Source organism: Somniosus microcephalus, chromosome 2 (genome assembly GCF_052327205.1).
Source record: "Somniosus microcephalus isolate GS21.2 chromosome 2, FLI_Smic_1.0, whole genome shotgun sequence".
Lineage (NCBI taxonomy): Eukaryota > Metazoa > Chordata > Chondrichthyes > Squaliformes > Somniosidae > Somniosus > Somniosus microcephalus.
In genome coordinates, this window is record NC_140988.1 from 92,384,335 (window position 1) to 92,501,220 (window position 116,886).

The window sequence follows — 116,886 nt, forward strand, 5'->3', positions numbered from 1 at the left end:
ATACGGAATGCTTGCCTTTATTAGCCGTGGCATAGAATACAAAAGCAGGGGGGTTATGTTTCAACTGTATAAACCATTAGTTAGGCCTCAGCTAGTATACTGCGTGCAGTTCTGGTCACCACATTACAGGAAAGATGTGATTGCACTAGAGAGGGTACAGAGGAGATTTACAAGGATGCTGCTGGGAGTAGAGAATTTTAGCTATGAGGAAAGACTGGATAAGCTGTGTCAGTTTTCACTGGAACAGAGGAGGCTGAGGGGAGACTTTATTGAGGTGTATAAAATTATGAGGGGCATAGATAAAGTGGATAGAAAGGACCTATTTCTCTTAGCAGAGGGGTCAAAAACCAGGGGGCACAGATTTAAAGTGATTGGGGGAAGGTTTAGAGGGGATTTGAGGGGAGATTTCTTCACCCAGAGGGTTGTGGAGGTCTGGAACTCACTGCCTGAAAGGGTGGTAGAGGCAGAAACCCTAACCACATTAAAAAAGTGCTTGGATGTGCACTTGGGATGCTCTAACCCGCAGGGCTACGGACCAAGAGCTGGGAAGTGGGATTAGGCTGAATAGCTCTTTGTTGGCTGGCGCAGACATGATGGACCGAAACGGCCTCCTTCCGTGCTGTAACTTTCTATGATTCTATGACTAGTCAAGCAACAGCCTGACATAGTCATACTCACAGAATCATGCCTTTTAGCCAATGTCCCGGACTCCTCCATCACCATCCCTGGGTATGTCCTGTCCCACCGGCAGGACAGACCCACCAGCGGTGGCGGCACTGTGGTATACAGTCGGGAAGGAGTGGCCCTGGGAGTCCTCAACATCGACTCCAGACCCCATGAAGTCTCATGGCCTCAGGTCAAGCATGGGTAAGGGAACCTCCTGCTGATTATCACCTAGGGCCCTCCCTCAGCTGATGAATCAGTACTCCTCCATGTTGAAAATGACCTGGAAGGAGCACTGAGAGTAGCAAGGGCACAGAATGTACTCTGGGTGGGGACTTCAATGTTCATCACCAAGAGTGGCTCGGTAGCACCACTACTGACTGAGCTGGCCAAGTCCTGAAGGACATAGCTGCCAGACTGGGCCTGCGGCAGATGATGACAGAACCAACAAGAGGGGAAAACCTACTTGACCTCATCCTCACCAATCTACCTGTCGCAGATGCATCTGTCCATGACAGCATTGGTATTAGTGACCACCACACAGTCCTTATCAAGACACTGAGGACACCCTCCATTGTGTTGTGTGGCACTATTACCATGTTAAATGGGATAGATGCAGAATAGATCCAGCAACTAAAAACTGGGCATCTATGAGGCACTGTGGGCCATCAGCAGTAGCAGAATTGTATTCCACCACAATCTGTAACCTCATGGACCGGCATATCCCTCAGTACCATTACCGTCAAGCTATTGGACCAACCCTGGTTCAATGAGGAGTGTAGATGAGCATGCCAGGAGCAGCACCAGGCATATCTAAAAATGCGGTGCCAACCTGGGGGTGCAGCAACGCAGGACTACATGCATGCTAAACAGCAGAACTAGAATGCTATAGTCAGAGCTAAGCGAATCCATAACCAATGGATCAGATCAAAACTCTGCAGTCCTGCCACATCCAGTCGTGAGTGATGGTGGACAACTAAACAACTAACAGGAGGAGGTGGCTCCATGAACATCCCCATCCTCAATGATGGAGGTGCTCAGCACGCAAATGCAAAAGACAAGGTTGAAGCGTTTGCAGCCATCTTCAGCCAGAAATGCCGAGTGGATGATCCATCTCGGCCTCCTCCTGAGGTCCCCACCATCACAGAAGCCAGTCTTCAGCCAATTCGATTCACACCACGTGATATCAAGAAATGGTTCAGCACACTGGATACAGCAAAGGTTATGGGCTCAGACAACATCCCGGCTGTCGTGCTGAAGACTTGTGCTCCAGAGCTAGCCCTGCCTCCAGCCAAGCTGTTCCAGTACAGCTATAACACTGGCATCTACCCGACAATGTGGAAAACTGTCCAGGTATGTCCTGTCCACAAAAAGCAGGATAAATTCAATCCAGCCAATTACCGGCCCATCAATCTACTCTCAATTATCAGCAAAGAGATAGAAGGTGTCATTGACAGTGCTATCAAGCACCACTTACTCACCAATAACTTGCTCACCAATGCTCAGTTTGGGATCTGCCAGGACCACTCGGCTCCAGACCTCTAGGCAGTCTTGGTTCAAACATGGACAAAAAAGCTGAATTCCAAAAGTGAAGTGAGAGTGACTGCCCTTGACATCAAGGCAGCATTTGACAGAGTGTGGCATTAAGGAGCCCTAATAAAATTGAAGTAAATGGAAATAGGGGGGCGGGGGAATAACTCTCCACTGGCTGGAGTCATACCTAGCACAAAGGAAGATGGTTGTGGTTGTTGGAAGCCAATCATCACAGCCCCAGGATATCGCTGCAGGCGTTCCTCAGGGCAGTGTCTGAGGCCCAACCATCTTCAGCTGCTTCATCAATGTCCTTCCCTCCATCATAAAGTGAAACGTGGGGATGTCCGCTGATGATTGCACAGTGTTCAGTTCCATTCGCAACTCCTCAGATAAGGAAGCAGTGCATGCCCGAATGCAGCAAGACCTGGGTGACATTCAGGCTTGGGCTGATAAGTGGCAAGTAACATTCACGCCACAGAACTGCTAGACAATGACTATCTCCAACAAGAGAGTCTAACCACTGTCCCTTGACATTCAACGGTATTATCATCACCGAATCCCCCACCATCAACATCCTGGGGGTCACCATTGACCAGAAACTTAACTGGACCAGCTAAATAAACACTGTTTATAAGAGCAAAGGTCAGAGGCTGGGTATTCTACAGCGAGTGTCTTACCTCCTGACTCCTCAAAGTCTTTCAAGATACAAAGAGTGTGGTGGATGAGTGCAGCCCCGACAACACTCAAGAAGCTCGGCATCATCCAGGACAAAGCAGCCCGCTTGACTGGCACCCCATCACCACCTTAAACATTCACTCCCTCCACCACCAATGCACCGTGGCTGCAGTATGTACCATCTACAAGATGCACTGCAGCAACTCGCCAAGGCTTCTTCGACAGCACCTTCCAAACCCGTGACTTCTACCACCTAGAAGGACAAGGGCAGCAAGCGCATGGGAACACCATCATCTCCAAGTCACACACCATCCTGATTTGGAAATATATCGCCATTCCTTCATCCTTGCTGGGTCAAAATCCTAGAACTCCTTCCCTAACAGCACTGCGAGAGTACCTTCAGCACACGGATTGCAGCGGTTCAAGGCGGCCGCTCACCACCACCTTCAAAGTGTCACTTTGGCTTATGGTGGACCCCTCCCCCCACTCACAGTCTACAACCAGCAAATTTTAAACCGCCCACCGCGTACCACCTGCGGCCTCTCCACCCTCAAAGTCCCGCCCCCCTCCTTGTTCGCTAACCTCACCCGTGACTGTAAACCCATCGCTACCAAGAGCAGGCAGTACAGCGCCGGGGACAGAGCTTTTATTAGCTCTGAGGTGCAGCGACTCCTGAAGGAGGGCATCATCGAGGGGAGCACCAGCCCCTGGCGTGCCCAGGTCGTAGTCGTTAAGACCGGCGATAAACACCGCCTGGTCATCGACTACAGCCAAACCATAAACCGGTACACCCAGCTGGACGCATACCCCCTTCCCCGCATATCTGATATGGTCAACCAGATTGCACAGTACCGGGTATTCTCCACCATCGACCTCAAGTCAGCCTATCACCAACTCCCTATCCACCCTGAGGACCGCCAGTATACTGCCTTCGAGGCGAACGGCCGCCTCTACCACTTCCTTAGGGTTCCCTTCGGCGTTACCAACGGAGTCTCAGTCTTCCAAAGGGAGATGGACCGGATGGCCGACCAGAACGCACTTCAGGCCACGTTCCCTTATCTAGATAACGTCACCATCTGCGGCCGCGACCAGCAGGACCATGATGTTAATCTGGAGAAATTCCTCCGTACGGCCTGATGTGCCTCAATAAATCCGAGACTCAATGTTAGCGGAACAAAACAAGGCTTTTATTAACTTAGAAGGTAACACACAGTGGAGAGGTATCTTCCATCCAGAGGTCTGCTGTACTGGATGTGAGGCAGGCTGGGCCTGCTTACATAGGGGCCAGGTATGGGCGGAGCCCTACACACAATACAATACAATGGTGAGGAAACGGAACTGAGGTAAGGGAAATGAAACTGAAACCAAACCACAGTCACAGGCAGAGAATACCGATGAGTGATGAATGGCATATTTCATCACATGGCCCAACGGCTGAATCTCACTTACAATAAGGATAAATGTGTGTTTAATACCTCGCGCCTGGCCATCCTCGGCTGCGTAGTAGAGAACGGAGTCATCAGCCCCGACCCCGAAAGAATGCGCCCCCTCATGGAGCTTCCCCTCCCCCACTGTCCAAAGGCGCTGAAGAGAACCCTGGGGCTCTTCGCTTACTATGCCCAATGGGTGCCGAATTATGCAGACAAAGCCAGACCCCTCATGAAGTCCACCTCCTTCCCCCTGACAGCAGAAGCAGGCGCAGCCTTCTCCCTCATAAAAGGAGACATTGCGAAGGCCACAATGCACGCTGTGGATGAGTCCATCCCTTTCCAAGTGGAGAGCGATGCCTCCGACTTCGCCCTAGCGGCAACCCTTAACCAGGCGGGGAGACCTGTGGCCTTTTTCTCAAGGACCCTCCAGGGCCGAGATCCGACACTCGTCTGTCGAGAAGGAGGCCCAGGCGATTGTGGAGGCGGTACGATGCTGGAGGCATTACCTGGCAGGCAAACGATTTACCCTCCTCACCGACCAGCGTTCGGTTGCTTTTATGTTTAATAACAAGCTGAAGGGCAAAATCAAGAACGACAAGATCTTGAGGTGGAGAATTGAGCTCTCCACCTACGATTACGATATCTTGTACCGGCCTGGTAAACTCAACGACCCCCCGGATGCTCTATCACGAAGTACTTGCGCAAACGCGCAAGTTGATAGACTACGGACCCTCCACAACGACCTCTGCCACCCCGGGGTCACCAGACTTTACCACTTCATTAAGGCCCGCAACCTGCCCTACTCCATCGAGGTCAGGACCATGACCAGGAACTGCCAAACCTGTGCCGAATGCAAACCGCATTTCTATAGGCCGGACAGAGCAAGCCTGATCAAGGCCACCCGCCCCTTCGAGCGCTTGAGCATCGATTTTAAGGGGCCCCTCCCGTCCTCTGACCGTAATGTGTACTTCCTCAACATTATTGACGAGTACTCCCGTTTCCCCTTTGCCATCCCCTGCCCAGACATGACTAGTACCACGGTCATCAAATGCCTGAACGACCTCTTCGCCTTGTTCGGGTTCCCAAACTATATACATAGCGACCGGGGCGCATCCTTCATGAGCGAGGAACTTCGCCAGTTCCTGCTCGCGAGAGGTATTGCTGCGAGCAGGACCACCAGCTACAACCCCCGGGGGAATGGCCAGGTGGAAAGAGAAAACGCGACAGTTTGGAAGGCCGTCCTCTTAGCCCTAAAGTCTAAGGGCCTCCCAATCTCTCGCTGGCAAGAAGTCCTCCCGGCAGCACTCCATTCCATCCGGTCACTGCTTTGCACTGCCATTAACGCCACCCCCCATGAACGAATGTTTGTTTTCCCCAGGAAGTCGACTACGGGAACCTCGCTACCAACATGGCTGACTTCTCCGGGGCCCGTCTTGCTGCGGAAGCATGTGAGGGCCCATAAAACGGACCCCCTGGTCGAGAGGGTGGACCTCCTGCACGCCAACCCCCAGTACGCCTATGTGGCATACCCAGACGGGCGGGAGGACACTGTCTCCTTGCGAGACCACGCACCCTCGGGCACCCCTGAGATACCACCGTTACCCCCCACCACTCCCTCAAATCCAGCTCCTGTAGACGGCATGCCGGAACCCCAGGAGCCTTCGTCGACCACGCAGACACCAGCATTAACATCGGATACTGCACCACCGCCGCCGCGCCGATCAGAAAGGCTTACGAGGCCTCCTGAGAGACTGACATACACGAACTGGTAGTACACTTCACCCCGCCGGACTCAATTTTAAACAAGGGGTGAATGTGGTAAACCACTGTTACCGTTCACTATTATTACACTGTTGTTATCACTGTTTACACTGTTGTTATCACTACACAAGGTTACCTCTTGCCACGCACGCTGTTATACCTAGGCATAGCTCAGCTGACTCCGCCCATGGCTCCGCCTGCTTGCCCAGGTATAAAGGTGACCGCTTGGCTAGTATTCTTCCTTGTTGGAACCGATCACCCACGAGGGTGGGCTCTGTTATTTAGCCAATAAAAACCTATAGTTACTATCTTAACTCGTCGCTTTTCATGGAATGAATTGATAGGTATATCACTATGCCCCCTGGTTATTGACCCCTCTACTAAGGGGAAAAGTTCCTTTCTATCTACCCTATCTATGCCCCTCATAATTTTGTACACCTCAATCAGGTCCCCCCTCAGCCTTCTCTGCTCTAAGGAAAACCCCAACCTGTCCAGTCTCTCTTCATAGCTGGAACACTCCAGCCCAGGTAACATCCTGGTGAATCTCCTCTGCACCCTCTCCAATGCAATCACATCCTTCCTATAGTGTGGCGACCAGAACTGCACACAGTATTCCATCTGTGGCCTAACTAGCGTTTTGTACAGCTCCACCATAACCTCCCTGCTCTTATATTCTATGCCTCGGCTAATGAAGGCAAGTATCCCATATGCCTTCTTAACCACCTTATCTACCTGTCCTGCTGCCTTCAGGAATCTATGTACATGCACACCAAGGTCCCTCTGATCCTCTGTCCTTCCAAGGGTCCTACCATTCATTGTGTATTCCCTTGCCTTGTTAGTCCTCCCAAAATGCATCACCTCACACGTTTCAGGCTCTGAATGAATTGATCATAATTGAATTGGGTTAAAGTTATTCTGGTTAAGTACAGCAACTTTCCAGTGAGAATTTCAGCAGCAACTTAAATATGTATGAACATATAAAATTGTGGCTTGAAATTTCTCCATGTGTTATACTAATGCATACTTAAGTTAGGTGTATGACTGTCGATGAATAAATGCAATGCATTCAGAAATATCTAAATTTTTTGGTGTCATAATTTTGCACCGAATATAGCTTGTTCTGTGGGATTTTTCCAAAGCCAGCTTGGACTGCAGCATTTTAATTCAATTAGCTTTCTGCTAATGTTTTTAGGAGGGGCTGTGGGAAAAGTTCACTTTGTACAGCTGGATGAGTTTGCCTTCGCAATGGTCTACTATTGAGTTGGAAAACAAATGAGGGGGCTTTGTTTATTGTAATGCTAAGCTCCTTGGCAGGGTCCACGAGTTAAGAGTTAACCCCCTCAGACCTGCCACTCAGATTTCTTACCACCACGTATCCTCAATCTGGTGGAAAGGCAGAACAAGTCAGGGCCACAGGTTTCTTTGCAACAACTGTCATGACCACTCAAAGTGCATGGTTTGAGGCATCCTTTTTATTTTGCCTCCATTCAATGTAGAACACTTTGATTCCATATAGTATTAAAATTCATGATTTTTATACCAATTAAAGAAAAAACAAAACCAGCAGCCGTTGAAATATCCTTCCGAGTGTGTCAAAACAACATTCGCCTTAATATTCAGTCATCTAATGCAGCGATACATCATGAAGTCTATCGTGGTACATCTCGGAAATTTGCCGATTGAACTTTCTTCCACTGGGGTGTAGACTTTAATTTGCCTCATATGAGTATCTCTTCCATTCTGATGATTGGCTAGTACAGCAATCTGTATCATAAATGTACGGATTGGCTTCTTGTTGACATCAGTGAGTGGAACATGAATCCAGCCGCTGGGCTCCACCAGTTCCAGTTGCTGTAGTTAAATTAAGACAGGGTATTAAATATTGTTTCCATTTTATTGCAAGCATAAAGGATAAAAATCCAGTACAATAACTGCAAGTTTTTTTTAATTAAAAAGGACACATTAAGCCCAAGGAAGCTTTAGAACTGCTCATCAATTTTTAACGGTTCCAACACAAATACTCTTGTAAAGTTTTAGCTGAAGGTCATCAGTCATGGGTTTGAAAATATGCTGGGCAACTACACAAAATTGATCATTTAAAAAACAAAAATCTAGCATCAAGTTGCATATAAAATAACAAGGCACACATACTACATACTGAATCTCAGCAAAATACAACATGTCCTTCAAGCCATTAGTCTTAAACCAGATCTTCTCCACTCCGTCAGTGAAACTATACAAGACTTTGTGCTATTATGTATGGGCATCACATGTAAATATAATTGTATTGTATAGATCAAGAGCACCAGAACCATACATCTGTCTTTAAATAAATTTAGCACTACTATAAAATAGGGGACATTTTTCAATTGCGTTCTCCTGGCATGAAACCTCATTGGCTGGGACCGCATATCAGGAAATCATGTGCACGCAGCCAATGAATTCCATCCATTATGGCCTGTGCCCTTATGATTTCTCAACATGTGCTCCTATTGGGTCTTCTACATCCATCTAAACAGGCAGACCCTCAGTTAACATCTCATCCACAACACCTTCGACAATACAGCACTCCCTCAGTACTGCACGGACGTTTCAGCCTAGATTATGTGCTTGTCCTGGAATGAAGCTTGAACACATAACCTTCTGATGTAACAGTGCTACCACTAAGCCATGTAGGCACTTAGGAGCTGGGGCTAAGTACGGATGAATTAAGATGAAGCTGGCCAGCACAAGACAGCTCCATGCTCAAATGCTGAACTGTGATGTTTTTTGAGGAACTTAAGATCTTGGGACAAAATGAAGTAGAGAAAATTGTATGAATGTTGTGGGGTGAGGAGGGAAGGAAAGAGAAAAAGCCAGTATGGAAAATAAAGTGCGCACCTGCATAAACTATAGGATGGAGTATTAAATGGAGTTAAAAATGTTAAGATTGCTTTCTCAATATTCTAGTCTTTTCCAACAATAACACTGAATGAATCTGTATTTTTCCATTAGGAAAGAGGAACAAAAAAGTACTTTGTGTAAATTTTACTCCAGTGCCGAAGTATTGCTAGAGGGTAGCTAGGCTAACGACCGTAACTGCCTCTAACATTAAAAAATGCATTGTATTGAATTAAAAGGTAATTGTTTAACTTGGCTGTATAAGGCCCAAATAGACTTTCAACTATAATAAATCACCCATGCACTGTTTGACTGTAGAAAGATTTTCCTGGCAAACTTCTGCTACAGTTGATTACATTTACATATCATTCATTTTGAATCTTTAAACCAGTTTACTGAGTATTAATATCAAGGCAAAGGAGCCAGGTTTCTGTAAATTAAACTGAATGTAAAACTTGCTTGTTTATTGGAGTATCAATGCAATGTATTTCCACCGACATTAAAGTGAGCTTCCAAGTAAAATATGCATTTTATTTTTAGTTAAAGATGAATACATTTTACATGCTGGAAAGCACATTAGAGACAACTAACATGTGCGTTTAGATGTATATAATTACATAGTTTTCTAAGGTCATCTGGGAATGCTAAATTGGATTGAGCTCATACAATGGAGACAATAGTAAAATTTTCCAAGTGGTTGAACACTTACTCTGAAACTGTAGAGAGCCAACAGCAACCCATTATGCATTAGCATAACCTGCCACCCACATCGCTGAAGAAACAGCTTTCAAACACATGCATTAAGCTAAAAAACTACTAAATCCTTTAACACCCATTCACATTTTTACAACACTTCATTTAGTTGAAAACACAAAAAATTTAGCTTTCAGTGTTCCTGCAATGAATCTACTGTGTTGATGGATCAATTGTGAACTCAGCTGCTGTCTGAGATTCATAACTAAAAGCAGTTTAAAAACAAAAATGCTGAGTGCTCTATATTCTTTATATCACCACTCTTGTGAAACACATTACAGTACATGATAAAAACTCTTCCAGAAGTTCCCAGTGTGTGGATACTGTAGTCACTACTCTCAAATGCATCACAACATCATGGCCATAGAATTAGAGGTAGCTTTTACCGGCATTCCCCTTTCATTTTTCTGAAGGACCAGCTGAGCCGAGTCCAAAACATGAAGTGGAGTCGACTGCAAAGTCCATTAAAAAAGAGCATGCACTTTAATAATTGCACAGAGAATTGGGGAATAATATACTTCCAGGAATGCACCATATAAAAATATATTACTGAACATTTTACTGAGAATCCCTCACTTAGGAAGCCAGCAGAAAGCCTTTCAAAAGCTCACACAATTGTACTGAAAAACTGCAGCATCAACCATTGCGGAGAACCTGATTCTGCCACCGCAATCATCTTAATTGCCACACTAATGGGTCACTCCACAGGACAAAAAAAAGTTTTTAATCAGTACATGTGTTGCAGCAACCTCAAGAGGGTGGGCGGGAGAAGCAAACCACAAAGACAATAGGAGCAGTAATCGCCAAAAAATTCTCACACATACAGAAAACCATAAATCTTCAAGATTTGGAAGTTTTTGAAACTTAATAGCATCATAAATACCATGCCTCCTGCAGTCAAATAGCCTGCTGACTCTTCCCTTCAAGGCTCACACATGCAGTTTGGCCACTTGGATGGCAACTGGAGCCTGCGGAAATGTATCTCAGGATGGAATTAACATCAGAGAAGGGAGAAAACTGGTGACAACTTTTTTTTTTAATGGATATGTTTGAAGAGCATTTTGCATAATGATGTTAGATAATTTGTATAGTTTCAAAAGGCATAGCTTTTTAAAAAGGTTTTAAATATAAAGTAACATTACAGGAACGTTCGATCCATAAAAAGGACAAAGATCTGAAAACCCCTATTTGTACCTAACTCCACCCAATAATTAAACTAAATCATCAGAAAATCTTTGGGTTTGGTATTTTTTTTATTATTACCATAATAAAAGGGTGTAATTATATACAACAGAATCAAAAAAGTAATAATTAATGTAATACATCATAGCATTTGTTGTGTAAAGAGTTCTTTTCATTCAGAAACAGAGGTATTGTTAAGAGACTGTTAGGACCCATGAGCTTAGCTACCCTGTGTGCTATACTCAGCATTAAAATAAAACACACACAAAATGCATTCAAATTTTACCAATACACTGACATTTTGTATATTTATGTTAAATAAATGAAGAAAAGTAAAATACAGTAAAACTAGCAGCTAAGACTTTACACCTTAATTGAGATGTACTTTGAAGTTTACAACCTTTTAGCAGGTGTCCAGAAAAAACATTATTTAGTTTAAGAAAAACACATATGTGCTATTATAGTTCATTGCAAACAATCTCATTCATAAAATAAAGATCTTCATTGGAGGTATTGTTTCACTAACATTTCTAGCCAAAATGCATGGAAGTCCTACTGAGTTATTCTACCTGTGCTATAAGATTTACTCCAGTCTTACAATTCCAAATTGCAGAATGCATACTTAGAGCAAGTGAAATTAATGTCAAGATTTTAAAAACTTTAAACGGTGGAGCTCAGTGACCCTGCACAATGCTAGAATTTCACCAAAACTCGTTTATTATTCGTTCCTGGGATGTGGGCGTCGCTGGCATTTATTGCCCATCCCTAATTGTCCTCGAGAAGGTGGTGGTGACCCGCCTTCTTGAACCGCTGCAGTCCGTGTGGTGATGGTACTCCCACAGTGCTGTTAAGGAGGGAGTTCCAGCATTTTGACCTAACGACGAAGAAGGATTACAATACATTTCCAAGTCAGGATGGTGTGTGACTTGGAAGGGAACCTGCAGGTGATGGTGTTCCCATGAGCCTGCTGCCCTTGTCCATCTAGGTGGTAGAGTTCGCGGGTTTGGGAGGTGGTGCCGAAGCAGCTTTGGCAAGTTGCTGCAGTGCATCTTGTAGATGGTACACACTGCAGCCATGGTGCAGGGGGCGCCAATCAAGCGGCTGCTTTGTCCTGGATGGTGTTGAGCTCCTTGAGTGTTGTTGGAGCTGCACTCATCCAGGCAAGTGGAGAGTATTCTATCACACTCCTGACTTGTGCCTTGTAGATGGTGGAAAAGCTTTGGGCAGTCAGGAGGTGAGACACTCACCACAGAATACCCAGCCTCTGACCTGCTCTTGTAGCCACAGTATTTATGTGGCTGGTCCAGTTAACATAGAAACATAGAAGATAGGAGCAGGAGTAGGCCATTCGGCCCCTCGAGCCTGCTCCGCCATTCAATGAGATCATGGCTGATCATCCAAATTCAGTATCTTGTCCTTGCCTTCTCCCCATATCCCTTGATCCCTTTAGCCTCAAGAAATATATCTAACTCCGTCTTGAATATATTTAATGAATTAGCCTCCACTGCCTTCTGTGGTAGAGAATTCCACAGGTTCACCACTCTCTGGGTGAAGAAATTCCTCCTCATCTTGGTCCTAAATGGCTTACCCCTTATCCTTAGACTGTGACCCCTGGTTCTGGACTCCCTGGCCATTGGGAACATCCTTCCTGCATCTAGTCTGTCTAGTCCTGTTAGAATTTTATAAGTTTCAATGAGATCCCCTCTCATTCTTCTAAACTCCAGCGAGTATAAGCCCAATCGACCCAATCTCTCCTCATACGTCATTCCTGCCATCCCAGGTATCAGTCTGGTGAATCTTCGCTGCACTCCCTCCATGGCAAGAACATCCTTCCTCAGATAAGGCAACCAAAACTGCACACAATACTCAAGGTGTGGCCTCACCAAGGCCCTGTACAACTGCAGCAAGACATCCTTGCTCCTGTACTCGAATCCTCTTGCTACGAAGGCCAACATACCATTTGCCTTCTTAACCGCCTGCTGCACCTGCATGCTTACCTTCAGCGACTGGTGCACAAGGACACCCAGGTCTCGTTGCACTTCCCCTTCTCCCAATCTATTGCCGTTCAGATAATAATCTGCCTTCCTGTTTTTGCCACCAAAGTGGATAACCTTGCATTTATCCACATTATAGTGCATTTGCCATGCTTCTGCCCAATCACCCAACCTATCCAAATCAAACTGGAGTTTCTCGGCATCCTCCTCACAGCACACACGCCCACCCAGCTTTGTGTCATCTGCAAACTTGGAGATATTACATCTAGTTCCCTCATCTAGATCATTTATATATATTGTGAATAGCTGGGGTCCTAGCACCGATCCCTGCGGTACCCCACTAGTCCCTGCCTGCCACTCGGAAAAAGACCACATCCACTGGTTCTCCCTTATCTATTCTACCAGTTACATCCTCAAAATATTCCAGTATATTAGTCAAGCACAATTTACCTTTTGTAAATCCATGTTGACTTTGTCCGATCCTGTCACTGTTTTCCAAGTGCTCTGCTGTTACATCTTTTATAATGGACTCTAGCACTTTCCCCACTACCGATGTCAGGCTTACCGGTCTATAATTCCCCATTTTCTCTCTACCACCTTTTTTGAATAGTGGGGTAACATTAGCTACCCTCCAATCCATGGGAACTGTTCCAGAGTCTATAGAATTTTGGAAGATGACCAGCAATGCATCTACTATTGCTAGGGCCACTTCCTTAAGTACCCTAGGATGTAGATTATTAGGCCCTGGGGATTTATCGGCCTTCAATCCCATCAATTTCCCTAACACCATTTCCCTACAAATACTGATTTCTTTCAGTTCCTCCCTCTCGTTAGACCCTATGTTCCCTGACATCTCTGTTTCTGGTCAATGGTGACCCCCAGGATGTTGATGGTGGGGGATTCGGCGATGGTAATGTCGTTGAATGTCAAGGGGCAGTGATTAGACTCTCGCTTGTTGGAGATAGTCGTTGCCTGGCACTTGTGTGGTGCGAATGTTACTTGCCACTTACCAGCCCAAGCCTGAATGATGTCCAGGTCTTGCTGCATTCGGGCATGGACTGCTTCATTATCTGAGGAGTTGCGAATGGAACTGAACACTGCAATCATCAGCGAACATCCCCATTTCTGACCTTATGATGGAGGGAAGGTCATTGATGAAGCAGCTGAAGATGGTTGGGCCGAGGACACTGCCCTAAGGAACTCACCTTTTTAAATATCAGGATGAATGTAATCTTATAGCATACACAGATTTTTAATGCAAATAATTTATAGAAATGCCTTTCCTTAAATATTGTTCAGCTCTTGGGCTACAACAAATGCTTTATGTAAGATAACCAAGTTTCCCACATTAGCTTTCTAGCCCTAACTGCTCTCTCGATTAGTTTATCATTGAAACAGTTTAAGAGTGAAAAAATCTATTAAACATTAAAATCGACAATTTTGCACAAAAAAAATGTTTTTTCCCCACTCCTTGCTAATTTTCTTCCCTCTCTGCTCTTGATAGTGTTGACTTCTCGTTGAAACCATAATAGCATGGGTGCCAGTAACACTCTAATTACTCACTAGACATCAAGGTGACTAAATAGAACATTCGGAAAATATCACATGGGAAGGTTGCGAGATAAAGATACAAAGAATCACCAAGACATCATTACTTCAAACCTTCAAAAAATGCTAACATCCTCATTAAAGATACTGTAAAAGCTATTTTTACAATAAATCATTTTTCATTGCACAATTTGTAATATTCATCCTAAGCATTATTTGTCAACCTCTGCCTCTTCCTGCCTGACCATTGAGGATGTTAACTGCTAGTACAATAACCAGCTGTTGCTAGTCAACACATACTCTGCTCACTGACACTATAAAACAGTTTAAAATTATATACATTTAAATGACAGCCAAAAGTGGAATTTAACTCATTTTTCAAGTCTCAATGCACCACAGTTGCATTGCTGAAAGCTAATGATTCTAGTGCAGAACTGCATTCTTCAGGACATAGAATGGATGAATCAGAAATGTTCATTTAAAGAGTCTGGTATAGCTTTTCATCTGACACTTCAACTAAAAATAAAGAAACTTCAATCACACTGTGAAGAATTTGCAAATAGATCAAAACAGCAGAATGCACAATCTAGCAAAATATGAAAACATTGGTAAAAAAGAAACATGAGGTAATTCTTGGCCAAAATATAAAAAATTAGCAGCCACAAGTCAGCAACCCTGTGATTAATGCTGCTACATTTCAGATGCAGCTGCCAAGCTAAGAGCTAAACCTGATACATTTCAAATGGACATCCCAATTAATTTCCTTCTTTAGCTTCAAGTCATAAATGGAGGCTCTTCTCCATTCAAGTCACTAGCAATCCAGTTAAAGAACTAGTTCAAAATCACTGAAATTAAAAGCTACCATTCTGTTTGTTGGGTAAAAATACAAAATAAAAATTATACCTGAAAAAAGGGGATGAGTATAGAAGCATTCTTACATTGCAAGTGCATCTATTAATTTCAACTTCAGATCTTGGGCTTAAACAGCTTGGATAATGGGCCAGATTTTGCTGTAACAGGGCATCTAATGGAGACTGCCGTTAGTTATAATTGCCCCTGCACCCTTCAGCTCAAAATAATTGTGGCTAATCAATTGCTGCAAGTGCAAACTGAAAACGGCACAGCGAGGGCAACAGGACATCTGGGACCCCTTTAACCAATAGGATTTAAGGATTGAGAAATAAACAGCGAAGCAGGGTGAATTAGAGTGGGTGAATTCAATGTCAAATCAGGCACAGAAAGAGAAATAAAGAGGGAAAGAAAGAAAAAAAGACAAAGAAAATATATATTTTTTAAATTTAATATGTCATTTTTAAAATGTCCTAAAACAATTCACAACCTGAAGGAATGAGACTCCACACTTATAATAGTTCATTTTCAGCGTCAGAAAGTTTGATTGGCAGTCATCAACACTTATCACGTCGTTAAAAGGGTACTAATGCTTGTAATTACTAGCCCTAAATATCTGCGTCGGGTTTAGTTCCTATCTACCGCACAAATGCAGCAACTTCACGGCATTCAATGCATATCAATGGTGAGGCAGACAGCGAAATGCCATTTTCACAAAGCTAATGGCGGAATGGCACAACTCGAACAACAACTTTTGGATATTGGCATTTAATCACGCATCTGCCCCCTCCTGAAATTGTTGTACCATTTACGCATAAATAACGACGAGCGCCATTAGCCTCACCGTTATTTTGACAGCAAAATCTGGCCCAATATAAACAAAATCTCTTGAGATTGCATTTGTCCAATAGCTCAAATCCTGCAATTATGTCTCATCTGTAACAGCACAGCGTAAAGTACCATTGCCTCGGGCAGTCACATCTTTAAAGAGGTCTGAATTGATCACATGGTAAAAAAAATGTGGAGCAACAAAATTGTCTTTGAGGCAGGCAGTTAGGATGCATTACTATGGCAGTCAGGCAAATTGAGCTGACCCAACACCATGTCCCTGACCTAGAAGTATCAGTATGCTGCTCTTAAATGTGTACTAAAATCTATTTGCTGGGCGATGGGGGGGGGGGCAAGTTGGAGAAGAGAAACAAATCATAAACATACATAGAAAATATGATGCAATGCAAAAAATGCATTAAAAGAACACTGTAAAAATAATTGTAAAATTCTGTGCAACAATAATTAAAATAGAACATCTTCCAGAACTTAGCACACTGAAATAATCTCAACGACCTACCCAGCGGTTAATGAATAAGGCTCTGCATTTACAAAGACGAAACTAGGGACTGCTTCACTATGCAGTTGGGCCTGAAACTGTATAAACTTGATGGAGCAGTGTTCCACAGAAATGGAGACATGGGAGAAGTCTGGCTTTCAAACCACATACATTGCATACAATCAAACAGAACATATAGACCAGAGCAGAGCTTCCAGTGTCTGCTCCGACGATGCCACCTTCCACACCAGTGCTTCAGACATGTCTTCCTTTTTCCGCAACCGAGGATTCCCCTCTACCGTGGTTGACACTGCCCTCGACCGTGTCAGTTCTATCTCCCGCACTTCTGCCCTCACCCCTGCCCCTCCCTCCCGGAACCACGATAGGGTTCCCCTTGTCCTCACCTTTCACCCCACCAGCCTCCACATTCAACGGATCATCCTCCGGCATTTCCGCTACCTCCAAAGTGATCCCACCACCAAACGTATCTTCCCCTCCCCTCCCCTTTCAGCATTCCGCAGGGACCGCTTCCTCCGAGACACCCTAGTCCACTCCTCTATCACCCCAAACAGCCCTTCCCCTTCGCCTGGCACCTTCCCGTGCAAGCGGAGGAGATGTAACACCTGCCCCTATACCTCCCCCCTTCCCACTGTCCAGGGCCCCAAACACCCCTTCCAGGTGAAACAGCGATTTACTTGTACTTCTCGCAATCTAGTATACTGTATTCGCTGCTCACGATGTGGTCTCCTCTACATTGGGGAGACCAAACGCAGATTGGGTGACCGCTTTGCGGAACACCTCCGTTCAGTCCGTAAGGGTGACCCCGAGCTTCCGGTCGCCTGTCATTTTAATTCACCGCTCCATTCCCACTCGGACCTCACCGTCCTTGGCCTCTTGTATTGTTCCACGGAAGCTCAACGTAAACTCGAGGAACAGCACCTCATCTTCCGATTAGGCACTCTGCAGCCTTCCGGACTCTCTATCGAGTTCAACAATTTCAGATCATAAGCTCGGCCCCCATTTCATTTTTTCTTGTAATTTTTCCACTCCTTTCCCCCCCCGCCCTTTCCTTTTGTTTCTCTCTCACACCTGGCAGCTATCTTTTGCCCTGCCAGTACACTTTACACCTAATCTCAGCCTATTACCATCTCGTCTAGCTTCTAATCTCTTTTACTTCTTTTGTTTCTTTTATTCTTTTGTCCGATCGCAGCCCTGCCTTCGATCTAGTTTCTTTTCTTTCCAGTTTTGAAGAAGGGTTCGACCCGAAACGTCAACTCAAATTTCTCTCCACGGATGTTGCCTGACCTGCTGAGTTTTTCCAGCATTTTCTGTTGTTATTCCAGTGTTAAACCCTGACACTATCAAAAATGTAGTCACAAAACATGGAATGTATTCACATTTTTATTAGATTAATTTGATTACTAAATTTGTGATTTTATAAATTGTAAGGGATATCTTGGTTAACAATACAATGCACCTCAGCTTCATTGGTTGTGTGTTTGGCTGCTCAACAACTCTCAGCAGTTTCAAGCAGATGTAGACTTAATTTTTTTTGGGGGGGGGGATGCTTAACGATCCTTTTTAAGGGAAGTGCTCAGTGTATGATGGGAGTTTGAGAGACTACACTCAAAAAGAAAAGAATTGCACAGCCAGCACTACCTAGTTTTACAACACTCAAGAGCCTCAGAACTATACTCAACAACTCTCAAATTTTATAAAAGATATACATTAAATATCAAGGAGTTCCTTTTACTTAAGGCTCAAGCTCCTTACCTAAACATTTATAGTGTTGGACACACTCAGTGAAATTAATACTTTTCTGGTACGGTGGTGAAAGAATTATTTCATGTGATATATTTGAACAGAGTAGATTGGACTACCTGACAGAAGATTGATAAAATTCCACATGTACTGTACCTATTTGGAGCCTTGGGTTATGTCAATATTGGTTCACATCAGTAGTCGTGAGGTATAATATTTATGCAATACCAAGTAAACATTTAAATTCAAGTTTGAGTGGACATATGACATACCCGGCTGTGCGTCATTGTTATGGTGGCTAACATTAGGGGCCAACTTTTCTGACCTTTGCCCTGGGGAATGTCCATTCCCAAGCACAAAGCTCAGGCCTGCAGCTGCATTCTAATTTCCTCCCTCTTTCTGATGCTAGGTCCTGCTGGGGGGGGCGGGCCTGCACCAGGGGTGCCCCGAGCCGAGTTAATGGCCTGAGACAGGAAATACCGGTGTACCTGAGCTTGGATAGGTATACAAACTTCAGGTGTGCTGATCTTGTCCAGCACTGGGGCAGAAGGAATGGACAGGAAAAATTAGCCCCCAGATTTCTGTGTTACAAAGCATAAACCTACTTTCATTGCACAATGAATTGAATGGATTTAGCAAAAAGTACCTGTAGTAAATGTCTTAATTTAGTGTTACTGTACAGTACAATTAAAGAGCTATAGTACTTAACAAAATGGGGAGGAGGGGAAGAAAGGGAAGGAATTACTATCAATGTATTTTCTCAGCTATATTTACCTTTTCCTACAAACATTTGTGGCAAGGCTAAGTAATCTTCACAGGACTTGCTCCATTCTACTGATGGTCTTTATAGGAACAGAATAAGAAGATTTGTGGCGTGACAAAAACCAACCCTGTACAAATACCCACCTGCTTACTTAAACAGAGTTAGTGCAACCATCACTTTTCTGAGTATGTTATCAAGTCAGGTTAATTAAAATGGGATTAGCACTCCATAGGAGTTCAATTTAAAGTAATTCCACTTTAATGTCTCTTATATCTCTAGTAGCATTTTAAAATACCTTTTACAGCAGCACTCAGCTGATACTAGGTTAGGCATCGTTTGACAGCCAAAAACGACCACCCAGAGGTGAAAAGAAATTCAATCTATATTCTCAGTGCAGGCACAAACTGACTGTGGTTAGTCAGCTATGTATGTCTCCAGCATTTACTCAAAAGGTCAGTGGATGAGGTACAGTGAACCAACCCATACTCCCCACTGCCCCCAACCATGGGTCATTTTTATCAACCAGTCAGAAATTGATAAATTGGAGAAAATGTCAGTGCACAAATGACACATCACACCCAGCATCACCACCACATCTTTCCCCAAAAAGAATACTCTACAAAGCATCTCAAAATAGGATGAATTCTAATTTTATATATTGTGAAATATACAGAAAAGAATTTTTGTAGCACAGTGACATCTAGTGGATAATGATCACATTTGAATGAATTAAATTAATGAGGAAACTCTCAATTTGTTAAATTACCAATTTTAAATATACACAAATGGAACCTCAATTTTACACGCTGGCAAAGAATTATTATAAATACTAGCGACTCTTCTGTGGCTTTTCTCACTGCACTGTTACCTCTGGAGTTCCCCAAGGATCAATCCATGGCCCCCTCCTCTTCCGAATCTCAGTGCTGCCCCTTGGCAACATTAGCCAGAGACATGGAGTCAGTTCCACGTGTACGGTGACAACACCGAGTTCTACCTCCCCACACCTCTCTTGAACCTCGCCGACTCTTGTGCTTTAAGGCTGCTTGTCCGACATGCAGTCCTGGATGAGCCACAATTTCCTTTGAACATTTGTAAGACCAAAGCCATCGTATTTGACCCCCGCCTATCCCACTCCTCGGCCATAGTCTCAAGTTGAACCAGTCGGTTTGCTACCTTGACGTCCTTTTAAAAAAAAATTAATTCATAGGACGTGGGCATCACTGAGCGTTTATTGCCCATCCTTAATTGCCCTCGAGAAGGTGGTGGTGAGCCACCTTCTTGAACCGTTGCAGTCCGTGTAGTGAAGGTAATCCCAGAGTGTTGTTAGGGAGGGAGTTCCAGGATTTTGATCCATCGACGATGAAGGAACCGTAACATATATCCAAGTCAGGATGGTGTGTGACTTGGAGGGGAACTTGGAGGTGATGATGTTCCCATGCGCCTGCTGCCCTTGTCCTTCTAGGTGGTAGAGGTCGCGGGTTTGGGAGGTGTTGTTGAAGCAGCCTTGGCAAGTTGCTGCACTGCATCTTGTAGATGGCACACACTGCAGCCACGGTGCGTCAGTGGTGGAAGGTGTGAACATTTAAGGTGGTGGATGGGGCGCCAATCAAGCGGGCTGCTTTGTCCTGGATGATGTAAAGCTTCTTGAGTGTTGTTGGAGCTGCACTCATCCACTTATGGCTGAAGATGGACCAACCTTGGTTCAATGAGGAGTATAGAAGAGCATGCCAGGAGCAACGCAAGGCGTACCTAAAAATGAGGTGCCAACCTGGTGAACCTACAACACAGGACTATGTGCATGCTAAACAGTGGACGCAACATGCTATAGACAGAGCTAAGTGATCCCACAACCAACAGATCAGATCAAAGCTCTGCAGTCTTGCCACGTGGACAATTATACAATTAACAGGAGGAGGAGGTTCCATGAACATCCCCATCCTCAATGAGTGCAAAAGACAAGACTGAGGCCTTCGCAACCGCCTTCAGCCAGGATGCATTGCTGGTCATCTTCCAGAACTCGATAGGCTCTGGAACAGTACCCATGGATTGGAGGGTAGCTAATGTTACCCCACTATTCAAAAAAGGTGGCAGAGAAAAAGCGGGGAATTATAGACCGGTAAGCCTGACATCGGTAGTGGGGAAAATGCTAGAGTCCATTATAAAATATGTAATAGCAGAGCACTTGGAAAGCAGTGACAGGATCGGACAAAGTCAACATGGATTTACAAAAGGTAAATCATGCTTGACTAATCTACTGGAATTTTTTGAGGATGTAACTGGTAAAATAGATAAGGGAGAACCAGTGGATGTGGTGTATTTGGACTTTCAGAAGGCTTTCGATAAGGTCCCGCATAAGAGATTAGTGTGCAAAATTAAGACACATGGGATTGGGGGCAAGTTATTGACTTGGATAGAGAACTGGTTGGCGGACAGAAAGCAAAGAGTTGGAATAAACGGGTCGTTTTCCGAGTGGCAGGCAGTGACTAGTGGGGTACCGCAATGATCGGTCCTAGGACCCCAGCTGTTCACAATATATATTAATGATCTGGACGAGGGAATTGGATGTAATATCTCCAAATTCGCAGACGACACAAAGCTGGGTGGGAGGGTATGCTGTGAGGAGGAGGTCATGAAACTCCAGTACGATTTGGACAGGTTAGGTGATTGGGCAGAAACATGGCAAATGCACTATAATGTGGATAAATGTGAGGTTATCCACTTTGGTGGCAAAAACAGGAAGGCAGATTATTATTTGAATGGCAATAGATTGGGAGAAGGGGAAGTGCAGAGAGACCTGGGTGTTCTTGTGCACCAGTCACTGAAGGTAAGCATGCAGGTGCAGCAGGCGGTTAAGAAGGCAAATGGAATGTTAGCCTTCGTAGCAAGAGGGTTCGAGTACAGGAACAAGGATGTCTTGCTACAGTTGTACAGGGCCTTGGTGAGACTGCACCTTGAGTTTTGTGTACAGTTTTGGTCGCTTTATTTGAGGAAGGACGTTCTTGCCATGGAAGGAGTGCAGCGAAGATTCACCAGGCTGATACCTGGGATGGCAGGAATGACGTATGAGGAGAGATTGTGTCGATTGGGCTTATATTCACTGGAGTTTAGAAGATTGAGAGGGGATCTCATCGAAACCTATAAAATTCTGTCAGGCCTGGACAGACTAGATGCTGGAAGGATGTTCCCGATGGTCGGGGAGTCCAGAACCAGGGGTCATAGTCTAAGGATAAGGGGTAGGCCATTTAGGACTGAAATGAGGAGGAATTTCTTCACCCAGAGAGTAGTGAACCTGTGGAATTCTCTGCCACAGAAGGCGGTGGAGGCCAGTTCATTAAATATATTCAAGAAAGAGTTGGATATATTTCTTAAGGCTAAAGGGATCAAGGGATATGGGGAGAAGGCAGGGACAGGGTACTGAATTTGGATGATCAGCCATGATCTCATTGAATGGGGGAGCAGGCTCGAAGGGCCGAATGGCCTACTCCTGCTCCTATCTTCTATGTTTCTAAGTGCCGAGTGGATGATCCATATCGGCCTCCTCCTGAGGCCCCCACCATAACAGAAGACAGTCTTCAGCCAATTCGAATCATTCTACATGATATCAAGAAATGGTAGAGCGTACAGGATCCCAGACAACATCCCAGTTCTAGTGCTGAAGACTTGTGCTCCAGAACTAGCTGCGTCTCTAGCCAAGCTGTTCCAGTACTGCTACAACACTGGCATCTACCCGACAAAGTGAAAAATTGCCCAGGTATGTCCTGTCCACAAAAAGCAGGAAAATTCAATCTGGGCAATTACTGCCCCATCAGTCTACTCTCAATCATCAGCAAGGTGATGGAAGGGGTCGTTGACAGTGCTATCAAGCGACACTTACTCACTAATAACCTGCTCACCGATGTTCAGTTTGGGTTCCGCCAGGACCACTTGGCTCCAGACCTCATTACAGCCTTGGTCCAAACATGGACAAAAGAGCTGAAATCTAGAGGTGAGGTGAGAGGGGCTGCCCTTGACATCAAGGCAGCATTTAACTGAGTGTGGCATCAAAGAGCTCTATTAAAAGTGAAGTCAATGGGAATCAGGGGGGAAACTCTCCATTGGCTGGGGTCAATGGAAGATGGTTGTGGTTGTCGGAAGCCAATCATCTCAGCCGCAGACATCGTTGCAGGAGTTCCTCAGGGCAGTGCCCTAGGCCAAACATCTTCAGCTGCTTCATCAATGACCTTGCCTCCATCATAAGGTCAAAAATAGGAAAGCTCACTGATGATTGCAGTGCTCAGTTCCATTCGCAGCTCCTCAGATAATGAAGCAGTCCGTGCCTGCATGCAGCAAGACCTGGACAATATTCAGGTTTGGACTGTAAGTGGCAGGTAACATTTGTGCCACACTAGTGCCAGGCAGTAACTATCTCCAACAAGAGAGAGTCTAACCACCGCCCCTTGACATTGTATGGCATTACCCCCACCATCAACATCCTGGGGGTGACCATTGACCAGAAACTTAACTGGGCCAGCCATATAAATACTGTGGCTACAAGAGCAGGTCAGAGGCTGGGTATTTTGCAGCAAGTGTCTCATCTCCTGATTCCCCAAAGCCTTTCCACCATCTACAAAGCAGAAGTCAGGAGTGTAATGGAATACTCTCCACTTGCCTGGATGAGTGCCGCTCCAACAACACTCAAGAAGCTCCACACCATCCAGGACAAAGCAACCCGCTTGACTGGCACCCCATCCACCACCTTAAACATTTGCTCCCTCCACCACTGGAGTATTGTGGCTGCAGTGTGTACCATCTACAAGATGCACTGCAGCAACTCGCCAAGGATTCTGCAACAACACCTTCCAAACCTGTGACGTCTACCACCTAGAAGGCCAAGGGCAGCAGGCGCATGGAAACACCACCACCTCCAAGATCCCCTCCAAGTCACACACCATCTTGACTTGGAAATATATCGTCGTTCTTTCATCATTGCTGGGTCAAAATCCTGGAACTTCCTCACTAACAGCACTGTGGGAGTACCTTCATCACACGGACTATAGCGGCTCAAGAAGGTGGCTCACCACCACCTTCTCCAGGGCAATTAGGGATGGGCAATAAATGCTGGCATTGCCAGCAATGCCCACATCCCATGAACTAATGAAAAAAAATCCTATATCACAATACTTGAGATATATATAAATTAACAGGAACATGAATTTAATCTTCATATGTGGTGCCCAAGGTTCGTTGGTATACACCTATGCAGGCCATGAAGACAAAAAGTTTGGATATCACTGGTCTGAGGAGCTCTAAAACAAAGGAAAGACTTTACTATCAAGACAAATGTTATGAAGAAAGATGTGGTAAATTCATACCCGCATTTCTTTAAGGTCGTGAAAGTTGTTTCCCACTCTGACAGAGACCTTGCTTGGAGTATAGCTTTCATCAGATTTGTAGTCTGCATAAATACACAGGGTTTTCACAGTTGTTTTTCGTCTAGAAAAATAAACAAATTAATCCCAGTAACTGAGGCATCAGAAATAGATGGCATAGCGGTCAGGTGCTGCCTGTAGTGAGGACAGCTGCAATTTTTTTTAAACCAGCTCTCAACAGATATACATTGAAACCTATTAAAATCAAAATGAATGTAGAGTAATTGACTGTGTGGGGCCTCCAGGCCTCAAGCCTGTCCTCAATCAAACAACCACACACATGTACTTCCCACCAGGATTTCTGGAAAGCAATTCAGAGCAATAGCCTGGCCAAATCAATCACACCCCCTCCCCCCCCCACACTTAACCAAGCGCAGAGCAGATAACTGTAGAGCCCTTAATGCCACCCTGGCTGAGATCAGCCAATTCAGCAGAGACTGGGCATCAAATATGGGACCTACCTGATTTGTATAGTGCAATTTCACCAGATGCCTTTGCCCACTAAGACATCAGAGGAACCTTATTTGTTTTTTAACAGCCCTTTCACGGGTCCAGGCATTATGTATTATAAAATATATCACTTGTTTAGATACTAACACTTCAAATCACTCTAGAGTATAATTCAAGCCTTCTGCCTCCTCTCCATCCTAAAAAAGCCAGTCAAATAAACCCCAATTTATTTTGTAAAATTATGGCACAATCCCCGTGTCCGATTTTCTTCAAAGGGAGAATCAAATTTTCCATATATTAGCTATAATTCTCTTCTAAATGAAGTAATGTATATGAGATTACAATTATGGGGACTATGTATTTATGGAATGGATATAAATTTGAAAGGATTAGAAAGAACTTTATTGTTGTGCTCTAATTTTTTAGAAACTGGGTGGTCTGCAGTAATTTTCTGTACCCAAAGCATTGCAAAACCAGACACAAATAATGATTGATAACTTTGACTGAGTTCTTCCTTTAACTAGCAGTCAATCACGGAGAACTTTCATAGTGTAAACTAATACTTCCAAAAATGCCGAAACACATGTTGCAACTACACTGCAGCATAGGAATATTAGACTATATCAAAGTTAGCAGTACTTTACACTGAATAGACATGAATACTGTTGCAATCTTAAATGTTTTCGTAAAGTTTGAGCTTTTGATATAGTCCGTTTGAATGGTTGTAGAATGCTTCCTATGAGCATACCTCATTCCTCATGAATGAGTGTGCAAAAGCTAGTCTAGCCTCAGTTTAACAATTAACCCAAATAAAAACAGAAAATATTGGAAATACTCAGGTCAGGTAGCGTCTGTGAAGAGAGAAACAGAGTTAACGTTTCACGTCGATGACCTTCTTCGGACCAATTCTGACGAAAGGCCATCGACCTGAAACGTTAACTTTGTTTCTCTCACTCCACAGATGCTGCCTGACCTGCTGAGTATTTTCAGCATTTTATGTTTTTAGTTCAGATTTGCAGCATCCGCAGTATTTTGCTTTAGTAATTAACTCAACTGCGGTAAATTGTAAAACTAAAATATATGTAGCGTTCTCAGTACGTCTATCAATTTAAGTGCATCAGTATTGTATTGCATCACACAAGACCTGCGCAGGATACAATTATGTTTTTTTTTCATATAAATTACTCAAACTTTAAATGCAATAAAGTAAAATAACCACATAAAACTTTATAAAATAGTGGACAAAAGGTCAATTTGCCCATTTCACAGATAAATCGCAGAGAACAATAAAAAGTTCTTTTTACTGAAAAAGTTCTCAAAGTACGTGACAAAGCAATTCTCCAACTTCTTCCTCGAGCTCTTTCTTGGAAAAAGCCTTTAATCTAGGTTTCCAGAGATGACTCTATTTAGCAGTAAAGACTTGTTGGAAGAATTAAATCGAATAGGAAAAATTGGGTCAGGTTTGATCATTTTGTCTAGCACTTTACACAATGCTGTTGGCTTCAGGAGTTGTCTTATATAAATGGACTCACTTAGGGGCTAACAGTCACTGGTTTCATGTGAATAGATATTGGACTGTAAAGATTTACTATTAACTCATACCCCAGTTGAGACCATAAGCACATGACACAAAACTTAATGTACTAACAACTACTTAATTTAATTAAATCCATAACACTACAATTATCATGAACTTTAGTATAAACGATCACAGCCAGCAAGATTTGATTCATGCAATACCACAGCATTAGGTGGATTTAATCCAACACTAATATTAAAATGCAGTTTTCAAAGGTGCAGCTATGTTTTAAAAAAATTATTCTCGGCATGTAGGTAATGTTGGTAAGGCCGCATTTATTGCCCATCCCTACTTGCCCCAAGGTGATGGGTCTCCTTGAACTATGGTAGTCCTTTTGATGACGGTGCTCCCACGCTGGTGTAAGATTAAATCAACAATTTGCATTTATATAGCATCTTTACTGTAGTAGACTTTAGCACGTAATCCAGGCGGACACCTCAGTGCAGTACTGAGGGAGTGCTGCACTATTTGAGGTGTACACCATCTTTCGAATGAGACATTAAATCAAGGCCCAATCTGCCCTCTTGGTGGATGCAAAAGATCCCATGGCACTATTCGAAAACGAGCTGGAGGGTTTTCCCAGTGTCCTGGCCAATAGTTATCCCGCAATCAACATCACTAAAACAGATCTTCTGGTCATGTGTCTCATTGCTGTTTGTGGAACCTTGCTGTGCGCAAATTAGATGTGCGTTTCCCATATTACTACACTTCAAAAGTACTTCATTGACTGTAAAGCGCTTTGGGATGTTCTGAGGTCATGAAAGACACTATATAAATGCAAGTCCTTTCCTTTCAAATGCCACAAAATGCTTCACAGATACAAACATCAATACTGAGAGGTGGTCGGAGAAGTGTTCAAGAACCTGACCAAAAGAAAATCACATCTCAGTCTGGCAGAAAAGAATATCACACCATGTAGACCCACCATCAGCCTTTAAGCCATTGGCACCTGCCATGACTATTTGCATTCCAAGCAAATAATCTCCAATTAACACATCAGTTCAAAGTACAGCTTATCTACAGAAAATACCAACAGGCAGAACAGGTGGTGCCTGCAGCTATCTTGCAATTTTGAAAATCATCCATTTTGACTGGCTACATTCAATTTTAAAAGCTGCACATAAGCATATCATACAAAAGATTCTGTGGTTGATTTTTTCCCCACAATTTTTTTGGCAGTATTTTGTGTATTTCTTTCCATCAACAACAACTTGCATTTAAATAGCGCCTTAAACATAGTAAAACATCCCAAGGCGCTTCACAGGAGTATTAGCAAACAAAATTTGGCAGCGAGCCGCATGAGGACAGGTGATCAAAAGCTTTGTCAAAGAGGTAGGTTTTAAGGAGAGTCTCAAAAGGAGGAAAGAAAGAGAGGCGGAGAGGTTTAGGGAGGGAATTCTAGAGCTCAGGGCCCAGACAACTGAAGGCACAGCCGCCAATGGTGGAGCAATGAAAATTGGGGGTGTGCAAGAGGCCGGAATTGGAGTAGCAGAGATCTTGGAAGGTAGTGGGCCTGGAGGAGGTTACGGAGATAGGGATGGGTGAGGCCATAGAGGGATTTGAAAATGAGGATGAGAATTTTAAAATGCGAAGGAACAAAAGTAGTCCATTGAGCACAACAAAGGATATCTCTGCCATACCTCAGCCCATCCATCATTGAAACCCTGCATTTGTGGTCAGCGGTAAAGTGACAGTGATCGCCGCCAACACCAAAGCAAGCTGCCCACAAAGATCTAGCGATCTCTGTGGCATCGGTTTCATATTTCCTGACATTAATTTGATTTTGGCCCCAAGTCTAAGGGATCTCCAGTGTCCAGCAACGGTGATGTCATCAAGGAGGGAGGGGGAGGGGGAGTGGAGTGGGAGTGTGGAGGGAGGTGGGAGAGTTGAGAGGGGGGGAGGGAGGGGAGGAGGGAGGGGAGCGGAGGGAGGGGGGGAGCGGAGGGAGGGGGGGGAGCGGAGGGAGGGGGGGAGCGGAGGGAGGGGGGAGCGGAGGGAGGGGGGGAGCGGAGGGAGGGGGGGAGCGGAGGGAGGGGGGGGAGCGGAGGGAGGGGGGGAGCGGAGGGAGGGGGGGAGCGGAGGGAGGGGGGGAGCGGAGGGAGGGGGGGGAGCGGAGGGAGGGGGGGGGAGCGGAGGGAGGGGGGGGGGAGCGGAGGGAGGGGGGGAGCGGAGGGAGGGGGGGAGCGGAGGGAGGGGGGGAGCGGGGGGGGGGGGAGCGGAGGGAGGGGGGGAGCGGAGGGAGGGGGGAGCGGAGGGAGGGGGGAGCGGAGGGAGGGGGGAGCGGAGGGAGGGGGGAGCGGAGGGAGGGGGGAGCGGAGGGAGGGGGGAGCGGAGGGAGGGGGGAGCGGAGGGAGGGGGGAGCGGAGGGAGGGGGGAGCGGAGGGAGGGGGGAGCGGAGGGAGGGGGGAGCGGAGGGAGGGGGGAGCGGAGGGAGGGGGGAGCGGAGGGAGGGGGGGAGCGGAGGGAGGGGGGGAGCGGAGGGAGGGGGGGAGCGGAGGGAGGGGGGGAGCGGAGAGCGGAGGGAGGGGGGAGCGGAGGGAGGGGGGAGCGGAGGGAGGGGGGAGCGGAGGGAGGGGGGAGCGGAGGGAGGGGGGAGCGGAGGGAGGGGGAGCGGAGGGAGGGGGGAGCGGAGGGAGGGGGGAGCGGAGGGAGGGGGGAGCGGAGGGAGGGGGGAGCGGAGGGAGGGGGGAGCGGAGGGAGGGGGGAGCGGAGGGAGGGGGGAGCGGAGGGAGGGGGGAGGGAGGGGAGGGAGGGAGGGGAGGGAGGGAGCGGAGGGAGGGGGGAGCGGAGGGAGGGGGGAGCGGAGGGAGGGGGGAGCGGAGGGAGGGGGGAGCGGAGGGAGGGGGGAGCGGAGGGAGGGGGAGCGGAGGGAGGGGGAGCGGAGGGAGGGGGAGCGGAGGGAGGGGGGGGAGCGGGGGGAAGGGAGGGAGGGGGGAGGGGAAGGAGGGGGGAGCGGAGGGAGGGGGGAGCGGAGGGAGGGGGGAGCGGAGTGAGGGGGGAGCGGAGGGAGGGGGGAGCGGAGGGAGGGGGGAGCGGAGGGAGGGGGGAGCGGAGGGAGGGGGGAGCGGAGGGAGGGGGGAGCGGAGGGAGGGGGGGAGCGGAGGGAGGGGGGAGCGGAGGGAGGGGGGAGCGGAGGGAGGGGGGAGCGGAGGGAGGGGGGAGGGAGGGAGGGGGGAGCGGAGGGAGGGAGAGGAGTGGGGTGGGGTTTGGAGGAGGGAGGAGGGGAGCGGAGTGGAGATCAGGAACTCGGTTGGGGGGGGGGGGGGCTAAAGAGCACGGGCACAGTGGAGATGGTGTAGAACGTGATCCAAGGTCTAAAGGGGGGGGTTGAGAGCGAGAATGTGATCCAGATGGTGAGACGTATCACGTTCTTCCAACCCCACCCCCTTTACACCCGCACAACTCTCTCCCTCTCCTCCCCCTACACCTGGTTGATTTCTCAGAAAGCTCGGTGCATGTGTGGCAAGTGACATCATTGGACTGGACGAAATCCGGAAGTCAAGGCACATCCAACAAGTTATGGTGGCATGCTGTGTCACCATTTACAATCAAATGACAAACAGCTGACTGTCTAGTCAGCTCTTTTCAATCATTAACAAGTGTACTAGAATCTGGTAATCAGCATTTTCTGCACACATTTGGGTAGATGTACATAGAGCTCTGCCAGCCCCAATTTCCCAGTGATATAAAAAGGCACTGAAAGAGTGGCTCCTGTTTATATCAGTCTGATGCACAGATTTTTAATAAATCTAATACCTTTATAATAATGGAGGTGCCAAGACTGCAGAAGAATGCAGAGGTTCTCACATTTTATCACCTCAACCACCCCAGGGAGATCTAGACTGTGGAGAGGTCTGGGAATACACTGCTGAACAAGTAACTGAAAATTCAAACCAAGCTAGGCCTAACTCACCAGTGAACAAAAAAAAATATAGCCCAGCTCGACAAGCAATTATTTGAGGAAAGCGGATACACTGCTGCAGTAAATCATCTCAAGTCAGCTAAATGACAAGCTGCAGAAATCCTGATTCAGCAACCAAACTGGACATTTTGTAAACCTACCTTAACTTAATTTAAATGTTTAGAGAGCAGGGATTCCCTCCTACCTGGTCTCTTTACATTTCCATTTCTAGCTTTTGGGAAATAGCTTTGCCCATGCACGCACAGGTGCCAGGTAGGAACCAAGCAACGTAACCAAGAGTTCTGCTTGGCTGGAACTACAGGGTGCACTTAAACTACAAATGTAGCATTAGTGCATGGAGTTTCATTTTGTATCAATGTTGTAGTTATACTGTAAATGAAGCCTGAACAGTCAACTTGACACTGCAGCAAAGTGGAATGAGACTGGCTCATTCCACTTTGCTTTGGAGTCTGTTAGGGCCTTAACACTTACTTATACTACACAAGTTTAATATCGGTATGAAGCCAAAACTGCTTCACATCAACACCAAGCTTGCAGTGTAGATGTACTTTCAAACTGGTAGCTGCAGCATATCTGCCCCCTTACATAGATATTCCTTTTGAAAAGCTTGAATATTTGGGGTATCAAAGTGACTTGAGGTACACAGAGATACCCAGTCACATTTGTTTGATGGTTTCTGTCCTCCCTGCTCAAATTTCCCATTTTTAAGATTGGAACATAGGAATAGGAGTCCGCCATTCAGCCCCTCGAGTCTGTTCTGCCATTCAATTATCTTAACTCCATCTACCCACCTTGGTTCCATATCCCTTAATACCCTAACCTAACAAAAATCTATCAATCACAGTTTTGAATTTTTCAATTGACATAACCTCAACAGCTTTTTGGGAGAGTTTTCCAGATTTCCACTACCATTTGTGTGAAAATGCTTCCTGAAATTTCCCCTGACCAACCTTGCTCTCATTTTAAGGTTATGCCCCCCGTGTTCTGGCCTCCCCAGAAGAAATAGTTTCTCTCTATCTGCCCCATCATATCCTTTAATCATCTTAAATATCTCAATTAGATAGATCACCTTAAAATCACTTTAAACACCTAAATTAAAGATGATGACAAACCTGGTCCACCACACTCAAATTAATTTGTCCAATTTCGAACTGAAGTACTGTAACAGACATTATGTAGACAGTAAGAAAATTGAGCTTTAGTTTATCAGCGCCTCTGAATACCTAAGTTTCTTGGAGCAGAGGAGGGAGCTTAGGGAGCAGGGAATTATATGCAAATATACTTTACTTTTTCAAATTTACCTAGTAAACCAACCAACACCTCTGTACTGATTGCTTCTCAATTGTGGATAACAAAAGGTCTGATTCTTAAATCAGCACTATCAATGCTGCAACCTGAAGCCCAAAAGCTTTTTTATTATTGCTGCATCAATGAATGTGCAGCAGGTTCCTGCTGGCACTGCAACTAGACCACAAATGAATATTGGAAACTGGAACTGAAAGAGTGGCTTTTACAGAACTCACATGTACCTTTAATGACTAATTGTTGGTCTGCACAACGACAAAGGAACACCAAGCCCAGTCGACCCTGCAAAGTCCTCCTCACCAACATCTGGGAATGTGTGCCAAAATTGGGAGAGCTGTCCTACAGACTAGTCAAGCAACAGCCTGACATAATCATACTCACAGAATCATGCCTTTCAGCCAACGTCCTCCATCACTATCCCTGGGTATGTCCTGTCCCACTGCCAGGTGAGATCCACCAGGGGTGGCGGCACAGTGGTACACAGTCGGGAAGGAGTGGCCCTGGGAGTCCTCAACATTAACTCCGGGCCGAATGAACTCTCATGGCATCAGTTCAAATATGGGCAAGGAAACCTTCTGCTAATTACCACCTACCGCCCTCCCTCAGCTGATGAATCAGTACTCCGCCATGTTTGAACACCACTTGGAAGAAGCACTGAGAGTAGCAAGGGCACAAAATGTACTCTGGGTGGGAGACTTCAATGTCCATCACCAAGAGTGGCTCAGTAGCACCACTACTGAACGAGCTGGCCGAGTCCTGAAGGCCACAGCTGCCAGACTGGGCCTGCGGCAGGTGGGGAGAAAACCAACATGAGGGAAAAACCTACTTGACCTTGGCCTCACCACTCTACCTGTTGCAGATGTATCTGTCCCTGACCGTATTGGCAGGAGTGACCATTGCACAGTCCTTGTGGAGACAAAATCCTGGCTTCACACCGAGGAAAACCTCTATCGTGCTGTGTCGCACTACCACCGTGTTAAATGGCATAGATTCAGAACAGATCTAGCAGCTCAAAACTGGGCATCCATGAGGTGCTGTGGGCCATCAGCAGCAGAATTGTATTCCACCACAATCTGTAACCTCATGGACCGACTGGCATATCCCTCACTTTACCATTACCATCAAGCCAGGGGACTAACCCTGGCTCAATGAGGAGTGTAAAAGAGCATGCCAGGAGCAGCACCAGGCATACCTAAAAATGCGGTGCCAACCTGGTGAAGTTACAACACAGTACTACATGCATGCTAAACAGCGGAAGCAGCATGCTATAGCCAGACCTAAGCGATTCCACAGCTAATGGATCAGATCAAAGCTCTGCAGTCCTGCCATATCCACTCGTGAATGGTGGTGGACAATTTAACAACTAATGTGAGGCTCCATGAACATCCTGATCCTCAATGATGGCAGAGCCCGGCACGCAAGTGCAAAACACAAGGCTGAAGCATTTGCAACCATCTTTAGCCAGAAATACTGGATGGCTGATCCATCTCAGCCTCCCCGAGGTCCCCACCATCACAGAAGCCAGTCTTCAGGCTATTCGATTCACTCCGCGTGATATCAAGAAACAGCTGAGTGCACTGGGTACAGTAAAGGGTATGGGCCCCGACAACATCCCGGCTATCGCGCTGAAAACTTGTGTTCCAGAACTAGCCGCGCCTCTAGCCAAGCTGTTCCGTACAGCTGTAACACTGGCATCTACCCGACAAAGTGGAAAATTGCTTAGGTATGACCCGTTCACAAAATACAGGACAAATTCAATCCAGCCAATTACCGCCCTATCAGTCTACTCTCAATCATCAGCAAAGTGATGGAAGGTGTCGTCGACAGTGCTATCAAGCGGCACTTACCAATAACCTGCTCACTGATGCTCACTTTGGATTCTGCCAAGAGCACTTGGCTCCCGACCTCATTACAGCCTTGGTCCAAACATGGACAAAAAGCTGAATTCCAGAGGTGAGGAAAGAGTGACTGTCCTTGACATCAGGGCAGCATTTGACCGAGTGTGGCATCAAGGAGACCAAGTAAAATTGAAATCGGGGAAAACCCTCCACTGTCTGGAGTCATACCTAGCACAAAGGAAGATGGTTGTTGGAGGCCAATAATCTCAGCCCCAGGACATCGCTGCAGGAGTTCCTCAGGGCAGTGTCCTAGGCCCAACCATCCTCAGCTGCTTCGTCAATGACCTTCCCTCCATCATAAGGTCAGAAGTGGGGATGTTCACTGATGATTGCACAATATTCAGTTCCATTCGCAACTCCTCAGATAATGAAGCAGTCTGTGCCGGCATGCAGCAAGACCTGGACGACATTCAGGTTTGGGCTGATAAGTGGCAAGTAACATTCGCACCATCTCCAACAAGAGTCTAACCACCTCCCCTTGACATTCAATGGCATTACCATCGTCAAATCCCCCACCATCAACATCCTGGGGGGGGTGCACCATTGGCCAGAAACTTAACTGGACTAGCCACATAAATATTGTGGCTACAAGAGCAGGTCAGAGGCTAGGTATTCTGTGCAGGTGACTCACCTCCTGACCAATGTTTCCCCTAATTTTTGTTTTGGGTGTGCAGTCCCTTTAAGGTGCTGCATGGCCCATTCACAGTTTCGCATACGCGCAAAATTTAACATTGAAAAAGCCGGTTCCGGGCTGCCTGCGACCGGGCAGGTTAGAGGGAACATAGCTCCTGACCAATGTTCCCGTTAAGCTGAGCGACTGCGCAGTGGTCTGGTGTTCCCACACAGGCCGCTCACTGACTTTTAAATGGAAAAATTATGCGTATGTTCGCAAAATTTGAATGGGCCATGCAGCCCATTAAAGGGGCCGCATACCCCAAAAAAAATTAGAGGGACCGTTGCTCCTGACTGCCCAAAGCCTTTCCACCATCTACAAGGCACAAGTCAGGAATGTGATGTAATACTCTCCACTTGCCTGGATGAGTGCAGCTCCAACAATACTCAAGAAGCTCGACACCATGCAGGACAAAGCAGCCCACTTGATTGGCACCCCATCCACCACCTTAAACATTCACTCCCTCCACCACCAGCGTACCGTGGCTGCAGTGTGTACCATCTACAAGATGCACTGCAGCAACTCGCCAAGACTTCTTCAACAGCACCTTCCAAACCCGCGACCTCTACTACCTAGAAGGACAAGGGCAGCAGGCGCATGGGAACACCACTGCCTCCAAGTTCCTTCCAAACCCGCGACCTCTACTACCTAGAAGGACAAGGGCAGCAGGCGCATGGGAACACCACTGCCTCCAAGTTCCCCTACAAGTCACAGACCATCCTGACTTGGAAATATATCGCCATTCCTTCATCGTCGATGGGTCAAAATCTTGAACTCCCTCACTAACAGCACTGTGGGAGTATCTTCGCTACATGGACTGCTGCGGTTCAAGAAGGCTCACCACCACCTTCTCAAGGGCAATTAGCGATGGGCAATAAATGCTGCCATTGCCAGCAACGCCCACATCCGTGAATGAATTTTTAAAAAACTAAGTTAGGGTTAAATATTTGAATAAGGATACAACTTAATGTTTACTACAGTGCCATACTATTTGTTTTAAAGACACAACAAATTACATAAAATGATCAGCTGTCAGAAGACAACATTAAACCGATTACTCTATAGTACAGTAATATGAATGAATAATTGCTTAGTTTTATCTTTTCAGTTCATTGAATAGACTGCTTATACAGTTATTCTTTCATAGGGCGTTTGAAGATCACAAAAGTTTATAGTTACTAAAAATCGTTTGGTGTGGAGATGCCGGTGTTGGACTGGGGTGGACAAATGTAAGAAGTCACACAACACCAGGTTATAGTCCAACAGCTTTATTTGAGATCACAAGCTTTTGGAGTGCTCCGAAAGCTTGTGATCTCAAATAAAACTGTTGGACTATAACCTGGTGTTGTGTGACTTCTAAAAATTGTTTTGACAGGAGAGGGTAAGGAATTGGGTGTTTGCATTTTCTTTCAGTTATATAGGAACAGGGGAAGCACAGTCAGCCCGACAACAACAACTTGGATTTATATAGCCCTTTTAACATAGTAAAACAGCCCAAGGCGCTTCACAGGAGTGTTATCAAACCAAATTTGACACCGAGCCACACAAGGAGGACAGGTGCTTGGTCAAAGAGGAAGGTTTTAAGGAGTGTCTTAAAGGAGACGAGAGAAGTAGAGAGGCGGAGAGGTTTAGGGAATGAATTCCAGAGCTTAGGGCCAAGGCAGCTGAAGGCATGGCCGCCAATGGCGGAGCAATTAAAATCGGGGATGCGCAAGAGGCCAGAATCGGAGGAGCGTAGAGATCTCGGAGGGTTGTAGGGCTGGAGGAGGTTACTGAGATTGGGAGGGGCGAAGCCATAGAGTGATTTGAAAACAAGGATGAGAATTTAAATATCAAGGCTTTGCCGCACCTGGAGTGAATGTAGGTCAGTGAGGGGTGATGGGTGAATGGGACTTGGTCGAGTTAGGATATGAGCAGCAGATTTTGGGATGAGCTTAAGTTTATGTAGGATGGAAGAGGGGAGGCCGGCCAGGAGAGTATTGGAGTAGTCTAGAGGTAACAAAGGCACAGATGAAGGTTTCAGCAGCAGATAGGCTGAGGCAGGGCCAGAGTCGAGCGATGTTTACGGAGGTGGAAGTAGGCAGTCTTGGTGTTGGAGCAGATATGTGGTTGGAAGCTCATCTCAGGGTCAAATACGACACCAAGGTTCAGCCTCAGACAGTTGCCAGCGAGAGGGATGGAGTCGGTGGCATTGACATTAATCCACGTTAGCCATGGCAGAGCTACCTTTCTAATTGCAGTTTCTTCCTTTCCTTTATATCTCTCAAATATCGTTCCTTCTTAATGCAAGTTTATATCTCCTTTTTAAACATTTCAAGTGATATTGTATCTAATGGGGGAAACACTGCGGCCCCCGTGGCCGAAATTCACCGGTAGCGCCCCAAGAGGGAGGCAAGACGTGACTGGAAGCGCCCCGCCTCCCTCTTGGGGCGTTGCGAGTGAATATCGCGGTGCTATGTGCCACAGCACCATGTAAAAGAGCCCGGCACTCAAGAGAAGTGCCGGGCTCACGGAGCGCAGCAGGGTGGCTGCAGAGGAGGCCGGGGACGGCAGAGGGGGCAGGTGCTGACAGGTGGCCAGCAACAAAAATGGCCGCCCGGCACCTCACCTTTAATTTGCGCCGCCCTGGCTGCAGGTAGGCCCCCCTGACCTCGTCAGACATAGCGTCCAGCGGTAAGTCAAGGGGCGTGCTACCAAAGATCGTGGCCGGGGCGCTGCCGGTTACCACCGCCGCTAACCTCCTGAATTTCGTGGAAGGCGTTGGCGGCGCCCCGCCCAGGCACTAGTTGCTTTGTGCCCCGTTAGCGTTCTCTTAGGGCGCTAATGTGAGGCGCAAAGCAACCAAATTTTTAGGCCAATGTGTTCCAGGCAACATGAATCAATTTAGCACACTCAAGTTTTTTCTGGATTCACTATTAACCAGTGTAGTTAGAATTCTATTATGTTTTCTTGTTCTGGATTCCCCCACCATTAGAATGTTAATTCATTCCATTATTTTAAACACTGCAATCAGATCACCCTGTGAATACAAATACACAGCCCATACTCTCTCTTGTCAAGCCAAAGGAGGAGGTTTCTCTATACTTTGAACTTTTAAACTTTAAACTGTGATAGGGTTGAATGATAATAAATCTCTATTACAGATGGCCATTTTCCATGCTTGTGTTTATATAATTTGGTTTTACATTTTCCTTTTATTTTCTAAGCGCCATATTTTCCCTTATTTACAGCACACACTTGTGTGTGAACACTGAACACTAGTCCGTTCATGCACAATGCATACCATTTAAATGAGAGTTGTCTCCAATGGAGCATATGAAGGAGCTGGCATTTATTTCCTCGACCACCAATGGAGCTGCTGTAAAATATTAGCTCCCTTCACTATGATGTACAACAGACCCAATTTACAAGAGACGCATACAAAATCTGACGAGACGTGCATTAGTCTAACCGTATCAGATTTAAATGAATTGTCAAGCTTTTTAACCAGCACATACTGCATTCCCCCGTATACTCGTACCTGAACTGAATATTAACGAGATGAGGCTGAGATCCATCTGACTGCCAATATGTTTCGAGGTTATCATCACGTAACTGATCCACACCAAATCCTGATAAAGCAATTAAAGTACATTATTTTGTCATATATATTTAGTCTAATGGAGAGTCAAACATTCCAATATGTTCAATTGATGATTGCTTATATAAGAACTAGCTGGGGAGCCCCGCATTGCGAGGGCATTGGGGCGCGAGGGCAATTTTGGGGCGCTTGGTCTCCCTGCCCCTGTGTGTCCCCCCTCTCCCTGTCATGTCCTCTCCCTCCCTCCCCTCCTCTCCCTCCCTCGTCTCCCTCCCTCCCCTCCCCTGTCTCCCTCCCTCCCTCCCGTCTCCCTCCTTCCCCTCCCCTGTCTCCCTCCCTCCCCTGTCTCCGTCTCCCTCCCTCCCCTGTCTCCCTCCCTCCCTCCCCCCACCCCCACACCTACCCTCCCCCTCGCTCCCCTCTGTCCCTCTCTCCGGCCCCTCCCCCTGCCTAGCGCCTGAGGTCCGGTTCTGAGGCCGGGACGGACCGGAGCTGAGGTCCCCCGCGTATGGCGCGGCTGATGGACGGCCGCTGCGGGCGGGCGGCGCATGCGCGGTCAGTGCGGGCGGCGCGAGCCCCCCGCGATTTCCCGAGGCCCCCCCGCGATTTCCCAAGGCTCTCCCCCCCCCCGCGATTTCCCGAGGCTCTCCCCCCCCCCCGCGATTTCCCGAGGCTCTCCCCCCCCCCCCGCGATTTCCCGAGGCTCTCCCCCCCCCCCGTGATTTCCCGAGGCTCTCCCCCCCCCCCCGTGATTTCCCGAGGCTCTCCCCCCCCCCCGCGATTTCCCGAGGCTCTCCCCCCCCCCGTGATTTCCCGAGGCTCTCCCCCCCCGCGATTTCCCGAGGCTCTCCCCCCCCCCCCCCCGCGATTTCCCGAGGCTCTCCCCCCCCCCTATTAAATTGTTATTTAATTCCCTAACACATCATTAAAATATTTACCTTAGTTCCCTAACACACAAAGTGTGGGGGAAAAAATTGTGAAAAATCAAGATGGCGGCCACTCACCTCGGTTCAGAAGGATAAGGCCCGCCCCCACACGCACCGATTGGTCGACCGGTGAGGTCACCGAAGCATAGGATTGGTCAATCGTCGAGTCACTCGACACTCAACTGTAGGAAGGAACCCGCCGTCCGATTGGTGGACCTCGACGTCACACGGTCGCTAATGAGATGCTAATGAGCGGAACGCTGAACGTTTTTGGGATACCGCGGGCGGGATTTTTGTCCGGCCGAAACGTAAATACGCCTATGACCGGTCCGGAATCGCAAGCTTTCTTTTGAGGCGACGCGCGCGTCGGTACGCTCTGTAACTTTCAAACGTATAGAGAACGGACAGACATCGGGACAGACAGAAGAGCCGCTTTATATATAGATAAAACTAAATTTGACACTTTGAGCTTTAGCAGCAATATCTTATTTAATTTTCGTTCTTGACCGGATATATTTGCATATTTTGTGGTAAAATTTCCCACATCATAGACTACAGATGTAGATATTCACCAGAAGAGACAGGCTTGTAATAGGCTTCATATAATTACAATCTCGTCGCACTCAATTTAAGTCAAGAATGTGCTACAGTCCCCACTACTTAAAACTTCCACGTTTAAAACAGATAATTGCTTAAATCGGCCAAAAAGCACTAACCAATAACATGAACGTCAATTTCAAAGTTGCCGGTTATAACGTTGTAGGGGTTCGCAAAAAAAACCCTCAGTCCCCGAAGATCGGGAAATATTAATCTACATCGTGGAAATTGCCTCTGGGTTGGACAATGTTTTAAACATACCCAGAATCGCAGGGGGGCTGCGTTGAGTTGGGCAGCACGTGGACAACACTGGAATTGAGGAACTTCGTGGAAAAATTCGCACATTTTATTTAAAAAATGTACTCGAGTTTTGAACTGTGTAAATTGCAAAGGGGTTTAAAAATGGCTGTCAGAAAAGCATGGCCAAGGATAAAGAGGCTTAGAAGCAGCTCGTGGATCTCTGTGAAAAGTGGGAGGATCAAGCAGTGGCAGTCAGATTCTGTCAATCAAAAAAAAGGAGTTTCCCTTCCCCACAGAGGCAATGTTTGTTCACAGGAAACTGCTGCCTTGTTGACATAGGGGATTAAACCACTTGAGACTGCAGTTTCAGTGACCACAATGAATGGGTTTCTGTTTACATAGTAATCCAACTCCATTCAAAGCCCAGCACACAATTGAGACACACCTAAACTACGGAAGAGACTTTTTTTTAGATTAAGAAAAGGAATGAATGGGTTTGAATCACCCATTACTCAGACAATAGGGCAGTTGGGTCCCTTTTGATTTAGCCAGATGAACTCCGGATGTGGGCGGGAACATTTCGGCCCCAGAATGAAGACACATTCAAACCACCCCAAGCTTTATTCGAAACCCATTCCAGACTGTGGAAGCAGTTTGGCCACTGGGAAATAGCCCGTTTGAATCAGCCAATCATGGCCTTTCTCTTGTGTATTCAAACTTTTCGGCGCGAATTTTCACAGACCTTTTCAGTGCCAAAACAGCAGGAGCTCACAGGATATAAAGATAGCTTCTCAGAAGCATCTCTCTTTTTCCTTGGACTGCAAGTGAGCTCTTCTCTCTCTTTGGACCATAGGTGAGCAGGTTTCTGAATCCTCAGCAAGGCAATCTAGTAAGGAGTTAGAGGGGTGGTAATTTAAGGGAAATTGCTAAGATTGTAAGGTTAACATTGTAGCCATTTATCCCTCATTTTTGCCGTCTGCCTTCCCCTGTTAAGCATTTTTAACTGTTGTATTGATCCTGTGGTGTCGTTTATTTAGTTAATAAAGTTTGATTTTCTCACATCCAGACCATTTTGTCCGTTTTAAGATATCATTAATTATAAGTTCCTTCAGTCAGAACTGGAAGGGTGGGTTTAGCGATTCGAAACCGCTGTTTGGGATTGGTCAGAGTGCAGCAGCAAAAAGCTGCTTGACCAGGTAAATTACCGTAAACCAGGTAAAGGAAGGTAAATTACCGTAAACCAGGTAAAAGATGCCCCCTACAACGTCTTAAGTGCTTTGTTTATTTAGGGCAGAAACAGTTATGCTTACTGTGATATTGTATGAGTAAAGTACATATGAAAATATATATCAATTTTCTCCATTAGTTTCATGCATGTATATCTAAAAGTGTCAGGGAACTACACAGAGGGTAAACACTATACTCCCTTTGAAGCACCCTATCTGTAATATGCTGTAAGATTAAAGAGTGCAAAATAACCCTAAGAAATATCTACTGAATCTGATGCCATGCCTGTCGATGATGTAATTCAGTTCCTCCGCCCTGGTGAAGGACCTGCCTGTCGCTATTCAGATTATGAAGCATCGCTGTTTAGTACTTGTCACTGTTTAATATTGGGCTATGCTTCCCCTGTGAGTAAACAAAAGGATAATGAAAAGGCAGCCTTGGTCCGATTTTGTTTGGGGCATTACAGAGACAGGTCCTTGGGCGCTGAAGGGCGACAACTCAAGAGAAGGGGGAAAGCTGGAAAGGACTGAAATAAATAAGTCTTTGGTCAGGTCTAGGGTCCGACAATAAGGAGATTCATTCAGATAATGGTTCAGGGAGCTGATGCACGACAAGATATATATAGCGCTATAACAACAGAAAATGCTGGAAAAACTCAGCAGGTCAGGCAACATCCGTGGAGAGAAATTTGAGTTGACGTTTCGGGTCGAACCCTTCTTCAAAACTGGAAAGAAAAGAAATTAGATCGCAGGCAGGGCTGCGATCGGACAAAAGAAGTGAAAGAAACAAAAGAGCTAGACGAGATGGTAATAGGATGAGATTAGGTGTAAAGTGTACTGGCAGGGCAAGAGATAGCTGCCAGGTGTGAGAGAGAAACAAAAGGGGGGGGGGGGGGGGGGGAAAGGAGTGGAAAAATTACAAGAAAAAATGTGTAATAGGGGCCGAGGTTATGATCTGAAATTGTTGAACTCGATATTGAGTCCGGAAGGCTGCAGAGTGCCTAATCAGAAGATGAGGTGCTGTTCTTCGAGTTTACATTGAGCTTCCGTGGAACAATACAAGAGGCCAAGGACGGTGAGGTCCGAGTGGGAATGGAGCGGTGAATTAAAATGACAGGCGATCGGAAGCTCGGGGTCACCCTTACGGACTGAACAGGTGTTCCGCAAAGCGGTCACCCAATCTGCGTTTGGTCTCCCCAATGTAGAGGAGACTGCATCGTGAGCAGCGAATACAGTATACTAGATTGCGAGAAGTACAAGTAAATCGCTGTTTCACCTGGAAGGGGTGTTTGGGGCCCTGGACAGTGGGAAGGGGGGAGGTATAGGGGCAGGTGTTACATCTCCTCCGCTTGCACGGGAAGGTGCCAGGCGAAGGTGAAACAGCGATTTACTTGTACTTCTCGCAATCTAGTATATTGTATTCGCTGCTCACGATGCGGTCTCCTCTACATTGGGGAGACCAAACGCAGATTGGGTGACCGCTTTGCGGAACACCTCCGTTCAGTCCGTAAGGGTGACCCCGAGCTTCCGGTCGCCTGTCATTTTAATTCACCGCTCCATTCCCACTCGGACCTCACCGTCCTTGGCCTCTTGTATTGTTCCACGGAAGCTCAACGTAAACTCGAGGAACAGCACCTCATCTTCCGATTAGGCACTCTGCAGCCTTCCGGACTCAATATCGAGTTCAACAATTTCAGATCATAACCTCGGCCCCTATTACACATTTTTTCTTGTAATTTTTCCACTCCTTTTCCCCCCCCCTTTCCTTTTGTTTCTCTCTCACACCTGGCAGCTATCTCTTGCCCTGCCAGTACACTTTACACCTAATCTCAGCCTATTACCATCTCGTCAAGCTCTTTTGTTTCTTTCACTTCTTTTGTCTGATCGCAGCCCTGCCTTCGATCTAATTTCTTTTCTTTCCAGTTTTGAAGAAGGGTTCGACCCGAAACGTCAACTCAAATTTCTCTCCACGGATGTTGCCTGACCTGCTGAGTTTTTCCAGCATTTTCTGTTGTTATTTCGGATTTCCAACATCTGCAGTATTTTGCTATTGTATATATAGCGCTACCGCGTTATACAAGCCATTGCATACAACGGACAAATCATGCCCGCTATAAGCAGCGGGGACAGTACCAACACATATCAGAGCTTGTATCAATAGTTCTGGCACAAAAATAAAAATATTTAAGATACAACTTCAACTGAATTATCTTTTGTCCGCCATAATAGGCTACGGCCAAAGTGTGACTTATAACACCAGTATAATATGTCACACAATGTTTTGGAATATGAAGTTTCACTAAAGCTATTTGGAAAGTTTTAGATACTAGTGTCAAATATTACTACTGTGTTGAACCTATATTGAATTTGGAAACTGACAATATTATCCAAATGCATGTCAACATCCAGACTGCAATTTTCTGCATGGTAGTAAGTTGGCAATTACCAATAGTCATCATATCACCCGTGTGAGGGAATACGCCATATTTCAAAAAGATACACCATAATATGAACAGAATACGGATATTAATACATGATATACTGGGTTTAAAAATCTAAAGCCTTGGAGACACAGGCTGCAAACAGAAATACAGGCTTCTGAGATAAAGATCAGTTGTTTAACAAAGTTATAAAAACCAAACAAGCTTTGAAATGGAAATTAGTTAAATATACTAAAACAATTACCCCATTGAAATGGCAGTTTGGCACTTCCGAAAGGTCTAGAGTTTGGAGGGAACACAATGAAAATGCCCAGTTTAAGGTGTGACCAGCTAACACATTGAACAGAAACTCAAACATTAAAAGAGGCAAGTGCCTTTGAAAAGATGACATCAAGTAAAAGAAACACCTGCTGGTCAAATAGTTTTTATGTTAAACTTGGAAGACAGGAAACACGATTAAATATGCAACCAATTGAGATAGCTAGAAATGCATGAACCACCCTAGTTGAAGTGTCTTTAATATATACCTAGTAAATATACCAACAAAAACACTTTGAAGATATGACTTCAATAGATGCACCAAGCAATTACATTGTGTTTGTATTGAACTTGGAGCAGTAAGGAGTCACAATGTCTGCTAAAAACCAGTAAAGCCAATATTAAGAATTGAATGAAAGAATTTTGTAAGAATGGCATCAAACAGAAACCATAGCTGTCATATTGGTTTTATGGTTTTTGAAACACCTAAAAGGTAGAGACATAATTATGCATGCAATAGTTGAATTGATAGTAAGATAGAAAGCATTCAACAGAGGTCTCAATAAAGACAATTAGCTGACATCAGCAGAGAACTTCAAAGAAGAAACCACTGCAAAAAGGGTATAAAAATAAGAGCTTTTTAAACAGAAAGTCAGAACTCGCTGAACAGGCCAAGCGTTTCTCAACTTCACAGGCACGTTCTGTAAGTTTTTAACTTTGAGTCTCGGGTAATCAAAGCAATTGATTTTGGTGGATATTCTGGATTTAGAAATAAGCAAGAAACGTAGAAATGTAACGAAGTAAAGATTTGAAAATAAGGATCTCTGAGAAATAAGAAATGGAAGCTATCTGTATTTTGAATTGTTAATGTTGCGACTGATTCAACAGCTGTTAAATGAATGTCGGCTCTTAAATAAAACTATATATTTTTAGAATTGTCTCAGAGTAATTCTGTATAAACTCGCGAACCCAATTTCTGTACACTCTTTTGTAAGGAGTTGCAGAATTCTGGGGGGTATTCCAGACCCTCATAATATCCGGAAGGTTACAGTCTAGTTAAACTTATTAAAAGTACTATCTGGAGGACGGTAACATCTTCAGTCGTTCCTTTCCTTTAGGGAGAGATAGCCTGAACCTTTAGACCCATTTAAGCATCTTATGGAATTCGGCTATCTCTAACTGAAGTTGAAGGTGAACGTCTGGGGAATATGCCTGATCTGGGGTAGCCCGGGAAGGGCTAGGACTTGTAATTATCCCTTCACCCTCACAGTGTTTAATAGAGGACTTGATATTACTATTATCCATATTGTATTGTATCGCATTTGAGTGCACCAAAATGTAAAAATCCAACCAGCTGTACTAATGTCTATTTGTCCTAATTCTTACTTTCTTGAATTCTCATCCTTTAACACAGAGAAAAATGGAACCTTTACGTATCAAATTGTCTTAGCTGGTAGGGCTCTAGTCATTGGCTCAGTTGGTAGGACTCTAGCTGCTAGCTCAGAAGGCTGCAGATTCAAGCCAAACTTCAGGACTTGAATGAATAGCCTCAGCTGACACTTCAGCGCAATGTCAAAAGAGTGCTTTATTGTTAGAAGTGGTATCGTTTGGATAAGGTGTTAAATCAAGGACCAGTCTGCCTGTTCAGGTGGATATAAAAGATCCCATGGCACTACTTAAGAGCAGGGAGTTCTTCCAGTGTCCTAGCCAACATTCCTCCCTCAATCAACATCACTAAAAACAAATTACTTGGTCATTCATTTAATTTGCTATTAATGGGTTCTTGCGCAAATTAGCTGCTGTGTTTGCCTACATAACAATGGTGAGAGCACTTTAAATAGTAATTTGTTGGCTGTGAAGCACTTCGGGATATCTTGAGGATGTGATACAGCGTTATTTGGTGCAAGTTCTTTCTTCATCCTACTATGTCTGAGTTGGCTTGGAATCAAGAAACTAATGAAAAGTCAAATGGTTTTATAAAGTGCATAACCAATCTGCAGACATACCTGGTTTACAAGAGGATAGGGACCAAACAGCCTGTGAGCCTATCTCTCGCACTGTGCCAGTTCTTTCCAGCTGCTTTGGATCTTCTCCAGGTGGAGTCTTGCTTGGAGTGGTCATTTTTCTTAACTATTCTGGATCTGCAATAGATAACAGAATTACAAAGACACAGTTGCTTAAAACAATAATCTTTCAGACTACCTAACTTTATTATACAATGAATAAGATATACATATGTTATGGGGTTAAACACTAGTAAGATTATTTTCCCAAAAACCATAGTGTCATAACCGATTGGTAAAACTCTCTATGTACACACACCTTGTTTGATAACATTGTATCCCTTGTTGCCATTCAGCAATTATGAAGTAAATGTCAATTATGAATTTTAAGTTAACATTTTAAAATTTATCCAACTTCAAACTAAAGAGCAATAGAAAGGGTAAATTCAGGAAGATGGTTAGTCACAACAGTAGGAAAAACATTTTCATTGCTATTTCTGGGGAAATGTTCTGTCAGCATACCAATAGTTTTACAATATTCCAATGATCACAAAAGTGGATATGGATTCCACAATGTAGATAACAGCACCACCTACTGCCTAAAGCTAAGGAAACAGGCTCATAAGTGGTCATTTCATATCACATCTCTAGACACACATTGGGATATTGTAATACTGATTAATAGTCGATATAAAAGTTAAAATTTGCCCACAACCTCTAAAAGGAGGTGCAAGATATTACCCTTTATAACCTTCATACAATTACTATCTTGTCCTCAACTTAGGCCATAAATATGTTGTGTTATCAACTATGTGGATGTGATATCAGGTCTTAAACTGCTTTTGGTGATGTTAGTTGACCAGGGCATTGGGAGAACTCCCTGTTCTTCCTCAAATAGTACTGTGAAACAGCTTTGTTTTCGTTTCCATCCATTAAGATAATAATGGACCAGAATTTCCTAGAATTTTGGCTTCCTCCCCCACCCCCGAGAAATTTCGAGTGTAACTGATTTACATCAGTTTTACGCTGAACCATGTGAAACACGCGAGTTTCCTCGATCGCTTGAGCTACGTCTGCTGAAACCCTCTGCTGTTGATTTACATTGCTCCTCCCCCGTGCAAAAGACCAACTCAGGCACGATTCCCGGCACACCAGTAATGCACTGGTGTAGATCTACATCCAAAAATGTAGGCACAGCATGGCCCAAAGTCACCTGATATCAGTGTAACAGATTTCTGCTGTCTGCTAGTGTTTTATTTTACTGAGACCTGTACTATACTTAACCAAAGTACTGTCAGTCTCAGTGCACCTGAAGTTTTTTGGACTCCCGCTTCCCCTCTCGATTCCGCGCCCCCCCACCCCCACGGTGTTCAGTAGGACTAAGTAGCTGGCATGGCCTTCCCAATGGACATACGCCTGTTCTGCATAATAATAGAAGAGGAAGAGGTGCAGCAGAGGCAAGAGACTCTGAAAATGAAACACTAGGGCAGAAGATAGAGAGTGAAATCATGAGCACAGCAACACAATTGCCGGCAAATTCCTCAGCGATGCTCCCACTCCGCTGGTGCTACTAGAAGTGCGGCAAAAATCTAGAGGTTCCATAAATGTTGGAATGCTTTTTTGTTGACTGATCTCAAGAATGCATTATCTGATTGCACAGCAGTCACGAGATACAATGAACATGGTTGGACAGCAAAGGGAGGCAATGTACACAGAGAAATTGGATTTTTTTCACCCTATTCTTTCTTCTCACACACTTGGTGTATGAGAAGACAGGTTAGAGACTTGCTGTCTATCTGCTGAAATTGTTGTTCTACAACCAGTTGCTAAGCGTTGCACACAAGTGGCTCAGGCTGATTGGCAATGAAACTTTCTCTCCCTTCGCATACAGTGGCACTTGGTGTCCTCTACAGAGCATTGTTTAAACTCAGTGTGGGTGCAACACATTGAAGCATTTGCATCACCACATCAATCAGACAAAAAATTCTACCTGGTTAGGATAAAGTTTTATAACCTTAGGTTAGAAACTTACCACAAAGCTGCAATTCAGCCAACTACTAGTTAGCCTCAGGACCCAATGCAGATTAGCATTATTTTCAATCCAAAAACTGTTCAAGGACCATCTGAGACTGAAACATAGAATACTAACTGGGTTCTTAATCATTACAAAATTTTCTAGTCTTAACATCTTCCCTCATTGGGACCAAGGGAAATGAATGTTGATTCATTGATTAATATTTGTGGCAAATTTAAAACCCACATGCCATTTCTACAGAAGAACGAGAACAAAAAGAAATTGAGTTTTCAACAAAACTGGAGATCAATGTTAAATCAATGACATCTGTATTATTGTTATAGCTGTAAGTGGATACAATTAATAAATAGTTGCAAGAGTGAACCTCAAACCCACAACAGTGCTCAAAACTGTGGCCCTTGATTAAAAGTTGAGTAGCACTGAATTATTTTATAGCGTATTTTCAGCAAATATAAACAGGTACAGACAGAGGCTAAGTGGCATACTAGGTCAACAATCTGCCCTCTTGCCCTCTGGGACCTGGGTTTAAATCTAACCTACACTAATGGGATATACCCCCCCCCCCTCTCTGTTGGCTGTAACCATGCTATATGAAGCAAGGTTGGATCTGTGCATTCATGGTCCTATCAGGAAACATACAATTTCACTCAGAAAGGCCATAAGCGGTAAAAATAAATTCACACTGGTGTAGAAGAAAGTGTTCTTCTGATTTTGGGGCTGAGGCACATTGTTACAGCAGAATAGAAAGAATTTTACTCTACATCTGGCTGTGCCAAGAAGTGTTTGATTTTGATGCTTGCATTCCCGAAATGAGAAAGTGTTCCATACCACAGTGCGAACAATTTCTCACATTCTTGAGCACAACATTTTTTTTTTAATGAGCAGAGGTGGCGTTGCATTGGCAGTTTTGCCACCAGTCACTATTTTTCGCAATCATGTTCTCGTAACACTGGCTAAGTTGTGTAAAAAACTCATCCAAAACTCTGCTGTCCATATTCTAACTCGCACCAACTCCCGTTCACACATCACTCCTGTGCTCGCTGACTTACATTCGGCCCCAGGCCAGCAATGCTTCAAATTTAAAATTCTCATCCTTGAAACATAGGCCATTTAGCCCCTTGAGCCTGTTCCGCCATTCAATGAGACCATGGCTGATCTGTGGCCTAACTCCATATACCCGCCTTTGCCCCATATCCCTTAATACCTTTGGTTAACAAAAATCTATCAATCTCAGATTTAAAATTAACAATTGATCTAGCATCAATTGTCGTTTGCGGAAGAGTTCCAAACCTCTATCACCCTTTGTGTGTAGAAGTGTTTCCTAATTTCACTCTGGCTCTACTTTTTAGACTATGCCCCTTAGTCCTGGACTCCCCAACCTAACAGGGTAGACAGAGAGAAACTATTTCTATCAGTTCCCCTTAATATCTTGGAAACTTACTATCTTGAAAGATCAAATCACCCTTTAACCTTCTAAATTGTAGGGAATGCAACCCTAATTTGTGTAACCTCTCCTCGTAATTTAACCCTTGGAGTCCGGATATCATTTTGGTAAACGTACGCTGCACTCCCTCCAAGGCCAATATATCCTTCCTACGGTGTGGTGCCCAGAACTGCTCACAGTACTCCCGGTGCGGTCTAACCAGGGTTTTGTACAGCTGCAGCATAACTTCTACCCCTTGTATTCTAGTCCTCTAGATATAAAGGCCAGCATTCCATCAGCCTTTTTGATTATTTTCTATACCTGCTCATGACATTTTAATGATCTATGTACCTGGATCCCCAAGTCTCTTTGGACATCCACTGTTTTTAGCTTTTCACCATTTAGAAAGTACCCTGTTCTATCCTTTTTAGGTCCAAAGTGGATGACCTCACATTTGCCTACAATTAAATCCATTTGCCACAGTTTTGCCCATTCACTTAATCTATCAATAACCCTTTGTAATTTTATGCCTTCATTTACACTGCCTACAATGCCGCCTATCTTTGTGTCATTGGAAAATTTGGATTTGGCTTTCTATCCCAACATCGAAGTCATTAATAAAGACGATGAATCGTCGAGACCCCCACACAGATCCCTGTGGGACACCACTAAACACATCCTGCCAATTAGAGTACCTGCCCATTATCCCTACTCTCTGCTTCCTGCCACTCAGCCAATTTCCTAACCAGGTCAATAATTTGCCTTCAATTCCATGGGCTTCAACCTTAGTTAACAGTCTCTTATGAGGGACCTTATCAAATGCCTTCTGGAAGTCCATATAAATAACAGCCATAGACATTCCTCAGTCCACTACTTTAGTCACCTCTTCAAAAAATTCAATCAGGTTTATCAGGCATGACCTACCTTTCACGGATCCATGTTGGCTCTCTCTGATCAGCTGAAAATTTTCAAGGTGTTCAGTCACCCTATCCTTAATTATAGACTCTAGTAAATTCCCCAACAACAGATGTTAGGCTAACTGGTCTATAATTCCCTGGTTTCCCCCTCTCACTATTCTTAAATAGCGGAGTGACATGCGCAATTTTCTAATCTAAAGAAACGGTTCCTGAATCGAGAGAACTTTAGAAGATTATAATTAGAGCAATATGCAATGTGCTCACCTACTTCGTTTAAAACCCTGGGATGGAAACCATCTGGTCCTGGAGATCTGTCACTCTTGTTTTCAATCCCTCCATGGTCTCACCCCTCCATGTCAGCCATGGCTCAGTTGGTAAGCACCCTTGCCCCTGAGTCAGAAGGTTGTGTGTTCAAGACCCACTCCAGAGACTGAAGCACAAAAATCTAAGCTAACACTCCAGTGCAGTATTGAAGAAGTGCTGCACTGTCGGAGATGCCATCATTCAGATGAGACGTTAAACCGAGGCCCCGTCTGCTTTCTCAGGTGGACGTAAAAGATCCCATGGCACTATTTCGAAGAAGAGTAGGGGAGTTATCCCCAGTGTCCTGGCCAATATTTATCCCTCAATCAACATAACAAAAACAGATTATCTGGTCATTATCACATTGCTGTTTGTGGGAGCTTGCTGTGCGCAAATTGGCTGCTGCGTTCCTACAGTACAACAGTGACTACACTTGAAAAGTACTTCGTTGGCTGTAGAGCACTTTGGGACGTCCTGAGGTTGTGAAAGGCGCTATATAAATGCAAGTCTTTCCTTCTTTCTTCTTCCCTATCTCTGTAACCTCCTCCAGTCCTACAACCCTCCGAGATCTCTGCACTCCTCCAATTCTAGTCTCTTGAGCATTCCTGATTTTAATCGCTCCACCATTGGCGGCCATGCTTTCAGCTGCATAGGCCCTAAACTCTGAAATTGCCTCCTTAAATCTCTTCGTTTCTCTCTCCTCCTTTAAGACGCTCCTTAAAACCTACCTCTTTGACCAAGCTTTTTGTCATCTGTCCTAATATCTCATGTGGCTCGGTGTCAAATTTTGTTTGATAACGCTCCTGTGAAGCGTCTTGCACCTTTTACTACCTTAAATGTGCTATATAAATACAAGATGTTGTTGTTATAAGTGCAAACCAAATCATATGTAGCGAAACCTGCCGTTACACCATCTAAACACTCGTACCTCATTTATATTATGCAGCTGGTTCCAATGGAAGCAGTTCTGTAATATAAGCAAATTCATTTGCTGCTGAATTTGCTCCATTTATACTATGTGTGCATGCAGTTGTACAAAAGTTTTGTCTGCAATGTTAAATCAACTGTGCCTATGACAATCCTGTGCAGTTAGTTCAAAGTAGTATTTGTGATTTTGGCAATCTGGCCAGAATCTTTCCTTGTGGGAACTGCATCGCTGTCTGTATGGACAGGTTGAAGTCAACATCCACAGCTAGATCCAAGATAGGAGACTTGGCTTAATTCATGGTAGCAGCCATTTAACTTTGTCGACACCAGCATTATATGACTGAACACACAGAGAAACCTTCTTCGGGGGAGGGTGGAAGGGGGAGAGGTGTACTGTCTCCAATGGCACAGGTATTGAGTTTAGTTACTTTACAGGGCTAACTCTGATGGCAAGTGCAGTTAATCGGAAGCAACCTTGAAAATACACAGGGCATCAATTTGACTGAATGTAACCCACAAAAATCAGTGATTTCCAAACTGCTAACACAATTGTGAGACAGCTGATAATTAAAGTTCGCTACAAAAAAGTATACAGCAAACAACAGGGGGAATTACTCAGTTTGGATGCAGAAGTCCCAACCGTGAGGGGGTTAAGTACCTTGCAAATACAAAAAAAACAGTAAAAAAAACTCCCATCCTAGAAATTCAGATTTATTCTGTGAAAAGCTTTTTTTTTTAAATAACAGGAACACACAATCTCTCCCCTGCCCTCTTTAAATTGAATTCCCTCACGGATCCCATACACCTTCTGTACCTGAGTTGTGGTAGTTAAATAGTCTTAACTATAAGTGCTATACTTGAACAGCCCCAAGAGGTGCCCAACAGTAGCCCCATATGATCCACATTCTCACGCTTCCGTTGTGCAGCAGCACAGCCGAGATCAGGAATGCAGTGAAAGTAGGGCAAGGAGTGGGAGAAATTAGTCCTTTATTCCAACACTCAATGGTGCTACACCGTACACAGTACTACCATGCTTTCTCCCAACAGGCAATCTTCAACGACTCAACATAATCAAAAAATTCATAATAAAAATATCATTGCATCACTTGTGCATGACTGCAGCATGCCAAAAATTCGACAAAGCTGTTCTATCCATTTTTGCTCCCTGCAATAAAGACAGTGGCCTAAATTCGGTGGGCTGCGCCACCAGTTAGCGCCTAAAGAGGGCACTCAGTGGCTTTAGCGCCACTGGCCACGCCTCCCGCGATATTTAGCGGGGCGCTAATGGCGGCGTTAGCCTGTAGCACTGCGCCGCCACTGATGACGTCATTGGTGTGCGCAGCGCCCCGCTACCGCCCCGATCGCGATATTTGGTAGCGCCCGCCTCTGTAACGCCGTTCGCAAATCACACCCGGTTCACGGGGCCTACCTGTGGCGGTAGTGGCGCAAATTAAGGTGGAGGTGCGGGGCGGCCATTTTTTTCAGTGCCCACCTGCCAGCACCTCCGTCCCCAGCCTCCTGATTCCCCCCCCCGGGCAGTGCCAGCTGTGTCCCGAGAGCCCGGCACTTCTCCTCGGTGCCGGGCTCTTTTGCCGGCACTCGCGATCGGTCATCGCGCTGGTGCAGGCCCCTCCCCCACCCCTTAAGGGGAGGAAGGCCTGCAGTACCGCAGCGTGCCGCGCCGCAGCGTGTGGCGCTGCGATATTCAGTTTCAGCGCCCCAAGAGGGACATGGGGCGCCTCGAGCAGCGCCCCGCGTCCCTCTTGGGGCGCTCAAGCTGAATTTCCGGCGGGCGCAACGGCTCCGATCACAGCGGTAATTCCAGCGCCCAGGCGAGCTTGGCGCCGCGTTTGGGCCTCCGCCGAATTTCTAGGCCAGTGTCCTTTTATGTTGTGAATCCCTAATTGTGACAAATGGAACTGAGTGCAATTCCAACGAATAAATTGGTGTTCAGGACAAACAACTTGCATTTATACAACACCTTTAACGTAGTAAAACGTCGCAAGACGCTTCACAAGAGCGTTAGCAAACAAAATTTGATACCGAGCCACATAAGGAGGTATTAGGTAGGTGAGGTATGTTTTAAGGAGCGTCTTAAAGGAGGAAAGGGATAGAGAGGTGGAGAGGCTGAGGGAGGGAATTTCAGAGCTTGGGGCCTTGGTAGTTAAAGATAGAGCCAGACTAGAAGCGAATGTAGGTTAGTGAGCACGGGGTGATGGGTGAACGGGACTTGGTGTGAGTTAGGATATGGGCAGCAGAATTATGGAGGAGTTCGAGTTTATGGAGGTTGACAGCTAGGAGGCCGGCCAGGGGAGCACTGCAATAGTTAAGTCTAGAGATAACAAAGGCATGGGTGAGGGTTTTAGCAACAGATGAGCTGAGTCAGGGGCGGAGACGGGCGATGCTAGAGGTGGAAGTAGGCAGTCCGAGGCATCGGCAGCGGGTGGAGGCGGAGCAGCGCGGCAGAGCGACAAGAGGCCCCAGAGGCTCAGGTAGGCCTCAGTGCGGCATCGGCAGCGGATGGAGGCAGAGCAGCGCGGCAGAGCGACTACAAGAGGCCCCAGAGGCTCAGGTAGGCCTCAGTGCGGCATCGGCAGCGGGTGGAGGCGGAGCAGCGCGGCAGTGTGACTACAAGAGGCCCCAGTGGCTCAGGTAGGCGTGCCAATCTCCAATCTCAGGCAAGGAGAGAGGTAAAAAATATTCAAGGTGTGACGTCACCACAAAACAGGTAGGTGATTGGTTGGAGTATTTCTCTCGTTTTAAAACTTTAAGTCTGTGATTTATAGTTTTTAAGGTTGCTGTGGTGTACCAAGGCCTTTCTGGTGCAGAGTGACTGTTGGTAAACCATTTAACTGGTGTAACTAGAGGGATTGATTTAATTTAAATCCAATTAATTAAAGGGGATACTAGCATCTAAAATCGGGCAGAGGGTGTCCATAACTAACAATAAAACATTTAATTAATTACATAGAGCAGGTGATGTGTTACTGTTGCGAGATGTGGGAGCCGGTGAACCCCATTGAGGCTCACGGTGATTACGTCTGTGACAAGTGTCTGCTGCTACAGGAACTCCAGCTCCGTGTTGATGAGCTGAAGTCTGAGCTTCAGACACTGCGACATATCAGGGAGGGGGAGAAGTACCTGGACTCTGTGTATCAGGAGGTGGTCACACCTATGAAGTTAATTAATTCAGATGTAGTCCATGGTAAGGAATAATAAGGGGAAAAAAACACTAGTGGGCGTAGTCTATAGGCCTCCGAACAGTTGCAACTCTGTTGGACGGAGTATCAATCAGGAAATAGTTGAGGCTTGTAATAAGGGAGCATCTATAATTATGGGGGATTTTAACTATCATATTAATTGGACAAATCAAATTGGGCAGGGCTGCCTTGAGGATGAGTTCATTGAGTGTATTAGGGATGGGTTTCTTGAGCAGTATGTAACTGAACCGACCAGGGGGCAAGCAACCTTAGATCTGGTCCTGTGTAACGAGACAGGATTAATTAAAAATGTCCTAGTAAAGGATCCCCTTGGAATGAGTGACCATAACATGGTTGAATTCCATATTCAATTAGAGGGTGAGAAGGTTGGATCTCAAACAAGCGTGCTAAGCTTGAATAAAGGAGACTATGAAGGTATGAGAGCGGAATTGAGTAGAGTGGATTGGGAAAATAGATTAAAGGGTAAGACGATACATGATCAGTGGTGTACATTTAAGGAGTTATTTTACAACTTCCAAAAAAAATATATTCCACGGAGAAGAAAAGGGTGTAAAAGAAAAGACAGCCATCCATGGCTAAGTAAAGAAATTAAGGATAGCATTCGACTAAAAACAAGGGCATATAAGGTAGCCAAATCTAGTGGGAGGATAGAGGATTGGGAAAACTTTCAAAGACAGCAAAATATAACAAAAAGATTGATTAAGAAAGGGAAGATAGATTATGAAAGTAAATTAGCAAAAAATATAAAAACAGATAGTAAGAGTTTTTATAGTTATATAAAAAGAAAAAGGATGGCTAAAGTAAATGTTGGTCCCTTAGAGGATGAGACTGGGAAATTAATGGTGGGAAATATGGAGATGGCAAAATCACTGAATGAATATTTTGTATCAGTCTTTACAGTAGAAGACACTAAGAATATCCCAACACTGGACAAACAGGGGGCTATGGGGGGGGGGGGGGGGGGGGGGGGGAGGAGCTAAACACGATCAAAATCACTAAGGAAGTGGTACTCGGTAAAATAATGGGACTCAAGGCGGATAAATCACCTGGACCTGATGGCTTACATCCTAGGGTCTTGAGGGAAGTGGCGGTAGGGATTGTGGATGCATTGGTAATAATTTTCCAAAACTCCCTGGACTCAGCAAAGGTCCCGGCAGACTGGAAAACTGCTAATGTAACGCCCTTATTTAAAAAGGGCAGTAGACAGAAGGCTGGAAACTATAGACCGGTTAGCCTAACATCTGTGGTAGGTAAAATATTGGAGTCCATTATTAAGGAGACAGTAACAGGACATTTGGATAATCATAATTTAATAGGACAAAGTCAGCATGGTTTTATGAAGGGGAAGTCATGTTTGACAAATTTGCTGGAGTTCTTTGAGGAAGTAACATATAGGGTGGATAAAGGGGAACCAGTGGACGTAGTGTATTTAGACTTCCAAAAGGCATTTGACAAGGTGCCACACAAAAGATTATTGCTCAAGATAAAAAATCACGGGATTGGGGGTAATATTCTGGCATGGATAGAGGATTGGCTAACTAACAGAAGGCAGAGAGTTGGGATAAATGGTTCATTCTCGGACTGGCAATCAGTAACCAGTGGTGTTCCACAGGGGTCAGTGCTGGGTCCCCAACTCTTTACAATCTATATTAACGATTTGGAGGAGGGGACCGAGTGTAACATATCAAAGTTTGCAGATGATACTAAGATGGGAGGGAAAGTAGTGAGTGAGGAGGACATAAAAAACCTGCAAGCGGACATAGACAGGCTAAGTAAGTGGGCAGAGATTTGGCAGATGGAATACAATACTGGAAAGTGTGAGGTTATGCACTTTGGCAGGAAAAATCGTAGAGCAAGTTATTATCTTAATGGCAAGAAACTGGAAAGTACTGTAGTACAAAGGGATCTGGGGGTCCTGGTGCACGAAACGCAAAAGGTTAGTATGCAGGTGCAGCAAGTGATTAAGAAGGCCAATGGAATGTTGGCTTTCATTGCTAGGGGGATAGAATATAAAAATAGGGAGGTATTGCTTCAGTTGTACAAGGTATTGGTGAGACCGCACCTGGAATACTGCATACAGTTTTGGTGTCCATACTTAAGAAAAGACATACTTGCTCTCGAGTCAGTACAAAGAAGGTTCACTCGGTTAATCCCAGGGATGAGGGGGTGGACATATGAGGAGAGGTTGAGTAGATTGGGACTCTACTCATTGGAGTTCAGAAGAATGAGAGGCGATCTTATTGAAACATATAAGATTGTGAAGGGGTTGGATCGGGTGGATGCGGGGAGGATGTTCCCGATGATGGGTGAAACTAGAACTAGGGGGCATAGTCTTAGAATAAGGGGCTGCTCTTTCAAAACTGAGATGAGGAGGAACTACTTTGCTCAGAGGGTGGTAGGTCCATGGAATATGCTGCCCCAAAAAGCTGTAGAAGCTACATCATTACATAAATTTAAAACAGAAATAGACAGTTTCCTAGAAGTAAAGGGAATAAAGGGTTATGGGGAGCGGGCAGGAATTTGGACACGAGTCTAGGTTCGGATCGGTCATGGCCCTGTGGGTAGCGGAGCGGGCCCAGGGGCCATGTAGCCTGATCCTGCTCCTATTTCGTGTGTCTAATTCTGTTAGATTCAGGAGATGGTTCTGTGATCGTAGATTGGCGGTTAGGATCAGATCAGCCATGATCTTATTGAATGATGGAGCAGGCTCAAGGGGCCGATTGGCCTACTCCTGCTCCTATTTCTTATGTTCACCTCAGGGTCAGATAGGACGCCACGGTTGCGAATGGTCTGGACAGTGACCAGGGAGAGGGATGGAGCCAGTGGCTAGGGAAGGAATTTGTGGCGGGAACCGAAAACAGTATTTAGTTGGAGAAAATTTCTGCTCAGACTGGATGATGGAAATTCTTGCTACAATTCAGACTGTACATAACCATAGTTCACATTTCCAGAGTTGTGTCCCATACTGTAATTAGAAAAAAACAGCAATTCACTTCTCTTCGCAAATTATTTTTCTCAACATATTATGAACAAACATTTAGGAGCTACATTCACTACATTGCAAATTAAAAGAAAAGAACATATGAAGTTATCAGTTCGATTTACTTTTTTTGGTCAAATTGTTGTCTCTTTTCATCATACGATAGTACAATAGAAAGCATATTATCTACAGCAAGAGGCTAAGATGCATCATTGACAGTTAGGTAGCAAGCTCCCCTAATAAACGTAATGTCCCCTTTTAATGTTGATTCGTGTCGTTACAGGCTCGCTGCCGTACGGTGAATAGGCAAATCGAACTCCAGTGTTAGTACAGGGGGGTGGTGTGCAGAGGGGGAAATCAAGCTCCACGGTCCGGAGCGTTGTGCCGTGAACACCGTTGAATCAGCGGACTGGCCTCGGGAACTGCCGGCAATTCAGTCCCACTTACCCATAGACAGCTGCTCTTCCCCAACTCGCGCGACAAACTTCAAACACACGGCATTAAGCCTCCGCCTGCCTGCCTCCCTCCCCTCTCTCTCTCTCTCTCTCTTCAAAGGTTAACACACACACGCCCGCCCGGCTCACGCTACAAGTCCTGCCCCGGGAGAAGAGGAAGCAGTCTGCTGCGCACCAACCCGACACCGGCGGCGTTCACTGCTCGCTCGGCGCTCTTCCTTCCCCGCCGCCGCGTCAACCGCCAACGTAATGGCGTCACACGCAAGCGGACAGGAGGCGGGCAAGTGAGCGTCACTGCGCATGCGTGCCGGGCGCCATCTTCACCGGCTTTTTCCCTTTACTCCTCAGGAGCCCGTTAGCAGAGGGGAGAAAAAAACCCCCGGGTGGATTTACATATCTATCAGCCAAAAAATAAAACTAGCAAGAAGCTGGCTGTGGGCGTTCGTTACCGCTGCCACTGCGCCGGGCCAGGTAAAGAAGCGACTGGAGGGTTAGACGTGTGTCGCGGGGCGGGGGCTAGAGTTGGTGGGAGCGAGCAGTAACGTGGAGTTCAGGCAGGCTTCGGGCCCATTGCCCCAACTCGGCCGCAGTGGTGCCCAGCTGTTAGTGCTTTGGACAAGGAGCACGGCCTTGTTAGTGACGCGAAGAATATGCCTGAGATCTTCATGTTAGACAGAAAGAGCTGGGCAGCAGTTGACATTTCTGGTAAAACAGTTCGTTTTCCGCCCAAACATTCAAAACCCGCATAAAAGTGTTACTTTTTGGATAATATTTCCCCTTTCTAGAGTGCTTCAAGTGCTCACTGTCCATGTTCAGATTTGAAATGTACATGTCCTACAATATGGAAGTTTGAATGGGGTAAATGAAACCCACCATTACAGAATCGTGAGTGTTTAATTGATGGAAAGGAGAAGGACTTCATTCAGCCTTTTTCTCGTCAAACTTGGTAACCTGTCAAAAGTCACGTTATTGATCTGAAATACAGTAGGTCTTTCAAATTTTCTAACAGTGCAGTGGACCATTTTAGCTTTATTAAATCCAATAAACTGCAACGTTCCTGTTAAGGTTCCTTGTACCAAAGTGTAGTCGTGAAGTATGTAATTAAATATTAATGTTTAAGTGCATAAAATTGCTAACTCATTCATAACATGTTGTATTGTGCCTATGGTCAGATTGTTGAAAATAGTTTTGTTTAAAGGAAATAAGGACAGATGATTGAGAAGCGGAGAAAGCTTGTAAAAAATTTCTGCTATGGTGTCTCTAACAGATAAAAATATGTTTGGGAAACACCATTAATAACTTTGCTGTATCAGAGTGTGCTTGCTGCATTCTGTTGGCAGGCTTGAGGACAACTTTGTAGGTTCATGTACCTTACTTTAATCATTTAAAATGCTAACATCGCAATTGATATGTTGTACATATCCACATAGTGACATAGCAAAATACTGCGGAGGCTGGAAATCCGAAATAACAACAGAAAATGCTGGAAAAACTCAGCAGGCCAGGCAACATCCGTGGAGAGAGAAATAGTCAACGTTTCAGGTCGCAACCCTTCGTCAGGACTGGCGAAGGGTTTCGACCTGAAACGTTGACTCTATTTCTCTCTCCACGGATTTTGCCTGGCCTGCTGAGTTTTTCCAGCATTTTCTGTTGTTATTCCACATAGTGACAGATTGTTGAATTTGAATGTATGAAATTGACAAGTATATCAGTACAGATTAAGTATGGTGTTGTACAGAGGGTATTTGTAACTGAACTTTATTGCACTACAAAATATTGCAATTGCATAGACCTAGATTAGCACTGTTGAAAAATAGTAAAATAATCCTACTGACATGCAAGAAAGTAAGATTTGTATTAAATATTGAACATATTTCTTTTCTAAAAACACTTCAAATTAAAATACTGCAATTTGCCTTTGTTAAATCAGAAAATACCTTGAGGTTCCATTTACTTCACAAATTATTGTTTTCCTGCATTTTCAGTAAAATTACTCATTTATTTTTGAGATTTTATTATGTGACATTTGTAGGTTTATTAACAATACACATGCAATATAATCTGCCTTGTAACTATGTGGTGGTTCTGATTAACAGAAATTTCTTTTTACAGTCCTTGTGTCCTGCCTGGCATGATAAAAAAAATATTTTTTGCCAAGTTATAAGCTCACTAAGGCAATATGGCAGATAAACTAACCAGAATTGCTATTGTCAGCCATGATAAGTGCAAGCCCAAGAAATGCCGTCAGGAGTGCAAGAAGAGCTGTCCAGTGGTTCGAATGGGTAAGCAATTTTGTCTTTCATTGCATTGCTGTACTTGGATTAAAAGAAAAATAACCTTGTACAGAATCCAAGATATGTTTAATATATCTAGTATTTATTGGTATAATTACAGTTTGTAGCGGGTTAAATAGTGGAGCGAGATCAATGTGTTGCTTAGTATTATTTCCCTCAAAGGTTTCATTCAGTGCATTCAGGATGTGTTAACAAAAATCTCCTTGCATTTTTTCAGTAACTATTGGTGTGCACAAAATCACCACAAATCAGTGGAGTATAAACACATATTTTACTTCTGTTTCCTTGGTTTCAAGACTATATAGCAAAATGTCCTGAAAATATGCATTTGGGATGTGAAACTTTAGTGAGCAGTTGACTTAATTCGGGTCTCTATCAAAGCCTCTCTTGGTTTGAGTACTGGGAAATGTGAGAGAGCAGGCCAAGTTAACTTGCCCTTCAATTTTCTCTCCCTATCTGCTGAGGTTTCACAGTGACAAGTCAATGTTGCAGAATATTTTTTTGTTGTGATACCTATAGTACACCTAAATAGGTGTGCAGTAAGCTTGGAAAATATCTATGTATTTTAGCAGATTTGTGGGACCTGTTTCTGCCAGGTGTTATAATATATTAGCCTATATATTATATGTAAACAAAACAAAATATTTTTAATACCCAATGATGATGCACATGTTTGAAAGTAAAGTGGGTGTGTCCACTGTGTAAACGTGCCAATGGACTGCTTTGAACTACTGTAAAGTGATATCCACCATTTGAGTAACTACTTCACTGTTAAGTATTGAAAACCCTTCCTGTGTTGTGATTTTACATTGTTAAATGTTATGTCCAGATTTCTGATGGAAATTCCAATGTTAAAATTTTGACACTTAACCTGTCATGTAACAACAACTTGTATTTATATAGTGCTTTTAACTTAGAAAACATCCCAAAGCACTTCAGAGGTGTAATCAAATTTTTAAAAAGTGATGCTCGAATAGAAATGCCACTTCTAATGATCACGCTGATCTGTAACAATGACCACTAGACGGCGTTGTAATGGCCCGTATTTTCCGATGCCAACGGGTGTGTACGGGCTGTGTACACACCCGTAGGGACATTGGAAATGCCGGTTTCAGGCATGCGCTGAAAACCGGCATTTCCGATCGCACGCCTGCCCTGGAGATGGGCCTCTGCGAGGGGAGAGTTCCGCTTTCTGCAGAACCTCCACCCGCTGAAAACCCTTAGAAATCTTACGCCTGGTAAAAGCAGGCGTAAGGCCTGCTTTTCATAGTATCATAGAAAGTTACAGCACGGAAGGAGGCCATTTCGGCCCATTGTGTCCGTGCCGGAATAAGAGTTTACCAGCATTACAGTTTAAAAAAAGTTTAAAAAAAAAAGTGTTTTCACTCATTTATAATTTAAAAATACTTTTAAAAAGGTTAGTTTATTTTTAGCCTCGTAAAAAACGAATTTTTTTTCAAAAAATTTAATTTTTGTTTAAAATATTTAATTTAATGTAATTTTAACTCATTTTAAAAACGTGATGGTTTTTTAAAAATTTATTTAATGTTTTAGAGTCTTTTTGGGGTGATCTCCATTCATTTATTTGACAGGTCTATCTGTCAAAAGTATGAAGGGAGATTCCCTTCTTTCATTGGCTTGCCTGGCCCACGTGATCCCAGGGAAGCTTGCGAACCGCCTGCGCCCCTGGGACACGTGGACCCTGCGCATTTTGACTGTGGAGAGGCCCAGGAGCGGAAGTGTCTGGACCTCGGGAACCCTCGGGTAAGTGCGTAGATTTTTTTTCCGATAGGCATCCGCACGCAGGAAGCCTCCTATCGGAAATTACGGGCCCTGCAAATCATTCAATTTCTAAAAATGACATCTGCCATTTTCCCTCAGTACCTTAAATTTGCATTATCCAAAATATGATTTTAAGCAAAGTAAATTCAAAAAATTATATATTTCACAGCAATATGATTGTTTCCATTTAATTTGTTTGAGTCTTTTAATGCCTTAATTAAAAGTTTTACTTAAAAGCCTCATTTTGTGTGTGAAAGACAGACTGTCCTGATTACACATCAGTTGTAGCTTTCTATAAATTCCAGAAAGTGTATTAAATTTTGAGATTGTGCCTTTCCTTACCATAATGTGATTTTTGAAGCAAACACACCTAATTATCACCGGTGATTTGATGAGCGTGTGAATTTAACATTTTTTTATCTAATGACTGCCAGAGAGAGAGGTGGGGAAACATTTGAGTGCCTTTCCTTATCCTGGCGACGCTCACAGTGGTTTTATAAGGGCAGAGGTGTGGTGCTGAATAACATTACCTGACTGAGAAATTGACTTCTCAGCCCTGGGAGCACTGAGAAGGGAGGTGTAGTCTGGCAGTAGTGGGGTGGGGTCTTGGGATCTAGCAGTATTTTGAGCAGGGACCAGGGCTGTGGAACACTGAGGAGGAGGTTCACTGGAAGAAGGGTCCCGAGATCATTGGGGAAGACTGCGGAGGAGCTCCTCGAGTCCAGCAGAAATAGGAAGGGGATTTCAGAGTATAGGATTAGCTTCCACATGTACACTGACAATATTCTGCTCTCTTTTTCTGCCTCCCCCATCAACCCAAAGGCTGTTGCTACATTTCCAACATTAAGTCCTGAATGAGCCAAAGTTTTCTATAGCTTACTGTTGATAAAATCAAAGCCATCCTCTTCAACTCTCAGCAGCCCCTCAGTGCCCCTTAATTAGGAGGTGCAGTACCACTGCATTTTGTTCAGCTCAGGAACAGGAGTAGGCCATTCAGCCCCATTCAATTAGATCATGGCTGATCTGTACTTCAACTCCATTTACCTGTCTTAGCTCCATATCCCTTGATACACTTATCTAACAAAAATCTATTGATCTGCCTTGAAAGCTCCAATTGTCTCAACATCTACAGTCTTTTAGGGCAGAGAATTCCAGATTTCTACTACCCTTTGTGTGAAAAAGTGCTTCCTGATTTCCCTTCCTAAATCACCGAGCTCTTAATTTTAAAATGATGTCCCCATGTTCTTGATTTCCCCCATTAGAGGAAATAGTTTCTCCGTATCTACCCTATCGAATCCTTTTAATATTTTAAGCACTTCGATAAGATCACCCCCTCAGTCTTCTATGCTCACAGGAATACAAGCCAAGTTTATGCAACCTGTCCTCACAATTTAACCCTCTAAGTCCCGGTATCATTATGGTGAATCCGTGCTGCACTCCCACTAAGGCCCAGAACTGAATGCAGTAATCCAGATGGGATCTGACTAAGATTCTATACAACTGCAGCATAACATCCATCCCCTTGTATTCCAGCCCCTTTGAGATAAAGACCTTTTTGATTGATTTTTGTACCTGTGCAGTAGCTTTAAATGATTTGTGTATTTGGACTCCAAGCAGAACTTCCTCCCCCACTTATATGCATAGTTACATAGTCACAGCACAGAAACAGGCCATTCGGCACAACTGGTCTATGTCTGTGCTTATGCTGCACACAAGCCTCCTCCCACCCCTCTTCATCTAACCCTATCAGGATATCCTTCTATTCCTTTCTCCCTCGTGCTTATCTAGTTGCCTCTTAAATGCATCTATGCTAGTCGCCTCAACAACTCCATGTGGTAACAAGTTCTACATTCTAACCACTCTTTGGGTAAAGACGTTTCTCCTGAATTCCCTGTTGGATTTATTGATGACTATTTTGTATTTATGACCTCTAGTTTTGGACTCCCCCACAATTAGAAGCATTGGATCTATCCTTGGCCCCTTCATATTTCTCATCTACATGCTGCCCTTTGGCAACATCGTGCGAAAACACAGCGTCACTTTCCACGTGTACACTGATGACACCCAGCTCTACCTCACCACCACTTCTCCCGACCCTCCCCACGATCTCTAAATTGACACACTGCTTGTCCGACATCCAGTTCTGGATGAGCAGAAATTTTCTCCAATTAAATATTGGGAAGACTGAAGCCATTGTTTTCAGTCCCTGCCACAAACTCCATTCCATAGCCACCGACTCCATCCCTCTCCCTAACATCTGTCTGAGGCTGAACCACATTGTTCGCAACCTTGGTGTCATATTTGACCCTGAAATGAGCTTCCGATCACATATCCACGGCATAGCTAAGACCGCCTGTTTTCACCTCCGTAATATCGCCCGTCTCTGCCCTTGCTTCAGCTCATCCTCTGCTGAAACCCTCATCCATGCCTTTGTTACCTCTAGACTTGACTATTCCAATGCAGTCCTGGCTGACCTCTCACATTCTACCCTATGTAAACTTGAGGTCAACTAAAACTCGGCTGCCCGTGTCCTAATTCGCACCAAGTCCCATTCACCCATCACCCCTGTGCTCGTTGACCTACATTGGCTCCCGGTTAAGCAACACCTCGATTTTCAAAATTCTCATCCTTGTTTTCAAATCCCTCCATGGCTTCACCCCTCCCTATCTCTGTAATCTCTTCCAGCCCCATAACCGCCCCCCCCCCCCCCCCCAACGATATCTGCGCTCCCCTAATTCTGCCCTCTTGAGCATCCCTGATTATAATCGCTCAACCATTGATGGCGTGCCTTCTGTTGCCTAGACCAAGCTCTGGAATTCCCTGCCTAAACCTCTCCACCTCTCTGTCCTCCTTTAAGACGCTCCTTAAAACCTACCTCTTTGACCAAGCTTTTGGTCAGCTGCCCTAATTTATCCTTATGTGGCTCGGTGTCAAATGTTTTGTCTTAAAATACTTCTGTGAAGCGCCTTGGGATGTTTTACTACGTTAAAGGTGCTATATAAATACAAGTTGTTTTATCTTCATCTATCCTAGCAAACCCCTTCATAATCTTAAAGACCTCTATCAGATCACCCCCCAGCCTTCTCTTTTCTAGAGAAGCGAGCCCAAGCCTGTTCAGTCTTTCCTGATGAGTATATCCTCTCAGTTCTGATATTATCCATGTGAATCTTTTTTGCACCTTTGCCAATACCTCTGTATCCTTTTTATAATATGGAGACCAGAACTGAGCACAGCATTCTAACAGTGTGGTCTAACCAAGGTTCTATACAAGTTTAACATAACTTCTCTGCTCTTCAATTTTTTCACTCTAGAAATTAACCCCAGTGCTTTGTTTTTTTTTTATGGCCTCATTAGCCGGTGTTGCTACTTTGTGATTTGTGTATCTGTCCCCCTAGATCCCTTTGTTCCTCTAGCCCATTTAGACTCTTATTATCCAAGCAGTATGTGGCCTCCTTATTCATCCTACCAAATGCAGCACCTCACACTTGTCTACATTGAAATTCATTGCCAATTACACACCCATTCTGCAAGTTTATTAATGTCTTGTATTTTGTCACATTCTTCCTCAATATTAACTATAACCCCCATTTGTTGTCTGCATATTTTGAAATTGTACTTCTGATTCCCGAGTCCAAATCGTTAATGTAAATTGTCAACAGCAGTAGTCCCAGCACCGATCCCACCGTTTGCCAGTCTGAGTAGCTACCATTCTGTTACAAAATATGCTTTCTTTCACTTCAGCTACATTACTCACCACCACCCCATCTCTTCCTCAACCCCCCTCTCCCCTGCCCCTTCTATGCTGAGACTCTAGATCCTGCCTGTATCAACTTGATGCTTGACCTCTTGAATACTCTACAAGCTGGCCTCCCCCAAACCCTCTCATCTGAAAGCCAGCACTTCCAACAATGTATTATTTCCCCAGTACTGCACTGAAGTGTCAGCCTAGGTTATGTGGTCAAGTACTGGGAGCAGCGCTTGAATTCATGCCCTTCTGCCTCGGGTGAGAATGTTACCATAGAACCTAACAGTGATTGGATTTTCATGAAGCCATACTTCAAATATGTGACAATTTTTCAGTAAATGACATTATTTTCAGTAAATAACTTATTAAAACACCACAGCCAGCCAATGTCTTTACCAACACAAAGATACTGAATGGGATAAAAATTAATAAAGAGGAGGTACCAGAATGGCTGGCTGTACTTAAAGTAGATAAGTCACCAGGACCGGATGCGATGCATCCTAGGATGCTGAGGGAAGTTAAGGTGGAAATTTCGGAGGTAATGGTCATAATCTTCCAATCCTGCTTAGATATGGAGGGTAGTGCCAGAGTACTGGAGAATTGCAAATGTTACACCCTTGTTCAAAAAAGGGTGTAAGGATAAACCCAGCAACTACAGGCCAGTCAGTTTAACCATGGTAGTGGGGAAGCTTTTAGAAATGATAATCCGGGACAAAATTAACAGTCACTTGGACAAGTGTGGATTAATTAAGGAAAGCCAGCATGGATTTGTTAAAGGCAAATCGTGTTTAACTAACTTGATTGAGTAATTTGATGAGGTAACAGAGAGGGTTGATGAGGGCAATGTGGTTGATGTGGACATGGACTTCCAAAAGGCATTTGATAAAGTGCCACATAATAGGCTTACCAGCAAAGTTAAAGCCCACGGAATAAAAGGGACAGTGGCAGTATGGATATGGAATTGGCTAAGTGACAGGAAACAGAGAGTTGTGGCAAATGAAATAACAACAGAAAATGCTGGAAAAACTCAGCAGGTCAGGCAACATCCGTGGAGAGAAATTTGAGTTGACGTTTCAGGTCGAAACCCTTCTTCAAAACTGGAAAGGAAATAAAATAGATCGAAGGCAGGGCTGCGATCGAACAAAAGAAGTAAGAGACATTAAAAGGTATTCAAAACCAGACGAGATGGTAATAGGCCAGTGGAGACAAAAGACAGCTGAGATTAGGTGTGAAGTGTACTGGCAGGATAAGAGACAGCTGCCAGGTGGGAGAGAGAAAAAAAAGGAAAGGGGGGGGTGAACAATGGTTGTGGCAAATGGTTGTTTTTTGGACTGGAGGAAGGTATACAGTGGTGTTCCCCAGGGGTTGGTACTAGGACCACTGCTTTTCTTGATATATATTAATGACTTGGACTTGGGTGTACAGGGCACAATTTCAAAATTTGCAGATGGCACAAAACTTGGAAGTATAGTGAACAATGAGGAGGATAGTGATAGACTTCAAGACGACATAGACAGGCTAGTGGAATGGGCGGACACGTGGCAGATGAAATTTAACACAGAAAAGTGCGAAGTGATACATTTTGATAGGAAGAATTACAAGAGGCAATATAAACTAAAGGGTATAATCCTAAAAGGGGGTGCATGAACAGAGAGACCTGGGGGTATGTGTGCACAAATTGTTGGAAGGTGGCAGGGCAGGTTGAGAAAGCGGTTAAAAAAGCATACGGGATCCTGGGCTTCATAAATAGAGCCATAGAGTACAAAATCAAGACAGTTATGATGAACCTTTATAAAACACTGGTCTGGCCTCAACTGGAGTATTGTGCCCAATTCTGGGCACCGCACTTTAGGAAGGATGTGAAGGCCTTAGAGAGGGTGCAGAAAAGATTTACAAGAATGGTTCCTGGGATGAGGGACTTCAATTACGTAGATAGACTACAGAAGCTGGGGTCCTTCTCCTTAGAGCAGAGAAGGTTGCGAGGGGATTTGATTGAGGTGTTCAAAATCATGATGGGTCTAGACAGAGTAGATAGAGAGAAACTGTTCCCATTGGCGGAAAGGTTGAGAACCAGAGGACACAGATTTAAGGTGATTGGCAGAAGAACCAAAGGCGACATGAGGAAATACTTGTTTACACAGCGAGTGGTTAGGATTTGGAATACACTGCCTGAAAGGGTGGTGGAGGCTGATTCAATCACGCCTTTCAAAAGGAAATTGGATAAGTACCTGAAGGAAAAAAATTTGCAGGGCTACAGGGAAAGGACGGGGGAGTGGGACTAGCTGAAGTGTGCTTGCAGAGAGCCGGCACAGGCTCGACGGGCTGAATGGCCTCCTGTGCTGTAACCACCCTATGATTGTAGGACCCATATTCTACCTCCTTGTGTCCCAACAATTTGACTACAATTTTTGTAACTTTCTGCTCCCTTCATGGACCTGGCCTACCCATTTGCTGGTTTAGCTGTGATCATTGGCCTGCATAGTAAATTATTGAGGAACTTGCATTTATATAGTGCCTTTCATGACCTCCGGACATCCTAAAGCACTTCACAGCCAATGGATTATTTTGAAGTGTATTCACTGTTATGTAGGCAAATGTGGCAACCAGTTTGCAAATAGCAAGGTACCGTAAACAGCTAATGAGATAAATGAGCACTTAATCCCTTTTGATAGTTTCGGTTGAGGGATAAATGTCGGCCAGTACACTGCAAGAACTGCCCTTCTCTTCGAGTATGCCATGGGATATTTTTACATCCACAAGAACAGGTAGACAGGGTCACAGTTTAACATCTCATCCAAAAGCCAGCACCTCCAACAATGCATTATTTCCCCAGTACTGCACTGAAGTGTCAGCCTAGGTTATGTGGTTGAGTACTGGGAGTGGAGCTTGAATTCATGCCCTTCTGCCTCAGGTGAGAATGTTACCGTAGAGCCGTGCTAACAGTGATTGGATTTTCATGAAGCCAAACTTCAAATATGTGACAATTCTTCAATATATAACAGAATTATAAAAAATACCTGTTAAGTGCCACTCCAGTAAGTTTAAATCATGCCATTTAAATGGTACTTTTCCTTCTCGCAGGAAAGCTTTGTATTGAAGTTACTGCTCAGAGTAAGATCGCCTGGATTTCAGAAACTCTGTGTATTGGTTGTGGTATTTGCATTAAGGTAATCCGTTCTATATATTTTTTTCAGCAGGGGGGTAATATGGTGGCATCCGTCAAAAGTATAACTTTTAAATGTTGCCGATTTCTTAAGCATTTCTCCTAATCGAACTTTGATCCTACAACTGGTTTGCATCATCTAAATCTTACTGTTTGCCCATAATATGCCCCAACCTTATTTTTGGATTTTATTTTTGTTCCTGTTAAATGTGGCAGTCACATTGGATCTGTAAATATTCAGCACATGGAGCATTAACCATCCCCAAGGGTTACTAAAGTACTACCTTGTCTTAAACTCTTATTGTATAAACTAGGAACTATTGTGTATGGAGTTAAAAATGTTCTGTTTCTTTCTCTTCCCTCCCACCCCAGTACATACTTGAATATTATACCATGTATCAGCTGAGAAAAAGGAGAATGCAGCTTGATTCCAGGCTTTTATGGGTATATAATCCGTTGTCAAAGATATGAGAGTTACCCATGTTAACTTATCCTGATTTGTCCTACTCCCCCGCCCCCCTTTTTGGCCTAGCTGCAATCATACATTTATGATGTGCATTCTGGCATAATTTTGCTGTTTAATCGGATTATTTTATTTGTGGGCCTACATGCTCATAAATAGTGGTTTGCGAAAACAATTTAGATGTTATTTATGGGTAAATGTAATATCTTCCCCCTTTTTTCTCTCTCTATCTGTCCTCCCCTTTTTTTCTTCTAAATGTCTTGTCTATTTTTCCACTTCCCTCCATAAGACATTGATTCCTTTCTGGGTACAGTTTCACCAGCACCCAACAGTAACTTACCCAAATAGCTATTGCTGCGTGACCTCGGACAATGAACATCCAAAGGCTATTTGGCAGTGGGCATCACAGTTGAATCTGTCATCTCTTCACCTGATATCACGGCACACCTAGTGGGGATCACTGGTTAGTGAGCCAGGGCAGAGTCTCTGGCTGATTGTGTCCTCTCCCTAACCCAGGACCCGTGCTAATTGTTGCATCCCTATCACTCCTCCAGGCAAAATTGGCTAGCTCAGCATAGACTGGAGATTGAACCTGCAAAGTCTTGGTCAGTACTGTTCAGGTACTCGCTGTATTTAACAGCTGAGCCTTTGGGACAGTTAAATCTAGTTTATACATAGAATTGTAAATGATGCTAATATTGTGTATGCTATCTGATAAATACTCAAATGGCCCATTTATAAACGGTGCACAAATACTAATAGTGGTTAGTGGACAATGCTAATGTTAAATATAAAAAAAGTCCTTTTAGCTTATAGTAAAGCATACATGTTTCATATGTGTTTCTCATGACCTGTTGTGATTTTTTTTTTCTCCTCAATATTTCCCAACCTTCTCTTTCAGCACTTTAGATTTATGGGGTGAGATTGTGAGTGTTCCTCACCCTCGTGTTTATAAAAGTTGTAGGGATGGTGACAAAATTTACATATTTTGAATAGTTACAGCAAAGTGAGAGTAGAGAAAAATTACATAGTCATAATACAGATTTTTTTAATTGGCATTTTTTCTGTATTTTAGAATGTAGCTAGTCCATTTAAAAAAAAAAATAAAGTTTTTGCAAAAAGTTGCATTCCGTCACTTTCCATGAACTGTTTATTACAGACCTTTTTAAGTAGGTGAAATGCTCTAATTTTAGTAGTTTTGCCAGTAATCAATTGCAGGTCATGTGATATTAACATTTTATTGATGATTTGGTTTTCTGTTTCCTATTTCAGAAATGTCCTTTTGGAGCTTTGTCAATTGTTAACCTGCCAAGCAACTTGGCTAAAGAGACAACACATAGATACTGTGCAAACTCCTTCAAGCTTCACAGGTGATGGTGACAGTGCTGAAAAATGTGAATGCTTTGAGAATCACTTGTTGGCTGCTTTTGAAAATGTGATATAGTAAATGTATAATTCATGGTGTATATAATTGCTGCTGCTCCACAAAAAAAACAAAGACAGCTTTGGGATCAATCAGCATGAATTTGTCTCAACAAACTGGAATTTTGAGATGTACATTGATAATTGCATTAGATTTGATTTTTAAAGTAGAAAGGCAACAAGAGGATCAAATGTCATACCTTTGCTTAATAAACTAGTGTATAACAAAAAAACCTGAAGCTTTTAATTGTCCTCCTGCTTGATCAATATTCTACAATTTATTTATTTATTATTTATTTATTGGATGTGGGCGTCGCTGGCAAGGCCAGCATTTACAGGAAACTTTGGTTTATCCGGAGATTGTATGTCCGGAAACCTCGATCTACCGGCAGAAATCGGGAGCCGTTTTGTTAGGTTTTTTTTCTTCTCGTGGCTTTGTTTTCAACAGTCGGGCTCTGGAAAGTCTCTCTGAAGCTGTTGCTAAGCTACAGAGACGCTTCCAAGGTACGGGCCGACTGTTTACAAGCTGTTGCTAAGCAACAGTGTTTGTTGTCAGATATGGAGATGAAAACCTCCGTATGCTTCAACATTAACTTTGTATGTCCGGCAGTTTTGATAGATCGGCAACAGCTCGGTCCCGTCGGTGCCGGATATAACAAAGTTTCCTGTATTGCCCAACCTTAATTGCCCTTGAGAAGGTGGTGAGCCGCTTTATTGAACCGCTGTTCATTGTAGCAGTTTGGTACAACTGACTGCCTTGCTCGGCTATTTCAGAGGGCAGTTAAGAGTCAACTACATTGCTGTGGGTCTGGAGTCACACGTAGGCCAGACCGGGTAAGGACGGCAGATTTCCTTCTCTGAAGGACATTAGTGAACCAAATGGGTTTTTATGACAATCCTGTAGTTTCAATTCAAATCAAATCAAATCAAATCAACTTTTTATTGTCATTGTTAGTGCACAAGTGCAGTACAACGAAATGTAGGCTTGCGGCTCCCGAGAGTGTACATTTGGATTAAGACATTTAAACATTCAACATACATTTGGCTTGTAGTATATTAACATAAATATGACCATAATAAAGTGCATTGGCAGATGTGCAGGCTTTAGAGTTTATTTGTGGAGTTCAGTAGGATGACAGCCCTGGGAAAGAAGCTGTTCCTAAATCTGGTCGTACGGGTGCGAATGCATCTGTAGCGTCTCCCAGATGGTAGGAGGGCGAACAGACTGTGGCTGGGGTGGGTAGGGTCTTTGATGATGGACCGTGACCTCCGTAGCCAGCGTTTCTGGTATATGTGCTCTATGGTCGGTAGCCGGGTGCCGGTAATGCGTTGGGCAGTTTTGACTACCCGCTGCAGGGCTTTCCGGTCATAGTAGCTACAGCTGCCATACCATACTGTGATACAGTTTGTCAGGATGCTCTCTATAGTGCAGCAGTAAAAGTTAGAGAGGATCAGGGGTGACAGATTACATCCCTTCAGCCTCCTTAAGAAATATAGGCGCTGCTGGGCCTTCTTCACCAGAGAGGAGGTGTTGAGGGGCACCATTACTGTTACTAATGGTTACCATTACTGATACAGGAAACTTTGCGCTATCCGGAAGTTGAATGTCCGGTAACTTTGATCTAACGGCAGAAATCAGCAGCCGGTTTGGTTAGGTTTTTTTTCTGCTTTTCACAGGCAGGCTCTGGCTAAGCGACAAAGATGCTTTCAACAGCTTCAGAGACGCTTCCAAGCTACTGGGCCGAGTGTTTACAAGCTGTTGCTGAGCAACAGTGTTTGTGGTCAGACACGGCAGGCTCTAGAAAGCGTCTCTGTATCTTAGCAACAGTTTCAGAGACGCTTCCAAGCCACGGGCCGAGTGTTTACAAGCTGTTGCTGAGCAACAGTGTTTGTGGTCAGATACTGTGACGAAAAGCTCCAATCTGATAACATTGACGCTGGTCTATCCGGAGCTTTTAAAAAAAACGGCAGTAGCTCGGTCCCATGGGTGCCGGATAGCACAAAGTTTCCTGTACTAGCTTTTTATTCCAGATTTATTTAGTTAACTGAATTTAAATTCCCCCAGCTGCCGTGGTGGGATTTGAACTCAGGTCCTGGATTAATGATTTGGAGACCTATCTGGATTACTAGTCCAGTAACATTACCGCTATGCTACCATTCCCAGTAATGGTGCTCTATAACCAGCAGCTAGGATATAGGTAAGAGCATCCTGGGTAGCAAGCCATCTTTTTTCCTGATGATGTAGCATCAGACCTCTGTTAATCTTCCCCTCGTGCAAGTTGGAACTCTAACATTACACCACAGTGCCACCCATTTGTATAATCTCTTATGAATCTTGGTAGCTAAAAAGCACTTCAAATAATTTAAAATAATGTTATAATTAAATTGCATTTGTGAAGTTGGAAAATTATTTCTGAATATTGACTAGATCCAAACAGAACATATACATCTGCAAGTGTGTTGTCCATTTTAAAGTGAGTTTTTATTTTTGAAAAATAGGTGGCCAAATAAAGTGCATTTTGTAGAAGTGCCAGTTAGTCACAATTCCAACTTTTCAGTCCCATTTTCAGTTTCTTTATCAACAAATGTGTAACTAGTTGTAATTTCAGGAAAGGAACTCTTGAATCTCCTGCCTCTGGCCTGAATATAGCCAACATGCAAATTTAAACCTGCAAGGCGTTATATGACGTTTACTTTTGTTTAGATGATGTACATGAAGATGTGACTTGTGCACTATGGTTTACTACATTTTCAAAGTTAAATAAATTTTAATAACTCCAAATGATCTGAATTTTAGGTTGCCTATTCCTCGACCTGGTGAAGTTTTGGGTTTGGTGGGAACTAATGGTATTGGAAAATCTACAGCTCTGAAGATCCTAGCAGGAAAGCAAAAGCCTAACCTGGGGAAATATGATGTGAGTTCTCTCTTGGGGTGGTATATTTAAAATAAAAAAAAAAATGTTGTCACTCAATTAGTGTTATTCTTGTTACTGGCAATTTGTTGTGAAAAAGCGGTCTGTTTTAGTAATCTGTCAAGCAGTTTTGCAGATAATTGTTTTTCTGATTGAATATAAAATATTTCAACAAGTTGATCTGATCTATTATCTATAGTTTAAACTACGTAATTAGAAAGTGTATTGCGGTAGCTACAGTAGTTTTTCTGGATAATTATTAGATGTAGTTGCACTGGGCAAAACTACACAACTGTACATAATGTGATATCTATAAAGATAGTGAGGTGATATCTTTAGAGATGCATACTACAAATAGTGTGAGTACTGTAGCAGTCCCAGAGTTACATTTTTATTTCCTAGTTTTCATGGATACACTGTGGAATAAATCAGCATTGTTGGTACTTGTCCACATTTTCCAGAAACATGACACATCCAAGTAGTAATGGAAACTTGTTTCATGGTTAATATGCCTGATGCTCTAGAAATTGTACTCTTCATAAATGGAAAACTTGTGGTTCTTCTAACAGGACCCTCCCGACTGGCAGGAGATTTTGACCTATTTCAGAGGTTCTGAACTACAGAACTATTTTACAAAGATCCTAGAGGATGATCTAAAGGCCATCATCAAACCCCAATATGTGGACCAGATCCCAAAGGCTGTAAAGGTAATTTTAAAAATCCAACAAATTTGATGCTTTTAACAACGATAGTTGCAGTGACCTGTTTAGGCAGTTGCAATAAATATGGCTATGCTATAATTTCTGCACTGTGCGCTTTGGGAATAACACTAACCTCTTCAGTAATCATTCCTGGTCATGTATGCTAATGATGCTCAGCGAAGAAACTCTGTGTGCTATTTTAAATGTTGCTGATTCAAGTTTTATATCTTTATTAAAAATGTACAAAATCTCCTCAAAGCAACCTGTTTCAAACTGAATTTGTAATATATCTTCATGTTCCTAAAAATCATCGGATTTGTTTCTGAGGCATTACAGCTTTTAGAAAGTGCAAACCTACTGCTGCATAATTTACTTACCGCAGAACAAAATACACCGGTACCATAATCAAATAAAATAAAATGGACATTGTTTAGGCCATTCCAGCGCATAATGCAGTTAAGTCATTCAGTTCACTACAATTTGAATTCCAGGGTTGCCTTTATAGATCTATCAGTCATGATTAGTTTTGTACCTTTAATTTAGCCAGGTTGCTATGTAGAGTGCATGCTGGTGTATCTTCTAATAAATTGTGCTTCCTGTCAACTGAGCATGGAATGGTATTGGTTGTATGTTGAATCTGGGCCAATAGAGGAGCACTGGATGTGAGGATATATCCACCAGGGCAAATCCACTACAAGTGCCCCCCGCAGAGGAGAGCACCACTAATACAAAACAAGTGGCCCAGTCAAACTAAAAATGCAAGTGTAGAGTATTAGATAATTATTCAGCTCTAGTCATCGACGATACAGACCATGTCTTATGGTGCCCACCGGTCACGGGAGGCTTTGAGTGAACCAGTAGACACTTTATAATTGCACTCCATGCTCATCCAGGTGCACACTAGGGCTTGGAGCAGTGGCCAGAAGTCTGAACAACCCACGCTGACAATCTTGCATATCCTGAACCTGTAGTTGGTGGATTTCACCAGACCCAGGAGTAGGCCCACCAAGAGGTTCCCTGATCAGCTCTTCCTTCTGCACGTCAGTCATCAAAGATAATGGTTTCGGATATGAACTGCAACCAGAAAGTCAAGAGCAGCCAATTCAAGTAATGGAAAGGCGTTGCAACCTCTGGCACTGTATATAACTATGAAAAGCTGTTTCATCCTGGCCACAAATGGCCAGCATTGGAATGGTATTAACATTGTTGTCGGAGAGAGGTCTATGAAATTTAGCTTTGCACGATCTGTTGCAGAACTTGGCTGTGGACGGCCAGTAGAACAAGCAATAAAGTGCTTGCCTGAATTGATCTGCAATTAGGCATTAAGTTCTCTTTGTGAACACTGCTTAATTGCACACTCTGATTTCAGACTGGCAACTAAAACTCTTCTCGGGATAAATTACCAGTATGAGTTCAGAAATGCTGCATTGAAAACTCAGGTACAATGGAAATCAATTACTTCAACTGGCAATTAAGCACTAGTGGTGTGATGTTTGATTGTATAATCAAGCCATTAACATTTGGCATAACACATGCCTACTGCATTTTACCCCATAAAATTTATAACCTATTTGAGTACCATTAGTCTCAGCGCCCTGGGCTAGGCAGGAGAAAAATGCATTATCACATTTTACATCTGAGAGTTTCACAGACAGTGAAGTACTTTGGAATGCAGTGACCATTTGCAGCAGCCATTTCTGTGCACAGCAAGGTCCCACAAACAGCAGTGAGATGAATGATCAGTTAATCTCTTGGTTGTGGGAAGATATTGTGAGGATTGCCTACACCTCAAATAGTGCTGTGAGCTCTTAATGTGCACCAGAATCACCAGAAAAGGCAGATGTTTTATTTAAAAAATGATGTCTCCAACAGTGCAGCAGTATCTCAATGCTGCACTGAAGTGTCAGCCTAAATTTTGAGCTTTAAGTCCTGGAGTGGGACTTGAGCCCACAACCATCTGTCTGAGGTGAGAGTGCTACTAGCTGAATAAAACTGGTGCTGTATTGGTTAGAGTTATTGTCCAGTTACTTCTAGAGTATGTGTATCTGGATATCAGGTGAGAATAATATCAGTCTTTCTGTTATCTTCTGCAGTTGATTAGCATGCTGATATTAACACAGGTTCACGCACAAAAAAAAGCTACTTGGATGAAGAACCATAGGGTTTTTTGCATATTTGGTACCAAATCCTAGCAGAGTTGGCAATTTCAGAAGAAAATTGATCGCAGTAAATAAATAAAATTCACTGGTGTATGAGTAGCAGTGTAACTGTTTGTTTATTGTAATCCGGTAGTGTAATAATCCGCAGCAAATGTGTTAGTGAGCCAATATATGAATTGCATCTCTGTCACACCGTTAGATAGAGATACCATGGAGACGAGCTTCTTTCATCGTGAGGAAAAAACTTGTGTTTACCTTGTAACACTTGAAATACACCTTTTTCATAACATTGGAGAAGTCTAAAATCCTGTCCATGTCATCTTTTAGGACAGGACTGTTCAACTTGCAGGCTTGAGACTGAAAGTAGACCCCCTAAGCCATGAAAATCTAGCCTTCATTCAGTTCCCTAAGTGCCATTGGTAAAAGCCAAAGGGGGTGTTGCCTGACACGGAGACCAATGTGGAAGATGAAAATATGTCTTCATCAAAAAAACTGCATTTTTTTGTTAATACATGTTAATTTCATTTCTGAAATTTGTGGACAGGATGACTGAGTAGATTAGCAGACTGTTCTTTGATCTCTAGAACCTGAGTTGAAATCCAGCCTAGGCTGGATAACTTGATACTGACACTGATTGACAAGTGAAAAAATGCTCCATTTGCCAATTCTGAAAGCTGTTATTTTGAAGACATTAAACCAATTTCACAGTAAAGGAGGAGGTGGTAGAGGAATTGGATAGGATAAAAATAGGTAAAGAGGAGGTACTAAAATGGTTGGCAGCGCTCAAAGTAGAAAAGTCACCCGGTCCAGCTGGCATACATCCTAGATTCGTGAGGGAAGTAAAGGCGGAAATAGTGGATGCTCTGGCCACAATCTTCAATCCTTCTTGGTATGGGAGTGGTGCCAGAAGACTGGAGGGTTGAAAAGTTACACCCCTGTTCAAAAAAGGGGAGAGAGATAAACCAGATAACTATCGGCCAGTCAGCCTTACATCGGTGGTGGAGAATCTTCTAGAGACAATAATCCGAGACAAAATTAATTGTTACTTGGAAGAACAAGGGTTAATAAACGGCAGCCAACACAATTTGTTAAAGACAAAGTGTGTCTGACTAACTTGATTGAGTTCTTCGATGAATTAAAGGAGGGTTGATGAAGGTAGTGTAGTTGTGAAGGTAGTGTAGTTGATGTGTATATGGACTTTCAAAAGGCATTTGATAAAGTACATAATAGACATGTTGGCAAAATTGAAGCCCATGGGATTAAAGGGGAAAATGGGGGTTCACATACACAAATCTTTGAAGGTGGCAGGACAAGTTGTTAAAGCTGATAAAAAGATATACAGGATCGATGGCTTTATAAATAGAGGCTTAGAGTAGAAAAGCAAGGAAGTTATGGTAAACCTTTATAAATTACTGGTTAGACCTCCGCTGGAGTATTGTGTCCAATTCTGGGCACCACACTTTAGAAAGGATGTCAAAGCCTTGGCGAGGGTACAAAGATTTACCAGATTGGTACCAAGGAGATTTACCAGATTGGTACCAAGGATGAGGTCACTCAGTTATGTGGTGACAAAATAAACTAGAATTGTTCTCCTTTAGTACAAAAAAGGTTAAGGGAACATTTAATAGAAATGTTCAAAATTATGAGGAGCTTTGACAAAATAGATAGGGAAAAACTGTTCCACTGGCAGGAGAGTTGGTAACCAGGGAACACAGATTTAGGATCATTGGCAAAAATGCCAGGGGGTAGATGAGAAATGTTTTTACTTAGCAAGTTATGATCTAGAATGTATTGCCTGAAAGGATGATGGAAACAGATTCAGTAGTAACTTTCACAAGGGAATTTGACATGTACTTAAAAAGGAAACATTTTCAGGGCTATGGGGAAAAAGTGGGATTAATTGGTAACTTTTTCAGAGTCATCACAAATGGCCTCCTTCTGTGCTATATGATTCTGATTTTTTTTAAACGAGGGAAAAGTACTGATGTAAAACAAGTCAACTGAATAGAATTATTTACACAGATTATAACTACTCTTTAATTTGTTTCTGCAGGGCACTGTGGGTTCTATTTTGGACAGAAAAGATGAGACCAAAACACAGGATATTATCTGTGAACATCTCGGTAAGAAAACTGTGGAGATAAAGATCCTGAAATATTTAAATTTTATCGGCTTGTGATTCAATCCACAAGAATCTGTTAAGATGTCAAAACATATTCTTATTAAGGAAGTCTTGCCAGTATTACCCCGTCAGTCATGCTCTTAAGTATTTTAAGAGATGTGAATGCTGAATATGTTTGCATTAAAAATAGACAAAAAAAGCTTGCATTTATATAGCATCTTATCACCCCTCTCAAACAGCCCAAAGTACCTTTACTTACGAAGTATTGCTTTGAGGAGCAACCATGGTCGTTTTGTGGCAGTCATTTTATGCACACAGCATCTCTCAAATAGCAGTGAGATGGACAATTGGTTAATCTGCTTTGCTGGTATTGGTTAAGGAATTTGTGGGCCAGGATACTGGGAGAGCTCTGAGTTCTTTGTATAATGCCATGCGATCTTTAACATCCACATGAACCACCCAAACAGACAAAGGGGGTGGGGTGCTCTGATATTATAGAATTCCTTCAGTACTGCACAAAGATACCAGATTAGGTTTTGTGCTCAAGCTTGAGTGGAGCTTGAACTCAACACTCTAGAGGTGAGAGTGCTACCAGACTTGGCCTCGTCAGCCTTGGCTCAGTGGTAGCAATCTCACCTCCTCAGTGAAAAGGTTGACTGTTCGAGCCCCACCACAAAGACTTGAGCACATAATTTAGGCTGACACATCAATGTAGCACTGAGTGAGAGCTGTGCTGTCAGAGGTTCAGTTTTTGAAGCAACATTAAACTGAGATCCCGTCTGCCTGCTCACCTGAACGCAAAAAATCCCATGACATTCAAAAAAGAACAGGGGAGTTCTCCTGGTGTCCTGGCCAACATTTATCCTGCAGCTCATATCACTCAAACAGATTATCTGATCATTTATCTCACTGCTGTTGTAGGACCTTGCTGTGTGCAAATAGGCTACTACGTTTGCCTGCATTACAACAGTGCCTACAGTTTGAAAGTACTTAATTTGGCTGTGAAACACTTTGGGATGTCCTGAGGACACAATAGGCACTATATAGATGCAAGTCTTTCTTTACCAACCGAGCCAAGCTGAAAATAGACAAATAGATTCTGTGCTGTGATTGTAAAGTTCTAGATATTGTAACTTAATAGACTACAAATCTTTTCTACAGATCTGACTCACTTAAAAGAGAGGAATGTTGAGGACCTCTCTGGAGGAGAGCTGCAAAGATTTGCATGTGCGGTAGTGTGCATTCAAAAAGCAGATATGTAAGTTTCCAGAAGGACATGTTTTCTTTTTAGTAGTTTGTGTATTTTATGCACAGAATCCTACAACAGAGCCTGCTCCTGCACTGTAGCACTAGGGAAGTTCTGTAAGAAATAAGAGTTTATATTTTGAGTTTAACATCCCTTCACAAGCAGCTTTGGCTGGGATTGGAATTACCATGAGTGAGTAACCTGATTTTAAATTACTGAAAATGATTTAAAAATAAACAGAACCATTTGCTAGTTATATTTGGATACAGTAGCCAGTTTCTTAGTACATTAAAAAGAAAATACAGTCAAAAACTTTTAAGACATGCCTATTGGTGTCGTTGTGCCCAAAAGAATCAGCTTCATTTTTAGTGCCTCCTCGAAAGCCTGCAAACGAGCACAATTAGCGGAAACTACCAATGGTGGTCAATTCATCCTGTTTTGTGGGCGGGGCCGGGCTTCTCGTGCGATGTTTTTTAAACTAGCGCAAAAGATCATGAAAACTCAATTTGTGCTGAACGTAATTTGCGCATAATATTGTGATATCTTTTGCGTGAGTTATGCCGATTTTGCACTAAAAAAAACAGCGCAGCCAAGTGGCAACTCTACCCCTATCAGTATTAGGTGGAAGTTGTCTGGGTGAAGGGTGAGTGAGAAGGCGGTGGCACATTTTACATTCAAAATACTTACCTAAGAAGGACAGGGTGACAAAGGAGGGACATAAAAAGTGTCAAATATCTCTTCCCTTAAGGAGATGTTCTTTATTGATGAATGTTAAAATGCAGCCTAAGGATACATGTGACTAGGGTTGCAAAATTCTGGGAATTTTTAAGAGGAAACTTTCCATGGGAATTTGGGGAATTTATGGGAATTTTGAGTTTTTTTGCACACTGATGGTTTTTGTCTCTGACCCTTATATTATCTTTGTCGTCAAAATAGACATACTGTTCCATACAAATAAAAACAGGCTTTCAAAACTTTATTTAGGTTATAATTTTGAACTTTATTGAACCCCCACAAAAAAGACCCATCTAAAATAAAATAAAAAGAGCGTCAGCTTATTTAGCCTGTAATTTGTCCTTATTTTGTCCCTTTGAGTCTTCTACTCATGAGTCTTCTACTCCTCATTGCTCCTCCTGATTCTCTGACTCTGGCTCTGACGTGTCCATTTCCTCCTCTGTGTCAGTGTCTAGCTGTGTGGTGGACACTTCTGTATCTGGCTCAATAAGTTGTAGGTTCGCCCGGATAGCCACCAGTTTCTCCACTCTCTTGTTAGTCAGCCTGTTGCGCACCTTTGTATGCGTATTCCCAAAAAGTGACCAGTTTCGTTCAGAGGCCGCTGATGAAGGTGGGATTTGGAGTATCACCGATGCAATAGGTGACACGGCCTCAGATGCACAAAGTCCCTTCCACCAGGTATGTGCACTGATATGCTTGCATGATTCCCATATCCCATCCCCATTCCAAAGACCTTGCTTGGTAGAGAACTTTGCCAGACTTCCCAGAACTTTGCCCACATCCAGATTGAGATGGTGTGAGAGGGTAGAAATCACACTGTAAGCGCTGTTGATCTGTTCTCCAGAAAGTATTGGTCTCCCAACATGCTTTGGGTCCAGCATGTATGCTGCAGCATGAATCGGCTTGACACAAAATTCTTGACGCGTCTGTATGAATTGAACAATTGCCTTCTCCTCTGCTTTGAGCAGCAGGGATGTGGGTAGGGCAATGCTGATTTATTCTTTTAAATCAGTAAAAAGCCTGAGAACATCTGACAAGACAGCGTCATCTCCTTCAATCTGAGCAATTGCAGATGCTACTGGTGAGAGTAGTTTAAGGCTGCTAACCACTCTCTCCCAAAACACATCATCTAGCAGTATTTTCTTGATGGTGGTTTCCATATCCCCAGACTGGGATATTGCCATTTTTTGCAGCGACTCCTTACCCTCCAGAAAACTGTTGTACATTATGACAACACCACCCCATCTAGTGTTGTTGGGCAGCTTCAGTGTGGTGTTCTTGTCCTTTGTCATTTGCTTGGAGTTGTAGGTTGCTGCAACTACCTGTTTTCCCCTGACATACTTAACAACTTGCTTGGCTCTCTTGTACAGTGCTTCCATGGTTCTCAAACCCATGATGTCCTTGAGGAGCAGGTTAAGCCCATGAGCTGCGCACCCAATAGACGTAATATGAGGGTAGGCCTCCTCCACTTGAGCCCAAGCAGCCTTCATATTCGCAGTATTGTCAGTAACTACTGCAAAGACCTTTTGTGATCCAAGATCGTTGATGACCGCTTTCAGCTCATCAGCAATGTATGTGCCTGTGTGTCTGTTGTCCTTCGTGTCTGTGCTCTTGAAGAACACTGGGAGAGGAGTGGAGACGATGTAGTTTATGATGCCCTCCTCTCGTACATTTGACCACCCATCTGAGATAACTGCACCACAGTCTGCCATCGTTATCGTTTCTTTGAGCTTTCCTTGGACTCTGTTATACTCAGCCTCCAGCAAATAAGTAGACAAAGCATGTCTGGTGGGAGGACAGTATGCAGGGCGAATAACATTGAAAAATCTCTTCCAGTACACATTGGCTGTGAGCGTGAGGGGTGAGTCTGTTGCATATACAGCTCGAGCAAGGCACTCATCTGCATTCTTCTGGCTATGGTTATCCATTGTATCAAAGAACCTTCCAAGTTGGCCAGGAGTTGCTGATGATAAGGAGCCTGATGCTGAATGAGAACCATCATCTTCTTGAATGGAAGCAGAGGAACTCTGGGCTGACTGCTGTGAGCTTTGAGTGAAGTTGTTGCATTTGGATAAATGCTGCTGCATCTTTGTGGCATTCTTTACATATGGCTTTCTACAGTGTTTGCACATGTACACAGTCTTTCCATCTTTAATGCCTGGGGTAAAATGCTTCCACACATCCGACGGTAAACGTGGCATTGTTCTATGCAGAGAAATAAAGGGCATTCATCTCTGTGTCGAACTGCAGTCGATCAGCACGATTGCAACAGGGCGAGTACATTTTTGCTGATGCTCCATGTGATGGAAGCATGACCTGTACACACACGACGCTACATCACCAATAGTGTATTATTTTGTATATTTTAAATTGAAGGACAACAGAGTTCAACAAGTAACTGGTTTATTTGGTATAAAGTCTGATTTTACTTACTGCATCATCACAACATCAGCAGAAAACAAAATGACTTCCCTCAGGACCCCTAACCTGGATCTTAAAAAAACTATAGCAGTCTTACAGATGCCTACAGGCCAATCACAATTCGATATGCAAATATTACAAATAGAGGGAGCTAATCGCTCATCTAACCAATCAGGACACATTTGTTCACAGTCACACACAAAACTTGTAATTATTAAAACAAGCCAAGTAAGAAGATAAACATATATTGATTAAGAAATTCCTTAATAATTAAGATTCCATCTCTGTTAGTAATTTTAAGAGAGGACCTGTGGGGGGGAAAAAAAGAAAGAAATACAAAAAAAACAATATTATGCTAGCATGTGCTTTTTTGGGCAAAATTCCCAAGCTAAACTTCCCGTGGAAAATTTCTGGAAATTTACCGGAAACTTTCCACCCCTTTGCAACCCTACATGTGGCCCAGCTGGTACTGAGCTTTTGAGCTTTACCAGGACATGGAAGGATTCTGATATTCTGATCCTTGATTATCTGGGTGATCATTATTCAGAGATCCATGGGCATCCAGTAATTTGTAAATATTGCTAGGTCTATTACTGGTTATTGTATAGAATGCCTATTGATACTTCCATTTCTCTCCAAAAATGTTGCTTCTGCCTGTTGCCTAAAAGCACCTGCGTGTGGCAGACTTCTGGCAGCAATCCAGTATGCTTAGTTCCAGAAGTCATGTTATTATGCAGGTGGTAAATTTCACATTGCAGGCATATTGAACTAACAGTACACTTTATCTCGGTGATAATGCTGGCATTACTTACTTTCTTGTGTAGCAGTTTACATTAACATAGCTGTCTGAAAAGTGGAATTGCCTTTTGTTGGATTAAGGCTGTTGGGTGGGGGAGTGTAAATCTAAACGCAACTCGCTGCATAAACAAGTTTTTCCTGATGTTGTCTTTGTTTCGTCTGCCAATCACCTTAAATCTGTGTCCTCTGGTTCTCGACCCTTTTGCCAATGGGAACAGTTCCTCTCTATCTACTCTGTCTAGACACAACATGATTTTGAACACCTCTATCAAATCTCCTCTCAACTTTCTCTGCTCTAAGGAGAACATCCCCAGCTTCTCCAGCCTATCCACGTAACTGAAGTCCCTCATCCCTGGAACTATTCTTGTAAATCTTTTTTGCACCCTTTCTCTGGCTATCACATCCTTCCTAAAGTGCGGTGCCCAGAATTGGGGACAATACTCCCGTTGAGGTTGGACCTTTTGTTTTATAAAGGTTCATCATCACTTTCTTGCTTTTGTACGCTATGCCTCTATTTTTGAAGCCCAGGATCCCATATGCTTTTTTAACCGCTTTCTCAACCTGCCCTGCCACCTTCAACGATTTGTGCACATATACCCCAAGGACTCTGTTCATGCATCCCCTTCAGAATTGTACCCTTTAGTTTATATTGCCTCTCATCATTCTTCCTACCAAAATGTATCACTTCGCACTTTTTGTGTTAAATTTCATCTGCCACGTGTCCGCCCATTCCACCAGTCTATGTCTTCCTGAAGTCTATCACTCTCCTCCTCACTGTACACTATACAGGAAACTTTCTGGTATCCGGCACGGACGGGACCGACGTGTTGTCGGTTCATCAACAATTCCGGATAACCGAACACTATAGTAAAAGATACGGAGCTCAGAGCTCCGTATAAAGCAACAAACCTTGTTGGCTTCAAAACAATCGGCACAAGTTGCAAGCGTCTCTGTAGCTTAGCAACAGCTTCAGCTACACCCTTGCACAGCAACAAATGGAGTAAAAAAAGTAACTAAAAGTAAAAAAAAGTTACCTGAACCGACTCCTGAATTTTGCCGGTGGATAGAGCGTTCCGGTTATTTAGGGGCCGGTTAATCGAAAGTTTCCTGTACTTCCAAGTTTTGTGCCATCTGCACATTTTGAAATGTGCCCTGTACACCCAAGTCCAAGTCATTAATGACCCAGAAATTAGGTTCAGGGGCTTGCCGCACGTGCAAGCCCCCGATGTGCACTCACCCGGCGCGCCGACATCTGAAACCTGGGCCTGCTTGGAATTCCTGTCACTGGCCCAGTTCAGATGTCGGCACGATGTGCTTGCCTGATCCAGCGACGTAGTTAGTGCGATATGCCGGCTGGGATCAGGTGAGCACTGTGCAGCCAATCAGGGGAGGGGAAACTTCATTCATGAGTTTGATAGTAAGAACTGTCAAACTCATGAAAAGTACGGGCGCCCAAAAGACTAGTTTAACTTTAAATAAAAATTTTAAAAACATCCCAATAATTAAATAAACTATAAATAACTTTAAAAAACTATTTTAAACAATTAATCAAATTTTTGAAAAAATCGGGTCTAAAACTACACTTACCTTACTGTAAAGTCCTTTAAAAACAATAAAGCTGTGGAAAAAATGTTATAATTTTAAGTAATAGACCACTTACCTTAAAGAATGAAGTCTTTACGTCTCCTTTTTACATTCGTAAAAAGGAGAGGCCCTTACACACGCGCAAACCTGTGGGGAAAAAAGAAATTTCAGCGCGCACGCATTCGTCCTCTGAACCCCTTGGTTCAGAGGACAGGAAATGCCGGTTTCCCACGCATGCGCTGTGCATGCTGAAATCCGGCACTTCCAATGGGCCCACGCGTGAGTACCCCGTCCGTACTCGCGCATTGGGACCGGAATTACTGGCCCATTATATATCAAGAAAAGCAGTGGTCCTCGTACCGACCCCTGGGAAACACCACTGTATACCTTCCTCCAGTCCGTGAAATAACCGTTCACCATTACTCTCTGTTTCCTGTCACTTAGCCAATTTTGTATCCCTGCTGCCACTGCCCCTTTTATTCCATGGGCTTCAACTTTGCTGGCAAGTCTATTATGTGGCACTTTATCAAACACTTTTTTGGAAGTCCAAGTACACTACATCAACTGCATTGCCTTCATCAACCCTCTCTGTTACCTCATCAAAAAACTCAATCAAGTTAGTTAAACATGATTTGCCTTTAACAAATCCAAGCTGGCTTTCCTTAATTAATCCACACTTGTCCAACACTGTTAATTTTTTCCTGGATTATTGTTTCTGAAAGCTTTCCCCAGTACCGAGATGAAACTGACTGGTCTGTAGTTGCTCGGTTTATCCTTGCACCATTTTTTTGAACAAGGGTGTAACATTTGCAATTCTCCAATCCTCTGGCACCACCCCCGTATCTAAGGAGGATTGGAAGATTATGGTCAGTACCTCCGCAATTTCCACCTTTACTTCTCTCGGCAACTAGGATGCATCCCATCTTGTCCTGGTGACTTATCTACTTTAAGTACAGCCAGCCTTTCTAGTACCTCTTATCCCATTCAGTATCTCAACTACCTCCACTTTCACTGACTTTGGCAGCATCTTCTTCCTTGGTAAAGACAGATGCAAAGTACTCATTTAGTACCTCAGCCAGTGCCTCCATGCGTAGGTCTCTGTTTTGGTTCCTAATCGGCCCCACCCCTCCTCTTACTACCCATTTACTATTTATATGCCTATAGAAGACTTTTGGACTCCCTTTTATGTTAGCTGCCAATTTATTCTCGTACTCCCTCTTTGCCCCTCTTATTTCCTTTTTCACTTCCCCCTCTGAACTTTGTATGTTCAGCCTGGTTCTCGCTTGTATTCACAACCTAACATCTGTCATACGCTTGCTTTTTCTGCTTCATCTTACTCTCTGTCTCTTTCACCATCCAGGGAGCTTTGACTTTGGCTGTCCTACCTTTCCCCCTCATGGGGATGTACCTTGACTGTACCTGAACCATCTTTTTAAAGGCAGCCCATTGTTCGATTACAGTTTTGCCTGCCAATCTTTGATTCCAATTTACCCAGGCCAGATCCGTTCTCAGCCCACTGAAATTGGCTGCCTTCCAATTAAGTTTTTTTACTCTAGATTGCTCCTTGTCCTTTTCCATAGCTAATCTAAACCTCTTTTTGGAGAAGTGCCTAGCCTTTGCCATATAATATGTAAAATTACTAATGTGGACCATTGCCCAGCCATACTACATTTAAATTTTTTTTTTAAAAATTCATTCATGGGATGTGTGTGTCGCTGGCAAAGCCAGCATTTTTATTGCCCATTCCTAGTTGCCCTTGAGAAGGTGGTGGTGAGCCCCCTTGAACCGCTGCAAACCGTGTGGTGAAGGTGCTCCCACAGCACTGTTAGGGAGGGAGTTCCAGGATTTTGACCCAGTGCCGATAAAGGAACGGCGATATACTCCTGAGTCAGGATGGTGTGTGACTTAGAGGGAAACTTGGAGTGGCGGTGTTCCCATGCGCTTGTTGCCCATGTCCTTCTAGGTGATAGAGGTCGTGGGTTTAGAAGGTGCTGTCGCAGAAGGCTTGGCGAGTTGCTGCAGTGCATCTATAGATGGTACACACTGCAGCTACAGTGTGCCAGTGGTGGAGGGAGTGAAGATGGTGGATGGGGTGCCAATCAAGTGGGCTGCTTTGTCCTGTATGGTAGTGTTGGAGTTGCACTCATCCAGGCAAGTGGAGAGTATTCCATCACACTCCTTACTTGTGCCTTCACAGAATCACAGAATCACAGAAACCCCACAGTGCAGATAGAGGCCATTTCGGCCCATCGAGCCTGCACCGACACATATCCCACCCGATCCCCGTAACCCCTACACCAACACATATCCCACCCTATCCCCGTAACCCCACGTATTTAATCCCCCTAACACTAAGGGTCAATTTATCATAGCCAATCAACCTAACCTGCACATCTTTGGACTGTGGGAGGAAACCGGAGCACCCGGAGTAAACCCACGCAAACACGGGGAGAATGTGCAAACTCCACACAGACAGTTGCCCGAGGCCGGATTCGAACCCGGGTCCCTGGCGCTGTGAGGCAACAGTGCTAACCACTATGCCACCGTGCTGCCTTGTAGATAGTGGAAAGGCTTTGGGAGTAAGGAGGTGAGTCACTTGCTGCAGAATCTTCTTAGGCAGTCCCTCGGACCGAGGATGACTTGCTTCCACATTAAAAATGAGTTCGCAGGTGACTGAGTCCAATGCGGGACCTACAGTCTTTGTCACAGGTGGGGCAGACGGTGGCTGAAGGGGCGGGTGGGTGGGGTGCTTGGGATGACGTGCGCTGCCTGCGCTTGGCTTCCGCTTACTCCCGGCGAAGAGACTCGAGGTGTTTGGCGCGTTTCCGGATGCTTCTCCTCCACTTTGTGCGGTCTTGGGCCAGGGATTCCCAGGTGTCGATGGGGATGTTACACTTTTTCAAGGAGGCTTTGAGGGTGTCCTTGAAGCGTTTCCTCTGCCCACCTGGGGCTCTCTTGCCATGCCGGAGCTCCGAGTAGAGCGCTTGTTTTGGGAGTCTTGTATCGGGCATGCGGACAATGTGACCCGTCCATCGGAGCTGACTGAGCGTGGTCAAATCTTCGATGTTGAGGATTTTGGCCTGAGCAAGAACACTGACGTTGATGCGCCTATCCTGCCACTGGATTTGCAGGATCTTACGAAGGCAGCGTTGGTGGTACCTCTCCAGTGCTTTGAGGTGCCTGCTGTACATAGTCCATGTCTCTGAGGCATACAGCAGGGCGGGTATCACTGCTGCTCTGCAGACCATGAGCTTAGTGCTACAGAATACCCAGCCTCTGACCCACTCTTGTAGGCAGTGTATTAATGTGGCTGTTCCAGTTAAGTTTCTGGTCAATGGTGACCCCCCAGGATGTTGATGGTGGGGGATTTGACTATGATAATGCTGTTGAATGTCATGCGGAGGTGGTTAGACTCTCTTGTTGGAAATGGTCATTGCCTGACTCTCGTGTGGCGCGAATGTTCCTTGCCACTTATCAGCCAAAGCCTGAATGTTGTCCAGGACATTACAGCACATTGACCTTTTTTGTGCTATTGTGTGTCATTTTCAGGGATATAAAATTTGTTGTTGAAACTGTATTGATGGGCAATTTTAGCTCCAGGATCTTCATGATGTAGTTCTATAGAAGAGACTCTTGGTTAGGATCCCTGGGCAGATTTTCAGAAAATTAATTTTATGCTACATGAAGCATTCTGAAAGCTGCAGAGCAAAGGTGGCACTTAGTACAAAATGTAAATGCAACCGTATTTTTTTCTGTCCTTTGTTAATCTGGCTTGAGATTGCTTGTATATATTTCAATTTGACCACATACTTTTATTTGACATGTACCATTATTGCACCTGGTATTCAATATTGCATTTGTAATAAGGTCTTTGTTTCCCCTTCAACTCCCAGAAGAGCTTTAAAGTACTACAGGAAACTTTGTGATATCCGGCACCAACGGGACCGGCGTGTTGCCGATCTATCAAAACTGCCGGACATACAAAGTTAATGTTGAAGCATACGAAGGTTTTCATCTCCGTATCTGACAACAAACACTGTTGCTTAGCAACAGCTTCTAAAGAGTTGGCTGCAGCTGCAAGCGTCTCTAGCTGAAGCTGTTGTTATAGCTACAGACCTTGCAGTGGCTGACTTGGGGGGGGGGGGAAAAAAGAACGAGATCTAAAAAAAACGGGTCCTGATTTTTGCCGTTAGATCGAGTATTCCGGACATACAACCTCCGGATAAACCAAAGTTTCCTGTAATGTGTAAATTCTAGCAACTAAAATTATATATTTCTTTTCAGTTTCATGTTTGACGAGCCCTCCAGTTACTTAGATGTTAAACAGCGTTTGAAGGCTGCCATCACTATTCGCTCCCTTATAAATCCAGATAGGTAAGCTTCCAGTGTATGTTGTTGTACCAGCAAGTAATGCCCTTTGTACAACTGGAGTCCTCAGTACCCACACTAGCCAGTTATTTGTTAATGACTTAATTTTTACAGCTAAATTTTTAGTGGTTGCCTTTTTTGTAGTTGGTGAAGCTATTTAAATGTCAGTATTGTATACTGGACAATTTTTTAATAGTTGTGTTACAATTGCAGTAGACCTCTTGAATCAGCCATAGAAAAGTTGCTACAAAGGTGGTTCATATGGCTGCTGTTATAAGAAAGCCATAAATAACATGCTTTTACTGGCATAAGAGTTTATTTAAAAAAAAATTCACTCATTTATAATTTAAAAATACTTTTTAAAAAGGTAAGTTTATTTTTAGCCCTGTAAAAAAACTTTATTTTTTTCAAAAAATTAACTTTTTGTTTAAAATATTTAATTTAATGTAATTTTAACTAATTTTAAATACGTGATGTTTTACTGTGGTTTTTTAAGTGATCCCCGTTCATACTTTTGACAGATCTGTGTGTAGAGAACTGTCAAAAGTGTGAGGGGGGATTCCCTTCTTTGATTGGTTCCCCATGGCCCACGTGATCACAGGGGTGCTTGCGAACTGCATACGCCCCTGGGATACCTGGGCCTCTGCGCATTTCATAGAGCAGAGGCCCAAGATCGCAAGTCTCGGGACCTATGGAGCCAGCAGGTAAGTGCGTAGATTTATTCCGATCGGAGGCATCTGCCCGTAGGAAGCCTCCGATCAGAAAATCCGACCCAATATGAAAATCTATGGAGTGTGAACTAATTTTTTTTAACTCGCCTGAGAACTGGTGAACAAAGTCTCAGAGATAAATCATATAAGCGTCATAATTTTCTTTTTATACACTGTTTAGGTAGAGTGGCTTTAAAATATTGCATTGTATTCTTTTTGTAGTTTTGTTCCATTGTTGCAGATGGTCAGTACCAGTGTCAATTAATCTAATATGTGATGCAATTTTAAAATATTTGTTTCTGGTTCAAGTGAATCTTCAACAGCATAATAGTTCCAGTTATTAGAATATTATGTGATACCTTCATGAAACATTAATTATGGTACAAATTAATTTCTTTGATTTGATTCTTCGACCTCAACAAATAAACTTTTTAAACTCAATTTAATTAAAACAGGTTCATTGCAAAGGTTTTGAAAAAAATGTCTTGGTAGCCGAACTAATTTTTCTAGCAGAGCTTCATATGGTAAAGGCTACAGTAAATGTTTTACTAGACAGTGTATAATTTTCTTTTTGTAATTAGATATATCATCGTTGTGGAGCATGATTTGAGTGTGCTGGACTACCTTTCTGACTTCATTTGCTGTTTGTATGGTGTACCGAGTGCATATGGGGTTGTCACTATGCCTTTCAGTGTTCGAGAAGGTAAAACTTATGTGAATTAAAACCTTTCTCATCCATGCCTTTGTTACCTCTAGACTTGACTATTCCAACGCACTCCTGGCTGGCCTCCTACATTCTACCTTGCGTAAACTTGAGGTCATCCAAAATTTGGCTGCCCGTGTCCTAACTCGCACCAAGTCCCATTCACCCATCCATACCTGTGTTCACTGACCTACATTGGCTCCCGGTCAAGCAACGGCACGATTTCAAAATTCTCATCCTTGTTTTCAGATCCCTCCATGGCCTCGCCCCTCCCTATCTCTGTAATCTCCTTTAGCCCCACGTCCCGCCCCCCCGCCCCCCCCCCCCCCCCCCGAGATATCTGCGCTCTTGAGCATCCCTGATCATAATCGCTCAACCATTGGTGGCCGTGCCTTCTGTTGCCTAGGCCCTAAGCTCTGGAATTCCCTGCCTGAACCTCTCTGCCTCTCTTTCCTCCTTTAAGACTCTCCTTAAAACCTACCTCTTTGACCAAGCATTTGGTCACCTGCCCTATTTTCTCCTTATGTGGCTCGGTGATAAATTTTTTGTAATTTAATACTCCTGTGAAGCGCCTTGGGACATTTTACTGCATTAAAGGTGCTATATAAATACAACTTGTTGTTTTTATTTAGCAAACTATTTGGAGAGACTTTTTTTTAAAAGCGTACCTGCAGACTGCATGCAAAGGCCGTCTAAAATTTTATGAGGCACAGAAAATTGTAGATTTTTTTGCTCGCCTGCCTCATTACAGCTGGTTATACTTAAATGCTGCAGTTAAGGGTTTGACATTGGTGGGTGTTTTCAGAGCATTTCAGGGGAACAGTGTTGAGTTTTACTTCCCTGTGTGCACACTTAAATTAGTGAAAAGTAGACTGAATTCTTCGCTCATTATGAGCATTAAGACTTGAAGGTAGTTCATCGTACTGTGTGGGAGCTTTGTAAATTTAAGTTTTAAAGTCCACTTCACACGAATTGCATTTCACTGCAACCTATGTAAAGCTGAAGTAATGAGAGATTATCTCCTCAAGGTGATCTCATGTTACTTAGATAAATTGATGCACACTCCGACTGGTAGTTTTAACTTGAAATAAGTAGTCAATGAAACCTCATTAACTGGTATGAATGTCATTCACATACAAATGATCATATACTTACAATTGTCACAATGCAACTTGCAATCTGTTGTAAAATTGTTTTTTTTTTTAGATTAAAACACAGTTATGCTGTCATTTTGTGCCAGGTGCTGTATGCATCCATAATAAAACGACAATCTAACTTGATTGAATGCACAACCTGCAGCTTATGTACATTTTGTATTATTGGATACAAAATTCAATAACTGTAAAGGATATTTATATCTCAATAGGTATCAACATATTCTTGGATGGTTATGTGCCAACGGAAAACTTGAGATTCCGAGATTCCTCCTTGATTTTCAAGGTGGCTGAAACGGCAAATGAGGAAGAGGTCAAGAAAATGTGCCGATACCATTATCCAAGGATGAAAAAAAAGATGGGCGAGTTCGAACTGGAAATTGGGACTGGAGAGTTTACAGACTCTGAAATCATGGTGATGCTGGGAGAAAATGGTGAGTATTTTATTACAATTGCTGAGATCAAGTAAAATAATATTTCAAATTAGATACTTGGTGCATTGATACCTGTTTGATACAATGGAGTGCAAGAAAATGTGTCAAGCAGCATGAAACTGATACTGTGTTTTACCTTAAGTACAGAATTAAAGCAGCCATTGGCAAAGATGTACAGGAAAAAGCAAGGAAATGACATCCTGATCCTGTGAAACTACTTTCAGTATATGCAGGACACTTAATAGATTTGTGATCTTGCAACTACATACATCTCTATAGATCTTTCATACAATATGTAGTTCTCCTCAGCATCTGATTGTATTTTTTCTCAACAGGTACGGGGAAGACCACATTCATCAGAATGCTGGCTGGAAGATTGAAGCCTGACGAAGGAGGTAATATACTATTTATACAACCTTCGCAAATGGAACTATCAAACTGTAACTTGTGCTGTCAACTCTGAAATAATGACTTTATAAAATATGCAACTAATAAATATGTGTTAATAGGTGTGGTGCCTGTTCTAAATGTCAGCTACAAACCACAGAAGATCAGCCCTAAGTCCCAAGTAAGTAGTATAATTTCTCTGACCTTTTTAGATTATTGGAAAATGGATGACTGAAGGAGGATTGGAAAGTCCCTCAGATTTTCTCAATAGCATCTTCTCCTATCCAGTTTAGAGCATTAGTCTTCGAGCTGTGAAAATTGCCCCTCTGTTATGATTTTTAAATAATTGGTGCCCTTGAAACTCTGATGTGAAAATTAGTTAAATTCAAAGTGTTTCTATACTACCTTGCCTGTATCTGAATATCCCAACATCCAGATTTATATAACCAATTGTAACCACCATTATGATTGGTCCTGATCAAATCCAAATTGAACTTTCATAGGCTTTACCGAAGGTAACAAGTCTCGTCTTGTTCTCCAAAATATTATTTTATGTGGCAAAAAAATGTATATTGATTTGTTAATCTTGTCACGGGATTTTAACCACATGTGTTGCGCTTGCCATTGGAAATGTAACATTTGTTTGTAAGAAATGTTTGTGACTTTTAAAAAATAGTATCTTTGGTTTACCCTTCCAGGGAACTGTTCGGCAGCTGCTTCATGAAAAGATCAGAGATGCTTATACCCATCCGCAGTTTGTGACTGATGTAATGAAACCACTGCAGATTGAAAGCATCATTGATCAAGAGGTACTGTTTTAGATTTTCTTTATTTTAAATTGTCATGTCTTGTGTAACACCTGGTTTGATTAACGTGAAAACACGTTTGAGGGAACTAAGGAAGATTTCTGCTGAGTTAGCTGATCTCAGCCAAGGTAGTGGTAAGGATATTACAATTGGCTTGGAACCCCTTGGATAGGTACAGGAAAACAGACAGAATCTCTGCTCCTCATTATGATCCAGCAAACCTGCTGAGAGGGCAGGCTGGCACTTGGCTGCGATGCTCACTGAACAAATAGCCTTACACTCAGTATTGGATCTTGCATTTATGTACCGGTCAATGTTCCCTGTAAGCTGCGTGTGGCCGCACTGAAATCTGCAAGGTACCGCACAGGCCACTCACAAGCTTTTCCATTGGAAATACTGTGCACGTGCAGAAATTTAAAGGGACCATGCATTGAAATAAACAGGCCTTGCACAACAAAATGCAGCTTAGAGGGGACATTGGTACTGGCCTTGATATAGAAAAATGTCTACTGCATTTTGCAGACCTGAGGGAAAAAAAACGATACCGTGCCAAAGGGAAAAATTAGGAGGGGTGACTAAAAACAGTCAATGGGATGGATTTTCAATAGGGTTTGAAAGGAAGATGGGGAGGTGGAGATGTAGATGAATTAAGGGAGGGAATTTCAGAGAGTTGGACCTAGACTGCTGAAAGCATGACAACTAATGGTTGTGCGAAGGGAGAGTTGGATGCACAAGAGGTCGTAGTTGCAGGAACGGAGAGTTTCAAGGAATTTGTAGGGCTGGAGGAGGTTACAAATATAGAGAACGACAAGGCTGTGGAGGGATTTAAAGATGAGGACAATGATTTTAAATTTGAACTGTTAGGGGACCAGTAGCCAATATAAGTCAGCAGGGATGGGGGTAATAAGCAAGTAGGGCTTAGTGCGGGATAGGTATAGGCAGCAGAGTTTATGGATGGTAGAGGATGGTCAAAGAGAGCATTGGAGTAATTGAGTTTGGAAGGAACATCATGTTGCAGGATTTTTTTAACCATTTTTCTGCAGAAGGGATTTGAATAAAGTTACCGTTTCAATATTTATTTTAAGCAAAGTGTATTCTCGAGTTTTTCTTTTAAAACGAGACACCTAGACAAAAGGTTATTGATATGCTAAATGGAAGTTGCTAAAAGGGTTAACTCATGAGGACTGGTTGCAAGACTAGGTTTGTAATCCCTTGAGTATAGACGATTATGAGGTGATCTGATTGAGGTGTTTAAGATGATTAAATGAGTTGATGGGGTTGTTAGAAAATCTTTTTTCTGGTGGGGGGAGTCCAGAACAAGAGGGCTGATTTTGGGAGGCTGAGAATAGAACTTGGGGGTGGGGGGGGATCAACCTGAAACGTTAACTCTCTTTCTCTCGCCACAGATGCTGCCTGACCTGCTGAGTATTTCCAGCATTTTCTGTTTTTATTTCAGATTTCCAGCATCCGCAGTACAGGAAACTTTGTGCTATCCGGCACCGACGGGACCGAGCTGTTGCCGTCCCATCAAAACTGCCGGACAAACCAGCGCTAATGTTGAAACATACGGAGATTTTGAGCTCCGTATCTGGCAACAAACCCTGTTGCTTAACAGCTTCTAAACAGTCGGCCGTACCTTGCAAGCGTCTCTGTAGCTTAGCAACAGCTTCAGCGAGACCTTGCAGAGCCTGACTGGTGGGGGGGAAAAAAGCAACGAAAAGAAAAAAACCTAACGAAACGGCTCCTGATTTTTGCCAGTGGCTCGATCATTCCGGACAGTTAACCTCCGGATAAACCAAAGTTTCTTGTATTTTGCTTTTGTATTTTTTTAATAAAAAAAGGAAGGTTGGGATGGGAATAGGACCATCAAGGGATATACAGGCTAATACAACAGGTAATGATAGAGAGATGGCAGAAATATGAAATAATTATTTTGCTTCAGTATTTGCCAGGGAGATAGAACAGTTGGACATGACATTGGATGATGAGATTAGTAAAGAGATAAGTGCATTTAAAATAAAAAAGGGGATATATTAAATAAACTAATCAAACTCAAAGAGGATAAAACCCCTGGTCTGGATGGATTGCATCCGCGCATTTTAAAAGAATATAGGGAAGAGATAGCAGAGGCATTACTACACATATTTAATAATTTGTTAGAAAAAGGTGTAGTGCCAGAGGACTGGCGGATAGCTAACGTAATACCAATATTTAAGAAGGGGGATAGAACATGTCCAGGGAATTATAGACCAGTCAGCTTAACATTGGTGGTAGGAAAAATAATGGAATACCTACTAAAGGAGAAAATAGAAGAACATCTAGAAACCAAAAATATAATAATGAATAGTCAGTATGGATTTCAAAAGGGAAAGTGTTGCTTGACCAACCTTATTGAATTTTTTGAAGAGGTAACAGAGTAGACAATGGTAATGCAGATGTAATTTAGCTGGATTTTCAAAAGGCCTTTGATGAGGTACCCCAGAATAGACTAATGAACAAGGTCAGAGAATGCGGAGTCAGGGGACAAGTAGCAGAATGGATAGCTGGCTGGCTTCAGGACAGAAAGCAGAGAGTAGGAGTAAAGGGTAGCTATTCACAGCGGCAGAAGGTGGGTAGTGGTGTTCCCCAAGGATCAGTGCTGGGACCACTGCAGTTCACAATTTACATTAACAATTTAGACTTTGGAATCAAAAACATAATTTCTAAATTTGCGGATGACACCAAATTGGGGGGGGGGTGGTGGTCAATACTGAGGAGGACTGCAACAAATTACAGGAGGACATTAATAAACTTGCAGAATGGGCATATAATTGGGAAATGAAGTTCAACACAGATAAATGTGAGGTATCACATTTTGGTAGGAAGAAGAGGGAGGTCACTTATTACTTGGAAGGTGCGAGTCTAGGTTGGGTAGAGGAACAAAGTATGGAGTACAAATCACTAAAAGTTGAGACACAGGTTAGCAAGGCCATAAAAAAAAAAAGCAAACCAAGCACTAGGGTTTATTTCTAGAGGTATAGAATTGAAAAGTAGGGAAGTTTTGCTAAACCTATAACGAACCTTGGTTAGACCACACTTGGAGTACTGCGTACAGTTCTGGTCCCCATATTATAAAAAGAATGTGGAGGCACTGGAGAGGGTGCAGAGAAGATTTACAAGGATAATACCAGAAATGCGAGGGTATACATATCAGGAAAGGATGAATAGGCTGAGTCTCTTTTCTCTTGAAAAAGGAAGGCTGAGGGGTGACCTAATAGAGGTCTTTAAAATTATGAAAGGTTTTGATAGAGAGGATACAGAGGGGGTGTTTCCACTTGTGGGGAAGAGCATAACTAGAGGCCATCAATATAAAATAGTCACCAAGAACTCCAATAGGGAATTCAGAAGAAACTTCTTTACCCAAAGAGTGGTGAGAATGTGGAACTCGCTACCACGGAGTGGTTGTAACGAATAGTATAGATGCATTTAAGGGGAGGCTAGACAAGCATATGAGGGAGAAGGGAATAGAGGGTTATGCTGATAGATTTAGATGAGGAAAGATGGGAGGAGGCTCGTGTCGAGCATAAACTCCGGCATGGACTGGTTGGGCCGACTGGCCTGTGCCGTATATCCTATGAACCTTAAAATTAGAGCTAGGCCGTTCAGGAGTGATGTCGGGAAGCACTTCTTCACACAAAGGGTAGTGGAAATCTGGAGCTCTCCCCCCAAAAAGCTGTTGATGCTAGGTTAGTTGAAAAATTTAAAACTCAGATTGATCGATTTATGTTAGGCAGGGCTATTAAAGGTTACAGAACCAAGGTGGGTAGTTGGATTTAAGATACTGATCAGCCATAATCTAATTGAATGGCGGAACAGGCTCAAGGGACTGAATGGCCTACTGCTGTTCCTATGTTCCGAAGCTGTTTTCCAATCTAGTTAATCGAAAAACACCTTGCACACATTGTTTTAGAAAGTCCTTTGCTCCCCGTCTGTCTGGAGAGAGAGATAAAAGCTAGAAGCTGAGATGCAGGCTGACAGACAGGCTTTTGAAATGGGAAAGCTGAGAGGGCCGTCAGGTTTAAAAGGAAAGCTGCGAGGTTAGAAATGCTGGAGAATAGTTAGAACCCCTGTGGTTTAAGTGAAATAAGATGACCCACCAATGTGGGCTAGTGTGGTTTGTTCTTTACTTGTATTATTACACAAAGATAAGTTGTATGGGTTGAATTAAGTGAGCCCAGTCATAATGGATGTACTTCTATGTCCACCTTACTGTGAAATAAAGCAGCTTAACAATTCATATTTGGTCTCATCTCACTGAGTATTTATTTGGTCCACCATGCGAAAGATATGAATATCCAGTTTAAGTCACAGAAGGGTACTATTGTTACGTCCCCTAGGTCCTGTTATCTTACAAGCAGTGTGAGTCAACTCCCACAAAAGTAAGATGCTTAGACCATTTACAAGAGCAACTGATGCCACTGTACCCGAGAAGGTGTCTACAGCAGATATGAACTTGTAACAGTGAAGAAGGCATCTGTGAGGGTTTCACTGACAGATGGATTGATGTGGGGCGGAAACTGGCAATGTTATGGAAGTGGACATAAGCGGTCTTTGTGTTGGCGAGGATATAGGTTGCAAATTAAGGGCGAGGTCAAACAGCACACTGAAGTTGTGAACAATCTGATTTAGGTAAATAATAGCCACTTCAGCAAAGTACTGGAGCCAACCAAACCTAAGGAACAATTCTCCTTCCAGGCATCAAAGTTTTCAGGAGAGGGGAGAAAATTGGTGAGAAAAAAAGAGGGGGGGGGGGCAACTGTTTTTTAAAAAAGGGCTGGGAACATGGTAAAATTGGGGGTAGTTTTGAAGCTAAAAGTAAGCTTCGTCTATGTATAAATTTACTGCTTCAGCGTTCTTTCCCTTTTAATGTCTTTTTTGTTATCAGGAAAGTTAGGGATTGTGGACATATTTGAAGGGAATGGGTCATGATTGATTAACGGACAGTAAAGAGGGTAGGGATAAATGGGTAATTTTCCACTTGGCAGCCTGTAACTAGTGGGGTACCACAAGGATCCGTGCTTGGGCCTCAGTTATTTTACAATCTTTATTAATGACTTAGATGAAGGGACCAAGTACAATGTATCCAAGTTTGCTGACGATACAAAGCTATAGACAGGTGCAATGAGTATAATGTAGGGAAATGTGAGGTTATTCACTTTGGTAGGAAGAATAGAAAAACAATATTTTTTAAAGGATGAGAAACTTAAATGTTGGTGTTCAGAGAGATTTAGGTGGCCTCGTACAAGAAACACAAAGTTAGCATGCAGGTACAGCAATTACATGTAATTAGGAAGACAAATGGCATGTTGGCCTTTATTGCAAGGGGGTTGGAGTACAAGAATAAGGGAGTCTTGCTACAATTGTACAGGGCTTTGGTGAGACCACACCTGGAGTACTGTGCACAGTTTTGGTCTCCTTATCTGAGGAATAACATACTTACCTTGGAAGCAGTGCAACAAAGGTTCACTAGATTGATCCATAGGATGAGAGGGTTGTCCTAGGAGGAGAGATTTAGTAGATTGGGCCTATACTCTGGAGTTTAGAAGAATGAGGTGATCCCATTGAAACATATAAGATACTGAGGGGGCTTGACAGGGTAGATGCTGAGAGGTTGTTTCCCTTGGCTGGAGCGTCTAGAACTAGAGGGCATAGTCTCAGGATAAGGTGTCGGCCATTTAAGACTGAAATGAGAGTCATTTCTTCACTCGGTTGTGAATCTTTGGAATTCTCCAACCCAGAGGGCTGTGGATGCTGAGTCGTTGAGTATATTCAAGGCTGAGATAGATAGATTTTTGGACTTTAGGGGATTCAAGGCATATGGGGATCAGGCAGGACAGTGTAGTTGAGGTAGAAGATCAGCCATGATCTTGAATGGCAAAGCAGGCTCGAGGGACCGTATGGCCTAGTCCTGCTCCTAATTCTTATGTTCTTACGATCTCTAACTGATATACTTGATGGATACAAGTAGTACATAATATTTCAAGCAACTTTCATTTCAAAATTGTACATACTCAATACCCATATTTCTCAGGGTAAGAGGGGATTTTTTTTCCTATGCTCCTTTCTTGGGTCACTATCCCAGCCAAAAAGATGAATGGGCAAATGGTTGAGACCTGCTTCAATACTGCTGTGATACTTGCCATGAGGCAGTAAGAGTAGGGTGTGGTGAGTTTCCATCCAGTTTTCCAATGTGCGGAACAAGCAGCTGACGTCTTGTAGACACCTCACAATGGCACATTGAGGTATTATCACTGATGCGAACTTCCATTCTTCATCTTTTGCAGTGCAGCAAGTTTGGGTCTAATGCAGTGTGTCATCTTTGGGAGAGGCTTGCTTGTAAATCCACTGCATTAGCCTTTGTTCAGCAGATGATTTGTGGCTAATTTATTTTCCTTCAGCATGGTTTTTACAATCTGTGTTTATCTCAACAGGTCCAGAATCTGTCTGGAGGTGAATTGCAACGTGTAGCGCTGGCTCTTTGTCTAGGTAAGCCAGCTGATGTCTACCTGATTGATGAACCATCAGCATATCTGGATTCTGAGCAGCGTCTAATGGCTGGAAGGGTAATCAAACGGTAAGTGTTTTTGGGAATCTAAACCAGTTATTTACTAAGCATTTAAATGTCATATTGGTTCAGTTGGTTGTACTCTCGAGCCCGATTACAGACTTGAACACACAATCCAGGCTGACACTTCAGTGCAGTACTGAGAGTGCTACATTGTTGATGGTGGTGTCTTTGGGGTAAGGTGCTGTCTGCCTGTTCATATTAGAAAAAGAGTAGTGAGTTCTCCCAGCGTCCTGGCCAGTATTCCCACTGACAGATGATATGATATTTTTTGACGAGGGGAAAAAGTTGCAAGGCGAGTTGCTGTGATCTGGAATGCACTACCTGAAAGGGTGATGGAAGCAGATTCAGTAGTAACTTTCAAAACGGAATTGGATAAATTCAAGAAGGGAAAAGAGCAGGGGAGTGGGACTAATTGGATAGCTCTACCAAAGAGTCAGCACAGGCATGATGGACCGAATGGCCGCCTTCCATGCTGTAACATACTATGATTCATTCATTCATTCATTTGCTGTTTGTGTGACTTTGCTGTGTGTTATAACTGGCTGTTGTATCTGCCTACATAACTATAATGACTGGCACAGACTCGAAGGGCTGAATGGCCTCCTTATGTGCTGTACTATTCTATGACTCTGACAACGCTTCAAAAAAATCTACACTTTTGGATGTCGTGAGGATATGAGGCACTAAATAGATATAAGTTTTTAATATTCTTACAAAATTACCTCCCGGTTGCAAAGTGTTCGGTGTACTGTATATTTTGTAAACCTCCAATATAGCTGGTACTTTCAAATATCTAGATATATCAGAATAATTTGCGGTCATTAGTAAATGTGTTTCTCTCAAGATAGGTGTTAAATGTAATGTAAAATATTTGGTATTAAGCTATAGTGAAATGGCTGTACTTTTCTGTTCCTTTATTAATTTACTAAATTGGTAATGACTGATCTTTTTATTTTTTAGTTTCATCCTCCACGCTAAGAAGACTGCCTTTGTTGTGGAACATGACTTTATAATGGCCACCTATTTGGCTGACCGTGTGATAGTGTTTGATGGAATACCATCTAGGAGTACAATAGCTAATCCGTAAGTTTTATTTCTTTGGGAGTAAGTCCGTTTCCAGCCCTCTCGTAAATTAGACCACTATTAGTGATGCAACTGCATGTGTTGCTTTTGCATTCTCTTTTCCCTCAACTCGGTGTGTAAATGCACCACCTGATGTGACACTAATTCATAAGGATCAGGGAAGTCTTAACTCATGAGTCCAGTATGTATGTAGATATCAGACGAGAACAGGATTGGGTTCAACTGGGATATCTTCCATAGTTGTTCTGTCACAACAAGAACATAAGTAATAATCAGGATTGAGAACATGCCAATCAGCCCATTGAATCTCATCCTTCTAGTACATTAAGATGCCACTATAGGAGAGCTATAGTTTTGAATAACTCCACTGGTTACAATCAGAGTAGTCTAGCAGTGAGGGAGACCTGACTCCATGTGAGCAATAAAATTAAGATTTCTACAAAAATTATAAATAGAATAATGGCAAGTCTGTTATTTTTCTGAGTAAAATAGAGGAGCACTGAACATAATGTACTCCATCTAGAGTTCCTTTCTCTCTCAAACAGTATATTGTTGCCTAATGCAGTGAATGCTAACTCAGGATAAAGTTGAATCGCCAATAAATAAAATGTGTGCAAATCCTAAATGGCCAAGTGATTAGGTAAGCTACGTGGATTAAATTACCTTTTCTTGTTCCTACCTTATGCTCTCTGAGGTTACCATTACTGAAAATAGATTTTGAAATGTATTTATTTTAATCTCCACATACTATAGATATAACCATGAAGCCAGTTGATGCAGTCTGTACTCATAACCATAGCAGCCAAAGTGTAACTCTCAGTAGTTGCTGACCTCCATTCTGTTCTTTTGGGCGGTTAAGCATGCACTGAGGAGTGGGGGGGAAAAAGAACAAGATGTGATGCTAAGAAGGTGAAATGATGTGCAAGATTGGTTAGCCAATGTATTAATATAAATTTTTAAAGAGGCAGAAGTATGGCTGATGACTTTTGAGTTGTACCTTGATGTATGTAGAAATTAATTTCATTTTGGAGTGAGAATTACACAACATTGAGTAAGTAATTCACCATTATTCTCAAATATGTCTTGCAATGCAGGAAGCTTCCACTATAATAGTAACCTAATAATTCTGAGCAGGAGTAGGCCATACGGCCCCTCGAGCGTGCTCTGCCATTCAATAAGATCATGGCTGATCTTCTACCTCAACTCCACTTTCCCGCCTGATCCCCCATATGTCTTGATTCATCTAGAGTTTGAAAATCTATCTACCTCAGCCTTGAATATATTCAACGACTCAGTATCCACAGCCCTTTGGGGCAGAGAATTCCAAAGATTCACAACCCTGAGTGAAGAAATTCCTCCTCATCTCAGTCTTAAATGGCCGACCCCTTATCCTGAGACTATGCCCCCAAGTTCTAGACTCTCCGGCCAGGGGAAACAACCCCTCAGTATCTTATATGTTTCAATGAGATCACCTCTCATTCTTCTAAACTCCAGAGACTATAGGCCCAATCTACTCAATCTCTCCTCCAAGACAATCCTCTCATCCCAGGGATCAATCTAGTGAACCTTCATTGCACCGCCTCTAAGGCATGTATGTTATTCCTCAGATAAGGAGACCAAAACTGTGCACGGTACTCCAGATGTGGTCTCACCAAAGCCCTGTACAATTGTAGTAAGACTTCCTTACTCTTGTACTCCAACCCCCTTACAATAAAGGCCAACATGCCATTTGCCTTCCTAATTGCTTGCTGTACCTGCATGCTAACTTTCTGTGTTTCCTGCACGAGGACACCTAAATCCCTCTGAACACCAACATTTAATAGTTTAAAAAAATATTCTTTTATATTCTTCCTACCAAAGTGAATAAACTCACATTTCACCATATTATACTCCATCTGTCACCTTATTGCCCACTCACTTAACCTGTCTACATCCCTTTGCAGGCTCTTTATGTCCTCCTCACAGCTTACTTTCCCACAGAGCTTTGTATCGTCAGCAAACTTGGATACATAGCACTCAGTCCCTTCATCCAAGTCATTAATATAGATTGTAAATACCGGAAACTTTCGATTAACCGGCCACTAAATAACCGGAAATGTCGGTTAACCGGCAAAATTCAGGAGTCTGTTCAGAGAACTTTTTTTACTTTTTTTTACTCATTTCTGGCTGTGCAAGCGTCTAACTGAAGCTGTTGCTAAGCTACAGAGACACTTGCAATCTGTGCTGATTGTTTTGAAGCTGTTGCTAAGCAACAGGGTTTGTTGCTCGATACGGAGCTCAGAAGCTCCGTATGTTTTAACTATAGCGCTCGATTCTCCGGCATTGTTGATAGACCGGCACCAGCTCGGTCCCGTCCGTGCCGGATACCAGAAAGTTTCCTGTAGCTGAGGCCCAAGCACTGATCCTTCTGGCACCCCACTAGTTGCAGGCTGCCAACCTGAAAATGTATGTTATTCCTCAGATAAGGAGACCAAAACTGTGCACAGTACTCCAGATGTGGTCCACCACGACTCTGTTTTCTGTCCGTTAACCAATCTTCAAGGATATATTACCCCCATGAGCCCTAATCTTGTGTAGCAACCTTTTATGTGGCACCTTATCGAATGCCTTTTGGAAATCCAACTATACTACATCCACTGGTTCCCCTTTATCCTGCAAGTTACATCCTCAAAAAACTGTTAAATTTGTTAAATACAATTTCCCTTTCATAAAAGCATGTTGACTCTGCCTAATCATGTTATGATTTTTTCTTCCTTAATAACGGATTCCAGCATTTTCCCGATGACTGATGTCAGGCTAACTGGCCTGTAGTTCCCTGTTTTCTCTCTCCCATCTTTCTTGAATAGCGGGGTTACATTTGCTACCTTCCAATCCACTGGAACCATTCTAGAATCTAGGAAATTTTGGAAGATCACAACCAATGCATCCACTATCTCTGCAGCTACCTCTTTTAGAACCCTAGGATGTGGGCCATTAGGTTCAGGGGATTTGTTGGCTTTTAGTCCCATTAATTTCTCAAGTACTTTTTCCTCTACTGATATTAATTACTTTAAGTTCCTCACTCTTATTAGCCCCTTGGTTCCCCACTATTTTGGTATGGTTTTTGTGTGTCTTCTACTGTGAAGACAGATACAAAATATTTGTTTACAATCTCTGCCATTTCCTTATTCCCCATTATAATTTCACCTGCCTCAGCCACTTGGGGACCAACGCTTACTTTTGCTGCTACTCTTACTTTTTACATAATATATCTGTAGTTCACTGCGCTCTGCTAATTGTTGTTTTAAACAATTCCAGCCCACAGACACTGCTTGCTGGAATGAATAAATTCTTGTCTCAGCTGGAAATCACGTTCAGAAGAGACCCAAACAATTATAGACCAAGGATTAATAAGATGAACTCCATCAAGGTGAGCATAAATCTTTATACATAATTATTAACTCCACAGTCACAGGAGTGAAAGCAATGTGTACTTTCATAGAGTAAAATTCCAAAAATAATTTCCATATGATTTACTGTAGTTATAGAAAATATAATAGGTTTGTTATTTATTCAAGCTCCCTTGAACTATTGCTATTAAGTCTTAAGTACTAGTTATCTTTTTAAGGTTTCTAAATACATATTTTCTGTTTACAATTTGCAGAAAATACCTGAGGGCCAATCAAATAATAAGTACATTACTTAATAAATACACAGAATTGGAGGAAATCGTGAAAAAAGATTTCCTCCGGTTGCCGTGTAAGGAGGTAGCCTTCCTGCTCTGTTGCAGTAACACTACCATTGTTCTCAAAGGGTTCAGGTCAGTGCTAGTAGCATAGCACTTTGCTCTATCAACACACTGCACCACTCAGTGATGGGAATGGGATCACATCTGCAGTTCCCCACAGTGAATTTGTAGTCTTGGTCGGGGTAATGCACAGTGACTAAGCTATCCCTTCCAAGCGGGCAAGAGAAAGAACAGCAAGGTGAGGCGAGTAACTGAAAGCTGCTTTTAAAGTGGCTTTAACAGAAGTTAACTTTCCCTTGTGTTTAATGGTTTATGGTAGAGAGAGGAGAAAGCAGAGGAAACTTTTTTTTTAAGCGTGTTTTCTGCAAAATGCAATTGGAAAACACACACTGTGATTTATTTGACTTCTCCTTTGTCTTTAATAGGATGTGGAGCAGAAGAAGAGTGGAAACTACTTTTTCTTGGATGACTAAACTTTCATTTTTGAGAGAGCCAAACGTGTGGCGAATCTAAATTGCCATATTCAATACAAGAAACATTTAGATTGAAAACTGACAGGCTGGATCTTTTACTGCTCAATCAACATCTTCAGAGCAGTTCTTCCTATTTTTTTTTGAAATTGTTAATTTTCCCCCTTGATACATTTGTAGCTAATTGGTATAAGATGCTGAAAATTGTGGTTTTACCACATCTACAATTATTTATTCATGGCTGTGATGTAAAACACCAGTTTGAGGTGTACAAGGGGGAAAGAAAAGACCTGGAATGGTCAGAACAACCATGTGATGAAAAAGGTGACCAGAGAGGTTGTGGTATATTTTAAAAAAAAAAAGTGGAAACATCAATTCTGCTTTTATTTTTACATCAGTTTCTTTTGACAATAATTGCATTTTGATGAGTAAACTTTATTTGCAAACGAAGTGTCCTATTAACAATATTAAATCATATAAAAACAAAACTGGTGTACTGTGTTTCCAATTCCTTTTTGTAGGCTGTAAATGCAAGATGTTGGATAAGTTACACAATGGAGAAACCTACAGTTGCAGTACAATTGAAGAGGAAGATTTCCTCTGTGCTATGTGTAACAAAATTGTAAACTAATTCTTACTGGAAATGATTTTGTTATATACATAGCACAGAGAAAATCCTCCTTCCTCTCTGACCCTTCCCAAGATGTTGGTAGTCTATTTGCCCAGCTTGAATTAATCTAATTATTATAATTAATCAAAACAAAAGGCTGTATTTTTTTGTGTGACCAGAGAAATGTGGGTAGGAAGATAGAAAAATATTAATATTGGAGAGGTGTCAAAAGCAGTAAAGCTTTATTACTATTTAGCAGTATAGGCAAACTTAATTGATACAAAACAGTAGTGAGAGTGGTCTGTGTATGCATTATGCAAGTGTACAACTAATTGGCTGGTTTGTGCACTCAACATTGACGTGGATTTTATTGTACGAATTGATCACAGCACCGTGTCTCTATTACCTAGTCAATTCAATTGGAAGCATTGACTGTTCCTAGTTCAGATGGGATAGCTAGAGAGTGCACTGATGAGGCAGCTTTCCCACAGAACAGGAACACAACAGATCTCTGGATGGTCCTGCCAGAACCAGGCTGTGGATGAGCAACCCCAAGCAAAGGGCCATTTTTGTCCCAGGAAGCTCATACTAGTTCTGAGAAGCCATCAACATCTCAAGTGGCATTTAAAGCGTTGGAATAGGCCTTATGAAATGTAGAAAAATCAATAGAGGTTTGCACTGAAAAGTCCTTGTAAATATTCCAAGTTTGGTTTTGTTGAGTTATTGGAATGGTTTATATTGTAAAAACCTGAACAGTAAACTAGGATGTGATGCTGTGTAGTGATTGTAAAGTGTCGGCTTTGTGTTTTCCAATCAGTGCAATACTAGGAGGAATGGAGGGAGTTTATGTAAAGGCTCATTGATGAAGATAAGAGTTTCTCTATGTAGGGAAATATGTTTTGACGAGTGGTTTATGCTTCAGTGAAAATGTCTCAAATAAGTTTCAATCACAGGTCTCTTGCTCCTGTTGCGGTTGTTTTGCCTGCTTCCTCTTCCTATGGCTGATAATCAGTCTCCATTTAGTTCTTTCCTCCTCTGACATGGCAACCTTGTCTACGACAATGCATAATACCATGCTAAAGAGCATATCCACACATTTGAATCTTCGCTTCAGCAATGAATTGCTCAATGTGAATTCTTGTATCTCTCTGCTGCATTGATAATCCTGTGCAGTGGTGTCAACGTCAAGCTGGGTGGTACTGCACTCATCTGGTTCCATTCCTATCTATCCAGTCTTAGCCAGAGAATCACCTGCAATGCCTTCTTTTCCCACTCCTGCATTGTTACCTCTGGAGTCCCCCAAGGATTTATCCTTGGTCCCTTCCTATTTCTCATCTACATGCTGACCCTTGGGAACATCATCCGAAAACACGACACCAAGTTCCACACGTACGCTGGCGACACCCAGCTGTACCTCACCACCACCTCTCTCGACCCCGCCATGGTCTCTAAATTGTCCGACATCCAGTACTGGATGAGGAGAAATTTTCTCCAACTAAACATTGGGAAGATCGAAGCCATTGTCTTCGGTCCCCATCACAAACTCCGTTCCCTAGGCACTGACTCCATCCCTCTCCCTGGCAACTGCCTGAGGCTGAATCAGACTGTTCGCAACCTTGGTGTCATATTTAACCCCGAGATGAGCTTCCAGCCAAGCCTCAATATCGTCCAGATCTTGTTGCATGCGGACATGGACTGCTTCATTATCTGAGGAGTAACGAATGGAACTGAACACTGCAATCATCAGTGAAGATCCCCACTTCTGACCTTATGATGGAGGGAAGGTCATTGATGAAGATGGTTGAGCCTAGCACACTGCCCTGTGGAACTCCTGCAGCAATGTCCTGGGGCAAAGATGATTGACCTCCAACAACCACAATCTCCATAACATCACCCGACTCTGCCCCTGCTTCAGCTCATCTGCTGAAATCCTCATTCATGCCTTTGTTACCTCTAGACTTGACTATTCCAACGCACGTCTGGCTGGCCTCCCACATTCTACCCTCCATAAACTTAAGCTCATCCAAAACTCTGCTGCCCATATCATAACTCGCACCAAGTCCTGCTCACCCATCACCCCTGTGCTTGCTGATTTACATTGGCTCCCGGCTGAGCAATACCTTGATTTTAAGATATCCATGTTTTCAAATCCCTTCATGGCCTCGCGCCTTCCTATCTCTAATCTCCAGCCCTACAACCTTCCACAATATCTGTGCTCCTCCAATTCTGGCCTCTTGAGCATCGCCGATTTTAATCGCTCCACCGTTGACGGCCGTGCCTTCAACGGCCAAGGCCTTAAGCTCTGGAATTGCCTCCCTAAGCCCCTCCACCTTTTTCCTCCTTAATACCTACCTCTTTGACCAAGGTTTTGGTCATCTGCCCTAATAACTCCTTATGTGGCTCGATGTCAAATTTTGTTTGATAACAGTCCTGTGAAGAGCCTTGGGATGTTTTACTATGTTAAAGGCACTATATAAATGCAAGTTATTATTTATCTTTTCACTTTTCTCATTATGCCTCCTAGTCTTATGCTAATACCACTTTTGCCATCTAACCATCTCCTGCTTTCCACATTACAGTTCATCTATTCTTCTGTTTTTTCACTCCCCATTCCTTTTGTTGTATTCTTAACTGCTGTTCATCTCCAACTAGGTCTGAAGGATCCACACCTAAAATGACAATTTGTTTGTTATCTCCACCAATGCTGCCTGACCTAGTGACTGTTTCAGCATTTTCTGTTTCTTTCCCCCCCCCCCCCCATATAAATTTTACCAAGCAATAATGAAAACAACTGAAGAGATTGTTTCCTGGATGTTGCCTGACCTGCTGAGTTTTTCCAGCATTTTCTGTTGTTATTTCGGATTTCCAACATCTGCAGTATTTTGCTATCGTACCAGATTGTTTTGGTGATTGAGAAGCATTTTGTCATTTGGCAAGCCTAAATGCTATCGATGCATGCTGGGAAGTTTTACATGCTCAGTCTAGAGCTGCAATCAAACTTGTCTGGACTTAAACCAAAAGACTTTGCAACATTTATATTGAGTTTGGCTGGGGACATGATTCTGACAAAAGCTGGTTTTAAGACAACTTAAGGTTAATTGGATTGGGCCTGAAACCGAGTGCGAAGCGCGATCTGACTGCGCCCGTTCAAAATGGTGCAGGCAGCACGCAAAATTTGTGCTGCTTGCTCATTTACACGATTGGAGCGTTGAGTTCAGTGCTAAATGGGCTGCTGGTTGGCTCAGCGCTCGAGGGAGGGAGGTCAGGGGACAATATTGAATGCAGTCTACCGGCCAATAACATTTTGCCTGGACTCCACGTCTGAAAGGAGAGGTGCTTTGTTGCAGAAATACCTCATTGTCATTCTGGATGCAGCCATGTCTCAACAGGGAAGAAAAAGGGCAAGGCGCTTCTCTGATGTAGCACTGGTGGCCTTGGTCTTGGGGGTACACATAAGAAGACAGGTTCTCTACCTAAGGTGGCCTTAAGGGAAGAATGCAGTGGGAGGAGATAGCACAAGCTGTCAGTGCCACGTGTGTTGCCCCAGGACCTGGATCCAGTGTCGGAAGAACTTTAATGGCCTCATCCGAGTGGTCAAGGTGAGTGAATGCATCTTCAAATACCATATCCCACCAACTGCACCGCCAGCCTCGCACACTGCTCAATGCACCACATCCCCATCACTCACCTACCAACAATCTCCAGCAATCATGACTCATACCTCACAATCATAGCTTCATTTCACCCTCACACACTTACCACTGCTGCAAGCCTCACACCCACATCTCACACAATGTTACCTATTCAACCATGACAGGCACATCACCCAAACACATTGCACCACACTCAGTGACACACTTCCCTTTCTCTTGCAGGCCAAGGTGACTCAACTGCTGTGAGCAGCAGCAGACAGGCGGGAGGAAGCATATCTTCAAAACTTTACTGTGCTGGAGGAGACGGTGCTAGAGATCATGGGAGAGGCCGTGTCGATCAGTGAGATTGAAAGCATTGCTGATGACAGTATGCTCATACATAATTCTCCTCACATCCCACTTCCCCCTCGTCCCATAATATCTTATCACTTACAAGCTGCTGATTGTGTAAGCAGGCACATCTTGCTTCCCTTCCAACCTTGTGCCTTTCTCCTTTCAGATAGCCAAGTGGTGCCACCAGCACAGCCTATCCCTGTCCCAGTAGAGGAGGAGAGTGATGGAGAAGAGGAGGCACCATCATTTGATCTGACGCTCCCAGGCACCAGCTCAGAAAAGGGCACTGCGCAAACTTTAGAGGGTAGTATAGAGGCGGGATCTGGATGTGGTGAGTCACCGGGCATAAGTATACTGCAGCCAGGTCAGGGGGAAAGGGTAGCTTGGGTGCTAGCTCCCAGAAGGGTGAGTTCACACGAGTTCTGCTGCACAGGACCCAGATGATGACTGATGGGGCGGCCTTCAGAAGAAGGGTGATGGGCATACACACACAAATGCTTGGTGCAATGGCAAGCCTGCCAGAGAGCCTCTTGTCAGTGTCCAGGAGCATAGAGGAGTCCGGCTCCAACATTGCATGGAGCCCATGATTTCCAGGATGGAAGTGATGGGCAACTCCATTAGAACACTTGTGGACCCAACCATGATGCTGGGCGCGATGGGCAATGTCGCAGCTTCCATTGCAGCACAACCGGAAGCGACCCAACTTCTGAGTGCTGCAGTGGAAGCTCCAGACTTCTGCCATGCAGGCTCAGATTGCTCTCATGCAGTCTCAGCATGCTGCCATCATGGCTGGGTTTACAAGTGTGGAAGGGGCTTGCAGGGTCTCTCAGCAGTCCAACCATCTGTGCTCCAACAGATGGCTAGGAATGCTGAGGCGCTGTCCTGGGGAGTGGCAGTAGCCATATGGAGCTCAGGGTGATGGCTTTCGTACTCCCACTCCGCCAGTGCCCTTGCCGCTGCCACCCATGCCGAGGTGGTGCAGTCTACAGCCGGGTCTCCTAGGTCCAGAGCTGCTTGAGGTCATCGGCAGTGTCCCCCACAGGAAGTCAGCAGCCTTCCATCAGCCACTGGGGTAGCACTTTGTAGGAGCAATAGAATAGGCACAGGAATATGAAAGAAGACATTAAAGGAATGCACAAGGGTGATTAGTTGACTTTTTTTAATGTAGTATTGCATTGATTCACTTATAAATTATGTTTGGAATGTTTGTTTAGTGGTAGTTCTCATTTCAGCTTTGTATCCAAGAGGACGCTGTGATGTTCCATGACAGAGGAAGGGTAAGTTGGGCAATTGGTGAGCAATGGGATTCTGGGGAACCAGATGATAGCACGTCTGGAATTGGGATTTGCAGGCTGCCTCCTTCCTCCTCCTGAGGTGGTTGCAGAACCTGTGGTGGCAAGGGCTGCACCCTCATGATGGCCAAGTTGTGGAGGATGCAGCAGACCACCAGCAAATGGGACGCCCACTCCGGCGTGTACTGGAGGGCTCCTCCCGAGCAGTCAAGGCAGTGGAACCGTTGCTTTAGCACCCCGATGGTCTGCCCAATGAGGTTCCTTGTGGCAGCATAGCTCACATATAATTGCCAGCCAAGGGTGGTGGGGTTGCAGAGGGGAGTCATCAGCCAGGTGTAGAGCGGATAGCCCTTGTCTCCGAATAGCCACACTTGGGTTCAACATGGAAGATTGTTGGCACATCGGACTGGTGCAGGATGAAGGCAGCATGACTCCTGCCAGGATTCCCGGCATTCATCATCATGATGTGCTGGGCTTGGTTGCACACCAACTGCACATTAAGTCAGTGGTAGCCTTTGCAGTTGCAATACATCTCGATTGACGTGTGGCACCCCAAAGCCACGTTTGCGCAGCCGATGGTGCCCTGCTCCATGGGGAAGCCTAAAATACTGGCAAAGCCAGAAGCGCTCCTCCTGCTTCTGTTTGGAAAGACAATGAAATCCCTTCTCCTGGAGTACAGAGCCTTTGTTACCTCCCGCATCTAGTGATGGCTGGCAAACTGGGAGATGTTAGCTATGTCTCCTGCTCCAGACTGGAAAGATCTGGTGGTGGAAAAAATTGAGGGCCACGGTGACCTTGAGGACCATTGGCAGTGCCGTCGTCACCCTGCTCTGAGGCTGCAGGTCTGGTTCCAAGAGGTGGCAGAGTTCTGTGACCACCTCCTTGGTGAACTGGAGCCTCTGAATATACTGCTCCTGGCCAACATTCTCATTAAGTTGCACAGCAGCCTAGAGGTCCCATGGAGGCCGCTCACCGTCTTTTCAATGAGAATAACCATGCATGCGTGACAATTTGATTGGGCTATGCAGCCAATTGAAGGGTCTGCGCACAAAAGAAAATTACAGGGAACATTGCTTCTGGCTTAAGTGCAGGTGGAAGTGCTCTCGGGAGAACATAGGTGGGTAAGGCCTCCTTCTGAGAGTCCTCCTGCCTCTCCTCCTCCCTCTGCAAGCAGCTTGTCCTCTTCTTTGCTTCCTCTGCTCCATCTCGCTGTCATGCTCCAGCACAAGGGTACTGCAAGTAGAGCCCCCACGACCGGGAGAAAGTGGTCAGAACAGAACCCTTGAATTCAAAAACAAGCCCTTCTCCACTTGCAGCACCACTTCGTCACCTCACCAACTTTAAATAACTGTAGAAAGCTCTAATCAGTTGCACAAACTTAGACAGAGCCAGTAGAAATCAAGCAAAAAGCAAGTCACCTGCAAGTTGTTGATATCCCTTTAAATACCATTGTGGGGGGATATCCCTCGTGCAGTTGAAAGCACGTTCAGCTGTGCGTGATTTGGAGAGGGCGTGCAGTCGAGCGGCAACGTCCAAAATAGGTTGTGCATCAAACAGCATTTTTCTGCTGAACGCAGGCAATGGCCACGCTGCCGCCCTGCCCAAAATGGCAGCCGCCGCGGGCCGAGCTGGAAGTGGGTGGAAGCGAGGCGGCTGGCATTTTTTTTGTCGAAACCGGTTTTAATAGGTGGCGCTAAGGTGCCGAATTTCACGGCCCTTATGTAATGTAACTGACAAAGGAGCCATCCTTAAAGCAGAACTAGACAAAAATGCCTTAACTGTCGCTGACCTAGCACGAGAGGGCTTACCTCAAAGAGCTGAGTATCAATCAATGGAAACAACCCTGTTGGCTTACAGGAAAATATCCACTTTGAAAACCTATGATGTGGAGTAACAGCAATTGACTTGCTGGTGTCAAAGCCCTGGCAAGTATCTTTTGGCGTATGATGTGCCAGGAATGCTGTTGTATCGAAGTGCTGCTAGATCAAGGACACTCAACAAACCCATCACGAATCTCACTGCTGTTTCCAGGCATTACAATTTAGTAGGAACAGTAGTCGATTGTATCCTGATTAATAAATGGCACTGAGGGGCAGCTTTTCATTCCTCAGGGATTTAAATTTGGTTTTGATCAAACTTGTCATAGCACTTTCAGCCCTTGGTTTTGTGCAAACCAGGCTCACACACAAAACAATTATTTTTAGTTTCTACAATTAGCACAAGACGACTAAAAAGGCTTGCAGTTTCGGTGGTATTTAGGTCCCATCCACCAATTTAATAAACATATAGAAATTTTACTTGTCTCTGGAGAATACAATGTCAAACTTTTCACTATTTCTTCCATTGAAAATGATCACATAGCTGACATAGGGAGGCCAAGGCTTTTGTTGAAATCTAGGCTGTTTGTTTAGAACTGGATTTACCCAAAGTCTCAATCCTATTGTAAACAAGGTTAGCATAAAGATACAATTTAAAAGGGAAATGGGTACTGTTAAAAATGGGTAGAATCTTTGATCATTTCATTTCCTTCTTTATGGTTTGTTGGACCTGATGTAGCCAAACTTGAGCCCTTTGCTTTTTGAAAATTGATTAATTTCAACTGAGTTATGAAGTGGCAGATCAGCAACTCCTGTTGGGCCTACAAAAGGGCTGAATGGTAGTTAGACTGTTTGAATGGATGCAAAACACACTTGTCATTCGTCTAGCCAGGGCCTGTGAAAGGCTAAATCTCAAATGGCTTGATTTGGAGTCAAAGGAGTGAATACTCCATCAATAACTTTCCTTGTACTTGTCATTGTGATTCATTAATCACAGCCAACTGTGCTCCAAAAGAGCAATTTCTACCTTTCAAATCAGCAATAGGAGGCCTATGCATGGAGGCAGAGGGTATGGTTGAGGTACTAAATGAGTACTTTGCATCAGTCTTCACCAAGGAAGAGGATGCTGCCATAGTCATAGTGAAGGAGGAGGTAGTGGAGACACTTGATAGGATAAAAATTGAAAAGAGGTATTAGAAAGGCTGGCTGCACTTAAAGTAGATAAATCACAGGAGTGGATGGGATGCAGCCTTGGATGCTGAGGGAATTGAGGGTGGAAATTGCAGAGGTACTGGCCATAATATTCAAATCCTCCATAGATACGGGAATGGTGCCAGAGGACTGGAGAATTGCAAATGTTACACTATTGTTCAAAAAAGGGTGTAAAGATAAACACAGCAACTACAGGCCAGTCAGTTTAACCTCCGTAGTGGGAAGCTTTTAGAAACAGTAATCAGACAAAATTAACAGTCACTTGGATAGGTGTGGATTAATTAAGGAAAGCCAGCACGGATTTGTTAAAGGCAAATCGTGTTTAACCAACTTGATCGAGTTTTTTGATGAGGTGAGAGAGGGTTGATGAGGGTATTGCAGTTGACGTAGTGTACATGGATTTCCAAAATGCATTCAACAAAGAACCACATAATAGGCTTGCCAGCAAAGTTGAAGCCCATGGAATAAAAGGGACAGTGGCAGGATGGATACGAAATTGGCAAAGTGACAGGAAACAGAGAGTAGCGGAGAACGGTTGTTTTTCGGACTGGAGGAAGGTATACAGTGGTGTTCCCCAGGAGTCGGTTCTTGGACCACTGCTTTTCTTGATATATATTAATGACTTGGACGTGGGTGTACAGGGCACAATTTCCAAATTTGCAGATGACAAAACTTATAAGTATAGTGAACAGTGAGGAGAGTGATGGACTTCAGGAAGAGAGACAGGCTGGTGAAATGGGCAGACACGTGGCAGATGAAATTTAATGCAGAAAAGTATGAAGTGATGCATTTTGGTAGAAAGAATGGGGAGAGAAAATACAAACTAAATGGTACAATCCTAAAGGGGGTTCACAAAGAGAGACCTGGGGGTATGTGTGCACAAATCGTTGAAGGTGGCAGGGCAGGTTGAGAAAGCAGTTAAGGCTTACGGGATCCTGGGCTTCATAAATAGAAGTAGAGAGTACAAAAGTGTGGAAATTATGATGAACCTGTATAAAACACTGGTTCGGCCCCAGCTGGAGTATTGTGTCCAATTCTGGGCACCGCACTTTAGGAAGGATATGAAGGCGCCTTAGACAAGTTGCAGAAAAGATTTACGAGAATGATTCCAGGAATGAGGGACTTCAGTTACATTGGAGAAGCTGGGGATGTTCTCCTTGGAGCAGAGAAGATTGAGAGGAGATTTGATAGAGGTGTTCAAAATCATGAGTCTGCAGAGAGAAACTGTTCCCATTGGCAGAAGGGTCGAGAACGAGAGGACACAGATTTAAGATGATTGGCAAAAGAACCAAAGGCGACGTAAGAAAAAACTTTTTCATGCAGCGAGTGGTTAAGATCTGGAATGCAGACTCAATCTTATCTTTCAAAAGGAATTTGGATAAGTAGTTGAAGAAAAAAATTTGCAGGGCTACGGGGAAAGGGTGGGGGCATGGGACTAGTTGAGACTTGATAGGCTGAATGGCCTTCCGTGCTGTAAGCATTCTATGATTCTATGACTACAGTGCCATCAGCTGTAGTCGTCAAAATGAGTCTTGGTAGGGTGATTAGTACCTTACTACAGAACTGAGGTTAGTCATACAGCTTAAGATGGAAGACAATGTTCCAATTCCAGTGCCACCCACTGCTTTCTAAGTCAACATGGAATATGGCCTACACAGTATTATTTCATATGGTTCCTTCAATATCCTGGATTTTCCTCTGGGCATCTGCTCATCCTGGAGCTCTGATAGATTATGAGCCTCTTCACATCAACCCCCTCCCCCCCCCCCCCAAATTAATGTAATTGACAACAAGTTGGCAGGGTTTGGGACGTTTACTTCCTTCTAACCTCTGTATGGGTGATGGGAGAGCAAGACTGGTACGAAGGAGGTGGTAGAGGGACAGTGGCAGCATGAGGCAAAAAAAATTCCTGGAAGGTTTTCAATTTAGCCAACCTCATTGATCCCCTCCAACTGTCAGCTTTGTTATGGAAGGGCTGATTCGGAGCCATTTTACCCTTTACTATGCAGCACTTTGAAGGGCCTTTGGCCAACTCCTTTAACATTGGACATGCATATTGCCAGTGCTTCAGCACACGGTTTTACTTT

The 116,886-nt window shown here is 43.7% G+C and overlaps 2 protein-coding genes across 9 annotated transcripts; one reads left to right on the forward strand and one right to left on the reverse strand.

Moving 5' to 3' along the window:
• Window positions 1-7,514: 7,514 nt before the first annotated feature.
• On the reverse strand, window positions 7,515-58,149 carry anapc10 (anaphase promoting complex subunit 10). 7 transcript variants are annotated; one of them, XM_086011142.1, is made up of 6 exons: window positions 57,557-57,871; window positions 47,658-47,754; window positions 45,629-45,763; window positions 37,875-37,965; window positions 24,471-24,591; window positions 7,515-7,913 (listed from the first exon to the last, which is right to left on the reverse strand). In XM_086011142.1, the coding sequence occupies exons 3-6, from the start codon at window positions 45,741-45,743 to the stop codon at window positions 7,683-7,685; spliced, it is 558 nt and encodes a 185-aa protein (XP_085867268.1). In that variant the 5' UTR covers window positions 45,744-45,763; window positions 47,658-47,754; window positions 57,557-57,871; the 3' UTR covers window positions 7,515-7,682. The 7 variants fall into 7 exon arrangements, with proteins under 7 accessions (XP_085867268.1, XP_085867276.1, XP_085867252.1 ...); XM_086011150.1 differs by lacking the exons at window positions 47,658-47,754; window positions 57,557-57,871 and adding an exon at window positions 58,062-58,149; XM_086011126.1 differs by lacking the exons at window positions 47,658-47,754; window positions 57,557-57,871 and adding an exon at window positions 58,066-58,146.
• Window positions 58,150-58,207: 58 nt separating this feature from the next.
• Window positions 58,208-106,370, forward strand: abce1 (ATP-binding cassette, sub-family E (OABP), member 1). Of its 2 annotated transcripts, XM_086011094.1 has the most exons (18): window positions 58,208-58,357; window positions 59,999-60,168; window positions 68,789-68,874; window positions 70,606-70,703; window positions 73,553-73,670; window positions 74,237-74,374; window positions 78,581-78,650; window positions 79,811-79,907; window positions 89,718-89,807; window positions 91,093-91,214; window positions 92,581-92,802; window positions 93,138-93,197; window positions 93,312-93,370; window positions 93,888-93,998; window positions 100,466-100,608; window positions 101,563-101,685; window positions 104,983-105,094; window positions 105,838-106,370. In XM_086011094.1, exons 2-18 carry the CDS (start codon window positions 60,066-60,068, stop codon window positions 105,883-105,885), a joined length of 1,800 nt encoding a protein of 599 aa, XP_085867220.1. In that variant the 5' UTR covers window positions 58,208-58,357; window positions 59,999-60,065; the 3' UTR covers window positions 105,886-106,370. The 2 variants fall into 2 exon arrangements, with proteins under 2 accessions (XP_085867220.1, XP_085867228.1); XM_086011102.1 differs by lacking the exon at window positions 68,789-68,874.
• The last annotated feature ends 10,516 nt before the right edge of the window (window positions 106,371-116,886 follow it).

What these genes read in the sequence shown, in the direction of transcription:
- anapc10 (XM_086011150.1), bottom strand. Translation starts at nt 45,743, where the DNA reads ATGACCACTCCAAGCAAGACTCCACCTGGAGAAGATCCAAAGCAGCTG. An exon ending in CTCGTTAATATTCAGTTCAG is followed by an intron (nt 24,592 to 37,874) that starts GTACGAGTATAC and finishes TTATTTTTCTAG; the next exon opens with ACGAAAAACAACTGTGAAAA. An exon ending in ACGACCTTAAAGAAATGCGG is followed by an intron (nt 7,914 to 24,470) that starts GTATGAATTTAC and finishes ATTTAACTACAG; the next exon opens with CAACTGGAACTGGTGGAGCC.
- abce1 (XM_086011094.1), top strand. Translation starts at nt 60,066, where the DNA reads ATGGCAGATAAACTAACCAGAATTGCTATTGTCAGCCATGATAAGTGC. An exon ending in GCCTTTCAGTGTTCGAGAAG is followed by an intron (nt 91,215 to 92,580) that starts GTAAAACTTATG and finishes ATATCTCAATAG; the next exon opens with GTATCAACATATTCTTGGAT. An exon ending in AGATCAGCCCTAAGTCCCAA is followed by an intron (nt 93,371 to 93,887) that starts GTAAGTAGTATA and finishes TTACCCTTCCAG; the next exon opens with GGAACTGTTCGGCAGCTGCT.